This window comes from Psammomys obesus, unplaced genomic scaffold (genome assembly GCF_907164565.1).
Source record: "Psammomys obesus unplaced genomic scaffold, mPsaObe1.curated_primary_1811, whole genome shotgun sequence".
Classification (NCBI taxonomy): Eukaryota; Metazoa; Chordata; class Mammalia; order Rodentia; family Muridae; genus Psammomys; species Psammomys obesus.
This window is the reverse complement of record NW_026596095.1, coordinates 29,459,258-29,603,393: the sequence shown is the minus strand read 5'-3', so window position 1 is coordinate 29,603,393 and position 144,136 is coordinate 29,459,258. Positions and strand designations below refer to the sequence as shown.

Here is a 144,136-nt window from a genome sequence, read left to right as displayed (position 1 = left end):
CTTCTTCTTCTTCTTCTTCTTCTTCTTCTTCTTCTTCTTCTTCTTCTAGATCTATTTGTTTTCTAATGAGAGAGGGAATGAAATGGTGTGGATTTTTGTGGGTGGGGAAATGCAGAAAGTCTAGGGGAGATGCAGGAGACTGTAGTCGGAACAATTGTATGAAAATAAATCTAGTTCAATAAATTAATAAAGACAATAAAAATAATGTTAATCATTACCTGCTTGAGATGTAGCTCAGTTGATGAAGTGCTTGCCCAAGGTGTGGAAAGCCCTAGATTTCATGCCTAGTACCCCTAATCTGTGTGTGCTAGCACATATCTGTGGTCTCACACTCAGCAGGTGTAGTCAGAAGAATCAAGCGTTCAAGGTCATCTTTGATGATATAGTTAGTCCTATGCCAGCCTAGCCTAAGAGCTTTGAATCCTTGTATCGAAACACCAAACAAACAAACAAAAAGCAAAACTTTATTACTCTTTTAACCTACCAGATATGCCTATGGAACTATCTGTTTTTCCTTTTCCTCAGGGCAGAATCCACAAATACAGACATCCAACTGGCCCAGGAAATGCATCAGACAATTCTTTCCCAGGCGGAAGTGTTTTGTCTTTGACTGGCCAGTGAGGGACCCACAACTTCTAGCCATGCTTGAGAGTATACCGGAAAGCCAACTGAATCCTAAATTCCAGAAGCAATCAAAGGCTTTCTGTGCTCATATCTACACCCATGCAAGTGCCAAGAAACTGAGAGACGGAATCCTGGTCACTGGGCCCCGTGAGTCACTTTTGCAAGGCTCCTACTGTCTTCATGGGTTAGCACAGGGTGAAGTCTGGATTCTTTGCTCTGATTGTGAATAATTTTATTTGCTGTATAGGAATGTAGGAATGCAGAAGTTCCTGTCATACGTGGAAATTTGTATTTCCTTATTAACATTTCTCTATTTAGGAAAGAAAGAAACTTGCATAGTGGTAAGTCATATAAGATAATGGTTTCTCAAGAGAGACATAAGTCATGTTTAAGCTGGATGTTTGGCACACAGCTATAATCTGGGCCATATATGACGCTGTGGTAGTGGCAACTGAGGCAGATTAGTAAATTGTCACAAAGTAATAAACAGACATAGAAAGGTAGAGCAGAGCTCAGAAGAGCAGCAAATGGTTACAGTGGGCAAGACCCTGGCTCAGTCCCCAGAGCCAGAAAAATAAGTAACAGGTCACCTGTGTGTAAATTAGCAAATAGACATAGAGCAGGGTTGGGGTCAGAGTTCAGAGGAAGGGCGCTCGCCCAGCATGTAAGTTAGGCCAATAATTTAATGCTCAGAATCACAAAAGCATAATCATGAATAAATAGATAAATTGATAGATACAAAACAGAGCTGTGCGTGTCATATCGGGTTGTAGGTTCAATCCCCAGTAGCACAGTCCTTCACTTCACGCAACCAAAGATTTTAGTTAATTTACGAGAATAATAGAAACAGCAAGCCATGAGTGCTGTGCATGGTTAATGAATGAGGAGAAACCATTTGAATGTAACCTTCTGTACGGAGCTGGCTTTGTGGACATGGGACCTCTGCAGTAGCCTGCGCTAACCTCTGTCGCACAGCCTTGAAACCCCTGACCTTCTTGGACAATGGCTCTACATTACTGTTAGCAAATGGAGCTCAGAAAATAAAGCATTTATTAGTGTAAGAGGCACTCCGTTCGTTTTGATGGGACAGTGTTCTAGGAATTCTTTGAACACACTGCTTTAGACATGGATTTAATTTTTGCGGTCTGGTGAAGAATAATGAAACAAAATGACTAGGAAAAACAGTTGTGATTTTTACATGAAAATGGGTTCATAAAAGTGGGAAGAAGATAGGGACAAGGAGGACAATGAGGGGGGAGGGGAGAGAAGTTTGTTTTCAGTGTGATGGGGTTTTTGAGAATATAGGCCACCACATCGTGTAAAATAGGGAGTGAAAAATTTCCAGTGTGTCCTAAACATGATGTCTGATTAGGACTGGGGACTCTGGTGCAGACCTACGTGGACGCCATCAACAGCGGGGCAGTACCTTGCTTGGAGAATGCAGTGAGGACCCTGGCTGAGCGTGAGAACTCCATAGCTGTGCAGAAGGCAGCTGACCACTACAGTGAGCAGATGGCCCAGCGAGTGAGGCTCCCCACGGACACGCTCCGGGAGCTGCTGAATGTGCACACAGCCTGCGAGAAGGAAGCCATCGCTGTCTTCATGGAGCACTCCTTCAAGGACGACCAGTGGACCTTCCAGAAGAAGCTTGTGGTGATATACCTTATCCTAATTGCTGCTGATGCCTGCTCTTCTGCCATATGACTCTGACTGCATTTTGATTCTAAGTAGCATCCTTCTTATCGTGGAAGGTGCCCGGGTTCTTATGGGTAATGGGTTCTTTAGCACAATTCTACCCTTTTCTCTGTTAGATGCTTTTTGTTTTCAATAATTCTTTAAAAACTGTGTGTGTTGCTATTGTGTGTCTTGGTACCATAGGTAGGCAGTGCCCATGAAGGCTAGAAGGGTGCATTGGATCTCTTGTATGTGGAATTAAAGCTGGTTGTGAGCTGCCATGTGGGTGCTGGGGACTTGGTCTGTTGGAAGAGCAGTCACTGCCCTTGACTACTGAGCCATCTCTCTAGCCCAACTTCATGTTCATTGTTCTAGAATAAGTTGGGATGTGCTTTGGGTCTTTAATAACATATATTTGTAAGTCGCAGTTCCTCAAGTCAGGTATAGCACTGGGTGTAACGTGCCTCTGCTCAGTGCATCCCAACCTTAAATCCTGCCTCTTGTCTAGAGGCCCTGACAATCTCCTCTGTCTTTAGCGTGCCATCTGGCATTCTGTCCTTTCCTTGTTTCTCATCTCCGTGGTTTTCCTTGTCTGTAATCAACTGTAGAAAAGTGATGTTGGGAGGTTCCTATGGCTAAGTAACCATCTTTTTTTTTTTTTTTTTTTACCATCTGACAAAGTTTAAACATGAAAAACATGTAAAATATTTACTTCTTCATCAGTTTTCCAGACAGTGATATGATATCTGTCTGTCTCAGAGCTGACCAGTTGTGATTTCTCTATAATGTCACTATAACCTAATGTGTTCACGTCTGTTTCAGGGAGTCAACACACTGAAGCTCTGTAGGTTATGACTGTCCTCCTTGGTCAGTAAGCCCCATTTATGGAAGTCAGTCTGGGCTGTAAGATGATATTGTCACAGGGTTAATATGCATCTTATTCTAGAGTGATGCATGATGTAGATGCTGAGTGAGGAAGCTTCTGTGGGAGCAGCATGATGATCAGAGATGCAGCACCAGAGTGATGACCAAGGATGCCATCATAGTCCATAGCAAGCGAAACAGCTAAATTGTAATTCATGTATATAAATTGTAATAATGTATATATGGATGTGAACTTTAAAACAGTGAGGTCACCTGACTTCACACCCACCACTCTCACTAAAAGAATTCATGAAGCGCTGAATTCTATGCTTACCGGACACCCACTCAGAACTGAGAGGTGGATTTAACGTGCAGATATTTTCACACACACACACACACACACACACACACACACACACACACACACACCCAAGGCACATTTTCCAAAGAAGCTGTGTCCAGGATAATTGTATTTTGAACTCATTATGGATGCACAGAAGACTGCATCTTAGTGAGCCAACAGCAACAGAGTCCACTGCCACTAAACCCTCTTGTGTGCTATGAACCTGAGTCCAAGGAAATAACAGGTTTCCACGCAGAGTTCTTTCTTGTTTTCTAGAATAACTCACACAGATTTCTTCCTTGCTTTCAAAAGTTCTTCCTCACTTTCCAGAACTCAGATATAGTATTTTTCCTTGTCTCTCATCTCTCTGGTTTACCTTATCTACAATCAGTTATAGAAAACTGATCTTAAAGGACCACTGTAATTAAATAAGCTCCATGCCTTCAAGTCAGGAAGAGTTTACGAGACAATGAGTATATGGCACTGATGTTATGTAATGGCACTGATTCTCAACCTGTGTGGTAAGACACCGTCGGGGGGTAAACAGCCCTTTCACAGGGGTTGCCTATCACATATCTGCACATCAGATATTCATATTACTATTCATAACAGTAGCAAAATTGCAGTTATGAAGGAGCAACAAAAAATAACTCTATGGTTAAGGGTCACCACAGCATAAGAAACTGTATTAAAGGATCACAGTATTACGAGGATGGGAACCATTGTTTTGGGGGATGCTATGGTACACAGACACCAAAGAAAAGAACTCTAGTGTCTTCCTCTTAATTCTAATGAGAGGTAATGTCACTGAAAGTCTGTCTTTCAGTCTTTGTATCACCATCTTACAAGTGAAAAAATGCATTATTTCATACTGAAGAAAAGTGTCCATTTGTAGCTTACAAGTATCCACTTTAACATTTTCATCCTCTAACTTCACACCCTTCACTCTCTTTGAAGGACCCATGAGGCACTCACCACTCTATCCATGATGAAGCATCTCAGAACTGACAGGTGGATTTGTGTGCAGATATTCTCACCCACACCAAACACGTTCCCCGAGGAAGCTGTACCCCCTCCTGGTTGACCTTTGTACTCATTATTGATCTGTGGGAACTCGTTCATCCTAGAGACTGGAAGAATTTGGATTTCATGCCCACTCTCACCTCACTTTCGTAGCTATTGAGCTTGAGGCCAAGAGAGTTAGAAGTCACTCATAGTTGACCACAGCAGCGATAAAGGATGTCCCCTGATCCTCTTCCTGTCCCAGTCCACTCTGGGGCTGTCACAGGGGATCAAGCAGGATGATCACAATGGCACCTTCCTTCTAACAGCCTACTTGTCTTGTCTTCCCCTACTCACCCGGCAGGCCACCATAGAGGAAAGGAAGAAAGCTTTTATGCAACAGAACGAAGCAGCGTCTCTCAGTCACTGCCAGGCTGAGCTGGAGAAGCTTTCAAAGACCCTGATGGAGAGCATCTCTCGTGGAGCCTTCTCTGTTCCCGGGGGACACAGCCTCTACTTAGAAGCCAGGAAGAAGGTTGAGCGGGACTACCAGCGGGTGCCCAGGAAGGGAGTGAAGGTGAGGAATGAGGGCAGGTATGGTCATGCCGCTAGAGCACAGCTACAGCCGTAACTGCTGCTCCCAGAATCTCAGAGCACAGGGCCCTCCATGGAGAGAAATCAGAGCATCTTGTATTATGGCTGTTCTAGTCTTTAGATCCACAAAATACTGCATCATATGAAATGATTTCTAGATGTTTGTTTCCTCAAGAGGTAGATAAATCCAAATGGAAGAGCAGGTTAGTTTGTTGGATAATCTGTTAATTTTTGATCAGAGTATATATGTTATTATATGACAGGGAACTTCTATTCTCAGGAAGCTCCTGATCTTAGAAGGCATGGGCAAATAGAGTGTGTTTGCTAAGCAGGGACTAGTTATCAGACTTCAAGAGACAGAGGTCGAGTGGAGATGGAGATGATGATGATGATGATGATGATGATGATGATGATGATGATGATGATGATGGTAACATTGTGGGCTCATTCCTAACCTGAGTGTTATTTTCTTCATTGAAATATCAGTTTAATACTTTGGACAGAATGAATTAGTTCTTAATGGCATCTCCACTGGACAGTTGAGGAATGAGATGAACAGATTTTGGAAAGAAGCAGGACAGCTTCATTCAGAGTGAAGCAACCATACAGATAAGAAAGAATCGCCCCAAGTACGATGCTGGGTGATGCTGACTGGACCTGCAAGAAGCCAGGCATAGTTCCTACCATCACTGTTTGAGTTGCTATCTACTCTGAAGGGTAGATTGAGGCATACATTGAATTTCCCAAATGCCCTTTCTCACACAGGAGTGCATCTGATTTTAATCATATGCATGCTTCACTGTGCATAGGCATAAAATGCCAAGCTATGGGTATTCTTCATGAAAATTCACTTGAAGAACAAAGTTTGCCTGACAGCACTGTGCATGCCCTGAAATCAACTTAAGGCCAGACCATTTCTATTCTATGGGATGCCTACCTGGGCAATAGACTTGCATAGAACCTGTCATGACTTGGTTGATCTAGGGTGAAGATACTTACAGTCTTATTCAGAGTGGAGTCTACATATAGCCAGTGCAGGAGTGCAACAGGAGGGTCTGAGGAGCTAGGTGCCTTGTTTGAAGAGGGGTATGTGTGAATAGTGTACACAGGGAAAGGAATCAGGCTGGCTGGTGCACCATTACTAGAGGGGGGATGTACACCCTAACCCAAATGAGGTCACAGACTCCTAATCTATACCTGAGGCCTGCTTGCTTCCTATGTGTTTATGGAATTGCACACATATCTGCATGGGGCTCTTACCTGGAGTGATTAGTGGGTGACATTCCTGGGAAAAGAGGCTGCAGAGCTAGCAAGAGGTGGTTAAATCTCAGCAAAGGGCATAGGTTTTGCTCCAGCCACAGAATTAAAGGACTCACGTGGGAACTAAGGCAGGATTCAAATATTGCAGTTAAGGTAGTAGTTTCACTGAACGCTAACCCTTCTTTAGAAGAATCCACCCTTGCTGCTTAAGGCTTTCTCTCTTTTGGTATCCAGGCAAGTGAGGTCTTCCAGAACTTCCTGAAGTCACAGCTCATGATGGAAGAGTCCATCCTGCAGTCAGATAAAGCCCTCACGGATGAACAGAAAGCCAGGGCAGGTACAGAGGAGGGCTCAGCTGTCAAAGTGTCCCTGTAAAGCCCTTGACTGGTGGATAGGAAGATCCCTAAACAAAGAGGCCCCCCCCCGCACCCTCTTCTAGATCTGAAAACCATGATTGGGGCTGGTGCTGCATGTCCAGCCAGTCAGTGCATTTCTATCACTCATGGAATCAATGCCTGCTGATGGAAAGTTGCAGACAGTCCTTATGTGGAAATCAGCTTGGTCTCTGAGATCAGAAGGGTAGCTCTCAGCTCTGACTCTCCTCTCTTTCTTCTCTAAAACCTTTGTGGGACAGAGGAGAGGGCCAAGAAGGAAGCGGCTGAGAGGGAGACGAAGCTAATGATGCAGAAACAGAAGGAGCACAAGGAGGCAATGGATGCGCACATCAGAAGCCGGTCAGAAAACATTTCCCAGCTGGAGAACAAGATGCAGAGGGAAAAGGACAAGTATCTGAGAGAGCAGGAGAGGGTGCTGGATCACAAGATGAAGGTGAGGATGGCAGGGGTGGCTACGTGATAGACCGCAGCTTTTCCAACAAGAAAGAAAAGTTTGACACTGTCAAGAAAATCATGATCTTAGAGTGAACCTCAATGATCATGAAAAACCTCATCTCTACCTTGATCCCAGTGAAGCCCTTAAGTCTAAGACACATCACTTTCTGTAGTGTTAGTAAACTAAAGAATGTTGGAGTGAAAAAATAATCCCCTGGAGCTGCTCTGTATGCTTTAGAGCAGTCTCATTTTACTCTACCTGAAAAAGATCTCAGCCTGCTACTCCAAGGATTCTTGGCACAACAATCAAGGCTATTCAGTGATCAAATTAGTCAGGATAGGAATCCGAAGCTCTGAGCCCTGCCGCATGTGTCCAGAGCCGGCTGCAGAATTAGAGTACATTGCAGTCTCTCTGCCAACACAGAGCTTAACAGCTCTGCTCTCAGAGGCCGCAGCTGGTAACCACCATTTGTTAGACAAATGGGGTCAGCTTAGCGCAAAGACACTGAGATTCAATGAGAGTTAGACCCCTGGCCCTCCCAGAGGGCATTGTGCTTTACTCCATAACTTCAGGGCCGTGAACTCCCCTTCCTCCCGGAGAGAGAATCATCAACAAACCTCAGCCATAGTGTGGCTATGCTCACTCTTGAGGTACAGCGTGAGGTTTTGGAAAAAGTTGTCAAATACTCTTTTTTATAAATGGAGGGAACATGTATACATACTCTCAGCTGCTAAAGCTGTTAGGGTGAGTTAAAAGTAATGTATATTCTTGAAAAAATGGACTCTCTGTTTTTGTTAGGCCTTAAGAGAACTACTTCTTGAAGGAGTTGAGGAGAAATTCGACGATTTAAGAAGAGAAATAAAGCTAATGGAGGAAGAGATTGAAGCCATGAAAAGCAGCCCGCCTCAAAATATTCTTGATATCGTTGGTAATATATTCGGTGAATCACTTCCAATGCTGTTTAAAAAAGGGTGGCAGATACTCAGCAATTTTATAGCAGGCAAAGACCCCAGTCAAACACAGTACTAAGGCCTCCTGTGTGATTGCAACACAGTTATATATACCTTCGTAGTGCTTATATTACCATGGATCCATTCAATAGCAGTTTCAAATTAAGAATGATCAAAGGACGTCAGAGACCAACAGGTCCTCCACCAAAAAAGTAGAAAGTCAATTATAATTTTATTATGTCAGTAGAAATTCTTCATGAAAATGATTTAGCTAAGGTACAAAGTCAAATAGTCCACCCATTATATCAAATAGTCTCCCCAACATTAGTGCCTAAACACGATCTGGACCAATACAACAAGTAATATGCCAAAGTGAATAGGAAAAAAGCCTTTGAGATCTGTACTTGACAGATAACTAAGGAAAGCTGCGAGCAGGAGAAATAGTCTTCCCCAGGGAAGAGCACACCAACTGACTGTCCAGCAGCACATGGTCAGCCCTGAAAACATACACACAGGTTACAGTCGTGTACAGACTGAGCACCTTATGTTTAAGAATATATATATATGTATTTGCATATGCATTTACGTAGGCTGTAACAATTAATAAAAAAGGGCCATCAATTTGAAAGGGACCACTGTGGGGTTTATTGGGAGGGTTTGGAGGTATGAAAGGAAAGGGAGAAAAGTTGTAACTGTAGTTTCAATAATTAAAACAGTTAAAAAAAGGTAAATGTTTGCAGCGCCTAATTCAGTTCTGTGCGTTATTTATCATAAGCATTTGTGAGAAAAGACTACCAACCATATTTTTAATGGGCATAAATGTGAAAAATGTATGTTTTGGTTATATAAAATCCTGTAAAGTATAATGAAGAGGCTCATATTTTATTTGTATTTTGAGCAAGAAAGAAGCAAGCATTTGGCACAACCGGAGTTGGGTAGAACTCAATGTTGACAGTGTCTCATATTTGGTGGTGAGGAGGGATGTGTTGGAACTCTTGATCAAAATTTAGCATGCATGTAGTTCTAACCTGGATGATCCATATCTAGGAATTTCTCACATCATTTCATTTATCCAAGCGAAAATGACATCTGTAGTGATAGGTGTGCCACAGGATTATTGTCTTGTCAAAAGCCTGGGACAACTTTCATACTCCTCTGTTGGCTCTTGATGAACGTGAACGAAGAGGGATGGTCTACATCAAGCCAAACCAGTGGGGACCACTCTTCATACCGACAGGGAAATCATTCAGGAGTGACCGTAGCTGAAGAACGATACACAGACTGCGTAAGAGCTGCACTGACTTAAGAAACTAGTGAGGTTTTGGCTGTATCATTATCAATGTCTAGTCAAATGCAAAGTAAACTTGTATTCATGACTACCGCAGGGGTGGACATGGGTATCTTAGGTAGGCTAGAAAAGGACTACTAACTTTACGTAGCTGTTCTTTGAGTCTTTCACTTCCCATGAATTTATCATCCATTCAAATATTTCTTCAAAATGACAGACATCAAGAATGCAGACACATGGAATGAGAGCATTCATGCCAGGATGGAAGTCTTTAAAATGACTAGAAACAGCTTGAGTTAGCCCATCAGGAGGCAGAAGGTTTGTGGCGTGCCTCTCATTTTATTCTCTTTCAGGCCTCTACTTTGACTTGAAATTCTAATTCCCATCCTACTGCACAATATATGGCACCCTGTGATACTGGCTACAATGACCTTTAAATTCACCCCCACACCATTTATAAAGATGATAGAGCAAGAGACATTGTTTTCTTTCGTGTCAACTCAATACATTAAGAATTGTTTTCCAGATATATAGTGCTTAAGACTGTTATGGGAGAATGACAGTCAAATAATTTCCACTCTTGGAAGTGTTCTCTTGCCTGTGAGCTTTTGCAGGCATCAGCACACGCGCGCGCGCACACACACACAAACACACACACACACACACACACACACACACACACACACACACACACACTTTTATCACACACCTTTGACCGACCCAGGTTTCCACCCCATGTCCTTTATTTGTGAGTTTGCTTTTCCATCTCCTAATTTCCAGAGATAAAATGAGGTGGTCTTCCTCTCTGCTGCCATTGTGACAGAGTGTCACAGTTAATGTCTATCTATTTCTATAACTTTGAAAACCATAACCCCTGTGTCCAATTTTTTCCCTGCTCTTCCTTGGTTTCAAGTGTTGGTCGTAGTTATCATCACATCTTTGTGTATGAATGTGTGGGTGCAAGTGTGGGTGTGGTCCACGTGAGGGTGTACATGTGGGCGTTGGGGAGAGTGGGGGTGCTTGAGGGGGTAGTGGTGGTATGTTTGTGTTCCTATGATACTGTGTATGTGTGTGTGTGCGTCATGGCGAACTTTTGGAGGTTATAAAGCTGTGGGTTCCAGTCTTTGCCTTTCACCTTGATTAAAACAGGATCTTGTTTGGGGGCTGCATGTACTGAGTAGCTGACCTGTGAGCTTCTAGGGCTCTGTCTCTGCCTTCCAACTTGCTGATGAAACATGGGAATCACAGGCATGTTCTCCTGAGACTGATTTACAGGGGTCGTGGGATCTAAGGCAGGGTTCTCAAGCTTGCAAATGTAAGCAAGGTGTACTGAAACCACCAAACTAGACCACTCCATGGGTAGAAAGAAGAGATTATTGGATAAACTGTCCAGCTGCCTCAGAGAATAGAGAACAGCTTGGTGGGAAAAGTCTTGTCAGGCCTTTTTTTTTCTTTTTTAATCCACCTTACATCCCAATCCTAACCCCCTCCCTCCTCTCCTCCCAGTCTCACTCTCTCTCTCTCTCCCTCAACCCCTCTCCCCTATTCCTGAGATAAGGAGAGCCCCTCTGCACACAGCTCAGATGATTGAGTCACCTCAGGACTGAGTGTATTCTCTTCCCTGTGGCCTGGAGAGGCAGCTCCATGGAGTATGATAGGGGGTGATCCGAAAGCAGGCAACAGAGCCCATGTCAGAGACAGGTCCGGTTCCCCTTACTAAGAAACCCCCATGAAGTCTGAGCCGCCCATCTGCTACATCTGTGTAAGGAGTCTAACTCCAGCTATGCATGGTCGTTGGTTGGTGCTCCAATTTCCACGAGCCCTCTGGGCCCTCGTTACTTGACTCTATTGGTCTTCTTATGGAGCTCCTGGCACCCTCAGGTTCTTCTATCCTTGTCCCACTTTTCCTCAAGACTCCCTGCACTTCAACCCAATATTTGTCTGCAAGTCTCAATGTCTGTTTTGATCTGCTGTTGGGTGAAGCCTCACCTAGATATGTTAGGACAGATATGCTAGGCTCCTGTCTTGTTATCTTTCTTCAGCCACTCCACTGTATTCTATATCCTCTTCTGAGTGAGAGTGGCTCCTTCTTACTACTTACCTTCTTTGGGTCTGTCTATCCTGTCAGTTTTAGCAGGGCAGGTAGTTGCAGGAGGTGGTATTTGGGGTCAGAAGAACTAGAGACACAATGCTGTTGGGGGTGGAGAAGAGAAGTAGTTATTGTCCTCACAAACAGAAACTCTTGTTCTATGTGTGAGTCACAGTCCTTTTAGGGATCAACCAATATTTCACAGGATCACCTAAGATCATTTGAATATCAAATATTTCCATTATAATCCATAATAGTTGCAAAATTACGGTTTTGAAGTAGCAACAAAAATAATTTTACGTTTGGGGATCACCACAACACAAGGAACTGTATTAGAGGATCATAGCATCAGAAATGTTGAGAATTACTGTCTTAGAGAATTCTGGGGAATGCCTAGTTTAGGTCTCTCCTCATCTGATAACAACTCTTCTCTCCACCTGGTAAGAATCTGGCATGGTTTGGGCCCATGCATCGTCTTAGAACATTGTAAGCAGCACTGGCATTTTTAGAGCTTGCTTTGCTTTCCAGCCATATGTAGATAAGGATGACAGTAGTCCTCTGGCTACACCCAGCTGAGTAGGGACTGGATGGGAGGGGGAAAGAGGAGTTGTCTTCAATACTTGTCCAAAGCAGGGGCCCAAGCCTGCAGGCAATGGTAGGAAGCCTGAGAAAAGTCCATCAGAAGCATCTCTTTTACTGACTATTAGGTTATTTCATTAATTTTCCCCTGAAAGAACTTGAACAGACAAGGAGCAGTCATTATACAAACAGTATGTTGTGAAGAGCCTGAACATAAAAGACTCAATTTGTCACTGCCCTCCACCTAATATGTGACCTAAAATTACCCCGGCTTCAGAAAAAAAACAAAAAACAAAAAACCGTGTTTATACTTATAGGAAACCTTATCATTTCTGAGAATGGCCACAAAATGTGCCAACCCTGAAACCAGCCAGAACGGTCAAAACGACCTTTGTCCTCGTGGCTACTGAAACAGTTACGCGTTGTCATTAGGGTAACTAAAACAGTTATTCCAGATGGTTACAGCTTGTCTCTAACCAATCACTATGTAACAAGCTCGCTCTTGCAAAATGTCACCCAGTCATGTGACTGCCAAGTCTGGAAGTCCCTTCCCCTTGCTAAAAACCCTATAAAACCTATCTTCTTTCTAGGCTCAGGGCTCCTAGCCTCTGACTGCTGTGACAGCTCATGCTGAGAGTCCAAGCTTAAGCCTGAATAAAGGCTCTTTGCTTTTGCATACAATTTCCGACTCTTAGTCTTGTTGGTGGTCTTTTGGGGTCTTGTGGACTTGGCACAACAGTTGCAGCCTGCTACTTGAGACAAAGCTGCAGCCATCTTTGTATTTAGTTTCCGTTTTGTTTCTAAGGTGAAATTAAGTTCAACATCTTAAACTTTTGAACTCTGCTTCCTGGAAGCGGTTGTTCATAGCTGGCACTAGCAGACTCTGCCAGAGGGTCGAGCTGACCTTATATTTTACTATGGTTCAATAGTGTTATAACTCGTGCTTTATTATTATCTATTCACTTGGCTACACTCTGGTTGCACCCTTCTTTTCTACACACCTTGCTACACTTTGGATGTGCTCCAGAAGACCCTAAGCCCTGCCTCACTCACCTCACTTAGGAGTAATCAATTTAAAGGTTAGCTGATAGCACTTTGCGTAGTTAGCCAAACTGTGTTCCTCCCCTGCCCCACGTCTATTGCATTTGGTTCTTTGTCTAAAAAGCTATGAGAACCTGCAGATGTCACAGTTAGGCTCCGAGTTCCTTTCTGTTTCCCTGGTCTGACCAGTCTTTGGGTGTTGCATTCACTATTCAGTAAACCATCCATATCTAACTGAGACATGAGTCTGAGCGGTTTGTGAAGCTATTCTTAACTAGAACAAGTATGGGTATCAGTGGGAGGAAGGAGAGCATCCTCAGAGATGCGCACTAGACAGAAGAGCTTGAGTTTTAGAGGTCATGCTCACCCACAGGTGAACTTGTCAGACCAGGGGTCCAGAGCTTGTCTGAGTTGTGACAGATGGATCCATGTCTCAACTCTGTGAAGTTTAGTTACAGTTGGTATGTAAGGATGACCCAATGTGGACTCATCCAGTGTGGGCCAAGGGCTTATGAGCGAAAGCCTTTAGAATACTTAATCTCTTGGATAAATGGTGTGGGTAATAGGAGCTGTAGAGTGTGGAGGAAGGACACAATTTTTATGTTTTGGAAGAAGATGTCTGTCAGAAGAAAATGAGGAAAGGTAAGTAGTCACAGAGTTAGGTTTGATCCAGGCCAGGTAAATATCCCAACAGAATAGGTAAATATCCCATGCATTAACTGAAAGGAGCTAAGGAAGGAGGGGGCTCAGAGCATGACCCAGATGCAAGTTATGGTGAGAAGTAGGAGGTAAGGGGAGTTCAGAAACATGAGTCTTAATAAGTCCATTAGCCCTTCCTACATTTTCTAGGGACGGGGTGTGGTAGAGAATGCATCACTGTACCCCTAAGGCCCTTAAAACTAACTTAGCGTCTTTATATCTAGGATATCCAAATATGGGCAAAATTGCATTTATGAGGTGGGAACAGTCTTAGCCACAAGAAAGTGTCTACCCATCCTGAGAAAATGTTTATCATAGGAAGAAGATATTTGTGTTTTGTTTTTTTCCTTAGGGGGCATATGCATGAAATACATCTGCCTACCCACACTCAATATTCCCACCAAAATTGGTGTGGGTTGAAGGAAGGGAAGGATCTCAATGCCCTCTCTGAGAGGTTTGGAAGCCAGTGAAACCTCCTTGGGTGATAGCCTTAAGAAGAGCAGAACGGCTGTGGTGTACAAAAGTAGTTTGAAGTGGTACAGAGATAATAAATCAATGTGAAAAGACTTGTGAATTGCTATCAAGAGGGGTTTTACTCAAGTGTCAGGGGAGATAGAGAAGGGCTCTAACGTAATTCCGTGTTGTTTTCATTGCTGACTTATGGAGCAGAATCTCTCAAGCCTTATGAATGAATGGCATCTGAGAGGAGAGCAGAAGAAAGTTGGGGAACTTCCAGTCAAATTTGGGCAAAAGTTCTTAATTTTGACTAAGTAGATCCTTTTCCTTTGGATTCTGAACAAAAATAACTTAAAAAAAGGACTGAGTATGAACTATCAGACAAGAACCATTTGATAAACTTAGACGTTTATCAAGTTTATCAGGCGTTTTAAGAAAGAATAAGGTTGCTTTCTGCTTGCATAGAACTAGAGAGAGGCTATTAACTATGTTGAAATTAAAAACATTGGCTAAGTTGAGGAATGAAAATAACTCTTAAATAAAAATGTGTAACTAGGTTATATTGTAATTCCAGAAAATGGGGAGATATATTTCATGATCCTCTTAAGGGTTTGTTAAGTATCATTATTAAAAAGCTAAGAATAGGCGGGGCGGGGCAAGATGGCGGCGCTGGGAGGACTCTCATTCTGAGGAGCAGCACAGCAGGATTGGCACAGTGACCAGCAATCAGAACTCGGGGCCATAAAACACAAGTGATTGTGTTTCCCAGGTGAGAGGATACCCCACGGTGGGGGATTCAATCAGCTTTAACTCACCTGGCTAAACCGCGGAAGAGATCCTGGTACCGCCAGGCGCTTGGTCACCAGCCCAGAGCCACATGCCAGTGTGCTCTGGTTGTGGTCCCAGATGGAACTGTGGGCCCACAACACCATAGACTGGATTTCCCAGTCGAGAGATAACCCCACGGAGCAGGAAACGATTGGGACCGACCTTAGCTCACCCAGACATCCCCTGGAAAAGACTCGGGTTCCGCAGGCGCCCCAAGAGCCAGCCCGGACCCAGAGCCGGGACCCAGGCGCCTGCATGGAGCCCTGCCTGCGTGCCTGATTCGCCGCCTCAGATAGAACTGTGGGCACCAGGGCACCAGGCAACAGAGACTGCATTTTACTGGCAGGTGCAAACCCACAGGGAGGGAAACGGATGGTCTGATCTCAGAGCACTCAGCTGACACCCCCACCCCGAAAAGAACTAGGGAAAATTACCCAGTTTAGGCAGCAGCCAAGGCTCTGAACGGCCAGAAAGGCAGAGCCATAAGAAAGAGCCACAAGCAGGCATCTGTGCCTGTGGGTTCTACTCGCCACCCCAGACAGAACAGAGGTTTCCAAAGCAAAGACTGCATGTCTCTGGCAGGAGGAAACCCCCAGCGGACGGGATCATCAGTTCTAATGCTTAGGACACCCAGCACCAAAACACTTCCTGGATTCAGGCAGACTCTAGGTTCTAATGCAGGCAGGAGCGCTGTGCTCAGCCGCCATTATTGAGTTCCCCTAGGGCACTGGGACACACAGCTGCATCCTCAGACCTACAAAAGCCAGAGAGCCATTATAGCAGCCCTCAGATACTGCGCCAAAGATCAACCAGTTATCCCTAGCTAGACTGTCAAACTGTGGGAATCCCTGATACTTCAAGAGGGCTGCACCCACAGCGTCTGGATCAGAGCAGTGTCTGCAGCCGCCATCCCAGACAGGGACACACAGCTTCTGGTCCAGAGTGAGGCACCCAGCCTCCAGACCAGAGCAGTGCCCCGAGGTGCCAACTCAACCTAGGTGCACATTCTCCAGGTCCAGAGCGGAGCATTCAGCCTCTGGCCCAGAGATTTGCTAAGTGCACCTCTCACTTTCCTGGACAGAACTGTGTGCCCCAAGATAACAGACTGAGTTTCCCTGTTGGGAGAAAACCCCACAGCTAGGGAATCAGCAGGTTCTTCAAGAGGACTGTACCTGGAAATTTAGTGAGCAGCAGGACACTAAATTTATAACAAGAAACCCAGCAGTGGGGCAACTGTCTTGAGAACTTCTATGGGTAAGAGGAGATCCCCCCTGCCTAACATAGACCACACCTACTACTCAGGGCTATAAACCATAGGTGAGCAGTGGCAACTCCTGAGAAACACTGGCCATACAGTGACCATAACCAAAAAGCAGAGGAGGACTCCTTCAGGAAAAAATCATCTTCCAGCCAAGGGGATTCTCCCTACCCCAGGACTCCAGGAAGCACAGAAACTAACAGCCAACACCTAAATCAGCCCAATGGGTAGAGGTCAGCGTAAAAGCTCAACCAACAAAAGACAGAGCAATATGGCATCTCCAGAACCCAGCCATCCAGGGGCGAACAGCCCTGGACAACGCAGCATAATAGAAAATCAAGAAGATGACCTTACATCTATGCTGATGAAGCGGATAATAGAGGAAACCAATAAAATACGTAAAGAATTAGAGGAAGATAAAACCAAGCAGATCATGGCTATCCGTAAAGAAATGGAGGAAGTTAAAGACAAGCAGATTATGGCCATCCGTGAAGAAATACGGGAAGATGCAGCCAAACAGCTTGTGGCCTTCAGAGAAGAAATAATTAAATCACTGAAAGAAATAAAAGAGACAGACTTGAAGGAACTAAAAGAAAAAGAGGAAAATACAAGCAGACAGGTGAAGGAAGTAAACAAAACAACTCAAGACCTGAAGATAGAACTAGAAAAATTAAAGAAAACACAAATGGAGGAAATAATGGAGAGGAAGAATTTAGGGAAGAAAACAGGAACTACAGAGGTAAGCATAACCAACAGACTACAAGAAATGGAAGAAAGAATCTCAGGTGTAGAAGATACAATGGAAGAAATTGATGTATCTGTCAAAGAAAATGTTAAATCCAAAAAATTCCTGACACAGACCATCCAAGATATCCAAGACAATATGAAAAGACAAAACCTAAGAATAATAGGAATAGAGGAAAAAGAAGACTCCCTTCTCCAAGGCAGAGAAAATATCTTCAACAAAATCATTGAATTTCCCCAAGTTAAAGGAGAAGCCAATAAGGATACATGAGGCCTACAGAACACCCAACAAATTTGACCAGAAAAGAAATAGACCATATAGTTGGTCACAAAGCGAACCTCAAAAGATACAAGAAGATTGAAATAATCCCTTGTATTCTGTCTGATCACCATGGAATAAAGCTGGACTTCAACAACAACAGAAATAGCAAAAAGCCTACACACACATGGAAACTGAACAACTTGTTACTAAATGACAGCTAGGTCAGGGAAGAAATAAAGAAAGAAATTAAAGTCTTCCTAGAACTCAATGAAAATGAAGACACAACATACCCAAACTTGTGGGACACAATGAAAGCAGTGCTAAGAGGAAAGTTCATAGCACTAAGTGCCCTCAAGAAGAAATTCGAGACAGCTTATTCAAGCAACTTAATGGCCCACTTAAAAACCCTAGAAAAAGAAGAAGCAGACACACCAAAAAGGAGTAGACGGCTGGAAATAATCAAACTCAGGGCTGAAATCAATCAATTGGAAACAAATAAAACAATTCAAAGAATCAATGAAACCAAGAGCTGGTTCTTTGAGAAAATCAACAAGATCGACAAACCCTTAGCCAAGCTAACTAAAAGGCAGAGAGACACCACCCAAATCAACAAAATCAGAAATGAAAAGGGGGACATAACTACCGACACTGAGGAAATCCAAACAATCATTAGGACTTACTTCAAAAGTCTATACTCAACAAAATTTGAAAATCTAAATGAAATGGACAATTTTCTTGATCAATTTGACTTAGCAAAGCTGAATGAGGACCAGGTAAATCAATTAAATAGTCCTATATCCCCCAAGGAAATAGAAGCAGTCATCAAAAGTCTCCCATCCAAAAAAAGCCCAGGTCCAGATGGCTTCAGCACAGAATTCTACCAGACCTTCAAAGAAGAGCTAACTCCAATTCTCTTCAAACTATTCCACAAAATAGAAACAGAAGGAACATTACCAAACTCATTCTATGAAGCCACAATCACCTTGGTACCTAAACCTCACAAAGACTCCACAAAGAAAGAGAATTTCAGGCCAATCTCCCTTATGAACATTGATGCAAAATACTTAAAAAAAATGCTTGCAAACCGAATCCAAGAACACATCCAAGATATTATCCACTATGACCAAGTAGGCTTCATCCCAGGTATGCAGGGGTGGTTCAATATACGGAAATCCATCAATGTGATCCACCATATTAACAAACTGAAAGAAAAAAACCACATGATAATCTCCCTAGATGCTGAAAAAGCATTTGACAAAATCCAACATCCATTCATGTTTAAAGTACTACAGATATCAGGGATACAAGGCACATATCTAAACATAGTAAAGGCGATATACAGCAAGCCTATAGACAACATCAAACTGAACGGAGAGAAACTTAAAGCAATCCCACTGAAATCAGGGACAAGACAAGGCTACCCACTCTTCTCCAGATCTCTTCAACATAGTGCTGGAAGTCCTTGCTAGAGCAATAAGACAGTTGAAGGAGATCAAGGGGATACAGATGGGAAAGGAAGAAGTCAAATTATCACTATTTGCAGATGATATGATAGTATACCTGAGTGACCCCAGAAACTCTACCAGGGAACTCCTACAGCTAATTAACACCTTCAGCAAAGTGGCCTGATACAAAATTAACTCAAAAAATGAGTAGCCCTCTTGCATACAAAAGACAAAAGGGCTGAGAAAGAAATTAGGGAAACAACACCCGTCACAATAGCCAAATGACATAAAGTACCTTGGTGTGAGTCAAACCAAGCAAGTCAAAGACTTGTATGGAAAAAATTTCCAGTCTCTGAAGAAAGAATTAAGAGAAGATATCAGAAGATGGAAAGATCTCCCATGCTCATGGCTTGACAGGATTAACATAGTAAAAATGGCCATCTTACCAAAAGCAATCTACAGATTCAATGCAATTCCCATCAAATTACCAACACAATTCTTACAGACCTTGAAAGAAAAATTCTCAACTTCATATGGAATAACAAGAAACCCAGAATTGCTAAAACAATCCTCTACAGTAAAAGATCTTCTGGAGGTATCTCCATCTCTGATCTCAAGCTGTACTATAAAGCAACAGTTATAAAAACTGCATGGTACTGGCATAGAAACAGAATGGTGGATCAATGGAACCGAACAGAAGACCCAGAAATAAACCCACACACTTATGGACACCTGATCTTTGACAAAGATGCCAAAACCATACAATGGAAAAAAGACAGCATCTTAAACAAATAGTGCTGGTCTAACTGGAAAAATGCAAATAGATCCATACTTATCACCCTGCACAAAACTAAAATTCAAGTGGATCAAAGACCTCAACATAAAACCAGACACATTAAATAGGTTAGAAGAAAAATTGGGGGAAACCCTAGAACTCATTGGCACAGAAGACTACTTCCTGAACAGAACACCAACAGCACAGGCTCTAAGAGCAACAATCAATAAATGGGACCTCATGAAACTGAAAAGCTTCTGTAAAGCAAAGGACACCATCATCAAAACAAAAGGACTGCCTACACATTGGGAAAGGATCTTCACCAACCCTTTATCTGACAGAGGGCTAATATCCAGTATATATAAAGAACTAAAGAAGCTGAAAAGCAGCAAACCAAGTAATCCAATTTAAAAAAAAATGGGGAACAGAGCTAAAGAGAGAACTCTCTGTAGAGGAATATCGAATGGCAGAGAAGCACTTAAAGAAATGTTCAACCTCATTAGCCATTAGGGAAATGCAAATGAAAACAACCCTGAGATTTCACCCTACACCCATTAGAATGGCTGAGATGAAAAACTCAAGTGACAAGACATGCTAGAGAGGTTGTGTAGAAAGGGGAACCCTCCTTCACTGCTGCTGGGAATGTAAACTTGTACAACCACTCTGGAAATCAATCTGGCGCTCTCTCAGACAACTAGGAATAGCGCTTCTTCAAGATCCAGCCATACCACTTCAAGGCATATTTCCAAAAGAGTCTCAAGTACACAATAAGGACATTTGCTCAACCATGTTTGTAGTAGCTTTATTTGTAATAGCCAGAAGCTGGAAACAGCCCAGGTGCCCCTTAACTGAAGAATGGATGCAGAAATTGTGGTACATCTACACAATGGAGTATTACTCTGCCATGAAAAATAAGGAAATCATGAAATTTGCAGGTAAATGGTGGGACCTGGAAAAGTTCATCCTGAGTGAGCTGTCCCTGAAGCAGAAAGACACGTACAGTATATACTCACTCATATAGACATATAACATAGGATAAACCTACTAAAATCTGTACATCTAAAGAAACTAATCAAGAGAGAGGACCCTGACTAAAATGATCAATCCACATCCCGAAAGGCAAAGAGGATGGACATCAGAAGAAGAAGAAGGCAGGAAACAACCTAGGAACCTGCCACAGAGGGCCTCTGAAAAGTTCTGCCCTGCAGACTATCAAAGCAGACACTGAGACTTATGGCCAACTGTTGGGCAGAGTGCATGGAATCTTATGTAAGAAGTGGGAAATAGTAAGATCTGGAGAGGACAGGAACCCCACAAGGAGAGCAACAGAACCAGAAAATTTGAACACAGGGGTCTTCCCAGAGACTCATACTGCAACCCAGTACCAGGCATGGAGATAACCTAGAATCCCTGCATAGATGTAGCCCATGGCAGTTTAGTGTCCAAGTGGGTTACATAGTAATGGGAAGAGGGAATGCCTCTTACATAATCTGATTGGCCTGCTCTTTGATCACCTCCCCCTGAGGGGGGAAGCAGCCTTACCAGGCCACAGAAGATGACAATGCAGCCACTCCTGATGTGATCTGATAGACTAAGATCAGAAGGAAGGAGAGGAGGACCTCCCCTATCAGTGGACTTGGGGAGGAGCATTCGGGAAAAAGAGGGTGGAAGGAGGGGAGAGTGGGACCCAGTAGGGAGGAGGGAGGGGCTTATGGGGGGATACAAAGTGAATAAAGTGTAATTAATAAAATAAAATAAAATTAAAAATTAAAAAAAATAAATTAAAAAAATTATGTTGAATGATGACATGAGGAATATCAGTGCACTATCTCTGATTCAGGAAAAAACAGGATGAGTCTATCAGAGGATAGTCGGGCATATCTCCTGAGGACCCCCCACAGAGGACTTCCCTGACTGTAATGTGAATCAGCTACAATTCACAATGAGTCGCCAATTCTTTTGTTTTTCCTACATCATCATTCTTTTTTAATTATTATCGTTTACATCCCAGTCATAGCCCCCTCCCTCCTCTCTTCCTGGTCTCACCCTCCCTCTTCCTCCTATGCCCCCTTCCCTCCTCCTCAGAAAAGCAGATTCCCCCCACCCACCTACCCCAGCACATTAAGTCCCATCAGGACTGAATGCATCATGGTGGAAAAGCAGGCAACAGAATCCATGTCACAGACAGTCCGTGCTCCCCTTACTAGTGCACCCATAAGCAGACTAAGCTGCCCTTCAGCTACTCTCTAAAGTGGAAGGCAGACCACTCTCATCCCAGAGCATCCCAGGGAGAGATTTGGACTCTAGTTCTGATATGTAAATGTGGGTGAGTGGGGTTTATCTAGAGGTGTGAACAATCTAAAGATTCAGCTTTTCGTGGGGAGAGGAAGAAGGAGGCATTTTATGTTTATCAATAATATGAACATGAATGGAAGTTGCATCTACTCCAGACTGGCATTGAAAGGCATGTCACATTTCACCTAAAGGTTGGCTACAACACCCTACAAGCTGAGGTTATACTGTAATTATGGGATGGGAAGATGTATTTCATTATACTATATATACATTATATTATATACACACATTCATTAAACAGTGAAGGCTTGTCAAAAGCTCTCCAGCATGTGTGTGTACATATGCTTTATTTTATAACTAATAGGTTAATATGTCTATATGCTTTATTTTACTACCTTAGCAACAAGGCAAACCAGTACTCTATTCCTCAGTGTTTGCAAAAGGGATCAGGGAACCCAAAAGAACACTGTTCCCACAAATATACAATGAAGTCAGATCATTTCACCAAAGCTTTTTATTTTTTATTAAGGTAAGTCTCTAGTCCTCTTGATTGTCCTACCTTCCCCTCCCAAATGCTGAGATTATAGGCTTGTGTCACCTCACCGGGTTTAAGCAACACTTGAACCCAGGACCTTGTGCATTCTGATTAACTCTACCTAATGGCTGCATCACCAGCCATACAATACACACTTGGAATAAAGGAAACATTGGTGTGAGAGTCACCTCAGGAACGCTTATTCACTGAGGTTTCTATTTCCCAGATGGTTTCCATGCTCAGTAGTCAGCTCTCCTGTTGCACTACCTACTGATTAGCATCTGAAGCCGGCATCTGATCTAACCCAGAGACAGACAGGATTTCTGATTCCTCAGCTGTCGATGCTGAGCCTTTTCGATGAGCATACACAGTGCTGATACCTTGCGTTCAAACCTATATAATTAAACATTTATACCTACAGTTGTTATCATGTGAGTTAATGTTTAATCAAAGTGCCTTGTCACAGTCCTGGGTTTGATATGAGCAAAATGTACATACGAAAGTGCTTCTTGCTTCTGTAGTTCAAGGGAGTGATCAGACCCATGACTTCAACATTATATTTAGTTGGTGGCATTATTCTTAATGAAATAGATAGACAGAGCAGGTATCCTAGCATCCCAGATGGCCTGGATGCTAATGTTATAATTAAATAACTTTTTAGCTTATTAGAAGATTCTGTTATTTCTTCAATGAACCACAAATAATAATATACATTCTGAAACATTTTCAGTGAGTTATTAATTTTTATTCAAAAATATTGTGTTCCTGTAAGCTTATACCAAGACATTTATCCTGAGAGATTTCAAGACATAACATCACAGCAGGGAGTTAAAAGGGAAAATGGAGATAGGGTTTAGGTTTTGAAGAACTGTAGTAAAACATCAGAGTCCTCAGAGAGATGAAAAGGAAATCATTTTGGAAGTTAGTTAAAAAGTTGCCTGCTCTGTGATTGCCGAAGCTCTACTGTAGGAAAGAGGAAAACTTAAGATTATAAAGGAGAAACATTTGTGGTCTGGGCATGACACAGGCCAGGAGGAGGTATAAAACATAGATGGCTGAACCTCCACTTCTACAGCGATCACAGACTGGAGTTACATGGAATTTTGAGTTGAGTTTAGTAATAGTTGTGTCAAAGCCTGAAGGTGCTCAGTCGGCATATTATGGGATGTAGAAGCTGGGAAGAGATGTTTGGGTCTCGAACCTTCAGAGTATGGTGCATTTTCCACCTCCTTGCCTATGCTTGATGCTGTTAATCTCTTGCTGAAGTTTCCTGCTCTCGTTCTGGAATCCTTCCTTGAGAAATCGTTCTTGTTCCTAAAAGAAAAATGAAGGCTGAACTCACACAGTGTCCCACAGACTCCCCTCGGTAGTTACACTGAAACCGGTGGGGGCGGGGAGGTTGGTGTTTGAGACATGTTGTTAGACAGTTCCTAAAACACTAGTGGCCTATGACCCTCAGGTCCAATTCGATAGTCCTTTGGCTCATGTAAAACAACATTTTCTATAAAATCAGCACCAGTTTGCCTTTGGTTTCTTGCCTCATCTCTGAGCTGTGTGGTGTGGCCTCTCAAACACATGTATGAAGGTGATAAAGATGGGCTCAAAGAAAATGGAAGGCTACTACTTGATGTACAATCAAGACAAGGGTTCAATCAAGGAATTAGAAACATGCCCAAAATTTTGACAGAAATATATTGAAGCAGCTGGGGTCTGCGGTCCTCACAGGATAGTCTGGCCCACCATGGAGAACTCAGCACCATTGCAGAAGAATGAAGAGTACTGCAATTCAGCTATTTAATCCATGCGCTTGAGTATGTCGACGGCGAGGGACTTTCATTATTCATTAGGAAGCCTCTAGAGACAAGGTCACATTGGGTGTCAGAAGTGAAATCCCCCTGGGCTCCATTCAGTAGAGAAAATAAGGTGTTATTGTATCAGTAACACCTCATGAAACATCAGTTACATCTCATGAAACTGCAGTGTCCCTATCTACAACGTACACACAAAATAACAGTCTAGATTTATTAAATGGAAATAAGTAGGAGATACTTAAGCAGCACCGAGCAATTCCTGGCCTAATAAAAGGTTTCACCCAGCCATAAACAGCTTTTTCCCACTAGACAGGGCTGGAGATAAGCAGTGAGGGAATGAAAATGCATCAGAGTGCCTGAACTATTTACTGCATCACAGAGGTCTTTATTGTGAAGGTCTTACTTCACAACCCGGGCTGACTCTGAACTAGTCATCCTCCTGCCTCAGCCTGCTGCTAAACTCACATTTTGGTTTTCTTGCTTGATTTTTAGATTCAGTCATATTATTTTAAGTGCATGAGTATTTTGCTTGTGGTGTGTGTAAATGTACCATCTATGTGCCGTGCCTGGGCCTGCAGAGGCTAGAAGAGAGGGTCCAATATCTGGAGCTGGAGTTATGGACTGTTGTATGTCACTGTGTGGGTGTTGGGAACCAGTTCTCCGTCCACTGCAAGGGCAATAAATGCTTGTAATGTTTCCAGCCCCATGATACACTTGTTTTGATTGGGGCACAGGAACATACTAAGAGAATCTGGTCAATTACCTGAAGTTTAAGGGCTATGATTCTTTCCTGTTCTGCTAATAACTGTTCCTGGTCCTGCTGCATCTTCTCCGTCAGCTGTCTCACATGCTCCTGGTAACTCTTTTCCTTCTGCTCCATCATCAGCTCATATTCCTTTTGCTTTTCTGCTAACTCTCTATTTGCAGCTTCAGCAGCTTCAGCCTTTATCCGCTCCGCTGAGGAGGAAAAGTGAAAGAATACGAAGATTAAATTTTATGAGTTGCTTTTGCTTCTTGTTTCCTCTAAACTTTTTTTCTTGTCTGTGATAAAATCTCTTGTGGAAAGTTTTGTACAGAATAACCAGTTAATAAGGAAACAGATGACTGTATGTACCAGTTTTAAAGCACACCATGAATGATGCTTGTGGTTCTTTCCCCACAGTGGTCCATATGGACCAATACCGCTAAATGTGTCAAGAGCTCACACATCTGGAGTCTCTTCAGCAGCTCTCACCTTCAACCTCCTTTGCTGCTTCCGTGAGTGACTGATCTGCCTGTAGAAGAGTTTCAGCCACATTGTCCTTGGACTGTAAGTACTTTTTCAGCATCTCTTCTGCCTAGTTGTATAGAATAAGTTGAAGACAAACCAACCAGTCCGTTAAAGTGACATTGATGTTACCAGCTATGCAGCAATTCAAAGAGCTTCTTAAGTTTAATCAACCTAAAACTGACTTAGCGACCATTCCACCCCAAATCCTATTCTCTCATAGTCATATCTTTTAACATCTCATGACTCTTAAAGTAGTGGTATCTTTGATCTCTTATCTGCTTTGTACATCTCATATGTAACTATGAGCTGATCATGTTGGGTTTAGCCTAAAAAAAAGAAATGTTGCCTCAGCCTTTTGCTTGTCATCTGTTGCATCTAGATCTCACAACCCCAGACTTGCCTCTGCTCCAACTACTGCTCCGGACCATTTATCTCAGAGTATCCAGAGTATCCAGTATTCTGGGATGGTCATATTACTCCAGTGTTCAAAGATGACTATACAGCTCATCCAAATGAGCATAAGCATTTTTTTAGTGTCCCTCAGGATGTTCCTTGTCTAGATCATGATTTTCTTTATCTCTCACTAATCTCTACTTTGCCCACCAACTCCCAGAACATCAGGTCTCTAGCTACACCTGAAATACACATTTTATTTACTCTTTTGGACTATTGCTCTTGCTTGAAATTTCTGTTTCCTACATGGCCACACATTGTTCCTTCTAATGTCTTTGAATGATTTGCTATGCCTCTGCCTCATGGTCTATCAAAAAAGTAAATTATAGTATCTGGGATATCCAAATGATTAAATTCTTGTGAAAGACATATAATCAGAAAAGTGTCATGGTGTGTCTTAGAAATCTTAAGAGGAGTTGATGCACCATTCTTTTGTCCTTTCGTCCCTCCTTTTTGTTTCAAGGTATAAAGCTGAAGTAGAGCCTGACTTTCTAGCAGCTACCATAGAGCATGGATGCAGCCTGGAGATGTAGTCGCTGGAGAACAGAGGAAGAGGCCTAGGAACAAATAGGTTGTAGAGCCACCACAGCGGCACTGGGTTCTTCGTGACTCATTGTTGTTTGTAAGTAATACAAAGTCAAAATAATTGCAAAGTCTATTATCAGTGTAGAGTAGTCGAGACCTATTGGACATAGATGATGTTTTCTGGAGTTGCATTCAAGTTTTGCTGCTCATTGGTTGTGTGGTCTTAAGTGAGCCTTGTATTTCACTCTGCCTTGTTTTCTGTTTCTCTTTGTAATGTAAGCACATTAATAATGCATGGGTTACAGAACCAAAATATCTGGGCCCAGGAGTCTTTTCTGAGACTGTTAATCCAAACAAGGACCATTCATGGATATAACTTAGGATACCTGCTCATATGTAGCCCATGGCAACTCAGTATCCAACTGGGTTCTCTAGTAAGGGGAACAGTGACTGTCTTTGACATGAACTCAGTGGGTGGCTCTTTGACACCCCCCCCCGTAGGGGGGAGCAGCCTTGCCAGGACACAGAGGAGGACAATGAAGCCAGTTCTGATGATACCTGATAAGCTAGGGTCAGATGGAAGGGGAGGAGGACCTCCCCTATCAGTGGACTTGGAGAGGGGCATGGGAGGAGATGAGGGAGGGGACTACAGCTGGGATACAAAGTGAATAAAAAAATAAAAATTTAATTAAATAATGCATGGCCTATGTGGTGATGTGAGAATTAAGAGAATAAATTTCTGAAGCACAGGGAGACAATCTAAATGCTAACTGCTGCTACCACTGTTATTATTTTTAATTGTCTTGCTGCTAACAATACGAGAAGTGCTCAACACACATGACCAAATAAATCATTTTAGACAATTAGATGAGCAATTAGGTTGAGAGAATGGATGAATTCCACAAACACTTCTAAGAAGTCCAGTTGTGCTTCCAAGGAGAGATCTGCTGTCTGTCTCAGGGTCAGCGTCCTCCTAGATGTGTAAGACAAGGGCACTCTCCACCAGCACATCCTTGTTCTCTCTGCCATTTGGGAGAGGCTCCCACCAAGCCCTCCAAAAGTGGTACCAACCACTCAGCTTACCTGGAGCCCCTTTCCAGGAGCCTGGTTATACTTCTTCTCCAGCTCTTGTTTCTTTCGAAGGAAGAGGTAATAACCACCCGGTCTAGAAAATGTCCCCTGTTTCACTTCTTCTTCCAGAGGTCCAAAAATATCCTCCAGCAAATCTGAGCAACGAGCTGATGACACGTCTATGTTCTTCTGAATAAAGGCGTCTCGCTTTGCTACTATTAGGTTCTGGGGAAGGACAAACCCACACACATGGCAGAGATGAAAAAGATAGCACAACAGACTGCTGGAGAAGGTCTAAACGGGGCCACACTCTTCACCGCCGTGCGACACTCTCCCTGAAGAAGGTGCTGGCTACAGAAACTGACACTTCAAATCTCATTTCCTAAAGGTCTGTCTCCCTGTTTTCCTGCTCCAGAGATATTCTTAGAGCACAGGTATTGCTTCTCAAAAGAGAACCCTTTATCTACTCAAGTTTCTAATTGAAGGAATATTTTAGATTATGAAAATTAGAGCTAGGCAGGCCTGTGTGGACTTCCTGCACTCACTTCTTTGTAACTTCGTGGCCTCATCGTCATTAGTGGACTAAGGTTTCCTTGTCTATAAGGATGGAGTAACAACACCAATCTTAGAGGTCTTTTGTCAGACTGTGTGAGTGGACACAGAGAACTAAGTCCAGGGCTCTGCAGAATTTCTCAGGAAAGGGTAACTGACTGTGCAAGGCTCTGTGATAAAGGACTATTTCTCACCACGTAGCCACCAATGAAAGTCCTGAAGATGAAAGGATGAGCACTTTAGGGTTTGGAAAGCATAATAGGACAGCTACCTCTCCTTTTGACATCAAGCAAGTAACTAAGTCTCAACTATTTTATCTCCTTTAGGTTGGAGAGTAATCAATTTCCTGTTGACATTGACTCTCCTGTTTCACCAGAGCCTCTGAATGAAGCCTTGGTAAAATCCCGCCTTGGAAATCCAAAGAAGCATTGCCCCTCATTAAATGGCAAAACATCTGTAAACATTCTTATGATTGATTTCTCATTACCAATGGGAAACACAAAAACAATGTATTTCTGAGCAATAAAAACTACATTAGGATCAAAATGACAAAAATACATTATATTCAAAATTCTCAAAGAATAAAAAATATATTATAAAAAGTAAATGTAATGATCCTTTGTAAACGCAGCTGTGAAATTCCCTCAATGGCTGAGAACATAGTTTCCAACAGAATGTAAACTTTCAATAATCACTGCAAATTTGTCTGTGTCACTGACTGTTCCTTACCATCTTGGAGACTAAGGACAACACCCATCCCAAAAAGGGCCCTTCCTTTTCTCTGTTTCATGATTTTGTGTAGCACACCTACCCCTAATTCCCTCTGGAACTTTTGGTCTACATCCTTGAAAGAATTCTGCATGAAGACCTCAATGGCCTCACTCTCAATGGGCCTGTGCAGTTCTAGCAGCTCCTGGAGGGTTTCCGTGGGCAGCTGGACCTTCTGAGTCATCTTTTCTTCATAGTAGGCAATGGCCTTTTGCACAGCAGCTGAGTTCTCTATCTGGGCCAAAGTCAGGACAGCATTCTCCATGCAGGGTAGTTCTCCACTGCTGATGGCATTGACATAGGTCAGCACCAGGCTCTGTAGACCTACAAAAAACCCAAAAAAGTTAAGAAAATGGCTGTTGGTCGGTAGACAGAGCACTCTATAGTTTTAAGATTCTCTGAGAAAGAATAGCAAAATAATAATTTATTAACCTTAGATCCAGTGGATAGTAAATCATTTTGTTGTCGTTGCTGTCCTTCATTTGTTCCAAAGACTATTGGAGGTTAGTCTGATGCTTATATTTTGATGCTAATTACTGGCCCTCAAGATCTGCTATTTAACAGGTGTATGTGTCTTATTAATTGTGATAGCAGGTTAAATAATAATGCTGTGATCACCACAGAGTAAATAATAAACAATATATAGCGCAACACCCATTTTTAGTTACTACAACAAAAGACAGATGCTACATTGAGTGGGTTTCCAGTATTGGTGGAGGATATGGTCTGGTTCCTTTACTCCCCTTATTCCCTCTCTCCTACTTCTTTTCTTTCCTTTCATTCTTAATTAATTTTTTAAAGCCAAAGTGATAGCTTTGCTATTTCTTCTGGTTTGGTTGTGGTGGTTTTTAAATGACGCATCCTTCCAATTCTGCCTCTAACCTGTATATAGGGATCCACCGAGACACTCTCTTACAAAGCTGTGAGCAGGTGAGCAGATCGTCTAGGTTTGCTCCAAATTTTGCTGATTGATTAAGAGCATCAGAGTCCAGGAATCTGTCCTGCCCCTTTGTACCACCACAGTGTGCTGTGTGCAGAACACTCAAGAGAGTTATGCATGTAAAAAAGAAAACTTCACATTGTTCCCCAGAATCCCTGCCTGGCGAATCCCCCATAGAGCTTAGCACCAGCTATACTCTCCTTCCATTGTGTTCCTGCCCTTTCAGGACATCATCACTCCACACTTCTTCAACGGGGACTCTTTCATCCACCCTATTCTCTCAGTCGCCTGACTCTTACTTTCTTAAAGTTGGAAAGTTGCATCCTGCTTTTGGCCTTCTTTGGTTACATTAGTACATCAGGTATTACCTTCTGGCATTCTGGGTAACTCCTACCCATTTCCAACTTCTCACCTTACTCTTCAGCTTTAAGAACAAACAAACAATCAAAACAACAACAAAAAACAGTGTTCTCTCTGTCCCCAAGAGCTTATGTCCCACTTGCCTAGACCTCTAACTCCCCTGTTGCAGCTCCTTACGTTTCATTAATTATGTCAATTATTATTTATCACTATGAATTTTAGGTTTTTGTTTCCATTTAAAGTGTCTTTTGATTTTGTTATACTGGAAGGAGGATGGAAAACACATCTCTTTTTAAAAATAATTTATTTTTATTTTATGTGCATTAGTATTTTGTCTGCATGTTTGTCTATGTGTCAGATCTTGGAGTTACAGATAGTTGTGAGCTGCCATGTGGGTTCTGGGAATTGAACCCGGGTCCTCTGGAAGAACAGTCAGTGCTCTTAACCACTGAGCCATCTCAGCTCCCCAAAACATATCTCTTAACCCTTTACTATACTCAATAATTGGCTCTTTAAAGCCATTATTAAATATTTTGTTTGTACATGAACATTGTAGCCCTTAGTGACAAACTCCATAAATGTCATATTTCATTTTTCCTGACTTTTAGTAGTCCTTTATATAAGTGGTAACCACGAGTGAGGGGAAAATGCTTTCAGGGTTGAATTAGATTCTAGTTATTTTCCCTTTTCTTATTACAGATATGAGATGATGAGAAACGGCTTTAGTTCCCAAGTAAATTCCACCATGTGTTGCATGTACTAAATTTTCAAAGACATCAGCTGATGGTGTTTGGTCTGGTTGGATGTGGCTGCTTCAGTATCTCCTACATTGAAAATAAGAGAAGCCAAGGTAAGAAGAAAAAAGAATGACTTACGTGGCCCATTGACTATGACGCCACCAGACAGAGTCTTGACACTAGAATAGCTGAAGATGTATGAAGTGAATTCTGCAATTTGTTCTACAAATTCGCCACTCAGGTCCTCCTCCCTCATCGTCTCGAGTTTGGAAAGGTATTTCCTCGGAGCAGGCCTGTCAAAGATGAAGCACTTCCTCTTTGGGAAGAACTTCCTGATGCAGAGTCGAGGCTCATTAAAGCTTTTAGTTTTCTTATCATCTCCTGCAAGAATGAAAATTAGATGCAGTAAAGTTCACATGAATAATTTCCATATGTGACACTTCCAACCCCATAACTATGCAAGTTGAAATGCACCTGATACAGAACCAGTGACACTAAAATTAAAAGAAAACACCCTTTCTCTAAGCAGATGTAGCTTATAAAATTTCAGTGGAATCCAAGAGATTCAGCTAAGCTGTGCTTTCATTTCCTATAACAGCAGTCAGGATCACACAGATACAAAATCAACTGGGCAGAAATGACATTTATGAAATTATTTTCCCTTTGTATCAGAACATTCCACCAAGCCCAGGTACCTTTTTTCAGGGTCAGCGAATTCTCCAGGTACTCATCAGCAGTGATAGGTTTTCCATTAGCTTCCAGCTCCAGGGAGAAATCTCTCAGAGCCCACACAAAGACTGGAAAGAAGCCCACAAACTCAGCAGCGTCGTCTACGCCACTCTGCTCAGGTGATGACTTTGATTTGATTAGATCAGTCAGCTCTGTCACGTAGCTGAGACATTAAATTAAGAAAACTATAAAAACAAAATTATTGTCTTATGATGGATATTCCACCAGTGCCTGCCCAAAATTAATGCATGCTTGTTCGTTTAGCTGTGTTGGCTAGTTTTTGTCAGTTTCACATAACTGGAGACACTTCAGAAGAGTCATCACCTCAGCTGATTAAATTTATCAACTGAGAAATGACCTCTATCAGCCAGGCCTGTGGACATTCCCACGGGGACGTTTTTCTCAATTGCTAATTGATGTGGGAAGGCTTGGCCCACAGTGGGCAGTGCCAACCCTGGGCAGGTGGCCCCTGGCTGTATAAGAAAAGTAGCTGAGCAAGCACATAAAACAAGCCAAAAGGGCAACATTCTCTGAGGTTTCTCTAGATTCTGCCTCTTGGATTGCGTCTTGGCTTCCTTGATGACAGATTGTAACCTGTAAACCGAGCAAACCTTTCATCTCCAAGTTGCTTTGGGTCATAATGTTCATCCCAGCAACAGAGAGAAAACCAAGACATTGCTGATTCACAGAATTCAAACATTCACCAATCTATTGAGCCTCTACTATGAATGAGTCAGTTCCAGGGAAAAAAATTTAAAATAAATGAAAGTTTGCTACCATCATTGAGTTTTCATTGTGACACTTGGAGACAAAAACAATAAGTGAATTATTTTAACATCTCAGATATTTGCTACCATTTGATGTAGAAAAGGCTTTAGCCTAAAGGCTAGAGAATAACTATGTATGTCTAGTTTCTCAGAGAATATCATATGCTTTGTGAAGTCCTTGGTCAGCAGAAATCTAAAAAAAGTTAGAAGAGCCATCCATGAAAGCCCCAGCAGAGAAGCTGGAGATATGGCTCCGGGGCTAGAAGAAGCTGATGTTTTTGCAGAGGACCCAGGTTCAGTTCTCAGCACCCAGATCCAGTGGCTTACAATCTGGTGAAATTCAAGCTTCAGGAAATATGACACCTCTGGTCTCAGCAAGCAGCTCGTTTGCACCAACACATACACACACAATATTAATAAAATGAAACCTTGGAAAGGTGTTTTTGGAGAACATTCCAGATAGTTGTCAGAAAACCCCTGAAAAACATGATTGTATCTGACATGGGTGTGGACAAGTGCTAAAGAAGTCAGTACGAGGGCATGTAAGTTCTGAAGGCCAAAGCAGGAAGTTTCCAGCTTGTTTTCTACTAAGTAGAAAGCCAGCAGTGGACTTCGATCGTAGAGATGGTAGAAGATATGTTAAGTGATTTTTTAAGTGATCACACGTCTGGGGTTCCAAGTGTCAAGACTTTCGTAGAAGAGTGTTAGGTCATTGAGCCAGAACAAAGAAAGCTTAGACTAGACACAATAGGGAGGCTGGTCTAGGAAAATAGCTTTGCAGATGGAGTTTAAAACATTTGTGAGCTAATACTTTCTAGGATGGGAGAGAAAGGATCAAAATGATTGCTAAGGTTTTGATCAGAGCAACTTTGTGGAACATGTGGGATTTACTGTCGTAGGAAAGGTGAGAAAATTGTTTTGTAAATTCTGAGATCAAATCATCTCTTAAAGATCTATGTGAAGATGGAAAAAAATTGAATCCTCTCACAGATTTAAACAGAAAATTGGTGATGACTGAAATACAGGTGCACAGAAGCCCTTTGCCTAATGATACTGCATGAGAGTAGAGAATGAAGGAAAGTGGGTAACTAATGAGCTGTGATATTCAGAGTCCACAGAAACTGAACAGTTAGCCAGAGAGGAGAATGGAATATTAGGAAATGACGAAGTTCTAGACGCAAGAACCAAGTCGTTCAGAAGAGAAAGGACTTGAAATGCTGCCGGCAGAACAGATGATGTGACTTCTTACTGAGCACAGTGATGTTAAAGAGAGCACAGGGGGCCACCTGAAGTTAAGTTTATGGATAGGCTGGTGGCATTGACTCGGGCAGGTAATTAGGAAGGCAGAGGAAAATGATACCAAGAGGAAAAACTAGAAGAGAATAGTGGAAAACTGTCTGTTGGCTACCAGTCTCCTAACAGCAGCGGTTAAGATCTTCAGCAAACCAAGGCTGTGTGGCCTATAGGCTTGCAGAGAAAGGTGGTTATGGTCTGAGGGCACTGCATCTTTCCAATGGCGGAAGGATGAAAAAGTGACTGGGAGCTGCAGATTGGAGAAATATTGCGTACAGGCTGAAAAGCAGTGGCCATCTCAGATCCCTGGATGAGATTGCACGATAAATATTACCTACAGCATGCAGTGAGGAGTCGGGCTATAACTAATAGGTAAGGATAAGGATCTTCGTGATCTTTGAGAACATGGGTTCTACAGCATGTTGAGGATTTGGACAAATGCAGGCTAGTGAGACAGATAGGGAGGTTCCCAGCAGCGTGTCACTGCGTGTATGGCGGTGTGTGATGTAGGAAGTTTGAACTTCTAGGGCAAAGTGAGGCAAAGTCACATGAATTGTGTCAGGGGATTTGTTAATGAGAGACTTAAAAATGCTGAGGTCCTTGCCTTCCTGTCTACCTGACAATATAATGAAGGTATTCTTTCTAGGTTTAGGACAGTTCTAGATAACACCAAAAGGATACTGCAGCTGGTCCATGGCCTGCTGGTTGATGGTTCCTATGCTGTTGTAGATGAAGGTGCTGCTGAGGAGGACTGCCAGGGCGAAGATCCAGCTGTCATTCTGGTTGTCTCCCTACAGGTGAGTGAAAAAGAGTGACTAAGAGACTGTCCATCAACTCAGATAGGTGAAGATGATCCTTTGTCTGTCTCCCATTAGCTATGACAAGGGTAAGTCATTTCTACTACATAATAATTTTCTGCCTGTACAATGATTTTATGAATGTTCAATACATGCTCTATAATTCAAATAAGACAGTGTACATGAAGGACATTCACACTTAAAAGTCATAATGTTGACTAAACTGGCATGTTATGGTATGGGACAGTTTAACGCTAGTTAAAGTGAGGTCCTTCAATAAGTGTTTTGTTTGAGCAGAGAAGTAACACATGATTCTCCGTGAACAAAGATGTTGTGGCAGATCTTGCATTGCCATCCTTACTAAGAGTCCTTTGTGGAATTGACCATTCTTTTCAAACATACTTTAGTAATTCTCTGAGAATTTGAAACATTGTATTTTCATCATGGTCCCGCATTGAAGAGTCAGCCATGTTTCTCATAGGTATAGGCAAGTTCAGTTTGTCATTAGCAGTTTCAAACAAAATATTCTATTTTTATGGGAAAGAAAAAATGACCAAAATATTGTTAGCTATTATTTAAAGGCTGATCCACTAGTCTTTGACTCCTCTTAGACAAACTTTAAGAGCAGCACATTCCCCTAATTATTCAGAATCATAAATCCAGGAGTGAGATGGATATTGCAAGTTGAACTATTGACAAGCCTCAAGTAAAATCTGAAAGGCTTTTTGTTTTTTACCTTCTCAACATCTTCAAGGCCCTCAGTGTCCAGCAGAACTAGGGTTTGCCCTGCCTTCTTAGGATGAGGCACACACCACATCCAGATCCCCTTGGTATGAGATTGCACTGTGGAACCCAGAGAGAAGCCTGCAAAATAGAATGGGCATTGGATGGGAAGGAAGCAAATAATGGTGCTTCTTGATATTGAGTGGAAAATTAACATAGTTATGTTTCTGGGAGAAGATCAGGGAGGGGGTTACAATCAGGATGTAAAGTGAATAAATTACAAAATAAAAAATAAACATCTGCAAAAACAAAAGAAAGTAGAACAACTTCAAGTATTAATTTTAATTACTAGCCTAGAAATAGGGCACTTGTAATGTCTAATGCTGATCAATACATTAATTCCTTAGAGCTAGACACTTGCTCCTCCTATGTGGACAGTCTAGTAAATGTTTTATAATTCATCATTAAGGAAGCTAGCCAGACAGTGGTGGCATGTGCCTTTAATCCCAGCACTCAGGAGGCAGAGGCTGGCAGATCTCTGAGTTAGAGGCCAGCCTGGTCTAAAGAGCAAGTTCTAGGACAGCCAGGACTACACAGAGAAACCCTGTCTATAAAAACAACAACAACAACCCCAAAAACAAAACCCGAGGAAGTTAGCTTTCTCAGTGAATGTGTTAGTTCTTTCTTTAAAACACACCTACACCTGCAAATTGGAAAATAAAGGCACCGTTTAAAGAGCCAGGGAGTAGAGGATGATTCAACAAGGAGAAACTCTGCTGGTGGGTAGACATTATCCTTTCATAGTTCTTCCCCTCTCTGGCATTCTTTCCTCACATTTGCTTTCAGGATGCTGGCTACACGAGTGATCAGAAGAGCCTGAGCAGTCTTGTTGCTGGCACTCACCTGTTTTCTTCCCAGCCAGCTTGTTCATCAAGTATGATTTTCCTGTGCGGTAGAGGCCCACGATCGCCACCACCACCACAGGCTGCTGGATGGCTTTCAGGATCTTCAGAGCCTCCTGGTTGACCACTAGCTGAGCCTCAGTGTTCTCAATGAGGCACATGGGTTCCGACATGTGGATCTCTCGGGCCATCTTCAGGCCTTCTTTTGTCTCCAAGGAGAAGATAGGTCGGACCACACTTTCTAGTCAGTCAGAAGAAATAAATATTATACACTAAAATTTTCCTTCTTTGAAATGTGTTCCTTGTATACTTCTAAGAATTCTGAGGCCTCGTATGGCTGTCCTGTAGGTTAGTCTACTACTTCTATTTGAATACAAGTAGTTTGAAGTTCATAGATAACCAGGAAAGTTATGTACTGGGTTCAAAAGGCTGCATGTATCATTTCCCCAGCTTCGTCCAACCCTGGTACCCACATACCGTGAGTGTAGTGGCTGACTGGGCTTGCAGCATTTCTACAACACCCCTAATGAGGATGCATGACTTGCACCTCCTTTTTTCTTATATAAGATTTTTGCTAATGTCCCTTTTTGCTTCAAGATCTAGTCTGGGATCCCTCACTGATCTTCATGTCTCTGTAGCTTCCTCTCATCTTCATTAGATCTTTATTCTTTCTTTATCCTTCATTACTTTATATCTTAGATGAGTATATAGCAGTTATTTTGTAGCGTAGACTTCAGTTAGATTTTTTTAGTTGTTTTCTTAATATTAGTTTGAAATTCTATTGATATGTACTGGGCAAAAGGTCACAGAACTGATATTCTGTAATCTTCACAGAAGATCAAAGCGAAGGATCGATAAGTCGGGTATTACTTCCTGTGATAATACTCTTTTGAATGTGGCCTGTTGATTAAGGGGTTACCTGCCAAGAACTGTTTACTGCTTTATAATTATTATCACCACTTGAACAGCAAACAAATATTTAGAAAACAATTCTAGGATTTTAGTCAACAGGGAAATACAAGTGAAAAATGCCCTGAGGTTGCATCTCACTCCACTGAGAGTGGCTAGCACTAAGATAACAAGGAAAAAGTCCTCCAAGGGCGTGGGAAAGAGAACCTTATGCATTGCTGCTGGGAATGCAAACTGGTGCAGCCACGGTGGAAAGCAATATGGAGGACAACAGAACTACCAAATGACCAGATACCACTCCTGGACACACACACACACACACACACACACAGAGAGAGAGAGAGAGAGAGAGAGAGAGGAGAAACTTTTTGGGGTGAGGAAAAGGACCAGGGAATTGGCGTAAGGACAAATGGGGTATGCTGGGTAGGCCAATGTGGGCGAGACACAATAACATACATGCGTAAAAACGTCCTAATGCTGCCCATTACATTGTACACTAGTTAAAATATTTTTATTTTAAAGGTCAAAACAAAAACAAGAAGAAAATTTTAAAGTTGCCATTTGGAGAGATACTTTTAAAACTCAACACATGTAACTTTCTCATACCCCCGTGGGCTTTGGCCACAGCTTTCAGCATCTACTAATAATTCAAGGCTAAAAACTAACCACTCCAACATTTCCCTACAGATGACTGCCTGCTCTTATCAGGCCATGTACTTATTCACTGGAGGTCCTCAGCAAGCAAGGGTATTGCTCCTACTCACATTCATTCAGTCACTCAGTTGGTTGCATCAGTGTAACCTGCTAAGTACTTATTTCATCCTGTGTGCCTTCTTTCCTCTGTGATCATTGCTTGTGTTATGGCCTGACTTGTCCCTTTTGTTGACTGAGGCTCCTTCAGCTGGACCCAGTGTTTGGCTGGCAGACTCCCATCACATTCCCATTACTTTCTGCTACTACAGATTCTTTCAGAGCCATGTTTGTCCTGTGTTGTTCCGGAGTTGAGTACTCCTCCCAAAGCTTTGGTTCAGTTTGGTGCACTGTAGGATTTATGCCAGAAATATCACCCTTAGCACAGTCATTGTGTCGAGGTGAAACATTATCTTCTGGGACGTGAAAGGGTCTTTGAACTTATGAAGTCAGAGCTGCTGTGGCTCCTATAGAAAATCTGCATAAAGCTGGGTGCTTGGTGGTGCACACCTTTAATACCAGCATTTGGGAGCCAGAGGCAGGAGGCTCTCTGAGTTCAGGGTCAGCCAGGTCTACAGGGTGAGTTCCAGCATGGCCAAGGCTACACAGAGAAACTGACACCAAACAAAACAAAAAGAAGGAAAAAGAAAACCTGCGTAAAATCCAGCTTCAAAATTCGGCTATAGATGGGGAGAGGCTCAGGAAGCCCCATGCACAGCTCTGGAGCTATTGGCAGTTAATGGCTGCTAGGGGCGGGGGTGGGGGAGGCTGGTTTTATTCAGTAATATGTCCCATGGTAAACTACCCAGCCTCCAGTAGGTGGCCTTATGCTCATGCTCAAATGAGCTGCAATAACCTGATTCAACGAGGACATGAAATTAGCAATAGGATAGAGTTGGGGATGGTGGGGGTGATGGAAATGTATATTCAAAATAGTATACACAAAGATTTTATGGCTCCCTAAATTATCAGTAGAAGAATTGTCCCCTTTTACAAATTCCAAGCAGCCTAACTTAGCAATAAGAAGACACTGGCAACAAGTAGAGGGATTTTGTCTGAGTTTCATTAGCCAATAAAGATGATCTAAACTAATGCCAAGAAAGCAATATCAACCTTAAAACCTCATGCCCTCTCTGTGAACTCTCCTTTATGCCGTACCAGGGGCAGGGTCACTAAGGGCCAATGCTGCTTCTGTGAACCAGCGCTGGATTTCATGTGACCTGCTGTCCCACCCATGGCTGTCTCAGTTTTAGCCGTCCTTGACCAAGTCTTTTTAGGATAAACCAGCAGTCTGGCAAACCCCTTCTGCACCCCTGCAGTCTTACCTGAAGCAAAAGCCTTTAGTGTGGTGAGGAAAGCTCCTGTGTGAAACGCTGAATGCCTGTGAGCTTTGCGGCAGTCTGGCTGCTGAGAGCTCTGTCCCCTCTCACAGGCGCTGTGGTAAGTACCAGCAAGAACCTAGATGTTGAGAGTTTCCTGAGACTTTAGGAGGAGTTTGCTCAGCAAAAGAGCAATGTTTAGGAAGATGAAAGTGAAAGTAAAGCAGACCAGGGAAATTACTCAGAGTGAGGGGTGTGCTAATGGGAAGGCCAGGGAGATTTCTCAAGCAGAGATTGATAAATGATGCAGTTTTACTCCACAGTTTTTGTGTTTAAAATTTCAATGTAATGCACTGACTGAAGAGGGCATGGTTTTGAAATCACTCCCTGTTACGTTTCTGTCCTTTTTTGTCCATTAGCGTTTGTTTTGTGAAGTTGCCAGCTCCACTGAGTTGCACAATGATACCAAAAGATTGGGCAATTCAGAGACAGACACGAATTCATTTAAAAAACATTTCTCTATACTGTGAAAGAATAAAGATGGAAAGAAAAAAAATGTTAGGGTTAGAAGAAACAGAGAGAGAGGAGGGATGGAGAGAGGGGGCAGACACACAGAGAGGGAGAAAGAGAGAGAGAATCACTGAAAGTGAAAGTGAATCTGAGTTTCTTTAACTATATCAAATGTTGGGAAATCAGCTGATTGGCTTGTGTGTTTGCCTTCCACACTAGAAGAATCTGTGGACATTATACATAATCCCCAAACAATTTTGGCACCACTTGAATATTTGTCAGTCATGTGGAGCATAAGGGTAAACAAAAAGGAATTTTTTTTTGGTCTCTAAGTTTAAAGGGGCCGGTTTCCCGGTTCCTGTATTATGTTTCCTTAGAAACAAGTGAGTCAGAGCCCTGCCCATAAACTACTGAGTGTAAATAACATCTCTCAGACACTGAGCAGAGCCACTGTTGGCCATAAACCTCTGAGTCTCTGGACTGTGCCCCAGCAGGCTGGCGATGGCCTTGGCATTGACAAGCCACTGGCACTGTGGCTGTGAACAGTGCCCACAACCGTGCTTTGTAGTTCTGAAGACATCTAACTAACCTTCATACCCATCTACCCACTGACTGGTGCTTAAAGCCTTCCATCGGAGCTAACACAAATCAGACAATAGGCCAGATTCTTAATTCCCTGGGTGCAAGTGTTGAACCACTTCTATGAGCACACGTGATGCAGCATGCCCTCGGAAGTATATTGCGGAAAAGCTCTACCATCCACTGCTATCCTATAAGCCAATGTGTCATCAGAAGTTCTCTTCCAAAGCCCTGGGCTTGAGGCCACCATGAGCACCATAATTATACAGAAAGTATCTTTGTGCTTCTCTATTCCATGGGAGTGATGAGACAAATAACTGTGACATTTTTCTTTGTAGTGCTTTTATTCTGAATGTCTAGATGCAGAGCCCATGTCCTCATCACTGGGAGTGTTATTTTTAAAATTATGCACACAACAGACATTATATGAAAGAGTTTATTGGAGGGAAGGGAAGCAGAAGAGAGTTAGGTCCTGAGTGAGCCATGAGGGTGGGGTGGGGAATAGAGACAGAGAGACAGAGATGGGAAGAGGAGTACTCCAACAGACAAAGAGGAGAGAGCAGTAGAGGAGCAGGAGAGCAAGAGAGGGAAAGAGAGAGAGAGGGAGTGGCAGACCGGCCACTAATTTCCTGGCCCAGATGATGTCATAGGATACAAGTACTGACACAGGAAGTTGTCAGGACCCTAAAGGCAGGCCAGTGGATTGCCTGCACAACATAAAATTCCTCCCTTTTTTAAATTAAAATTTTATTTTTTAACATTAGTTACAGTTTATTTACTTTGTATCCCAACCAGAACCCCCTCCTTCATGCCTTCCCAATCCCACCCTCCCTCTCTCACCTCCTCCCTGTCCCTCCCTAAGTCCACTGATAGGGGAAGTCCTCCTCCTCTTCCATCTGACCCTAGTTTATCAGGTCTCTTCAGGATTGGCTGCAATGTCCTCCTCTGTGGCCTAGTAAAGCTCCTCCTTCCTTGGGGGGTGGGGGGTGAGTGTCAAAGAGCCAGCCACTGAGTTCATGTCAGAGACAGTCCCTGTTCCCCTTACTAGAAAACCCACTTGGATACTGAGCTGCCATGGGCTACATCTGAGCAGGGGTTCTAGGTTATACCCATGCATGGTCCTTGGTTAGAGAATCAGTCTCAGAAAAGACACCTGTGCCCAGATATGTTTGGTCCTTGTAGAGCTCCTGTCCTCTCCAGGTCTTACCTCTTCCCTTCTTTCATATGATTCCCTGCACTCTGCCCAAAGTTTGGTTGTGAGTCTCAGCATCTTTTTTAATACACTGCTATGTAGAGTCTTTCATAAGCCCTCTGTGGTAGGAATGTCCATCCCATTTGTCTTTCTAAGTGAGGGTTGATCATCTTACCCAGGATCTTCTTTCTTGTTTATCTTCTTTACGTGTACAGGTTTTAGTATGTTTATCCTATATTATAGGTATAATATCCACTTATAAGTGAGTATATACTGTGTGTGTCTTTCTGCTTCTGGGATACCTCACTCAGGATGATCTTTTCTAGATCCCACCATTTGCCTGCAAATTTCATGGTTTCCTTGTTTTTAATTGCTAAGTAGTATTCCATTGTGTGAAAGTACCACAACTTCTGTATCCGTTCCTCCATTGATGGACATCTGGGTTGTTTCCAGGTTCTGGCTATTATGAATAAAGCTGCTAATATATAAAAAAACTAAAGAAGTTAAAAAGCAACAAATCAAACAATCTAATTTAAAAATGGGGTACAGAACTAAACAGAGAATTCTCTGTAGAGGAATATATAATGGCAGGGAAATACTTAAAGAAATGCTCAACATCCTTAACCATCAGGGAGATGCAAATCAAAATGACCCTGAGATTTTACCTTACACCCATCAGAATGGCTAAGATCAAAAACTCGAATGACAACACATGCTGGAGAGGATGTGGAGAAAGGGGAACCCTTCTCCACTGCTGGTGGGGATGTAAACTTGTATAACCACTATGAAAATCAATCTGGCGCTTTCTCAGACAATTAGGAATAGCGCTTCCCCAAGATCCAGCTACACCACTCCTAGGCATATACCCAAAAGATGCTCAAGTATATTCCTCCCTTTTTAATTAAAAAAAAAATGAGGATCTAGGGAGGGGTGGCAAGGCAGGAATGGGGACAATGGAGTGCTTCTCATGTAAGGCAAGTTAAAGTACATAAATGTAGGTTCACTGGAAGCAGCTCCTGGTCACCACATAAGAGGGTGTGAGAGAGAGAAAAAGTAAGAGCACCAAAATATCCAGATTACGAGGAGGAGAAGAGGAAGTCCCTGCCCTGGAAAGTTCAGAGTAGAGGATGGGGTTTGCCAGTAGATAGGGACTGAGTAATGTTGGGAGAGCCTGGAGCTGTTTGTCCTGGGCCTGAAGCACACAATTCCAGCTTTTGTTGATAATCAGTGGATAAGGGGCAAAGAAAGCAATTATCTTTAGCTACTTCCTGCTGACACTAGGGCGGCTGTAGGGAGGTCAAAGGGCTCAAAGGTTGGCCAAGTCCAGGAAGAACAGGGTCTTTTGATGCTGTCCAGAGTCTGTGAGAACATCTGTGGCTGACAGGGAAAAGTGCAGGTGCAGCTTGACGCAGTCTGAAAGGGTAGAGTAGAGAGCATGCAATAGCTGCTTCGGCGCTGTCGTGGGTGTAGGAAACACCTGGGTCTGGCAGGATACTGAAACATATATATACAGGCAGAAGACAAAGTTAAGTAGGTCAATGTACTCGTCAAATTCTGTCCTGTCTTCACTAGCTCTTTCATCCTAAGAGCCAATCCATGCCTAACTTTATTAAGATCTACCTGCAGCCTGCCTCTGAGAACTTGCGTTTCCTAAAGACTATTACTACCTCTTGTAAAATCTGTCAGATGTTGGATCCCAACTCGAGGTATCATAGCCCCCCTTTCCCTACCCACCAGGCTAGACTCTCTCTCCCTGGGGCTGACTGGCAACTTGATTTTACCCACATGCCAACAGTCAGACATGTCTGGTACCTCCTGGTATTGGTGGAGGTAGTCTCGGGTAGGTGGAGGCATTCCCCGCTGCTCAGTTTCTGATTTCCTCCTCCGTGAAATCATCCCACATTTTGGAATCCCTGCCTCTAGTCAGACAACGGTCCTGATAATTTACTTCCGAGGTTTCCCAGACCTAATCTTAATACCTCAACATCCCTTGGCATTTTCATGTCCCATATCACTCCCAGTCCCCAGGAAACACACAGCAAACTAACTGCTCCTTAAAAACCACCCTTGTCACCTCAACATAAAAGCAGATACTCTAAATCTGTTAGAAGAAAAAGTGGGGAACAGCCTAGAACTCATTGGCACAGGAGAAAACTTCCTAAACAGAACACCAACAGCACAGGCTCTAAGAGCAACAATCAATAAATGGGACCTCATGAAACTGAAAAGCTTCTGTAAAGCAAAGGACACTGTCATCAAAACAAAACGACTGCCTACAGATTGGGAAAGAATCTTCACCAACCCTTTATCTGACAGAGGACTAATATCGAGTATATACAAAGAACTAAAGAAGCTGAAAAGCAGCAAACCAAGTAATCCAATTAAAAAATGGGGAGCAGAGCTAAACAGAGAATTCTCGACAGAGGAATATCGAATGGCAGAGAAACACTTAAAGAAATGCTCATCCTCATTAGCCATCAGGGAAATGCAAATCAAAACGACCCTGAGATATCACCTTACACCCATCAGAATGGCCAAGATGAAAAACTCAAGTGACAACACATGCTGGAGAGGTTGTGGAGAAAGGGGAACCCTCCTCCATTGCTGGTGGGAATGTAAACTTGTACAACCACTCTGGAAATCTATCTGGCGCTTTCTAAGACAATTAGGAATAGTGCTTCCTCAAGACCCAGCTATACCACTGCTAGGTATATACCCAAAGTTTGCTCAAGTACACAAAAAGGATATTTGCTCAACCATGTTTATAGCAACTTTATTTGTAATAGCCAGAACCTGGAAACAACCCAGATGTCCATCAACAGAGGAATGGATACAGAAATTGGGGTATTTTTACACAATGGAATACTACTCAGCAATCAAAAAGGAGGAAATCATGAAATTTGCAGGCAAATGGTGGGATCTAGAAAAGATCATCCTGAGTGAAATATCCCAGAAGGAGAAAGATAAACACAGTATATACTCACTTATATAGACCTATAAGATGTGATAAACATAATGAAATCTGTACACCTAAAAAAGATAATCAAGAGAGCGGACATGGGATAAGATGATCAATCCTCATTTAGAAAGACAGATGGGATGTGCATTGAATGTATGACAGGAGTCTACTGAGCGCATTTGAAAGACTCTAACTAGCAGTGTTTTCAAAGCAAAGACTCACGACCAAACCTTTGGCAGAGTACAGGGAATCATAAGAAAGAAGGGGAGTTAGTCTGATGGGGAAAGGATAGGAGCTCCACAAGGATCAAATATATCTGGGCACAGGGTCTTTTCTGAGACTGACATGCAACCAAGGACCATGTATGAATGTAACCTAGAACCTCTGCTCAGATGTAGCCTGTGGTAGCTCAGTAACCAATTGGCTTCCCATAGTGAGGGGAACAAGGACTATTTCTGACAGGAACTCAATGACTGGCTCTTTGGCCTCCCCACTCCCCAAGGGAGGAGCAGTCCTGTTAGGCCACAGAGGAGAGCTTTGCAGCCAGTCCTGAAGATACCTGATAAAACAGGATCAGATTAATGGGGAGGAGGTCCCCCCTATCAGTGGACTTGGAAAGGGGCACATGGAGAGGAGGGAGGAAGGGAGGGACTGGGAGGGAATGAGGGATCAGGACACGGCTGGGATACAGAGTTAATAAAATGTAACTGATAAGAAAAAAATAAAATTAAAAAAAAAAACCCACCCTTGTCAAACTGTCACAGGAACTTCACCTAGATTGGACAAAACTCTTCCCCTGGCCCTCTTCAGGCTAAGAGCTCTCCCCAAAAAGCTGGTTTCCATGTCACCCTTTGAGCTCATGTATGGACGACCAGTTCTGTGCCCCAGTCTTTCAGCTAAATCCTCGCCTCTCCCTGACCACCTACTTACTCCCTTACTCTGTCATCTCTGTTCTCTCCTGTGGAACTTTACTGACCACTGTTTACCATGGCCACAGGCTAACTCCTGTCCATCTCCTATTACTATTGGAGACCAGACTCTTCTCACCCCCTCTCCCCCCTACCAACCAATACCCCTCACCTCTTTTCCTAAATGGCAGGGCCTCTTTAAGGTAATTCTTGTGACCCCCAAGCTGTCAAGCTTCAGGGCCTCCCTCACTGGATTCACCTATCTCACCTCAAGCCTTTTATCCCCCCTCTTCAAGATAATTCCTCTTGCTACATATCAACTTCAACAGGACCTTGCTCCCTTACATTCCAGACCAATAACCGTATCTCCAGTTCCTGGAGAAAGAGGCCTCACTTTAGCAGCCATGTTCATGTTCGACCCTGCTAGACTGGATACATATTTTTCCTCCTCTCCCTCTGGTGTGTTTCTGTCCAGGGTATTCCTTACGTATGGAGATTTGAGGTTCAAGAGACCCTCATTGACAACAAACAGTCTCTCCAAATAGGGTCAGGAAATTGCTCTATGGGAGGCTGTCAGGAGCCAATTGAAATCACCATAACCCCCACATCCATTCCTCCTCTCTTATTTGATAGACTTTTTGTTTGCTTCTTCTTTGACCAAACAAAAGAATATTGCAAGAGATGGCCGGACAGATATGGAGGCTGCCCATACTGGTCTTGCCAGATGCACTCACCAGCACAAAAAGGCTTCTTCACCTACATAAAAAGATTCTCACGGAACCTGATGCTAATGACCATTTGGTATAGCTGATGGCCATCCCATATACTCTGATGATGGGAACCAGCTGTATCTTGAGAGTGACAACGTCCCCAATCAGGAGGAAGCAGTCTGAAGAGTCGACCAAGTCCCCATACCCACCCATCATCAACCCATTTTTCAGTTCTTCCTCTTTTTATAATAACAAGAAGGGAGGAATATTAGTTATCACGCAGCTCTGCCGTCAGCCCCCGGAACCTGTCAACAGCAAAACACGTCATCACTAGCGCAACACCTCTTCTGACTGCCAGGAACCGCAAGTTCATGCTCGAACACGCGCTGAGCACGTGACAGCTTTATGACAGCCGCAAAGCACACGCCTACCTCCTGCACATGCGCAGTCACTTTATAAACGAACCCATCGTCTTTCCCTGGCTCGCTCTTTTTCTGTCACTTTGCCCCAGAAGCTGCTTCTGTGCTCCCCTCCCACCACAGCCCTTGTAGTGTGACTTCTTAGATTACAACATTCAAATCAGTTGCCTAAATCCCAAGAGGGAGAGTGTGTGGCAGCTAACAGTCTTCAAATTAACTCCCTTTGTACAGAAACTTAGGAGAGGTTCCCGTTACTTCATGAGCAATGACTAGCACACATTTGAAATGAGTACGGTCGGCTGATCATTCTTTTTATTAACAGCTTTCACTTAACCCATGTTTCTGCTATATTTTAGAAGGCGTTTGTCCTGAGACTTGTAAACTATGTCACAGTAGTGAGACACAGATAAAAATCGAGTTGAGTTTCAGAACAGGCAAGACTGTGGTGATGATCCTTGGAAGAATGGAGAGGAATTTCTTTTGAGCTCTCCATTCTGTGATTGTAGAGGTCATTCTAAAACTGTAAGTAAAAGAAAAACCTTTTAAAAAATTCGAAAGAGAGTGATCAGACAGGAAAAATAGTTGGCTGGAGCATCGTTCAGGTCAAGAAGGCCTCTAAAGAAGGAGGGAAACTCCTGCTGGCTCAGCCTTCTGCACGGAGCAGAATTTTCTCTGCCACTGAGCAGAGGTCCTTCTCTATTCGTCCAGCAGCCTTGCAGCCTGCCCACCCTGAAGTGCTCACTGTCTACACTGGAACCAGTACAAGCCCGCACTTCCCTTGTCTGCAGACAGCACGAGATCCAAGGAGCACACCATAGTCATGAATCTCTGCTATGTCCTGTAAATACATTCAGATTTTTATCACGTTTGCAACATGCCAATCTCAGTTTAATGCAAAGCCAAATCTGTAAATTACTTATGAACACGTGGCTAAAATATCCAGAAGGGTGTGTATGTGATACAAAAAGGTCTACCCAAAGACAGCTGCCATATCACTGCATTGTAAAATTAAAAAAAAAAATCCCAATGATACAATTTACTATCTCTACAGAGTCCAACATTACAAGTCCAAATGTAAGATCCAAGTAAAGATACCATTAGTCTTTAGTTCTAACATACGTCTGAACTGAATCACTTCATAAACAAAACACTATTTTTATACAAGAACTCCTTTTTGTTAGTTTTATTTCTACCAATAAGGTACCATGTTTTTCAAGTCTAGTTCAGTGCCAAGCTGCTTCATGGTCCAAAGTTGTCTCCGCTGTGTATTCCATGATGAGTGAAAGCTGGGCACAGAGGTTTAGTCTGTTGGGATGTTAGAGTATGGTGCATGATGGTTTCTGCATTTTCTTGGTATTCTCCATCTCTTGCTGAAGTTTCCTGCTCTCACCCTGGAATCTTTCCTTGAGAAGTTGTTCCTGTTCCTAAAATGGAGATGGAGACTGAACTCAGACAGTGCCCCACGTTCCCTAAAGCCTCTTTTTTTGGTAGTCACACTAAACCCTCTGGGGATTTTGACATTTTTCTCAAAATATTTTCCTTCACTAACTTCCATAATTTACTTCTCCTGTTTCTTGCACCTGGTGATAAATTTCCCCCTGCTTTCTCCAGCTGTAGAAATGTTGTCTGACAGTTCTAAAACACAGTTTTCTATAAAATCAACACCATCTTGCCTGTGCTTTCTTGTCTCATCTCTGAGCTGTGTGGTGTGAACTCTAAAACATATCTAAGAAGGTAATAAAGATGAGTACAAACCAAGTGGAAGGCTTCTGCTTCATTCACAATCAGGGCAGGCATTCAGTCAAGGAATTTCATACATGTCCAAATTTTTAGTGCCCATGACAGGACATAGAAATACACTGAAGCATCTGGGGTCGTCAGTGCTCAGAGGCCGTTTTATTAACAGCCAGAGATACACAGTATGGATGTGGAGGGATGCCCAGAAAACAGGACAGCACTGGCAATGTGAGCATTTTGCCATTTTGCTTGAAGGTTTCAGACTGTCTCTACTCTTTGGGATGCTTCCAAAAATAAGATCACGCTAGGTGTGACAGAAACAAAATTTCTATTGGTCCCATTAAATAAATAAAAAAATAATAGGTGGCTATTATATCATATAATCTGATGCAAAATGTCATTTTGCCTGTAGAAATTGCAACTTCCCTATCTAGCACATGAGAAAATAAGTCATTGACAGGTTCGTTGAGGATTCTGTCACAGGAAATCCAGAAACACCTGAAGAGAATCTGCAATTAGAATCTACAGTTTAATAGAGATACCCTGATAACCATACCATACCCTGATAACCATCATTTAACCATAAGCACCTTTGAGATGCCAGAGCTAGTCAGGGGAAAAAAAGCAGTGAGGAAATAAGAATGTAATAGAATTTGTGAATGAGTCACTCCACTTTGGGGGATTTTGTGTTATTAGCCTTGTACTGGGTGGGGTGAGCACAAAATCTTCATTTACAAGCCAGTCAAGCCTTGTGTACCTAATGCTTCTGCTCCCTGATATACACTGTTGAGGGGACTGAAGAGCCTGAAAATTAAAATGGTGCAGCCAGGTACTTTAAGCTTAAGGGGTATTATTCTTCGTTGCTCTTCCCTTAAGTCTTTGTGGTCCTGCTCTATCTTCTCCATCAGCTGCTTCACAATAAATTATCTTACAAACCAATAATAAAACACAAATGTGTAAAAGGATACATACCATAAGGTTAATGGTATTTGTGGCTTATTTATAGGCTAGAAGTTACTTTTAACAGTATATTTTCCTTAGCACAGGGAACATTTTCCATCATTTATTTGTTATACAAAACACCTGCACTGTAAGAGGTACTTTCCCCCTTTGAAGAGTAAACCTCCTATTTTAAGAAACATATTGTTAATTATTTGTTTGTGTATGTATAAATGTGCATGTGTGTGGACACATGTGTACAGCGGAGCCTGTCAGGTCAGAGAACCACTTGCGGGAGTTGGTTCTTCCCTTTCACCATGTGAGGTCTGTGATCATGCTTGGTGTCACCCTTTATTCACTGAGCCATTTCTCTGTCCCTCAAGAAATAGTGCCTGCTAAGTATCGTTACAATCTCTTGATTATCTGTTAGATACACTTAAGAATTGATGATTGTACACTAACTGTAGTGACATTAGCATTTAACTGCTTATGATTCTTACACTGAAAAACAGACAGCAGAGTGTATTGAGAAACACGGGTTTTCCCTGGTTTGGACAGAAACTAGCTACATTTGACTTCATTGTAGGGAAAAAAGGGGGGTTTTCTCTATGGAACAAGTACAAATGTAAAATTGTTTGAGAGAAGCAGGCTGGATTTGGATGTGTGGGTCTATGTGATATTATAGTTGAAATTATGTTAGAATGTCTTAGTCTGTTAGGACCATTACAATCAATTCATAAATCATTGGTTTTGTTTGTGCAGCAGGTATTATTTTCACAATTCCAGGATCTCTGGAGAACAGGAGCTAGTCACTGGCAGACAAGATGTTTGGCAAGAGTCCACTTTCTGTTTCTAGATGTGGCTTTTAGCCGTGCCCTTCTATGGTGGAATGGAAGAATTCCAGTCTCTTTGATTCTGCATAAGGGCTCCTCTTTCTTGGTTCCATTACTTTTCAAGGTCTCTGGGTGGTTATTAGTTTCAGAATATGATTTAGGGTCCATAAACATTCAGACCATTGCATGAAGTAAATAGCCTCTTACAAGTATTTAAAAGATAATTCTATCTTGAGTGCTTGGTAAGAATGTGACTCAAAACCAGTGACTATCACAGGGAGTATTTTCTATATTAACAGCAAATTGTTAATTGCTAATTGACGTGAGGACCTATGGAAATAATAGGTAATGGAGGGTGTGTTGTTTAAAAAGATGTAAAGTTTCATGAACAGGGGACATAATAAAAAGCCTCATAGCTCATGATAGTTATGTCTCATACTGTCATCTGTAGCTGTTGTCCTGTGTCGCTCAACCTATCCTGAATGCTACGTCTGGTTGGCTGATGTCCACACACCTGAGCACAAAACCTACCTATGCCCACCTCTGACTAGGTCTCTGCTTCATGGAGGTCTGCCCATATGTGGGCAGGTCAGTCAAAAACCTTTCCCTCCTCTTTTAAGTAATGTGTACTTACACAGGAAAGTGTAGTCTGAAGATGCAGAGGCTCAGAGGACTGTGCAGCTGCCCCCTCAGCATTCCTGCTTCCTTCTTTTCAGCTTTCTTGAACAAACATGTAACCTATTTTTTTGTTTGCAGTAATCCACCTTCCTCCTCTCTCCAAATATGGGCTACACCACTGAGCTGTACCTATTTCTTTGTATTTCTAATAAATTCCCCCTCCAAACTTCAAAACATGAAAGAGCCTCTATTTTTATTACATCAGTTCTGTCTGGGGTATTAAAATTCAACCTAACCAGTGAGAAGGCAGCACTTGGAAGACACACTACAGACAAAATCTGAGAAAGTAGCTCAGAAAATACATACAAGAGCAGTAAATTTGTCCTCCCACAAAATTACTGAGAAAGTGATTGAAATTTATCTGTCATGCCATCAAAACGATAATTGTTCATTAATTTCCAAATGCCTTTTGCTTACAAACTACAATCAATAGATGACAACTGACGATGGAATTTCTGCCTGGGTGGAGACTGATTTTACTGCGCTTTCGTTGTTTTCTTTTTGTTTTTCTCTCACTGTCATGTCTTCCTGGTACACAAACAGCTACAATTTCAAGCCAATTATTTCCATATCTGTGGCTTCCTAATCCTGTTGCGGATCATGCATGTTTGGGAGACTCACTAGGGAAGCAGACTGTATTAGTCCTTTTCTTCTGTTGTTGCGATGAAATACGTGATTTAAGGAAGTTAATTTTAGTTTGTTATTTGAGGCAATTTTTAATTCTGACAGGGTAGACATGGTGGCCGGAGCATGAGACTCAGGCGACGCCAAGCGTCAGTCAAAAAGCAGAGAGCAGGGAACGCTGCTTTTCGGCTTGCTTTTTCATTTTCATCCAGTCCAAGACCCCAGCACATGGAAAGGTGTTTCTACACTTAAGGTGAGTCTCGCCTCTGCAACAAATCGAATTGAAATAGTCTCTCGCAGTCATTCCTAGAGGCTTGTGGTCTAGGAAATCCTACAGCACAAACCACCCGAAGTCCACCCCTTGTCAACCTGACACACCTGCACCATTTTAGTTGATTCTGGTTCGGTCTTTGCCCCATATACTCACGACCAACTTATAGTGCGAAAATGCATTCGGTTCGCACTCAAAGAATCTTTAACAGTTTGAACACAGTTTAAAAGTCCAAGTCCTCTCTGAAACCTTATTGTTATCTCTTAACTTTGAGCATAAAAAAGAAAGTGGAAGAATGGGAGTGTGGTATGGAGTGATCATATCAAAGCAAGGTGAACTCCCCACAGAGCAAACACTAGATCCTGCAGCTACCTGTCAGGCATCTGGGATTTGTGATGGAATCCTCTGCGTTCTAAAGAACCAGCCTTGCCTCACCAGCTCTTCCGCTGTAGCACACATAGCGTTTCTCTGGGCCTGGATTCATTACATGCCTCTGTCCTCAGGGGACTGCTCACCTTCCTGGTGTCGCCAACATCCTGGGGTTCTACGGTAACCTAGGCTTCATCTTCTGAGTTTCATGCAGTGACTCTAGAAGACCTTCTTGCAAAGACTCTGATCCTGTCACACATTGCCTGACCTCAGCAGCTCTCTAAAACTGTGCAGCAAGACTCTGTGACCCCTTTAATCTTTCACGTCCGCAAAACCGGTGCCAAACGGCTATGCTGCCAAGAACTGCTTTTAACTTGCGAGGCAGCCAGGTTCCGTTCGACACAGAGGCACTGATTTCTTTGTGCTTTGGTGGGTGAATCTACAAAATTAAGTCCCCAAGTAGTTTTGGTTTTAGTTTCTGTTGCTTTGTTTTTTGTTGTTTTTTTTTAAAGCAGGGACCTCTTCTGAGATAGTCTCAGCACAGCTTTGCAACTCTCAGAGAAATTTGTAGTTTTATAAGTTGGTGCCTTTGACAGGATGGATTGGATTGTGTTTTTAGGGCTTTCCTATTGGAATGAAGAGACTGACGCGTCTCTTTAACAAGTGAAGATGTGTCAGCTTGCTGTACCTGCCTAAACTTTTAGAGTTGATTACACAACTTTCCTTTCTAAACTTCACTTTTTCCTTATTTTTAAAAACCCCTCTCACTATAGATCTTAATAAAAACACTCAGCAGCAGCCATTGTGAAGTCCGATGCTGATCCTGTAGTTTCCTCTGACAAGGAAACTAGAGAGTTACTTTCAAGTTCACATCACAAGTATATACAGAACCCTGGCAGAATGCAATCAGTCTTGTGGCCAGAATGGAGCCAGAATGAAGCCAGAATGCCCAGTTCCCAACGGAATCCTTGCTTTCTTCTAAAACCTCGTGGGCCACAGCACCACCGTGTTTCTCACAGCATTCTGGTCTCTCAGACCAAATGTGAATTAGGTTCTCCTCCAGCATTCTAGGGCTTCCTTATCCCAAGGTTGCACGCTCCTCCACATCCCTCCTGCAAACTAGCTCCATAGGCTCAAGAACCACAAGGCCAGGTTTCTTATAGTCTCCCTAGAAAAGAGTAGTTTCTCTCTATTTCAATTAACCCTTTATGTTCCAGGGTCCTGTCTACATTGCACTTCTCTGCAGGGAGCAAAAGTGACACAATGCTTCATAATTTTCATCTGCACAGCTTTTATTATCAATCAATCAAACACGCTTCTCACACTGGCCTATGAAAACCTACTTGTTAGTTTCTATAAGAGCCCTTCACAATGAATTATCTGTAGAACTGGGATGCAGTTGCTGATGTTTCTCCATTTGGCCATGTTTATTTTGATTTACTTACATCTTTTTTAGCTATAACTTTACTATATTCTGAGTGCTTTCCAACTTTATTATAGATTCTGTCGGTGACATTTGATGGGGTTTATGGATGTCAGACCCTTATACTCTTTAACCATTGGTTTGTATTTTTAACCTTGAGAGTACAACTGTTATTGAACTGACACTGACTCTCAATTCCAATGAAACCACTACTGATTATCTAACTAATAATGCAAGTCCTGACCTCTTATATAACACTGGGAATTCTGACCCCATACATAACAGTGCTTATTCAAGTAGTACATGTATTTAAAAAAAAAAAAAAAAAAAACAAGGCACAGAGTCATGGTATCAAAATAATAGAATCCCAGTTTTTATAAATTCCTTCCTAGTAGCTCTCAGACTATGGCATAAGTGAGCTGAGGACTTTCAGCCCTGCGCCCCATATTTTACCAGCTCCTGGTAAAATCATAATGAAAGCATCACCAATTGTGCTAAGGATGTGCCCAAACAGTGAGGATTTTTTCCTAGTTCTCTCCATCTCTTCTCTCAGTTGACTAATTTCATTATTTAACATATCAGATTTCTCTCTGAATCCTTCAATAAGCAGTTCTTGTTGAACCTGTAAAGGAAACAGCCACCATTATTTTCAGGCAGAATTTTGTATTTCACAGTTTTCGCTTATGGGCTTTATCTTCTTCTCTACCACTTCAAGAGGATCTTTGATATTTTCAAGACATTTGCACGTAATAAAAGAAATATCCATGCTTTACACATAGTTGGGAGGATTCCTCAGCACCTCCTCACAGAGAGTGAAAAATTTTGTTACAATACACACACACATACACACACACACACACACACACACACACACACACACACACACAAAGTCATCTGGGAGAGATTGAAGAAGGCAGGAGAACTGAAACTGACTCTCAATTCCAAAGAGGTGGTGTCCCTTCCATTGTTTCAGAAATACTGGGAGTGATGACCTTGCATGGAGGACACTGGTTATTAAACTCCAGGATGGGGCAGATAGTTTCTTTTAATCCAGTTGTATAGGAAAAATCAAGAAGGCATGGGAAGAAATAGAGCATTTTGTGAGGTTGCCATTCTTTATTTTTTGTAGTATTATTATGATTATAATTAATGACTGTCTCTTTGCGCATGCATGTGTGAACATGTGTACGGGTGGGCACACATGCGTGTGTTTGTTCATGTCTATGAAGGCCAAAGGTTGATGTTACGTATCTTCTTCAATTGCTTCCACCTTATTTTTATAAAATATATTTATTTTTATTTTATGTGTTTGAGTACTTTGCTTGCATGTATGCATATTATGTGTGTGTCTGGTCCCCATAGATGTGAAAAGAGGGTATCAGATCCCCCAAAATTCTGGTTTTGGACAGTGTAAGATGTCATGTGCTTGACGGAAACTAAACCTGGGTCCTCTGGAAGAGCAATGAGTGCTCTTAACAACTGAGCCAACTCTACAGCTTCATATTAAAGTAAATTCTCTCCTCAGTTCTATAGCTGGTTGATTCTACTAGGCTGGCTGGCTAGAAAGCCCCAGGGCTCCTCTTGTCTCTTCCCCCAAAGTGCCAGGTCACTGGCACATGTCAGTTCTCCCAGATTTTTACCAAGATCCAAATTTGCTCCCCATGCATGCACAATGAGAGCTTTACTGACAGAGCCATCCTCCTCCTCTTCCTCTGTTTTATACTGAGCTAAATCTTATACATTCACACTAGATGGGCCCACCTCATGTCTCTTGGAAGGTTAAACCTAGAATCCTAAAGACTAGTGGGAAGGATCAACTGTTAACACAAGAAGACTTCCCTAGACACTCAACCGAGAGCAGCTCGGAACCCTGGGGACATTGTCCATATAGCCCACAGTCTAACCCTGCCTAGATGCTAGGGTCTTGTGTCCTCACAGGCTTCAGTAAGACCCAGATGAACTTTGACATAACATTCACAGCTGACGTCACAGGCTCACGATTAACAGGCTCACAATTAACGCGTTCCTTCCTGCTGAGTCACAGCCCCATCCACACTTACCTTCAACTTGTGCTCCAGCATCCTCTCCTGCTCCTTCAACAACTTCTGCTTCTCCTCCTCCATCTTCTCCTGAAGTTTAGCAATGTTTTCTCGGAAGCTTCTCTCTTGAGCCTCCATCACTTGCTCTTGCTCTTTCTGTTTCTGTCTCAGCAGCTCTCGTTCCTTCTCAGCCACCTCCTTTTTTGTCCGCTCAGCTGTTCCACAGATGTTTGAGAGAGGGAAGAAATCACAGTGAGAATGCAGCAAAGGCTCATAGGGAAACCTCCGAGTACTCCCATTAGTCAGGCCAGCGGCATTGTGGTTCCCATCACGATGGAAAGGCACCGATTGAGTGGACACACAACCCAGCACCAACACCCCTTTTTGTTTGCACATCCAGGAGAGGTCATGACCCCCAGCAAGGGGAAACTCCTTGTTCCAGAAGTCCCTATCTGTGCATCTGTCAGAGGGCTTTGCAGAATGCACGTGCCTCTCCAACAGTTAAACCCTCTCCCCTACCTGCTATGGCCCTCTCTCCATCTGTAAGGGCTTTGTCTGACTGCAGGATGGAGTTCTCCATAGTAGCCTGAGACTGTAGGAAACTCTTGAGAACCTCTTTTGCCTGGGATGCAAGAAGAGAAAATGTAATTTAGGCACTAAAGACTTAGTCTTCTCTTGAGGTATTTATTGACCAATAAAACATCTGTTCTTTTGAGTTGTGGCCCACGATGTTCCTTTAATTCCATGGCTATAACAAAAAGTTCATGCTCTTCCTAGACATGAAAGCCCTCTGCCTCAGCCTCCTTGCTAGCTTCACAGCTTCTCTTCCCAGAGATGCTGCCCACCAGCTGCCCCAGGTTACAGCTCCAGGCATAGTTACGTGCAGTTCCACAGGCACATAGCCTTCATTGTTTACCATGTTTGAATATATTTTCTCTCCTACGTTTATGGGTGTCACAGACTTTATAGCTAAGATAACATCTGCAGACATGTCACTTTGTATTACAAATGGCCTATGCTGATATTTCTAGATTGCTTTCTTAGTTTTCTTTTTTCCATCTTTATTGTGGTATTATTAACAAATGAAAACTGTACCTGTTTAAGGCACACAACATAATGTTTTGGTCTGTTATATATTGTTAAGTAATTGATATAATAAAAAATTTATGTGTCAGTTGCCTCAAAGAGTTACTCTCTTTTGCTATAATCACACTTGAGGTCTACACTTTTCCAGCTTTCAGTTATATAATGGAAAGTCACCATTTGACTTTCAACACTAATTTGTCTTATAACTATATATTCACACCTCTTGAAAAATATCTCCTTTTTCTCTTTATTTCTTAGACACAGTAGCCACCACTGTACTCTGTGTTAATGTGGTAGTTGAAATGAGAATTGGGCCCATGTGTTCAAATGCTTGCTCCCCAGTTGGTGGACCTTTTTGGGAAGGATTAGGAGGTGTGGCCTTGTTGGACATAGTGTATCACTGTGGGTGGGCTTTGACATTTCAAAAGTCTGCACAAGTCTCAGTCCCTTTCTGTGCCTATTCCCTGTCATAGGACGTAAAGCTCTCAGCTCCTGTTCTAGTGTCATGCCTGTCTCCTTCCCACCATGATGACTATGAACTAACCCTCTAAAACTATAAGCAAGCACCCACTTAAAGACTTATAACACTTGACTTGATCATAGTATTTCTTCACAGCAATACAACAGTAATAAGACAGTTAATATTTGTTTGTTTTTGTTTGTTGTTCTCTCTTTCTCTGTAGTGCCACTGAATGTGAGCCATGACATGAAGTATTTGTCTTGGTAGCTGGCTTATTTCCACAAATATAATGTCTTCCAGATTCATTCATATTTTCATAATTAGTAGCATTTTAATGCTGAATAGTGATTTATTATACTGATATAAAATAAATGACAGATAGATGGTAGGTAGATATGTAGATAAATAGATGATATAGATAGACAGACAATAAAGTACTATAATATAGTTTTCTTAGTTAGTACTCAAAACAGCATGTTCCTAGTATAAAAACAGACAGATACACCAATAAAAGAAAACTGGTAGCCAAGACATAATGAACTTACATCCTTGTATTTCACTTTCTACAAACAAATTTAAAAAAAAATAAATTGAACCTAAGCCTGTAACTTTAAAAGTCTTAAAAGAAAAGTTAGAAGAAAAGTCATGTGCTACTGGCTTTGTGATAGTGTTTTAGATGTAACACCAAAAGCACAGACAAAGAGATAAGTGAGACAACAGCCAGCTATGAACTTTCTGTACAGCGAAGGAAGTGGTTGATAGAATGAGGGGAGGCATAAAGAAAGAGAGAAAATGTTTGTAAGCCACATGCTGATAAGGATTTAATATATGAAGAAGATGAAGAATTTACACAATAGGGAAAACCAGCATGCTTAAAATGCTTAACACATAATTGGGGGCTGGAGAGATGGCTCAGAGGTTAGGAGAACTGCTTGCTCTTCCAGAGGTGCTGAGTTCAATTCCCAGCAACCACATGGTGGCTAATAACCATTTACAATGAGATCTGGTGCCCTCTTCTGGTGTTCAGGTGTACATGCAGACAGAACATTGTATACATAATAAAATATATAATTGCCCTGAAAAGTTAAGTTATTTTTGAAAACAAGAAATTCAAATGGTCAGTGACAAGTATTTGTACTCAGCATTACCAATCCTTTGTGAAATAGCAACCAAAATCACAGTGAGCTGTCATGCCACTGTTATGACCATGCCAGCTACCAAAATCTCAAAAGTTTTGGTTGAGTTTGTGGAAAAGAAAGGAACCTTTGTAGATCTCTTAGTGGAGTGGAAACTGGTTACAGTCATTATACACAACAGCATAAAGTTTCCTCACAATACAGAATTGTTTGATTCTAATAACTGACCTGTACCTGCCAGTGAATGGCAGTGTGGTCATAGACAACACGCTACGTCACCCATGCATTACATTTGTCCAGCGGATAAGAGTGGAAAGTCTGCTACTTAGTTTATATATCCTGAGAATTAAACTGGCACTCCAGCCAAGTTGCCTGTAATGAACCCAGAACTGAGTGCCAGTGTGTGCTGTGCGGGAACTCATCTTGACCTTGATTAGTTCTACTAGTACCGAGGAGTTAGCACTCCAGCTGAACTTTGTAAGCCATTTCTTCTGTCTGTCATACCTCACCTTCACTCCCTTCCTGGGCACTCGCTCATAGTCCCGCTCAACCTTCTTCCTGGCTTCTAAGTAGAGGCTGTGTCCCCCGGGAACAGAGAAGGCTCCACGTGAGATGCTCTCCCTCAGGGTCTCTGAAAGCTTCTCCAGCTCAGCCTGGCAGTGACTGACAGATGCTGCTTCATTCTGTCGCCGGAAAGCTTCCTTCCTTTCCTCTATGGTGGCCTGCCGGGTGAGTGGGGGAAGACAAGACAACCTGTTAAAAGAAAGTTACCACTGTGATCATCTTGGATGATCTCGTGTGACAGCCCCAGAGTGGACAGGGACGGGAGGAGGATCAGGAGGATTGGGAGACTTGCTTTATCCCTCAGTCTGATCAATTCTGAGTGACTTCATAAAGTCTGTTAACCTCCTCAAGTTCCTTCCTGGCAGCTGTGAAATCGAGTTGGAAGACATAAGTTTATGGTTTATTCAGAGACACAGATTTCAGTGATGAACAACACAAAGGTAACTTCTCTTTTTGTTTAGAGGTGATATTTCCTCTGAGAATGGAGGTCAGTGTGGCTGACAAACCAATTCTTCAGAGGTAAGTGGACTCTCATGAGAGCTTTGAACCCTCATGAATTCTCTCAATAATTATTGAATGTCAGGATACTACAGTAGGTATGTTTTATTCCTTTACGTGTCTGTTGGTGCTCATAAAGTGATAATCTTAATGAATTTCCTCAATATGAACTAAGAGATTTCTGTTCCTCAGGGTTCAAACTCAGATGAATGGGAGACCAGCAACTCTCAGGGAAGCTGCCTTTGGTCTGGTGGGTCACGGTCCTTCCCTGAGGGCTGTCTCTTGGTGTCAATGCTCTTATCACCCTGGGCTAGTAAGTATGAAGGATAGTGGTGCTGTGATGCATTCTATTATCCAGCCCAGGGTGACCTAGCCACCCAGGACTTCCAACTCTTAAGTTTTGTCTGGCTGTGGCAGAAAGAAAAATCATGATGTATAGAAACAAGAAAAGGTCCCAGGGCTCCCTTGTTTGCTGACAAGTGCAGAGGGCTTCCTGCTAGCCTACAGATCAGAACTAAGTCCATCTGACATCATCTTTTCTGTTTGTAGTGCATCAAGCAGAAACCAACACACTCTCGCTTCACCTCTGTTGTGAACTTTGAAGTTGTAAAATGCATACTGTTTCAAGGTACTGAGCACATGAGAGCTTGTTTCCCAGTGATAAAAACAATGAACTGCTCTTGTTTTGAGAGAGGGCAAACTCTAGCCAATGAGTCAAATCACCCACAAGAATTCTAATGAGAGACATGCAGACCTTGAGATCAGAAAATCGGAGTCTGGGGTCACATCAGAAGTGAATGGATCAGGAAAGATACATGCTGAGATGTATTACCACAAGCCTCTTCTGGAACTCCTGCTCATCGTCCTTGAAGGAATGCTCCATGAAGACAGCAATGGCTTCCTTCTCGCAGGCTGCGTGCACATTCAGCAGCTCCTGGAGCGTGTCCGTGGGGAGCCTCACTCGCTGGGCCATCTGCTCACTGTAGTGGTCAGCTGCCTTCTGCACAGCTATGGAGTTCTCACGCTCAGCCAGGGTCGTCACTGCATTCTCCAAACACGGCACAGTCCCGCTGTTGATGGCATCCACGTAGGTCTGCACCAGAGTCCCCAGCCCTGAGAAAAACATCATTAAGAAATGCAAAATTCTCACTAATTGTTTTTATAAGCTTTAGGCATAACATTATCTAAAGCAACAACATTCTATTCATCTTGAAGTTTTCTTCTCCTCTTACTTCTTCCGTATCTTCTGTTCTCTCTTCATGCCCTCCTGGAATCTGTGTCTACTTAATAAAAGCAACTTCTTTTCCTTTGTAGTTCTCAAATTCAGTACATTAAAAATTATCAGTGATTACAACCAAGAGGTTTTGGGGGTGGGACCACTCTACCACATAAATAAAATAAAAGTTTGTTAGAAAGAGAAAGTAAATGTCATTTTTTGTGAGATCAAATTCCAAATGAAAATTCAAATCTCATCAGAAAAATACCAGAATTTTGAAATCGGAATATAGAACATGGAATGTGGGAAGCTCCTTCTGGCATGGCTATTTTGGCTTGACTCTAGCTCAGCCATTTTAGAGGTCATTACCATTTTCTTTGCTAACCAAGCTTAAGCTTTCTATTTCTCTGCCAGCTAGGACTTTCCTGTAAGTCAAATGACAGGCTGTTATCGTGGGGAACTGAAGGAGTCTGGTACTTGGGATTCTGCTTCTGGTCTTGGCAGATATGGGTTTAATCTAAATTTCCATTTCTCAAGGACTGTCCTTGGCAGTCCTCGGGAGTGTGGTGTTCTGAGCCTGAGAACTAGATAGTAAGCTCCTTGCAACCCTCGGAACCAGATAGCAAACTTCATGTAGCCTTGAGTGAATTCTCAGATACCTTGCCAGTTGATGCAAATACTGTTATGGTGAGAAGATTTACTTGTGATTCTTTGTTGTAATAAGTGTATGCTTTGCCTTCAATAAACGAGACTTGATCAGAAACCTGTCTTGTCTCCATTCTTTGCATCTCTTGTCCCACCCCATTCTCACCCCCTTTCTTAGGGTCTCGTTTGACTGACCTGTGGGAAGGGTCAATGGAACCATTTATGGATCCATCTCAGGATTGAAGTATGATTACGTAGACAGAGTGTCTATGAGTCTTGTTTAAATCGGCTTCTCAAATTGCATAGGTCTCTTGGCCTGCTTGTTTTCTGACTGGTATCAGTCCATAAATAATATGTGTGATCAAACTGAGACCCTTTTCCTGGAGGACCCCAAGTCATCTTGTAGATTTCTGTCCAGTCATTAGGTATTAGTTGTGTGATCTGCTAGACCTCAATAAATACTCATATGGAGAAAGTTCATGTATGGAATATGTATGTGTGATAGGAACATTTATCTCTCCATCTTCCTTTACATAAGCAAACAAACTGTCAAGACTACAAAAGAATCACCACTCCATCACATGCTTTCAGCCTCAGAAAAACGTTTGTGACAAAAGAAACTCACGATTTCCCGTGACAACAATCCCCCCTGTCAGAGTCTTGCTCTTTGCATTGGTGAAGATGTAGGAACAGAATCTTTTTGATTCCTCCTGGAAATTCCATTCCAGTTGGTTTTCTGGAAGCTTTTCAATATGGAACAATAAGTTTTTGTCACTTGTAGGTCGGTCGAAGACAAAGCACTTCCGTACTGGAAAGAAACATCTGATACATTCTCTGGTCATGTTGGACTTTTGGACTTTGGGATTCTTTCCTGTAAAAAATAAAAAATAAAAGAGCCCTCATTGAGGAGACAGCTGGAAGATAAGGTGACTGGTAACTTCCCCAGAATGTCTGACAGACTGTAGCTGCAATGCTTGGAAGTCTTGCTTCATCTCACTGGCTATGCCAACAGCTTTAAAGTAACCAGAGTATTTGGAGACCTCAAAACTTAGTCACTGTATCGGCCTTGACATTGTTTTGCAGAGACTCTGTGGCATACGTTAGTTGTTTAAAATAAATACTTGTCTAAATAATAGATGAATGAATACAGACAGATATTGATTCTAGGTACTAATCTATCCTACTAAATATAATTCATGTCAGGAATTTGTAATGTTAACATGCCAGCATGCTGCAAAGGGCTGGGGGGGGGGTTGTGTGTGAAATTTTGGTGAAAACTGAAACATTTTGTATTAGTAGAAACATATATCTACTCCCCCACCCTCATCCATCCAGAGATACCAAGTTTATGCACATACGTCCACTGGAAAGGATAACTATTTGAGCTAGTAAAACAAGCTGAATTAGAAATCTTTGAATAATTATGTCAATAGATTTTTCTTGTGAATTTAGGTTTTCTCACTTACTTGATGAACCACTCTTCTCAAAACAGACTATGAAGAACATATAATAAGTAGCAAATACATAGGGCTTAGGAAGTAGTCACATTGATTGCAATTCTCCCCTATTTTTGTTTTATTTTGTAGTACTAATGGGTATAAAGGTATTTGATATGACATGTCCTAAGTTAAAGTGGGTTTAAATCTTAGCCTCTAGATACTTTTGAGTAACAATGGCTTCTTGTCAGTTGTCATCACCATTAACTGGAGCTTTAATCCAGTCTCAAGCAGGTATGTCAAGTGATCAGGGCTTACTTGATTCTACTTCCCTGTCGAAATTTCCCTCACTCACTGATACCTGGGATGAGCTTCAGGGCATTCTCCAGGTACTCATCTTCCGTGATTACACGTCCATCTAACTTCAGCTCCAGAACAAAATCTCGAACAGCCCAGATGAAGTCTGGAAAGAAACCCACGAACTCACTAGAGTCCCCTACTTTGTCCTCTCTGGGGTTGGCTTTTGCCCGGATTAGCTGCGTTAATTCAGTCACATAGCTGAGGTGGAAGCTAAGGATAGGAAACAACATTCCTTCCAGGTCACATGTAGAATCAATTGTTAAAAATATTCCTCTTTGTCTGGTGTCTATGCTAATTCAATCAAGAATTACTGACTTAGACTAAGAGCAACAGACTAGAGAGCAGGCAGTAAGTTGCCTTCCTCCCCAACTCAATGAAACATGGCATCTGGCCCCTGGGAGGATACTGCAGCTGCTCCAGGGCCTGGTGGTTGATGGTGCTCATGCTGTTGTAGACCAAGGTGCTGCTTAGAAGCACGGCCAGGGTGAAGATCCATGAGTCATTCTTAGGGTCACCCTGGAAGACACATAAGAACAAGGGAATTAAGAGTCTAATAGTCACTCATTTATCCAATTGTTTCAGACTCGACTATTTGTGAGCCTGAGAGAAACAGCAAATTTTGAAGATAATTCTGTATTTAGTCCTCCTTACTAGTACTTACACTGATTCCCTTCACTGTTTACCAACTAAACTAACTGATAGAGTTAGGATATAGCTTAGTGGTAGGAATCTTGGCTGGCATGTCCTAGGCCCTGGGTTTAGTACCCAGAACTGACTGATAAAAAGACAAAATATTCTGTGTGCGTAAAACATTTCCTAAGTGCATGGAATACAGTATGCAGTAAAAAAAATGGGCAGGTACACCTTATAAATTTTATCTCAATTATAGACACAAACCCTATACTGTTAAGTATAACTCTTCATTGTATCTCTGACAAAATGAAGAGGCCCATTTTGTGGCTATCAGTTTTCATATGGTTGCCCTCTGGAAGATGATTTTTTTTTTTCAGTAGAAAATAAACATTTCATCATATAAATGCAACCACAATAATTTCTACCAGGAAGAGACCCAAAGTTATAAATAACAACAAAACAAAACAAAACAAAAAATAGCACAGAAAGGCACATAGAGGAAATGAGTTAATATGAGAATTTAGAGCAAAAAAATCCTTATATTAGAGAAACACTACCTCACCTTTTCTTTTTTGTTTTTTTAAATTTAATTAAATTATTTATTACAATTTACTCACTTTGTATCCCCTTTGTAGCCCCCTCCCTTGTCTCCTCCCAGTCCCATCCACCCTCTTTCTTCTCCCCCATGCCCTTTCCCTAGTTCCCTGATAGCGGAGGACCTCCTCTCCTTTCTGACCCTAATTTGTCAGGTTTCAAGGCTGGCTGCACTGTCTTCCTCTGTGGCTTAGCAAGCCTGCACCCATAAGAGGGAGGTGATCAAAGAGTCGGCCACAAAAAAAAAAGTCAGCCACTGAGTCCATGTCAGAGACAGACTTTGTAACCCTTACTAGGACACCCACTTGGGAGCTGAGCAGCCAATTGGCTTCCTTTGAACAGGGGACATAGGTCCTCTCCATGCATGGTCCTTGGTTGGAGTATGGGTCTCTGCAGGTCCCCTTGGGCCCAGGTGTTTTGGCTCTGTTGTTCTCCTTGTGGAGTTCCTGTCCCCTCCAGGTCTTTCTATCTCCCTCTTCTTCCATAAGGATTCCTGCACTCTGCCCAAAGTTTGGCTATGAAAATTAGGAATAGTGACACCTCAAGATCCAGCTATATCACTCCTAGGCATGTACTTAAAAGATGACCCACCATTCAATAAGGACATTTGCTCAATTAAGTAATAGCCAGAATCTGGAAACAACTTAGATGTCCCTCAATGGAGGAATGGATACAGAAAGTGTGGTACATTTACCCAGTGGGATACTACTCAGCAATTAAAAACAAGGAAATCATGAAACTTGCAGGCAAATGGTGGGAACTAGAAAAGATCATCCTGAGTGAGGTAACCCAGAAGCAGAAAGACACATGTGGTATATACTCACTTAAAAGTGGATATTAGCCATATAATATGGGATAAACATAATAAAATCTATAGTCTTAAAGAAGGTAAACAACAAAGAGGACCCTAGGGAAGATGCTTAATTCTCCTTCAGAAGGGCAAACAGGGTAGACATCGGACATAGGAGAAGACAAGGAACAGACAGGAGCCCTCCACAGAGGTCCTCTAAAAGACCCTACCCACCAGGATATTGAAAGCGATACCTCACCTTTTCTACATCACCAAGGCCCTCCGTGTCCAGAAGGACCAGGGTGTGGGTTGGCTTAGTGGGGTGAGGCACACACCACATCCAGATGCCCTTGGTTTTAGATTGCACTGTGGAGCCCAAGGAGAAGCCTGAGGGGAAGGAAAAAACAATAAAAGCAAGAAGACCGGGGCTGGTAGAGTGCCGAGAACATTTAACAAACAGCAAGAAAAGGGTTTGCTTTTATTTCATCAAGGACAACAAATTTAGTCTATATGGAATAAACTCTTCCAAGGAACATGTGGTAACTTCTGCTTACCTCATTCTTACAACTCCCCGAAATGACTGTATTAAAGAGTTTATCTGAGTCCAGGACCTCCTGGGTCCTCTTGCCTCTGGTGGAGTTCAACCACGGAGAAACAGCAGTAAATAGCCACAGAACAGGCCTGGGTTCCCTCAGCTTCGTTCTGGTGAGCTATAGTATGCCAACGGGTTATTCCTCTACCTCTGCTCATAGTTCCCTTCGGGTAGCTCCATTCAATATTTCTCTTGCCACACACTGACTCTCATCCTTTACCTGCTTCCAACCTGGCCATGCCTACTGCCACTCACCAGAAATTTGCTCACACCTGTTGGTTCCCTTTGCCCTTCATTGGGAACTGTACCAGCAGGCCATGTTTTTCGATTACTCCATGAACGTGTGCTATAATTTGGATCTGAACTATCAACCCAAAGCTGACGTGTTCAACTCCTGTTCCAAAAATGGTGAAGTGAATAGCTATGGAAACATTAAGAGGTGAGGCCAAGTGGGATGTCTTCTGGTATGCCTTAAGGGGAGATTGTAGAATGCTGTCTCTTTGATAGTGTTGTTGCTTTTGTTATTGTTGCTCTCTTAATGGTTAGCTCAAAACCAATAGAGCAGCACAGCTTTGCCATGGCTCCCTGCTAAAATGTCTTTCCCAGCAGGTCACTGGGGCCAATTACCCAAGAACTGAAACCTAAACACTGCCAGTCAAAACACACTTCTGTCTTTGATATCCATTTCTCCCAGGCATTTGTCATGTTGATGGACAGCTGGCTGGCAGAGTGGGCTCCTATGTCCTGCCAAGCCCCCAATGGGCATGTTAGCTTTTGCTCATTTTTAATTCCCCTTTCTTGTTAATTTGATTATTTTGATGAGTTTTGTGTCCATTGCCTCATCATTGGGAAACAACTGACTGGAAAGAGGGGATTACATGCGACACCTGTTGCTCTTTCTTCTCAACAGCTTAAACCCACAGTAGAGAGGATTGAGAAGTACACCCAGGAACCAGTGGACAACACACTGCGTCTACTGCTTTAAGACTCTGCCCATCTGCCACACAGAATCCTTCTTCCACTGAGATGATAACAGACGGCATAAAATTCCCAGTGCATAGTTCAGGATTGCCACTCCATGTGCTCTCAGCAGAAGAAAGCACAAAGTCTGCCCTTTAATCCAGACCTTATATAAATTCTTCTGGCTGACCTAGGTTGATACTGCTGCCTGAGTGCCCTGCCATAAAAATGGTATGTGTGACTATTCTCAGTCATGAGTAAAGCATTTTAAAGCGAGTCACCCACAGAGACAAAGAGCAATGTGGACCTGTTCACGGACATTTTCTGGAAGCTAATCTCTTTCTTTATTCCGGTGATATGGAAATGTAGGAAAACAGTTCAAATATGTGATGTGTTTTTAAATCATGGATTCCCTTAGCAGAGCACTGGAAAACTAATTTAGTTACCAAAGTTATCTTGAGCAAAAAAAACTAAAAGCAATATTGTTGAAACTTAGCTTTCTAATACCTGTCTCTTAGGGCTCTCCACTCCAAATCCCTTAAATTTTTATGAAGTTATTTATTCCAGGAAATGAAAAATATCTTCCTCCTATGGATGATCAAGAGCCCCTCAAACAGAAAGATGAAGGCAAATGGTCTGTGTAGGAGGCAGAAGAAGAATGGGGAGAATGAGGGCAAGGAGGAGAGAGGGAAACAGATAACAAGAGGGAGGATAGAAGGAAGGGATGAAAGGATAAGGAAGGAAGCAAGGAGAGAGAGAGAGAATGGATGATAGTCCAGTTTGGATGTTGGATATAAAAAAACCCTATGAAACAGCCTTCAGCCCATCTCTCTGCTAATAGGACAGGTGAAATAGTCATGCTTGAAGTGTGCCAGAAGATTGGGCAAAGGTACAAGAGGAAGAATGGGCATTCTTGGTTCAGCTGCTCATGAGGCCAGCATAGAGGGGATCAAGAGGAATGTTGAGGTAGATCTTTTGATGAAGTTGAGGAACTATCAATATTCAGAAGAATGTGTTTTTTTAATAGGTTAGAAATTATAAATTTACGACAAGAATGGGGAATTTTCATTCTTGCGAGGGATTAGACTCTTCCTTAAGAGGACTTTAGAAAAGTGTCACCTGTCACTAGCCCAAGGAAACCATCCCAGCACACCCGAAGGACACTCACCGTGGTTCTGTCCTGCAAGACGGTTCATGAGGTAGGACTTTCCTGTACGATATAAACCAACAATGGCCACCACCACCAGAGGCTGAGATATCTTCTCAAGAATCCTTATGGCCTCCGGATTTACCATCAGCTGCTCTTTCCAGTTTTCCACCAGACAAATGGGGGCCTCCATCATTGATGCAGATGCCATGGCACCTTGTAACCCAAAGCAATCATTCATTGAAATATGTGATCTTGGGGTCATCTCTTACTATTCAAGGCAGGCACTTATCAGCCTTTGTTTGGGCAACACATATATCAATTTCTGTGTGTTTCAAAAGGGGGAAAATGAGTTTAGCCTTTCTAAGCCCATTATAGTATTTCACAGACAATATCTTACGAGTCTTATTTGAACTGTGAAAAGCACTGACTGGGTTTTTAAAGAATAAAATGAAGAAAGCAAAACCCCTCACGTCTGAGCTTGAGAGCACTCAGGTTTTGCAGCAAGTGAGGCAAAATGCACATAAATAAAGTTCTAAAGTGGGGAGGAAGGTTTCCTGGCATTGGAAAGATTTTGAAGTCTCCTTCAGTATGTGAAATTTACTGACTTAGGTGTCTGTTACCAAGGAGTAAACAGAAGGGGTGCAAATTCCTGTCTTTGTGAGCCTCTGTTTTCAAATGGGAGAGATAATAAGGCAGAGAATGAACACACACACACACACACACACACACACACACATTTCTTAGAGTAAATTAAGTAGAGAATGAAGCAGGAACATTGCAGGCTGAATTCAGATATATGTAAACAGGGACTGACTCCACAAGAATGAGTTAAAATGAAGCCTCTTGGTGACATCTTTGGAGATAGATGTCTGCTATCAAGTAAGCGTTGAGGACACAAAGAAAACTGAGAGAAGCGACCAGACAAGACAGACACTGCAGGACTGCTGGGTGTGCCTCCTGGGGCCCAGACAGGGCTTCCTTCCCAAGTTCCCACCACCAACGAGGGGACTTGCTGTTTCCTCAGCCTCCCAGGGTTGAAGAGCCAACCTAGGAAAGCAGCGCATGCTCCACTGGGACGCCAGGCGGCGCTCTGCACAGCGCCACAAGACGGAGTCACCTGCGAGGGCCGCCGTTTGCCCTGGCTCGCTCGCCCACCGCCCCGCTCGCTCGCTACCCTAGAGTGGAGTGCGCCCGGGAATTTCGCCCACGAGGTCCGTTAGGATAAACGTGTGATGACTCACCCGCGAACTGGCTCTGCAGCAGGGACTTCAGCGGACTCGGCTAGTTCGCTGAGCTTCCTTCTGCTCCAGGCTCTTCGCAGCAGCCAGTGTTAGAAATTGCAAAATAACAGCCACCCAAACACAAGTGGAGAGAAAGAGAAGCGAAATCGAAACCCCGCTCCTTTCCTGGTGATTGAGTGGCTGAAGGCTTGAGCGTGCCAGGCAAGGACTCCAACAACACAGCTACAGCCTCAGCTCTTTAAGCCATTGGTTGTTGTTTTTTTTAAATTTGTGAATTGATAACTGGATTTCATTCATTGTTGGGAACTGCCTACCCCAAACCCTCTTTAGTTCCATTTAGAAAGGGAGGATGCTATTTTTATTTATTTATTTAATCATTTCACAGCCTGATCCCAGCCCCTTCCCCCCTCTTCTCCCAACCCCACCCTTATGGCCCCCTCCTCCATTCTTCCCTCACCTGCCTACTTCTTAGAGAAGGAGGGGCCCCCAAGGGGTTCCAACCCACGCTGGCACCTCAGGTCTCAGCAGGACAAAGTGCATCCCCTTCCACTGAGGCCAGACAGACAAGAAAGCCCAGCTAGGGGAAAGGGATCCAAAGGCAGGGAACAGAGTCAGAGACAGCCCCTACTCCCCTTGTTACGGGACCCACATGATGACCAGGCTGCACATCTGCTACATATGTGTAGGGGTCCTAGGTCCAGCCTGTGCATGCTCTTTGGTTGGTGGTTGAGTCTCTGTGAGCCCAGAAAAGGCGGAAGTTTTATGAAAAGACTGCTGTTTCTTTCCGGGGAGCACAGTTCATCAATGATGCCAAGAAGGAGAAAACAGAATCGCACTTAGTATACAAGTCTGTCTGCGGTGCTCCCCGGGGCACAGGGCCGGTCAGTAATTGTCGGTCAGTGCTCTGGGTCCCTTGGCCTCTTGGAGTTAGACAGCTACATCATCAGTGTGGCCTCCTCCTTCCCCTCCACACATGTCAGAGGAAATGGTCCCTCTCAGATGGAGCGGGAGAGAGTAGAACAGTCATTACACAGCCCAAACCCACTCTGTGTATCCTTGCCAAAGTACGTGGCTGGTTTTCCCCATTCTTTCCCCTTTCTTGTAATATCCAGGGAGTGAGGGAAATAGAAACTGAAAGTATGTCCTGACATGAACCTGCTTTGTTTAGGGAGTCAAAGTCGAATGCTGACACCCTGGGTAGCTTACCCTTCTTATGTTTAAAAGAGGAAAAAAACAAAAGTCTTCAGTTTCTTTAAAGTGCTTATCTGCTGTCAGCTTCCTGTTTGATCCTTTAACCAAAGCTTCTTGAAAATAGAGATGTTGTTGTGTCCAGTGGAGCCCGCTTGGGAAGGAGACCCTGTGATTCTGCCAAGTATGTCAGGAGAACTAACAACTCTGCATGTTCCCTCCCTGCTCCGACAGACTGGAAGTTCCCAGTGTGCTTCCCCTCGCTTCCTGGGGACATCCCCAATGACTCTCTGCCTTGGCCATTTGTCAAATATACTTGAACATTCCTCATCTACAAACCCAAAGCTCCAAATCCTCCCAATACTAAGGTTTTTAAAGTTCTGACATAAAACTACAAGTAGAAAATTCTATTCTATGAATGCTTTCTTTCTTCTTTTTCTTCTTCTTCTTCTTTTTTTTTTTTTTTTTTTTTACAAATTCTTTAAAATATTGTATATGTCAACTGGGCATCGTAATGCATGCATATAGTTGGAAGTGGAGACAAGACCAAGAGTACAACGTCATCCTTATTAATCTTGAAGTTAGCCTGGGCTTCATGAGATTTTGTCTCAAAAATTCAAATATACAATGTGTGTGTTTGTGTGTATGTGTGTGTGGTGTGTGCATGGTATGTGTGATGTGTGTGTGTGTGTGTGTGCATAGTATGTGTGATGTGTGTGTAGTGTGTGTGTCTCTGTGTGTGTCTGTGTGCACGCACACACGTGTGCCTCTGAGTGTGGGTGCATGCATACTATGTTGCCAACACTCAGAAGACTATTTCACATATAGGATCTCTCTTTTCACTCTTTTGGGGACAAATTGTGTTTGCTATTGCATATACCAGGCTGGGTGGCCTGTGAGTTTGCGGGGATTTATCCATCTCTGTCTCCTGTCTCACCACGGGATCGATGAGATTAGAGATTTCACATGGGCTCTGGAAATCCAAATCAGTATGCCATGGTTGTGCGGCCAGAGCAGACCTAGATGCAGCTCAGAAAGTCTTCTCTGTGATACCGCAGGGCTTCGTGGGAACAACTTTTCAACATGGAGAAAACCATCCACCTGAATTAGCAAGATCGTCTTCCACCTCCATTGTCTTAACTGAGTGTTCAGACACATTAGTGCCCAACCTGAATAATAACCAAAAATAAAGAGCAGCTACCCCAGCCATACAGATATCATGCAGGTGAGATTCAAAACAGGCTATAGCCAGACTGACTCATCAGTTGATAGGGCCCCGGATGAGTCACAACAGATACAATTTTATTATTAACGACATGCATTTCATCATTAACTCTCTGTAGTGCTTGTTAGGTTGAAGTCCTTATGGAATAGATAAGAGTATTCATTTGTGCTCAGGGGTTATTTTTTGGATTTTGCTTGTTCTGGGTCTTTTGGTTAAGAAATGACTACATCTCCCAACTGGATTAACAAGACATACCATGTGACTTTCCGTGTAAGTGAATTGTGATTGGAAGGTTCTTAACCACATTTCAGATTCTCACTAGTCCTGCTGTTCCTTATTTATATTCTTCTGTGAAAAATGGAAAACTCATACACAAATTGCTCTGTTCAACTGATCACAAAAGGAATGGACACAAAGCTCACACTTGAACCTAACCCCAAACCTAGTACATACCTTCTGCAGTTAATTGTTATATAAAATAAGAAATACGCATTGTTCTCACAATCCATTAACATATCTGTATTTCATTGTAGAAGTATTACTGCAGTCAACTCTGCCTAGAAAGTTTTCTGCCTGTCTTCCAAATAGATACAGATTCCCCAAACCATACTCTCTTCTAGATGGCTAGTTCTTATTCCTCCCTTCCTCTGTTCAGGCAAGTTTCTGAGATATTGTAGAGAATTTTCCAAATGAGTCAAATCAAAGAATGTAATGCTCTCTGTCTCAGAAGATGTTTTTTTCCGTTGACAATGAAAAAATTCTGATTAAGGGGTCAACGTAAAGAATTTGCTCCCTTATCTCCTCCCAAACCAGACACTGGAGGGATTTCTCACAAACAGCTCACCTTGGAAGAAATTCCCATGAACATCACTTCCTGCAGCTTTTACCATTGACTTAAATTATGTCGGCACACCTGGAGATGGTGGCGCACACCTTTGATCCCAGCACTCAGGAAGCAGAGACAGGTAGTTTTCTGAGTTCACATCCAGTCTGGTCTACAGAGTGAGTTCCAGGACAGTCAGGGCTACACAGAGAAACCCTGTCTTGAGAAAACAAAATAAAGAAAGATACATTGTCACATGAAATAGGTAGGAACTTAATATTTGAACTGCTTGTTTCTTAGGTGCCAATACTTACATAGTACTTTAGTTGAGAAAGATGTGTCTACTTTTCAAATTTTCACTTCCTTTCTCTATGAGGTGTTCTATGTAATATGCATAATTTAAAGGAGAGTGAGAGAAAGAACATACACATCAGTAAAGAAATCCTCCTCTTAAAAATGTACATGTCAGTCAGGTGTGGTGGCGCACACCTGTAATCCCAGCACTCAGGGAGGCAGAGGAAGGCTGAATCTGTGATTTCGAGCCACACTCTTCTGCAAAGCAAGTCCAGGACAGCCAAGGCTATACAGAGAAATACTGTCTTGAAAAACAAAAAAAAACAAAAGAAAGAAAGAAAGAAAGAAAGAAAGAAAGAAAGAAAGAAAGAAAGAAAGAAAGAACATGTCTGACCACCAGGAGCCTTTACCACACAACAGCTCCACACAAGCCGATTGCTCTTTCTCCCCCACTGCACACATACTGACGTCTCTCTCCATATGAGTGGATGCAATCCTGCCCTGCTGAAATGTCCAGCTTCCCAGAGAACAGACTGTACACTGAGAAGACGGTTAAAGTCTGTGTGCATTCTGTGAACAAAGGGAGAGAGAGAGCTGAGTGGGTACGGACTAGGGAGGGGAGGTGATTCTAAGGACAGCCCACACTGTGTCAAAGTACAGTTGTGAACATGGCTTACTAATTGCTAGGCTGGTAGCATCTCTGCCCCTGAGCAGCCTCAGCTGAGCATCGCTTGCATGTCTCATCTTTGCTGATCAGCACAGGAACAGCCTGCCTTAGATTCCACCCTGTGTCTTCTTTTCCCCTGGTGAACTCAAGAGAAGTCTTCATCCTAAGTTCCAAGATCTATCTGGAAAATGGAAATGGTTTGGCCTCCTTCAATGGTTTGTCCTATCTGATTTATTTGTTGGTTATTAATCTTCATGCACAAAAGACTCTATACATGTCAAAGGCAATTTACTAGAGATTAAGAAGCTTTAGAGTTTTGACCCTAGTAACAGACCAATTAAAATATATTGGTAAAGCTATCCATTTATATTTTTTGTGTATATTATTACTGTTCAAAGGCCTTTAGAATCACTGTTTATACTGATTTTTTTTTAAGTAAAATATGAGTTTCAGGGATAGCTTAGCTGGTAAAATGCTTGCTATGCTAGCCTGAAAACTTGGACTCAACCCTTAACAATTTTTTTTGTTTGTTTGTTTTTATTTTTTTATTTTTTTTTTGTATTTTATTTTTTTCTTATCAGTTACATTTTATTAACTCTGTACCCCAGCCGTGTCCCGATCCCTCATTCCCTCCCAGTCCCTCCCTCCCTCCCTCCTCTCCACCGTGCCCCTTGCCAAGTCCACTGATAGGGGGGACCTCCTCCCCATTCATCTGATCCTGTTTTATCAGGTATCTTCAGGACTGGCTGCAAAGCTCTCCTCTGTGGAACCCTTAACAATTACAAAAACATCTGGGCACAGGGGCACATGCTGGGAATCCCACTACTGGGGAAGTGGATACAGGACTCCCTGGAACTTCCTGGCCAGACAGCATAGTTTCATCAGTAAACTCCAGGTCCCAAGAGAGACCCTTTTTCAAAAACAATGGGTGGTTCTTGAGGAATGACACCCAAGGTTGGCCTCTTTCTTACAATTTTAAAATTATTTTTGTTGTATGTGTGCTACGTGGCATATTTGAGTATGCGTGGGCACAAGTCCATGTGTGAATGCCCATGTGCATTAGTTGGCATGCGGAAATCAGAGGACAATTCGCAGAAGTCCGTCCTCTGCTCCCACCATGCGGGCCACGGCATGCATGTCATGTTATCCGGCTTTGGTGGCAGGCACTTTTATCTCCGAGCTGTCTCCCTGGCTCTAATTACGTTTTTCTTATTTCCTTACTACGAATTTACTTTCACTAAATATGAATTGTTTTTATAATTATAGAAGTACGTATTCATAACAATTGTGGGCTTTTCATTTATAAAAGCAAATAAACCACTACAAGAGACAATCCCTGGATATATAGAGGGGGTTGCTTATTTACTTGACAGGGAGATATTCAATAAACGGGATTGTATGAAAAGCTGTTGTATTGGGGTTTAGTTGGGCACAGGTGAGTTATAACAGCAGTTTAGACAGAAGAGGCTTCTTAGAGTGAGGGATTGTGCCAGCATGCAGACTTAGAGAGGACCCAAAGTTATGCTAGAGTTACTGAACTAAACAAAAGGGGGGGCATGCTTGTTCCGACAAATAAATCAAAGATAAAGCGTGATACCAATAAAAATGGGAGTTGGGCAATTTTTAACTTTATTTCCATAATAATTTGCTTCAGATATTCTACAATAAGCACTATGCAGAGAATTTCAATAGGCAGTTATGGCGCCTCTAGTGAGCGTGTTACCTGCCCTAATTTGAGAGAACCACTTTAAGAACTGGTGATTGAGCTGAACGAGCCCTGGTTTCTGAATCAGTTACTGAGCAAGTGTCACTTAGCATAATAGTGGGTGGGAATGACGGGTCAGTGGAGTGTGGATTAAGAGTTAGGTTAGGAGAAGAAACAAGACTTCGTCCTCTGAAGTGGACAGAGCACAAGGAATGATAGGTCCCATCGCTCAGGACAAGCTGCGCCTCCGTTAAGGGCCAGAACCTGCTGCTTTCTCCCCACCCCAGAGGGGAACTTGACCCAAATACCACTGTAAGGCCGCAGTTCATCTCACAGAACGCCACTGTCTCAGTCCCCATGTTGCATATGGAGGCCTCTCCCGAGACTTCAGAGTTGCCTTGTGTCCCTGCTGTAGTGAAGTTATACGTAGGTGACTCACTGTGACATGGGGCTTTTCTCTAACCATAAACTTAGTGTCAGATTCTTGGCTGTGAGAACCAAAGTTCCTTGCTATCTAAACATTGGGACTAGAAAGGTTATTCAAAGAATCTTGACATCTGCTTCTTCAGAGCAAACGGATATGAAGAAACAAGGCTGAAGTGCTAGAGAGCCATAATGGTGGTGTTCAGGGACAGTATGAAGGAATTCACAGTGGTTCAAGAGCCTAAGAGAACCCGGTCAGTTAGTCTGGGGTGAGCAACAAAAAAAATAAGAAATGCTGTCTCAAACAAGGTGGAAAGTGAAGACAGACAACAGAAGTGTCCAGCACACCCACACTCACACACTACATATATATTTAATTTTTGCCAGAATTGAACTTTATTTCATATTGACAGAAACTGTGAAAAATAGGACATTTTCCCACATTACAGCACAAAAATTCAATGGAATATTTCTTATCCCATATAAAACGTTTCGGATGGTATATATAACTGAAGTAAGTTGATGTTCTTCAAAGTAAACCAAAATAGCTAGTGACTGTTTGAAATTGTTTTAAATCCAAACGTAAGCATATCATTTCATTATTAACATCCTAGTTAGTCCATATCAAATGATCTCACTTAACACCTGTTTATAAAGATTCTTCTCACCGGTTTATTTAAATAATATTCTGGACATACTGATTATCTAAAATTAAATGGTTTGTATTTTAATGTTTGCACAGGAGACTAATTCTCAAAAACTCCTTTACCTAAGATGAACATTTCAAGTTAGTTTGTTACTTGAATAGTCTAAATTGTATAACACACATATATGTATAAAAATTTAAAAGAATCATACATTTTCTAGGAGGGAGACATCGTTTAGTCTGTATCATTGGTGTGCATTTGCCAAACATTTTAACACTGCAAACATTAGAATTCATATGACCAAGGTTCATACTCCACGGCAGTAATGCTGGAGAAGGTCTGTACAAAAACTCTTAGCGATGTCAATCAATTGGAGGTTGATCAACTGGAGTTTATCAGTGAATTGCTTGACATTCACCATTTGCTGCTGACATGAGCTGTGCATCAGCTCCATAGGCTGTGAAGGTTACGTTGGCTGGGTTTACCAATGCTTTAAGTTTTTCAGTAAGAGAACCAATATTGGGGAAACCAAAGGATCACAAACTCTATGGCACTGGAGAATAGAAATATCTCTTATCAACACCAGTGTTCTTAATATCTGAGTCTTTTCTTCAACCTCAAGGGCAGGGGGGAGGTGACTTGTTTTCTTGGTGTCCTTCAACCCCTCTGGTTCTTAAACTCTTTCTGCCTCCTCTTTCATAGCGTTCCTGAGCCCCAAGGGGAGGGAGCCCCATTTAGGGCTGAGTGTCCCCAAGTCTCTCACTCTCTGTATAATTTCTGGCTCCAGGTCTCTGTATCTGTTCCCATCTGCTGCAGGAGGAAGCTTCCCTAATGATGGCTGAGCAACGCACTGATCTATGAGGATAGCAGAATGTGACTAGGTGTCATTTTATTGCTATTTTTTAAATATAACAGTAGTACTTGGTTTTACTCTAGGTTCCCTGGGCTATCTAGTCTTGGGTTCTTGGTCCCCCAAACCGGTGTCAGGTATGGGTCTCATCCTGTGGAGTGGGCCTTAAGTCAAATCAGATATTGGCTGGCTGTCCTCAGGAGTTTTGTGCTGCAGCTACACTAGCATATTTTGCAGTCAGGACACTATTGCAGACCAAAGGGTTTTCGACCACGCTGGCGTTTATGTTTTTCCTATAGAGTATCTTCCTGTGCCAAAGATGGTAGTAAGGTGCCCACTCTTTGGGCTTCAGCTTAGTTCTCCATGTTTGATGATTTGAGGACACGTGTTGTCCTTAGCAGTGGGGCCTTGCCATCAGTTTGTGGAGAGTGACCTGTATTCTTGGTTTTTGAAATTTAATATTTAATAAATGAATTTACATAACACGAACTTCAAAAATAAGTTTCAGGAAAAAAGGAGCCAAACTTACAGTTTTATGACAAGAACTCTTTGTTTATCTCATTTGACTGCTTAAAATTTTCATCCCTAGACCAAGAAACTTACCCGTGCCGGGCAATACTGAAACTAACACATTTCCAAATCCATCCAAGATTTGTGCATGCAATAAGCTATTCTGATCCTTATTTTTTTGAATCTCTTTTTGTAGTTGGCTGATCTCTGAATCCATTGCTTCATATTTCCTTTCAAATCCCTCCTTGAGCATGTCTTCTTGGACCTATAAGAAGAAAGATATACTTAGAAAACCATGCTTACTGAAGGTCAAGGGTCTGCATTTGCGACTCAAGCAGTTAAGGACATGTATCTCTTACTCTACCAAACAGTGCTCATTATGAATTTGCCTGATTCCTGGGTTATGGGACATGACCAAAGCAACCTGGACCCTGTGACTCCTTCTGCACCACACAAGAACGAGAGATGTCAGACAAGGCCACACCTAAGCACTGTCCCTCTGATAAGGTCTGGGACCTGCCCAGCCTCACCTTCAATTTGTGTATGAGCATCTCCTCTTGCTCTCTCAGGATGTTCTTCCTTTCTGTCTCCATCTTCTCCTGCAGTTGGGCCATGTTTTCCTTGTAGGTTCTCTCTTGAGCCTCCATCACTTGCTGCATTTCCTTCTGTTTCTGCCTTAGTAGCTCCTGCTCCTTCTCAGCCACCTCCTTCTGAGCCCGCTCAGCTGTGCAACAAGGGTTTGAGAGAGGGAAGACCCCAGTCAGGACTGAGCTTTCCTTTCTTGGGCTCAGAGACGCAGCTGAACTTGAAAAATGTAAGAGAGGAGTCTGAATTTCAGTCACCACACCCCAGAGCACATTTCCAGAATGCTTCTAGAAGGTACCTGTCATGACAGCTCAGGGAGACCAGACCGCCCTCTTAATGTCAGATTAGGAGACTGTGCAACCTATATGGAAGATCTTCCTGTCCATCACTCAGCAGCTTAGCAGAAGCCTACCCATCCCTGTGCGAGCAGAGTCCTCCCATGTACCTTCCATGGCCTTCTGGCCCTCAGTGAGGGCTCTGTCTGACTGCAGGATGGAGTCCTCTATGGGAATCTGTGACTGGAGGAAGCTCTGAAGGACATGGTTTGCCTGGTGAAACAAAAAAAGGTGAAATTGTCAGGTCACAAAAACACTCTTCAGAGAGAGCTTCCCTGAGCTGTCTGCTGAGGTTTGCATGGATGCTAAGTGCGCTGAGCAGCCCCGCTTGTTCTGCTGTGGCCTGACAATGCATTAGTGTCCCAGGCATCCCGTTTTACAGCTCTTAAATGTGCACAACAGCAGTACGGAATTATTATGTTCTTCTGAGGACTGAACTGTAACTTCTAAAGGGGCGTGAACTTCCGGGTTACTGATGATATCATCATCTAGCAATAAGGTATTAAAATCTGGGCATGGTGGCTCATGTCTGTGATCATAGCACTGAGGACGTGAAGGTTGCTGGATTGCAAGTTCAGTGCCAGTGTGGCATTGTTACCTCAAGAGTCTATCTCAGAACAACATAAAAGTAAATAAAACCTAAATTAGGGAGGGTGTTGACTATGTGAACATTATTATTATTATTACTATTATTTCAACAATAATAATATTAATTGCATCATTATTTCTGCTCTCTGTTTATTCCAGAATAGTTTTTACCCTGATGTATCCAAATGACTATTTATATCTGAGACAAGATCATCAGAATCTCATGGACAAGTGTGTCTTTGATCTTCAAATCCCATCTATTAGCTCAGAAACAATTGCCTTGTATAGTCAATGGAAAAAAGTTGTTCTAGTCCAGTCAGGATTATTTATTCTAAACTCCTCTGGGGGAAAGACTGGTTTTGGTTCATTGAGAAGGAGGATGGAGAGAGATGGGGGATACGCTCACTACACCATGTGTGTACATGTGTGTGTTTGCGTATATGAAAATTTCTTAACACAGTACATGTGTAATGTAACAACAAAATATACACAGTGAGAATTTTAGATAAACAACAACAATAATCAATTCTGGAGCTAGAAAAGCTTGAAGTGCATAGATAGACATGCCTCTGCCATCACCTCACAAACAGTTCAGTTAAGTCCTAAGGAAGAAGGAGACTTCCTGTTAACCCTGAAGCCCATCTCCTTGTTGCTTATGCCTCATTCCTCACCTTAACTCCCTTCCTGGGCGCCCGCTGATAGTCCTGCTCAACCTTCTTCCTAGCTTCTAAGTAGAGGCTGTGTCCCCCGGGAACAGAGAAGGCTCCACGTGAGATGTTCTCCTTCAGGGTCTCTGAAAGCTTCTCCAGCTCAGCCTGGCAGTGACTGAGAGATGCTGCTTCATTCTGTCTCAAGAAGTCTTTCTTTTTTTCCTCTATGGTGACCTGCCAGGGGATTGCAGAGATGCCAGAAAAGGAAGCTGTGAAAACAGATCCAACTGTGATCATGGGGGAAGTAACGGACTCGGGTGTGAAAAGTACACCATGGAATAGGAAACTCTCTTCCATCCCACATCTGAGCAACTATCTATGTAACCTTGAAAATTCCCTTCCCTTCCTGTGGCCAGGCTCATTCCTTGTGAAATAATAAGATCAAATGGCAGAAACTTTGGCCCTGTCAGCAGCATGAACAGTGAAGATACCACTAACTGAGCAATGGAAGGTGATTGGCAGGGAGTTTCCTCCAGGAAGTGTATCAGTGAAAAGGCAACTCACACAGTGACTGAGACTTTATACAGGTTCATGAACCCTTCATTAATTCTTCCATGGAGAATATGGGTTTTGGAGACATAATGATAAAACTTTACATTGTACTTATAAATTACAGCCCGAGGGACTCTCTTGACTAACTTATGAGGCCCTTCAGATTGTTCAGGTGAGAATTGAACTCAGTTACATCTTGTTTCAGTGGTCTGGTATCCTGAGCAAAGCCTTCCCCCATGCTTCCCTGAAGCATGCTTATACTCTGCAAAACTGAGTTAATTCACATGGGGTTTTCACGCTATTAGATTCATTGAAAACTCCTACACATCAATGAAAAATTAATCTTTTGATCCTATAGAACACTGTCACTCACAGGAATTGAGATGAATGTCAAAGGCAGATTAATGGTAGCCATTAATCAACACTCCTAAAGGTGGGTATCTGGAATCAAAAAGAAAACACACAGACACAGTACCACCAAGTTCTTCTGGAATTGCTGGTTTTCGTCCTTGAAGGAGTGCTCCATGAAGACAGCGATGGCTTCCTTCTGGCAGGCTGCATGCACATTCAGCAGCTCCTGGAGCGTGTCCGTGGGGAGCCTCACTAGCTGGGCCATCTGCTCACTGTAGTGGTCAGCTGCCTTCTGCACAGCTATGGAGTTCTCACGCTCAGCCAGGGTTGTCACCGCATTCTCCAAACACGGCACAGTCCCGCTGTTGATGGCGTCCACATAGGTTGTCACCAGAGTCGCCAGTCCTGACCAAGGCAAAGAATGTTAAGGTTGACTATCCAGCTAGCTTTTGTTATTTTCACATGATTCATGAATCAGAAATGAAGGAGGCTACTTAGCCAATGAAAGCTTCATCTATGAGAGCAAAGGCCTATTTTGTGAGACCCAGCCTCAAATAAAAGTGATAATCTAAAAAAAAAAAAAAACTTCAGAAATTTCAAGATAATAACTAGTAACAGAGCAGTATGTGAGGGGAACAGCTCTTAGTACGGCCATCATGTAACTGTGCAAACCCATTTCACTGAAGGATGTGTATATAAGACAATAGTTAATCTGTGTGGAGGGAGTTGTGTGTGTGTTACATGTATTTGTGTGTGTGCTTGTAGAAACCAAATGTCAACCTTTGTTGCCTCAAATGCCATCCCTCATTTAATTTTATATTTTTCATTAATTTATTATCTCAGGTATTACATCCCGAACACAGTTTTCCCTCCCTCTCCCACCTTCTCCATAACCCCCACCTCCTCCATTTCCCTTCCAAAAAGGACAGGCCTCCCGGAGATATCAACCACAACATGGCATATCAATTTACAATAAGATTAGGCAACTCTCCTCAGAGTACAGCTGGACATGTCACACCAGCAGAGGCTGTTTCTGACACTTTTGCCTGCCTTTAATTTTATATCTCATCGAAACAAAGTTTCTCACTGACTGGAAGTTGGCAAGGCTGGCAGGGCAGCAAGCCTCCAGAACCTGCCTGTCTCTTCCTGGCCCCCCGTTACAGCTGTACATCACCACTCGCAACTCTACAGGTGGAATCTGGGGGTTGAACTGATGCTTGCAAGGCAAGCACTCTATTGACTGAGCCATCGCCCTAACTTAACTAGTGAATTTTTTTATCTCAAACTTACAGTGAACTTTTAGGAGCCTTGGTTTCTTCCTTACTGTAGAATTGTCTTTTCTAGCTGGGCAGAGAAGCACTTGTGTCCTTGTATATTACTTCAAACACAAGTATTCCTTCTTTCACCTTCAACTTGCTTCCTTGAGCACTGGTTATGTCTTAAGATTATTAGATTTTTAACAAAGCCCAATGAACAGAGATGATATTTAAGAGAAGCAAAATTTTCTGAGCAGTGTGTGAGTATCATATCAGATGCTAACATTTGATCAAAGTTTTAGAGCACAGTATTTCAAAATAAGAGATATCCCCTGGGGCAAAGGTGACTCACGGTTTCCATTGACAATGATTCCCTCTTTCAAGGTCTTGACCTTTGCACTGGAGAAGATGTAGGAACAGAATACTTTTGATTGCACTTGGAAATTGTGATCCAACTGGTTTTCTGGAATTTCCTCAACGTGGACCAAGAGTTCTTTTTCTTTTATAGGTCGATCAAAGACAAAACACTTTCGTTTTGGAAAAAAGTGCCTGATGCATTCCCTAGGCATGTTAGAACTTTGGACTTTGAGACTCCTGCCTGTAAAACATATATTAAAAAAATTGTTCTTTGAAACAACAGCCTTCAGGCTAGGGGCCCAGTGTTTTCATTTACAGAGAGCTTGTGATTTCAGCCATTCTTTTATCTCTATGTCTGCTGTTATCCTCACATACGACTATTCCTCATTAAAAAATCCAAGACAGTGGTTCTCAATCTGTGGGTCACAACCCCTTTGGGGGACAAATGGACCTTTTACAGGTCACCTAAGACCATTGGAAAATGCAGATATTTACATTATAATTCATAACAGTAACAAACTTACAGTCATAAAGTAGCAATAAAAGAATTTTATTGTTGGAGACTAGGAAGGTTGAAAAGCACTGATCTAAGACAAGGTTTATTTATGAGCAATGAAGTAATCATGAAGATTAATGGGACCATCCAACCATGGGATGAGGGCAACTAATCTTTGGTCTTCCCAGCACTTGGTATAGGCTCCAATGAATTAAGAATTTAACAAACTTTTACTGGATAATGGCAGAATGAAACCAAAGTGTTAGAAAAAAGTTTTCTGATTTTCCTGTATCCGTGTCAGAAATGAAACATGGGCCATAAAACAAAGTGATACAGAAAACAATTAAGATACTATTGGGGGAAAAAATGAAAGATAAGATGATATAAGGTCAGGACAGAAAAATACAAATATCAGCTTCTGGTAGACATGCACCATAACTACACTCGGAGATTCTGTGCCTTGACAATTATGATGAGTAATGTTAACTCAATGTAATGTAAAGACTGTTTCCTAAGTCAGAGTCTGTTATTCTTGACTGGAAAATACAGCAATCACATGCCACCCAGGCATTCAATGGATGTTTGTTGAAAAGAAAAAAGTGAATGAATGAATGAATGAATGAATGAATAAAATTATTGAGCAGCCTCTCTCAAGAGCTAAATATTATATATTCGACAGATATATTATGTCAAATATGATAACCATAAGGCTGTCAAGAGAAGAGGGGAATGTTATAAGAAAGGTAAAATAAAAGATTTGAGTCTTGTTGAAAGGAAATATCAATGGTTTTTCTTAGCTATTTTGATACGGTCTTTCTCTAAGAAATCTTAAGTAGCCAAGTTGCAGTGAAACACACTGTACAAAAGAATTGCAATCTGGAAGAGATCATTTCACTTCATGGGATTTTATGTGATCTGCGAACTCTCCCTGTGTGTATGTATGTACATATATACATATATATGTGCGTAGAAAGATATATATATACATGTATCAATATATATACTATATTATGTATTTAATGTTTAAGTTTTATATATTTGTATGTATTTAGGGTAAGGATAAATATTGTTAGGGATATATATATATATATATGTGTATATATATATATATATATATATACACACACACAGAGAACAGAAATACAAAGCGCAATGTGTGGTGTGTGGATATTATAGAACATACACAGCTAAAGGTTTTCCAGAGTAATAACCATGGAAAACTTTCACCAATTGCATTTCAGCTATCATTATTTATTGTTGGCTTAGAGCTCATGTCAGTGTCAAATCAACATTTCTGCCAAGTACTGAACGAAACAGCTAGAGCCATTTCTACCCACGCTAAGCCTTGATACCTGGGATGAGCTTCAGGGCATTCTCCAGGTACTCATCTTCTGTGATGACGCGTCCATCTAACTTCAGCTCTAGAACGAAATCTCGAACAGCCCAGATGAAGTCTGGAAAGAAACTCACAAACCTATCAGAGTCATCCATTTCTTCAGACCTAGCTGTGGATTTTGCCCTGATCAGCTCTGTCAGTTCAGTTACATAGCTGGGACCTTAGCTAAGGAAAAAAAGGCACCATTCCACCTTCTCAGATTTATCTTACAAACCAATTTTACAAGCCCTCTCTTTTGTCCCTCATTCCATTTTCCCTAAATCCTAAGAACTGAATAACATAAGCAATAACTCCCAGATGCCACCTCTCCTAAACCAATGCAAACATGGCATCTGGCCCCTGGGAGGATACTGCAGCTGCTCCAGGGCCTGGTGGTTGATGGTGCTCATGCTGTTGTAGACCAAGGTGCTGCTTAGAAGCACGGCCAGGGCGAAGATCCATGAGTCATTCTTAGGGTCACCCTGGAAGACACATGAAAGCAAGGGACTTCAGACTCTAACCTCCATTCTTTCATTCATTTGTTTATTTGCTGCGTAAGCAGAAACACAGCAGAATAATAAGATGAAGAATAACAAATTTATATTTCCTTTTCAGCATTGAAACTGACCCTTACCAGTTTCCATAGCCAAAATCAATGACACTGTCCGAAGATGAAAAATGCTTGCTATAGTGCCTAAACACAATGAATGCACAATGTTAATACACCATTTCCTTAATAGGTTACTGAGTATGTCATGTTAGAGGCAGGAATGTTTACTTAAATTCAACTACTCTTCACAGAACATCTACAAAATATCAGGTACTATGCTGAGCTGCGTGAAAGTAAATTTTCATATAGCAATATGGAAGGGCAGAAAGTCCCGTAAATATAGAAATAAAACCATGATGATCAATGTGCCAAAAGTAGGATGAAATGGTAATAATGAAGAAAATGATTAATTTTAATAAGTGTCCAAAGGGTTTTGTAACTTTAGAGCAATGTGGCTGTGTAACTGGGATATGATGGTGATGGTAGAAAAACAGTTTCTTTCTAAATAATTGCTGGTAAGTATAATTACAGATTTAAATACATTCCACATGAGGGAAGATCACTAATCAGTAAATAAAAATTATTATAAAGTACAGATCTTATAAATGCATTGCACACCGATTTTGTTTGACTGAAGCAGTTGCTATGTGTAAGGACTTGGAAGTTGGGGCAGGACATAAGATGTGACGCTGTGAAAGCCAGGCAAACAGAGTTAGATGCTGCCCAATCCCAGACACTTCCGAGTCAGTGGGTCATACCTGATCATCAGGGTATGCTGTGGTGTCTCCCTTATTCGTGTGTAATATAGATTCTGTGCTCACTAGATATGAAGTAGCAGGCAGCAAATCTTTTATATTCTGAAGACATATTTTTTTCAAATCCCTATCTTGATATCCCTAAAAAAATTGCTGAATTCAGATGAATAGAAGCAAAGCTTAGGTCAGACAGCCACTGGCTTCTATGAGAATCCATCTTGGCTTAATACACAGTTGGTTACTGGAAATTTTATACCCCATAATAAAATGTTTAGCCCTAAGGCTGCTGCTACTACCTAGAGTTACATCAAATGATCAGTGACCTCAAAGGTGACAACTTGCCTCGAGGAGGCATTATCCAATGAAATTAACTCGATTGTCTATTTCTGTGAACCCACAGCACCTTGCACACGGATCTCACAGAATATGTCTGCTTATTCCTGGATTTAAGCTATGTGCCTGTGCCTTGCACTGCAGTACCTGAAGTATATAATAGAAACCCTGACACCCAGCTCCTCAATAAATATTTACTTAACTGTATTATTCACAGGAATGAAATACTATCATTCATGACAACAAAGTATCAAAGAAGCACCTTCACTAAGGGAAGCAGCTTACCTTCTTTATCAATAACTTGGTTGCAATCCTTGCAACCAGCACAGAAGGTGGACTAAAGCAGCAATCAAATGGTATGCAAAGAATCAAGACCAGAGTGGACTTGGGGAGGGGCATGCATGCAGAAGGGGGGGAGGGTGGGACCGGGAGGGGAGGAGGGAGGGGCTTATGGGGAGATACAGAATGAATAAAGTCTAATTAGTAAAAGTTAAAAAAAAAAAAAAAAGAATCAAGACCAGGCTTACCTTTTCCACATCACCTAACCCTTCCGTGTCCAGAAGCACGAGTGTGTATTCTGGCTTGCTGGGGTGAGGAACACACCACATCCAGATGCCCTTAGTTTCAGACCTCACTGTGGTACCCAGATTGAAGCCTGTACGAGAGGATAAGAAAGCACCATGGATGTATATTAATCCTTAGAATATAGGAAGCAGAAGTTCCACCCATAATGGTGCTCAGCTGATTCAGGTACAAGACATTAGGAGGAAAAAGTAGTTGCATGGTCTACATATAAAGAGGAAAGTAGTGGGACCAAGGCAGAGTGTCTAAAGATCAATAAGAAGAAAGCAGAATGACCTGCTTTTTTTTTTTAAAGAGTTGAGTGTGCATTTTACAAAGTAAGACATGAGATGCAAATGGCAAGATGTAAAGAGCTCTTCCACCTTGTCGATGAGCCACTGGTACACAACCTAGCTCACCACATTAGCAAAAATTAAAACCAGGTGAGATTTTGGCAACAAAGTACAGAATTCTCTGTTGCTATGAATAAACATATGAACTACACATAAAGTTTAAAAAGAAATATAATGTCATCAGGAAACATTAAGCATGCAAATGTCCTGCAGTCTTGAGATTCACTTCTGGTTATATTATACAAAGAGAAGTGATGTGACAGAAATAGATATGAGCAACAGAGAATGATCAGTTTGCATTGTCAGTGAGTCTAAGTAAATGGCCTCTATCCTTCTGTGTGAGGACAAGACTCACCATGGTTCTGTCCTGCCAAGCGGTTCATCAGGTAAGACTTCCCCGTACGGTACAGTCCTACAATGGCCACCACCACCACAGGCTGAGTAACCTTCTCAAGAATGTTTATTGCTTTGGGGTTCACCCTCAGCTCTTCATTCTCATTTTCTACTAGACAGATGGGAGCCTCCATGCTGGCACCAGATGCCATGGTCACCTGCAAACCCCAAAAAGCCTTCTTAGTAGAATATGAGCTCTCCAAGCCACCTCCAGGTAAGACCGGCATTTGTACAATGTGTGCATCTACTTAGGCTTGCTCTTTTCCCCCTTTGTTGTTGTTGAGTTCAGATGACAACGTTTCAGGAATCGCTCTGAAATAATCACTCCCAAATCGATGAGAATGGAAGAGAGGAGATGTATTCACCAATGGACAAAGCCAGGATAGCTTCTGAAGCCTTCTGCACAGAGTCCAGTTTCCATTCTCATTTTATACTCTAAGACCACAAGGTGTGGCAAACAGGCAAGCAAGGGGGATTGTTTTTCAGAAGCATGCATGGCAGTTAGCTTTTTGCTTTACAAAGATATACGATACATTTGACAGGATTAAGCTTTCTTGGTCAGGTTAAGGGCAATGACCCATTGTGTCTTAGCTATTTCTCCAGGTCGTTCTGTATTGGGATACGAAGTAAAGTCATGCTTGACAACCAGCTGAGCCAAGTGCAGTGCTTTAAGTAAATTGAATAGCTGATAGTTTCCACCTTATTCTGTTTCAACGAGGTCTCACGTAGCCCAGGCTAGCATCAAATATCCTGTATAGGCAGAATGGCTTTGAACACCCAACCTTTCTGCCACCTGCCACAAACTCTCCTGGTCTACTAAGGTTACCTGCATGGATCACCATACCTGGCTTTGTAATTGTGATTTTTTTTCCCTGAGGGTGAGGGCTTTGTTACATTTTAAGTGTTTGTTTGTTTGTTTGTTTGTTTGTTTTTCAGGTAGGATCCCACCAAGTCCAAATGGCCTCTAATTTTTGTAAAAATCTTTATTTATTTTTATTTTATTTCTTTTTGTAGCAGAGACTGGTCTTGAACTACTGGTTCTGCTGTTTCCACTGCCTGAGTGCCAGGATCATAGATGGGTATCACCATGCCGGATTTTTATGCTGCTGAGGATTGAAGCCAGAACTTCACAAATGCTAGCCAAGTTCTCTACCAGCTGAGACCAGCCTCAGAACCTTCAGCTTATTCTCTGTACTATGATAAATGGCAAGTATGTAGTTGGCTTATTTTTCTGAAAATACACCCTAATGAATAAACACTTCTGTAGGCAAAGTTCTGACTGTGGCAATGAACCTGTTAAAAACCCTGTGTATTCACATGGTCTATACTCACCTATAAGTGGATATTGGAAATATAATATAAGATAAACATACTCAAATCTGTATACCTAAAGAACCTAAGCAAGAAGGAAGACCCTGGGTAGGATGATCAATCCTCATTTAGAAAGGCAAACTGGGTAGACATCAGAAGATGGAGAAAAGAGGGAACAGGACAGGAGCATACCACAAAGGGCCTTTCAAAGACTCTACCCAGTAGGGTATCAAAGCAGATGCTGAGACTCATAGCCAGACTTTGGGCAGAGTGCAGGTAATCTTATGAAAGAAGGGAAAGATAGAAAGACCTGGAGGGGACTAGAGCTCCACAGGGAGAGCAACAGAACCAAAAAATCTGGGCACAAGGGTCTTTTCTGAGACTGATACTCCAACCAAGGACCATTCATGGAGATAACCTAGAACCCCTGCACAGATGTAGCCCATGGCAGCTCAGTGTCCAAGTGGGTACCCTAGTAAAGGGAACAGGAGCTGTCTCTGACCTGAACTCAGTGGCTGGCTCTTTGATCACCTCCCCCTGAGCGGGGCGGGGGGGGGGGGAAGGAGGGCAGCCTTAACAGGCCACAGAGGGAGACAATGCAGATAGTGCTGATGAGACCTGATAGGCTAGAGTCAGATGAAAGGGTAGGAAGACCTCCCCTATCAGTGTACTGGGGGAGAGGCATGGGAGAAGAAGAGGGAGGAAGGGAAGAAGGGAGGGAGGCAGAACTGGGAGGAGTCCAGGGAGGGTGCTACAGCTGGGATACAAAGTGAATAAATTGTAATAAATAAAAAAATTAAAGAAAACCTTGTGTATTAAAGACTATTGCCTTTTCTTTTCACGTGCTTTGGAGCCATGCATATGTGCTGAATGAATGTTCAGGGAGTCTATAAGTTACTCAGTGGACCAGGGAATAAGCACCAATCTGCCTTTCTCCCTTTTACAGATCCTACTACCAAAACCTCTCTGTCTGAATCAACTTCCCCAATTCAGGATTTCTAAACTGATCAATTTTTAATTGGGAAGTATCAGTTATTCTCAACTGATTAGTGACGTGGCATTATGGTATTATGGTACTCTTATTGGGTGCTGATCTTCTTGTGTCATCTTAAAAGCGATGAGGTGTTTGTTCACTTAACATCAATTTAGAATAGGTGTCGAATGGGAAACCCTAGTTCACTTTAAATTCCGTGAAAGACATTACCTTAATGACCAGTTCTATCTCTATTAGGAAAATATTGATAAGCATGTCACTTTTTTTCTCCCTGTTCGCATGAAGGACTGAGTTATTATCCCGACTAGGAAGCTTCTAATGTACATTAAATAAGTAGAACTACATAGCTCGAATTGGGTCATCTAAAAAAGCCATGGTTTCCAAAGGTAGTCCAAGTCACAAAGAAGACAGATAAAACTGCCTAGACACTAGGTTTTTCAAAAGTCCCCAAACCTGTCTGAAACCGTTTTTGGATGGACAACGTACTTTGAAACGGTTTGCAAATATATCAAGGGGCTCAGGTTTTACTCCTGTTTATAACCTCTGATTAGTAAGTGCGCCTGAGTCCTGCGCTGCAGGGAGCGAGCGTGCAGCTGATACCACTGAGATGCGCTAGAGGGCGAAAGGTATTCAGTCTTTCCGACTGTTTTTTCAACTCCAGACTGAGCACAGGGCGGAGCACCTAAGCTCTGTGGTGGGTGAGGAAAAAGCGCTGCCTGGAGCCTGGAGTTAGGTCCGTCTGAACTAGAAAGGAGTTGCTCCCCCTTACAGTGGAAAAGGTGCGCAGAATAGCGCAGATCCGGGCTGATCTCCCCGTTGGAAAGCAGCATCCCCTTGCCTGGCCAAAGCCCCAGAGTCGCCAGGCCTCCCGCAGCACTGAACAACTCTGTCCACAAGCCGTGGGACCACCGAGCCATCTCTGGTCACCGTAGCCCACCCGCCAGTGTCACGCTGCCTACCCCAGCGTGGAGTTTGCGCCCTGGATCCTTGGGACCTCCCTGAAACTCCCTGCCAGCGTTTTGATCACCTCCCCCTGGTGGGACTACCTTGCAAGGCCAGGGGAGAAGGCGCGCTCAGTCCTGATGTGAATTTGTTGAGCTGGGGTGGACGGGAAGGGGAGCTCCTCTTTTCTGAGGAGTAGGGGAGGGGGGAGAGGGGAAGGGCGGGCGGGACTGCAAGACGAGGAGGGATGGGGGTACAACCAGGATGTAAAGCAAATCAAACAAATAACCAACCAAACAAAGATGTGTACATGAGGTACCGAGTCTCTGGCAACTCACCTGCCTCCGCAAATGATTCTCTGCACCTTGGCTCAGCGCGCTTAGACTTGCTGCTGCTCCTGATTCCTCCTGAAAGTTCTGCTCTTAAAGACTCAGAATCAAACCGGAGGTTGCATATCTGTTGTGGGAGATAGAGAACTGAAAATGAAACTACATTGGCTTATGCTTACTTTCTGAGCAGTAAAACCGTTATTTGTGGGAGTCAAGAGGAAAGCCGGTAGCCTGTCTTGCCTGAATCTCCAAATTGGGCAACAACAGAGTATTGCAACAGGAATACGGCCCCTCTGGCCACCGTGGGCAATTAACTTATTCCGAAAAGTTGATGCAAACGAAAAGTTTTTAACTTAAATATTTTCAACCCGTACATGATATTAATACTGCACACATTAACAATCCCCATGACACACATGGAATTGTGTTATTGACTCTGCCAATTGTTTACTGTCTGCTTTATTTACCCAACCATTGCGGGGTGTCTGCCATTGCGTATTTGTTAAATACTTGTTGAGTGGTTGGCTAATAAAGCATTTTAAAATCTCAGAAGTATATCTGATTATTTTTGCAGTGTCAGGAATGACGAGGATACTCCAAGGAACAAAATGTGATGAATAAGGACACTATTTTGAAATAAAAAATGTCAGGAGGAAAACAAAAGTTCTTTGAGGTCAATATAGAAGTAATATCCAAATATAAGCAGCAACTGTCATAAAAGTCTTTGCACACTCTAAATTAACCTCATACACTTGGAGTTTTTTTCACTTCTTCATAGTGCATATATCGTATTAGTCGTAAGGCTACAATATGTCTCTGTGATATATATATATATATATATATATATATATATATATATATATATATATCCTACTTTCAAGTACACATTTTTCACAGAATGGAAAATGAGTGAAGAAATGAAGCAGATATCTCCTCTAGGTGCCATTAGTTATATGTGTTTGTAAACAATACATTAGTTTTATAATATTAAAATAACACATTACATAGGCTGTAGAATGAAGAAGATTATCTTGTGAAGAAATAAAAAGAGGGATTTGATGATTTTACTGAAGAGCTGTATCTATAATTTTTTTTCTGGATCATTTGCTGTCTGAATTCAATTTGTGTGAAGTATGAGACAGTTCATCCAGTAGCAAAACATATTGCATGAAATAATTTAAGTGTCACAAAATAATTTGATTTCATTGTGATTTTGTATTTACAGCAACTTTCAGTCTGATGAACTATGTATGTTTACTAGGAAAGACCAGTCAAAACACACCACAAGGAGCATGACTGTGTAAGTCTTGGGAAATTATGACATTAAAAGTACTCAGCACATTTTCATTTCAGTACTAATTGTATTATCATGACTTGGTCTACTATTGAGGCATAAATTTCCTTGATAATTTAACATTCCAGCCACTGGTGTCTTTTAAATAATAACCCACAGGAACCAAACAGCAATCCCCAGTATCATGAACCTCAATCCCTCTTAGAACTTTATGTCAATGAAAACTGATTGGGCTTAGAAGATCCTGCCTTCTTCTGAGCCTTTCTCTGCCCAGGTCTTGCTTTGATTCTTGGGACCAGCTTCAAACTCTTCTCTGGGATGTCATGGACCATTTGTCTGTTGCCAGCTACAGAATAGAGTCCTGATTAGATCAAACAAGATCAGAAAGAAACATGCTGACCAAACTTAAAACCACATTTATGGCATTTCTCCTTCACTCAGAAAATCAAGTCACAAAGAAGAAGAAAGTCTCAGCTGCCATTACAAAGCTCAATGAAACGTGGTGGTTTCGTCTTTGGAAGGAGTTTGCAGCTGCTCCAGGACCTGGAGGTTGGTGGTGCTCATGCTGTTGTAGATAAACTATTGTTCAAAAGTACAGCAAGGGCAAAGATCCATGAATCATCCTCAGGGTCACCCTAGAAGGCACGTGAGGGCAAGGGGCAAAGTACACACTTCATTTCTTCTACATTTATTAACTATTTGAATTGGGCTTTCTGTAGTTCTATAACAGACAAATCACAAAAGTTTGAAGACCACCAAAAACTTTGAATCTAATTCTGGATAGTAACACCAATCCTTTCAGAACCTCAGTTTTGCTGTTTTGTATATAGAGAAGAAAACGGTATTTGTCAGTATGACCGAAATGTTTAGTACCACCCGTTAAAGCAAAACAGCTAAAGAATTAAAAACTGTTTCAATAGCAAAATTGTATTTACTGTGATTATATCGGGGGCTTACATGCTACTCAACTAAAACCAACAAACTGTCAGTGCCCATTTATAAAAAGCCATATTATTCATGTGTATTCTTTCTACACATGAATATTTTCATAGGTCAAGAAGATGACTATTTTCAGAGACAGACAAACATATAAACATAAATGCAAATAATATAATCATCTCTACCAGGATTACAAGAGCATATAATTATAGGAAGTAAAATGAATAATTTGGATAGGGGAAAGAGTGTCATGACACTTGAGAGCTGAAAAGACCGTGGACGGTTAAGGCTGAGGCTGTAAATTTGATGGTACAATCCAAAGCCGTCATTGCTGGGAAGAACAAAGCTTGGTACTCCTGCTTGGAATCCAGCAGTGTACAAAACGGATATTAATTCATATTCACACACACATATATACATATTACTGAGTCCATTTAACATTGCATATATATATATATATATATATATATATATATATATATATATATATATATATGTGTGTGTGTGTGTGTGTGTGTGTGTGTGTGTGTGTGTGTGTGTGCCCATTTGAGGTTGGGCTACTATGTGATCTTTTTTCTGTGCAAGAAACTGATTCTCCTTCAAAGCAGTCATTGACTTTCTGAAACTCTTCATTTAGGAATGGAATCATGTGACACTACCCCTGTCCATGTTAGCATTGTATCTGACGTTGCCATTGTACCAGTTTTGTTCAGTCAACCAAATTGTTGAGGTTTCTTGGGTGCATTTTTCCTGTTCCATCTAGGGCACACTGTCTGGCAGCAGGAGTCCTGCCCTCTTTGTGTTACAATCTTTCTGCCATAATTCATGTTTTATTTTCTGAGCCTTAGGTATTGGGGTACATTGTGTGAAGGTGTGTCTCTGTATATTCAATTTTTAATTCCGTACCAGCAGAGCATTAAATGATGGCAGGATTTTGGTGTTGTTATTAGTATGGCCCACAACCAGTCTCATATTGTGTAAATATTTGTTCTTCTTCACTAATCTAGAATCAGTATGATTGGCTGTAATAAAGATCTGATGGCCAGTATCCAGTAGAAGTGGAGGGAGGAACATCAGATGGAGAGTAGAGAAAGAGAAAGAGAGAGACTGAGAAAAGAAATGAGATGTGGGAGATTTGCCAGTGGACACAGAGGTGAATGAATAGACCATAGCAGAGCAGAGAGGAAGAGCTAGCTATGTGGCAGGGTGTAAGGCCAGGATTAGCTGGATTAAGCTAGATAGCTACCTAGGAGACTGCCCTAGCAAAATGGGCCTAAGCTTTAAAATATTAAAAGGCCTCTGCATCATTATTTATATCAAAGGCAGATCCAAAAACATCCCACTATACTTAATTGTATGTGTTGTATTGCATATGTACATTTCTGAGCTCTAAGGGAAGGAATATATGAGTTTACAAAGTTATAGGGTATGAGGGTTTTGTTGTTTGTTTCCTTGCTTTTGTATTTTGTTCTTACTGCAAAAGAAGATTGAGATACCGAGATCGAAGAGATTTTTAACTCTGAATTTAAAGAGCTTAATAAGATTAATTCTAGCATATTATGTTGATGGATGCACGAGTTATACATTTTTTAATCACAAGATAAAGAAATAAGAGCAAACCTGACAGTTATTTTTCATGAGTAGATAGTACAAAGGGATTGATATATTCCATAGCATTGTGGACCTTTGGAACATTAAGTATGGCTATATTAAAAAAATTACAAAGTACGCATTTTGACAACTAAACCATCTGCAAGAAGAGCATCTTTTCATTTTTGCAAAGCCTGACAGAAAACGCCAAGAGACACCTGAGATTAAGGTAGCAGTTAGGAGGAAATCTCGGCAGAGCAGTAGCTCTGTAGAGGCTTAGGGCCTGGTCTCTCGTTCTGTAAGCCCACTTTAGGAAGATGATAATGGGTTGCATACCTCTGATCTTAGCTTCAGACCCTGGTGAATGCCCAAGGAAGAGCAATGTATCCTGGGATTCAGGGGGTGTGGGGTCAAGTGCAGAGGGTGAATGAAAACAGGCACGACATTGCAACATCTGACCACTTGCCGCCATTTGGCCACCTGAGCTGGCTCCTCCTGCTTTTACCCCAACAGCCACTATGAAACTCACAGTTTTGATTCATTTCTTCTCTTTTCATTACAACCCCACCATTCCCTAAAAAGTACTCATATTATTAACATAATTTAATCCTTTCATTAAAATAGCATAGGCAGATAGATGACAGAAAGATGACTGATAAATACATAGAAACATAGATTTAAGTTTGTATATGAAAATCCCTACCGCTATCATCCAGAAGTAATTTACTCTTATTTTGTTGACTATTCTTGTAGATTGTGTTCTCTGCTTATTCTGAGGTGTCTATCTGGATGATAATGTCATGAAGCTAATTTAACTTTATTTCTACTCTAAATGAAACAGTAACTATTCAAGCTTGAAAGTAAACATTTATCTAAAGTGAGAAAATAAATGCTAATCAACGTAGTTGTAAATGCTGAAAATGCTACATTTCATCTCAGTTTTCATTTCTTGCCTCTTTTAGGATGCTTCGGTCCCATTACATGTAAATTTTATATGGGCAAGAATTTTAGTATGTAATGTTGAGGTATACAGGATCAATTCAGTGCACTTTATATTTTTATTCCATTTTTTGGAACAACAGAATGAGACTTACATAAGCAATTAATTCTATCTCTCTCCCTGTCATTCTCCCTCTCCCTCTCTTATCTTCTGGATGGACACAGGCAAGAGCTATTTTACTAGAACAAACTAAGGCTATTTCCAGCTAAACAACTACGTTGAGCCAAGGTTTGTCAGAAACATATTAATACAAAAGGGGAGTGCACATCCCAAGCATAAATCTTAATTATGTTACCAATACTGTACAGCATTTACTTCAAAGAATTTTGAGACACACAGAAAAACCAAGTGTAGTCTTTATTTTAAAGAGATAAAGCAAATAGACCCAGGTAGACTCTGAATGAGCAGAAATCACTTACATTTTTAAATTTTAAATATTAAAATGATTTAAACTCAGTATGATTACTACGTTTAAGAATCTTGTAGAAAGTGAGCAAAATGCATGGGCAGGTGTAGACTTTAAGGAAGAAAAATGAAAACAGACAGAGCCAAATGGCAATTCTGTGCATCAAAAACACAGTATCAGTGATGAAGAATTTCTTTAATGAACATGACAAAAGACAGAATGTGAACGTGGTAGAGAAGGCAATCAGTAGAAACAAATCTACATCTAAGTATGAGTGACATGATAGCTGGGCATTTGACAAGGTTGACTATAATGTGATTGGGTTCCCAAAGAAAAGGAGAGCAAGAACATGCAGATGGACAACGGATGGTACTGAGGAGTCAGCCCACTGCCCACAGACTAGAAGCCTTTAGCCACATGAGAAATACGCATTGTTTCTAAGTTCTCATTAGAACCTCCTTCCCATGTCCACCAGCAGGAATTCAAGATGTTGGTCAAGTTCCACTTGGTTAACACTCCTGAATAACTTAAAAGACTTTGCAATAAGGATGGCAGTCGCACAGGGGACAGTGGAGCTTCGGTACTAATGGTTGCCTCAGGTCCTTTAGTCTCTTGTTCTTTTGCGTCTTCAATGAGAAGCAATGAGAAAAGGAAGTCCTGGGTTTTGGTGTATTAGAGTAAGATACAGTCATTTGATGAGTGGTGGCTCCTTTCCCTCATGGCTTGAAGCTGCTCTTGAAGTTTTCTGAATTCAGCTTCCTGTGCTGCCTTGATCCTCTCAGCCTCTTCCTAAGATGCAATAAACAGAAACAAATAAACTTAACAAACAAACAACAACAATGAAAAAAAAACTGTGATCAAACTCTTTTCTCATTTCTAACCCATTGGCTTGTCTATACTTACGTAAATCTATGGCAGCAATAGATAATTCCTGAAGAGCTCTGTTCTATCCATACATATACAGCCTACTTCTAGCACTTTTCATTCTTTTTTTTCCCCTCTAGTTCCAGGCATGGCATGTTCCAATCTCAGAAAGTTACTGTCTCTAGAATTCCATCCCAACACACCCTTCTTCAGATCGAAAAACTTCCTTGGCAATCTCAGTCACTTCAATTTTCATTCACACATGTAATAGTGTCATATATTTTTTTTCTACAAGAAGAGGCTGTACCCAGAGTGTCAAGGTACCATCCTTCTATGCTGAGTGCGGCCCCCTGTGTCCTAGCTGAAGACTGAGGTCCAGGTTGCCACACTTTGACTGGCAGAAGCGATTGTCTACTCTGCCTTTCAGGAAAGCACTGGGATATAAAAAAATATGTTAGAGTAGCTCTTAAAGCTACCTGTAGATGTACTGGTAAGTTGGGGATGGGTAGGGACAGTTTTATAAAAGGGATGGCTAGGAATTTTACAGCATCTCTGCAGAAGCAACAATGCTTGAAGATCCCATTTGCAAGCCCGTGTGATACCAATATTTGGAGTATATGGGGGGATTCACATGAGAGCTGGGGACACAATAGTTCTGCTTCATGGTGATTAGATTAGAGAATGCATACAAAGGGCTTTGTACCTGCTAAATAACAGCTATTGCTTCTTGCGTGCTGATAAAACTAAAGAAACAAACTGCAAAGTAACAACCACGAGGAACAGAAATAATCAAGATAAGACGGAGCAGAAGACACAGAACATGAACCTCATGTAAAAAATGAAAAACAAAAAGCCCACCATGATCAAGAGGTAGTTATTGTGATCAAGAAATGGTTCCTTTCTTTTTAATAACTCTGTGCCAAACATCCTTCTAAACACAAATATTAGATCATTTATTATAATAGCAAATATTAGATCATTTATTATAATTTCATATATAATAACACATCTAATAATATGTTGTTATAATAACACATTGTTCCTGCCTCTACACTGCACCAAAGGACAGAGGGAAGAGACAGCTTGCGTGAATATACATTTGGTAAAAGGTGGTGCCTGAGCTGAAGGGTTCTCACCTTCAGCTATCATGTGAGACTGCCTCTCTCCATGGGTCATCATAATGTCACCTTGACAGGTGGGAAAGAGACTAGGTAGCCAAGTGACATCTAAGGGGAAACACTTCACAAGTACCTGGAGCCTCTGTTTCTGGATCCTCTGTTGACTCGCCTTGAAGTTTGCATTGTTGATCTCTATTTGCCTCAGTTTCTCTTGATACTGTCTCTCCTCCTCTGCTCTCCTTTGCTCTTCCTGGATGCGAATCGCCTCCAGCCTCTGTGCTTCAGCCCTTGCAGCGCTGGCTCTCTCTCGTTCCTCTGAGGAGAAAGGAAAGGACAAGTCTGTAGGAAGAGGACAGTGTTCTCCCCTTGCAAATTCAGGCCGTGTTAATTTTAACCTTATTGTACATCATGCATTGCTTCCATTTTCTCCTCACCTTTCCTCTGCCTTTCCTTGGCTGTGAGAGCTTGGTCTGTTTGCAGAATTGTATTGCTCAGTGGTTCTTTAGCCTTCAAATACTGCTGTAGCATTTCCTCTGCCTGGGAATCCCAAAAATATGCTGTTAGAATTAGGAAATGCTATCTGCAATCTGGAAAATGTCATTATTTCCTCTTCCACTATCCCTTTTGGGGAATGCTCAGCCTTTACATGCTGGGACTATCCGTCAATCCTCACCCATGGGAATGATGCTGGCCTGGGCCATCAGAGCACCCAGGGCTGCTACAGGTAAAAGTCTTATTTACGGGTGGATGAACACTGACGTTTGGGTGTTTTAAAATGCTAATGTTGGTGCTGGAGCAGATATGCCTTCCCTCCTCTGACTGGTAAATCTCTAAGGGCAAGCTAAACTTTTGGAACATGTCAGAGGCATGTTTGGTTTGTGTGTCGGTGGCGAAGGACTTGAAAATGAAGCTAACAGTCAGAAAAACGAAGTAGGGGTTGGAAAGAAATAAATATAAGAAAAATGAATTACATCATTTGACCTCTGGAATGTATCTATATATGGAATAAAAGACCTTTAAGCCAATAAATGATTGTTTCCTTAAATTGGCTTCACTACTTGAGACTCTGTCTTGTGTAATCCTAATCAGTCCCTTTGATGCTCACGAACATTGATGGCTACAATAGGAATCTAATGATCACGGCGATGCATTGCTTTAATCTATAGCTGTCGCTGAAGTATGAGCTCCCTGCTATGACATCTGTATCAAGTGCATGTTCAGGCAGCGGAGGAGTACCTCACAGGCAGAGACAAAGCACATCCCTCACGCGTACTGTGATGAAGGGTACCTGTGTTCCCTTCCCTGGCTGCTGGCGATACTGTGCCTTCAGCTGTTCCATCTTCTGAAGGAAGAGATTGTGGCCTCCTGGTTTAGCATAGATGCCCTGTGCCGCTTCTTGTTCCAGAGGTTTGAAAATACTCTCAAGTAGGGCTGAGCAGTGGTTTGCAGAAGCCTCTATATTCTTCTTACAAATCTCATCCTGCTTTGCACTTAGTAGGCTCTTTAAATGGACAAAAAACAAAACCCATGGAGATGTTAGATACACTTCAATATTTCCGAGAATTGCTTTTCAAAATAATCTACATTTTATTTTCTTAGAGACTTAGAGAAATGTATGCAAGATTACATACTTATCAAGGCTGGAAAAGTTGTAAAAATAATACTCTATGAAAAGTTACATTAATTGGCATTAGAAGTTTCTTTGTTTTTAAAGAGCAGATTTATTAAGTTGTTTTATTAAGGAAAACTGAGAAAGAACTCCTGTGGGTAGAGAACTCTCTTTTTTTAATTTTTATGTTGACATTTTCCTACATTTATGCAGTGAGGTTTACTCATGTTTACCATCATTACCTTCTCCCATCATTTCTCCTTCGTCTACATGTCTACAGAATCCCTTCTGTATGTGTGTGTCTGTGTGTGCCTGTGTGTGTGTGTGTGTGTGTGTGTGTGTGGCAATGTGCCTGTGTGTCCCACTGAACTCAATTGAAGGTACTTAAACCTCTTTTCTCAAGATGTTATTTCTCCCTTAGATGGATTTTTATGATTGCAGAACTCTAACTTGCACCATAATTTTAAATGCAACCAACTATTTAACAACAATTTTTTTTTCAGCTTTTGTACCTCAAGGTGAATGTGAAATTGAATCACTGGCTACAGTAGCTGCTTATTCTATTAATCCTATGTTCATTGTATTTTCGTAGATGCAAAGGCGATTCTACCTGTCTGATCAATAAAAACTAAACATTCTCTTAATGATGATTTTTAGCGAAGTAAAATAAAGTCAAGGTTTTTAAAAATAAGTATAACCTAGTACAGATGTGTGTGTGCATGTGTGTGTGTGTGTGTGAATGTCAAGATCTTTGCAGCCAGTTTCTTTTCTGGCTTGCTCCTTTGCCAAATAAACTCATAGCAAGGCCACATAAGTTACTGTCATCATTTTCCAGTCTAGTGGAGACTGATTTTTTTTTTTACTTAGTCCTATTTTTACCATTTGCAGAAGTATTCTTGCCTTCTATTGACATTTGATGTTTTCAAACAGAGAAAATAATAACCTCCAATTCCTTCTGGAAACATTGGTCCTCATCCTTGAAAGAATGCTTCCTGAAGATTTCCATGGCCTCTCTCTCACAGGCCCTGTGCAGTTCCAGCAGTTCCTGGGGGGTCTCTGTGGGCAGCTGCACCCTCTGGCTCATCTGCTGGTCATAGTGGGTGATGGCCTTCTGCACGGCGGCCGAATTCTCTCTCCGGGCCAAGGTTACCACCGTGTTCTCTATGCAGGGCAAAGCTCCGCTGTTGATGGCATCAACATAGGTCTGCACCAGGCTTTCCAGACCTTCAGAGAAGGAAGAGATGTCTGTTTCATTTGTGGAAAAGGAGTCTAATCTATATGGATTTGTTCTGAAAATGCTAACTACGTATTGCCTGAAGTTTTTCAGCATTCTGGACAGTATTCAAGTGGCCTAGAGGAGTTCTTTGAATAACTATGTGATCAAGTACACGGGTCATTCTTTCTTTGAGGAAAAGCATATAAAAAAAACAACAACAAAACCCTAAGATTGTCCATGTTGAAAGAAGAAAATAGAAGAATTCTCAAGATCTACGTGGTGGCCTGCATTTTTATCCTCCCCATAAAGAAATAAGATGATCATATAAAAGTCATGGATATTAATTTGATTAAAATGCTTTAGGTCCTTGCTTCTTTAAGCTCCCTTTCACTTTTCTTTCTCTCAGTTTTCTATTTCATTTATTTTTATCTTTGTTTTATTTTATCATGGTTAAGGTTGTACATGTTAATTTCTTCTGTAAATATGATTCTGTAATCCAGGCCTTATTCTTTATCAAAACTCCCTTTTTTTCCTTTTTTTTTTTTTATTACTTTTCAGCTTCTGCATGAAGGTAATACAAATCCTTTTCACAGTAGAGTATTTGCCAAGCTCTAAAACATGGGCTTCTTAAGATAAACTGCATTAAGGAGTTTGTATAGACATCTTTCAAGATTCTAGACAATACGGGATTTTGTTCAACATCTGTACCAAGCAAATTCTATTTCTACATTGAACATGTATGTATTTTTCTTACCTTATTTTATCTTATCTTGTGCAAATTAGGTACTGTGTCATAAAATAAAAATCCAACATATATTGTGGAAATGTGGTCAACCCACATGAGTTAATCTGTTTCAAGAGTTAATGGTTAGAGTTTCTCTAACTTGTTGTCTTCATTCTTATGATTAAATCTGATTTAACCTTGAGGTTTTACTAAAATAATACTAGTGGTGTGCTTGACACCTACTGTAACTTTGTTAGCATGCTACATTGGATTTCCGTCATGTCAATTCATCAACAAAGAATCTCTATTTGTCCTTTATACTTTATGACGCGTTGGAAGAAAAGCCTTTAAAAAGTACTCACGGGGTCCATTGACCTGGATGCCTCCAGGAAGCGTCTTGATCTTAGAATGGGTGAAGATGTGAGAACAGAATTCTGACAGGTCCTGCAGAAAATCTGGACTTAGCTCATCACTCCTGAGTGTCTGGAGCTGGGAAAGCTTTTTTCCATGAGTAGGAGAATCAAAAACAAAGCATTTCTTTACTGGGAAGAACTTCTGTATGCAGAGTCGTGGCAGATTGAACATTTGGGTTTTCTCATCACTACCTGCAAAAGGAAATACAGGATTTATCTAGAATATAACTTTAATCTATTTACTTTAAATAAATATCCTTTTCCCCAATGGTGCACCAAGATTAAAAATTAACTAGTGAAGGAAACAAAAGAAAGGAAATAAATGTGTTCAATACCGGAATACTAATGAAATTTAATATTGAATCTATTAGTTCACATTCTCAATTAAATGTTCATTATTATTTTGTAGAAGTGCTGGGTGGGTAAATATGGAAAACAATATACTTAGCTGCCTATAAAAAGATAAGTTCCTGGGTACTTTTCTTTCTTTTTCCCAAACTGAAGCTCCATTACCTTGTTTCAGCTTCAGCGAATTTTCCAGATACTCATCTGACGTGATGGCATGTCTGTCAGTTTCCAAGCTCAGGTAAAAATCTCTCAGAGTCCACACCAAGTCTGGGAAGAAGCTCACGTCAGCAGGTTCCTCAGCTTCATTAACGCCAGAGGAGTTTCTTGTTTGGAGCAGATCTGTGAGTTCTGTCACATTGCTGAGACACAGCTGAGGAAAGCTGGCAGAAGCGGGGCTGCAGCTTATGCTTCCAGAAATCCTCTCTCTTCTTCCCCTCTGCACTGAGCTCAATCAACACTGCGTAGGTGACATGCACGAGCACTCTTTTTCTTGTGTTTCTACTCTGCAGCATACTTTAGTGTATGTGATGGATACACGTCTGTGTATGTGTGTGTGCTCTTCGGTGTGTGCAGATGTACATATCTTTCGAAGCCAGACATTGGTATTGGGTATCTTTTTCTATTACTCTTGTTCTTTGAGACGGGGTCTCTTGCCGAACCTGGACCTATCTGATTGGTTAGATTAAATGGCATGAAGCTCCAGGAATCCTCCTGTCTCTGACTGTCCACACCCACCCCCACCCTTGAGGTTACAGGTGCACACTCACACGGCTGGCTTTTTATGTGCTTGCTATGGATCCAAACTCATGTCCTGGTGTGACAGGTGGGTCACTGACTGAACCTCCTCCTTAACTTCTCATTTTAATTGTTAGGAGTCTACAAGGTCTCATGGGCACACCAGTGGCATGTTTTCTCTAGTGTGGTCTTGTTCTGGATCACCAAAGGATACTGCAGTAGGTCGATAGCTCCCTGGTCAATTTTGTTCATGGTGTTGTATACAAAGGTGCTACTGAGAAGGATGGCCAGTGAGAAGATCTGAGTATCATTCTTTTCATCAATCTAGAAATAAATCAGAACAAATTGGAGTCCTGTGTCAGGGCATTCTTGGGTAAGTGGCACTAAAAATAAAACGGTGATATGCCAACATTAAACAAAACAAACAAACAAAAATTGTAGGCATGTATTTTGCATGCTTTTCTCTTTGGCAATTTTATAGTGATCTACCCATGCTAACTCACTAGTCAATCTTCTAATGACTCTGAGATAGTTGCAAAACGAATAAAGTTAGTGGATATCTAAGTGTTTATGTTTATATTTTAAAATACTTAAAACTCAAGTTTTACAGGGACAAAACAGACCTGCCTTATAAGTGTGATATATATAATTATATATAATACAATATATTATCAGATATATTATGTATTATTACCCACAAGCAGCTTGCATTTTCAAAGACAACGCTGTGGAATGGGTTTATAACTATTTGTCTCTTGTTGCAGATGAGTAAATCAAGCTCAAATTATGGCTTGTCCTCGTTGAATCTTGACAAATCAAAAAAAAATTAAAGAAAAACAAACAAGCAAAAGCTCTTTCACAATGGACGTTCAAGAGAAAGACCTAGCTATGTCCCAGAACCAGCTCACACTGGTTCATAAACACACTTCTCCCCAAGTTCATGTAGGACTTGACACTGGAAGATTCAAGCCAACGATGAAGGGAACATTAAGAAAAAAGTAAAGCGCTGCGGACTGAGGCGTTCTGTTCGTAATGAGGGATGTGTTAAAAGCGTACCAGTGTTCAACTAGAGAATGCCCATTTTTCTACTGTTCATGCAACGAGTTGGGAAGGACAAAGAAAAAAATGTTTGGAGAGACTTCCTCTTTTTGTCAAAACTATGGAGAAACATGTACTACAGGCATGAGTTGAGCAACTTGACCTAACCAGTAGCCAGCTAACTAGCCCGTCTTCTCTGCAGGACTGGGTTTGTGATGGTGATTTTGATTCCACTGTGTTTAAGTACTTCGGACGTTCTTAGTTCACCTGTAATCCCACACCCCTGCACCCACCCCAGCGCTGATTCTGCTTTATTTCTCACTCCTCGTATCCAAGATCTGACTGTTTTAAAAGTGAGAGAAAAGCATGTTCAGATCAACTAGAAACACCAAGTTAATGGGTGGGGAGAAGGGAGTTTCTTTCACTAAGAGCGTTTAAAGACACGAGATGATAACGCCAATCCAAACAGAATCCTTTCTCCTTACCTTCTCCACATCTCCCAGGCCCTCAGTGTCAAGAAGTACCAGGGTGTGGCCGGGCTTTTGGGGATGAGGCACACACCACATCCAGATCCCTTTGGTGTGAGACTGCACAGTGGATCCGACAGCAAAGCCTGAAAAGCAAAGTGAGCAGGCGTGATGGGAGAGGGGATCTGGACTTCATGTGTTCCCTTGAGAATTTAAGGGAAAGAAGATGACAAGGCAGTAGACAGGACAAGTGACGATCTAAATGGCAGCAGAGGAATGGGCAAATAATATTAAGGACTTAAAGTTGGGATTTGATGACCTAAAGCATGATCACATGCTTCTAAAAGTTTAGTAGTTTAAATCTATTTCATTGAATTTATTTCATTGATGTTTTACTTCATATAAAGGGAACATATTTTGCTTTTCCCAGAAGTTGTTGGGAATAAAAACATGCTAAGTCACAGATAGAGAGCTTCCCTTTATCTACCAGAGGATACAGACAGCTGCTGTGGCTCACACATTAGCTGTCCGTGCCCAGCCAGGTTCCTAACTTTGCTCAGACCCTGGGCTGGATGTGGACAGCCGAGTAGACAGAGGGGACTCAGCAAGTGTGGGGAGTGGTGCTCACCTTTCTCCTTCCCAGCCAGCTTGTTCATCAGGTAGGATTTGCCTGTGCGGTAGAGGCCCACGATTGCCACCACCACGACTGGCTCTGTGATGGCAGACAGGATCTTCAGGGCTTCCTGGTTAGCCACTAGCTGTTCCTCGGTGTTGCCAATGAGGCACATGGGTTCTGGCATATGAATCTCTGGGGTCATGTCTAAGATGTTACTTGTCTGCCGGGGAAGAAATGGATGGCCTGAAATTTCCAGTGTTTAAGGAAAGGCATTTTACCCACTGAACCCCTGAACAAATGGCATGTTGAGTTGCCTGAGTTTCCGAGATATTAAAAAATAAAAAAAAAATATAAAAACAGAAAGAAATCGCAAAGAGCAATAACTCCTATCTCTGCAAAGACCGGTAGCAGCATACCCCACAGCCTCTTAAGTACTTGACCTACACAGGAAACCCATAGCCCAAGCCGACCTGCTGACAGTTTGTGTCTGGCTCCTTCCGTTGGCTTCTGGCTGGCCACTTTGTCTTGGCTTACACCTGCTGATTTCCCTGGAGTGACTGCCTGTTACTTGTCGCTTGTTGCTTTTCTCTTACTCAGCTGGATGACAGAACTGCACTACTTTACTGCCCCAATCCATAAAGGCCAACACATATTTTAAAAAATAAAAAAAAATTCCATGTGTTTATTTCTTGAAGCTGTACTTTAAAAAAAACATATTTTACATAGTTATGACTGTCCCTGATTAGCCCCAAACTTCAAACCACGATCATTTTATTTTTAATTGGCCAAATCTCTGATGTCACTGTATAGTTAATGTTCTTCAGCCATGTTCTTAAATTCATTATTCTGCCTTGCATAGCTCATCCTATCTCTCTAACTGCTGAGAGTCTCACTTTCTTGTTTTGTCTTTAGAATCTTTAGCATATCTCTCTCTCTCTCTCTGTCTGTCTCTCTCTCTCTCTCTCTCTCTGTGTGTGTGTGTGTGTGTGTGTGTATGTGCTAGTTGTGAGTTTGTTCCAAGCTCCAGGGAGGGAGGCCTCTTAAGACCAGTCTGCCCAGGCGAGTAGAGCCCTGCTCTCTGAGAATTCCTCCCCCCACTAGGCCAGGGCTGTGTCAGGGGGCTGGAGGCCCCAGTCTCAGACCTCCTCAGCATTTTACTTTGCAACTCACGCCTTGCTCTTCCTCACGAAAACTATCTATGAGGTTGCCCATTGTTCTGGATGCAATCTCTGTTCTAAGTAGCAATTAGGGATACCAAGAGGTTGGAGCCAAGGGGGCGGCGGAGGGGGGGAGAATAGCTAGAGGGCGGCGGAGGGGGGGAGAATAGCTAGAAGGCATTTCTAGCCTTCAGTTCAGTCCCTACCCATTATCAGGCAGCAAAAATGACACTGAATAAACACTCCGCTGCCAGATATGAAATTCTGTTCCTCCAATAACACTGTGATTTAATCTTTAATAGGGCTAATCCAGCACAACATTTCAAAAACTAAACGATAACAGTCTCTTGCCACCCATACCGAGTCTTACCTTAACAAAAATTGAGGAGCTGGAGCAAGAGCTGGTAAGAAAGCTGCTTCCAAGAGGAATTGATAAGAGTGCAAACCCGTAGGGGCCCCTTATTTATCTGTGCGTGTTTCTGAGCAATAATAGCCTGCCCTGGAAATTTCCTTTGCACTCCCAGCTCTCTGGCAGATAGCTTTTTGTATAAGCTAACATCGGGGAAATTCCAACAGGGTTCTCTAAACTGAAACTGAAACTACATAAGTTCAGTCTATCCAGTTAAAGGGGATTTCCCACAGTGTTGTCTGACAACACTTTGATATATCACTGAACTGATTTCCCAAAAGTTGCCCCTGGTTGCTGAAGGAGAATTTTGACAGCTTTTGTAATTATTGCAAACATGGTTTATTTTATACCTTTTGAACGAGGGTGATATTTTCTCTGGTTTAGAAACAGAGATGTTTTGAAGGGAAACCTTACATACTATTTGAGGACTAATTTCTTGGAGTTGTTCCTGCATCCGTTTAATACTTATTTCATTGGTAGTAGGTTGACCAAGGAGCACAGGGTACCTTTTATGGGTTCTTAAATCCCATATATAAAAGAAATAAAACGGGATTAAAAGGAAAATTGAGAACAACTTTATTTGAGTTGGAGAGAGAAAAGTAACAGAACAGACCATCTGCAGATTTCAGCAGGTACCCAGAAGACAGAAGTAGATAAGGAAAAAAATCATGCTTTCTGGGTTAATGACCAACGTAGCAAGCTGACTCAGCAGTGAAAGTGAAAGTTCATAAGCATCTTTGTGGGGGGGGGGAGGCAGGGAGGATGTTTCTTTAGACAGAGTGAGAAGTCCTAGAGCTTCAGGGCAGCAGGCTGAGGACTTTGACTGGCATCCTATATAAGAAAATGGAAAGCGGGGAAAGAAAAAGTTATACTCTCTGAGAGTCTATTAGCATCTACATTAGGGGAGGGGCTTCTGGGGTAAATAAGTATCTCATTGGGAGAATAGTTACTTCTTACATCTTAATACACCTGCAAGTATAACAAGTGTTTGAAGTACAGCTTTTTGAGGGGCATTTTCCTGCCCAGGTGATTGGCAGGCTCATTTGGATGAACTTCTAAGAAAGGGAACAACCACATATATTTGTAATCTTATACCATTGGGTGCAGTTTGGAGTGCCATGTTTTCCCTCAAGGCTAATGATGTGAGCCAAGTCCAATTCTTTTGAGCAAAACTCAAGTAGCAGAGTGGATTAAAATAAGTTTAAAAATAGTTCCATAAAGTAGCTATGCCTCACCAAGAAGAAATAGCCTTCCCTTCATGGTGTTCAACAAAGCTCTACTTCCTCCACCTTCTTAGAAACCGGGACAAAATAGCAGTATGTTAGCAGGAGACAGCACTGTTGTCCACTATTGAGACAAGGAAACACAGGTAAATGCCTCACACACGCGGACTTCTGCGCTATGGTTATACACAGCTAATGAGGTTCAGTCACGTAGACACGGAATGCAGACTCTGTTCTGTGGAGTCTAACTCTCAGGAAGATAAACACACTCTCTTCAGATCACAGTTGCCTATAAGCTTCTTGGTAGCGACAGTCTTTGCTTTATGATCCAGAGACGCAGCAGGATCTGGTGAGACAAGAAGGGAAGCTTCTCCTGAGGCCAGCTGGAGCAGCCAGAACAACGCTACCTTGCATTTGTCATTATGGGGGAAGCTTGAACCACAAACAAAACACAAGTAACCTGTCCTTGGTGCCCTTTCTTCAACTGCCTCTTTGAGTCAGAAATCAAGTCAAAAGAGAGAGAGAGAGAGAGAGAGAGAGAAAATTTACCTGCTCCAGCTCCTATAGCAGGAGCTCTCACGCCCAGCAACACTTCCTTCTGCTTGTCTGTATTCCTAATATAAGCTCAAAGCAGTAACATTCTGCTCCAAAGCTGAAATAGAAAGTAAAGTGATTCAAAACAGTGTTTAGCTTTCAGCAGAGGCACCTCTAAAGCACTAGGTGTGGAGGTGGGAAGAGGTAAGAGCCAGTAATTACTGTGTAGCACGCTCTGATAACACAGGCAGCCCTTTCCATAGAAGTGTAAACAACTGGGCTGTTCCAGGCTTTCTACCCTCAGAGGGGAGAGCAGCAGTACTTCAGAGTGAGGGTGTGTGTCTAAGGGATTCTTGAAAATTTTTTTTAATGTCTTGACAGCCTGATCCCAGCCCCCCTCCACTTCTCTCCCCCCAGGCCTGTCCTCATGCACTCATCCCTCCATTCCCTCTCCCCTTCTTCTCACAAAAAGGTAACCCTAAGGGCTACCTGTCATAATAATGATCACTATGCCATGCACCATATCTGGTGTAAAGGAGGTTTGTTGTGGGAAAAGGGAGGGGACAGAGGGGAGGGTACCCATGACAGAGAGAGAACGAGACTGAGAGAGACAGAGAGAGGGAGTGAGAGATCTGGGGAGGCTGGCAGGGCCCTCTTATCAAGCTCACACCTGATGACTCACCTGGCTGAAGTGGCAGGTGATGACATCAGAGGTTGCTAGGGCCCTGAAAGGCAGGCTAGTCGGACTCCCTGTACGCTAACATTCCTCCCTTTTTGTTTAATTAAAAAAACTACAAACTTAGGAAGCAGTGTTGAGGTAGGAATGGGGACATTGTGTTCAAAAACGTTGCTTCCTGCTGTCTTGAGAGCAACGACAAGATTTGTCAGGTTATGTTTGAAAATAACAAGCTTCTGGTTTTGTCTTTACCTGTTTTTCCATGTCCAGCAATGGGGATGAGGGATGAGAACATCCAAAACTGGAAAATCACTGACATCCTCACTGTGGAAGCCTGTGGAGGACAGGAACGCAGCTGCCACTGAACAGACACAGTGATGGTTCCAAGGCTTTGGCCAAGTTCCCAGAAGCACCATCCATGCCATGAAGTTTTTTTGTTTTTGTTTGTTTGTGGGTTTTTTTACCCTGGAATAGGAACTACAGATGTTCTCAGTGGAAGAATGTGTCTAAAAATGGTCTTCAAAAGTTCCTCTGGGACTTTTAAAAATAAAGCTGTGTAAAGAGGTAACATGTGGAGCGCCGGGAGGACTCTCATTCTGAGGAGCAGCACAGCAGGATTAGCACAGTGACCAGCAATCAGAACTCGCGGCCATAAAACACAAGTGGTTGTGTTTCTCAGGTGAGAGGATACCCCACGGTGGGGGATTCGATCAGCTTTAACTCACCCGGCAAAACCGCGGAAGAGATCCCCGTTCCGCCAGGCGCTTGGTCACCAGCCCAGAGCTACCCGCCAGTGCGATCTGGTCGCGGTCCCAGACTGAACTGTGGGCCCACAACACCATAGACTGGATTTCCCAGTCGAGAGATAACCCCACGGAGCAGGAAACAATTGGGACCGACCCCAGGTTACCCAGACATCCCCTGGAAAAGACTCGGGTTCCGCGGGTGCCCCAAGAGCCAGCCCAGACCCAGAGCCGGGAGGGACAAAGGCGCCTGCCTGCCCAGAGCCCTGCCTGCGCGCGTGATTCGCCGCCTCAGATAGAACTGTGGGCACCAGGGCAACAGGGCACCAGACTGCGTGTCTCTGGCAGGAGGAAACCGCCAGTGGAGGGGGTCAGCAGCTCTAACGCTTAGGACACCCAGCACCAAAACACTTCCTGGACTCACGCAGACTCTAGTGCAGGCAGAAGCGCTGTGCTCTGCCGCCATTGTTGCTTTCCCCTGGGGCACTGCGACACACAGCTGCATCCTCGGACCTGCAGGAGCCAAAAAGCCATTACAGCAGCCCTCAGATACTGTGCCAGGGATCGGCCAGTTGTCCCTGGCTGGACTGCCAAAACTGTGGGAATCCCTGATCCTTCAGGGGGGCTGCACCCACAGCATCTGGACCAGCGTGGTGCCTACAGCCTCCATCCCAGACAGAGACACACAGCTTCTGGTCCAGAGTGAGGCACCCAGCCTCCAGACCAGAACAGCGCCCCCAGGCGCCAACTCAACCTAGGTGCACATTCTCCAGGTCCAGAGCAGAGCAATCAGCCTTTGGCCCAGAGACTTGCTGAGTGCACCTCCCACTTTCTCAGACAGAACTGTGCGCCCCAGGATAACAGACTGAGTTTCCCTGTTGAGAGAAAACCCCATAGCTAGGGAATCAGCAGTTTCTTCAAGAGGACTGTACATGGAAATTTAGTGAGCAGCAGCACACTAAATTTATAACAAGAAACCCAGCAGTGGGGCAGTTGTCTTGAGAAATTTTATGGGTAAGAGGAGATCCCCCCCTGCCTAACATAGACCACAGCTACTACTCAGGGCTATAAACCTGAGGTGAGCAGTGGCATCTCCAGAGAAACACTGGCCATACAGTGACCATAACCAAAAAGCAGAGAAGGACTCCTTCAGGAAAAATCATCTTCCGGCCAAGGGGATACTCCCTACCTCAGGACTCCAGGAAGCACAGAAACTAACAGCCAAAACCTAAATCAGCCCAATGGGTAGAGGTCAGCGTAAAGGCTCAACCAACAAAAGACAGAGCAATATGGCATCTCCAGAACCCAGCCATCCAGGGGCGAACAGCCCTGAACAATGCAGCATAATAGAAAATCAAGAAGATGACCTTACATCTATGTTGATGAAGAGGATAATAGAGGAAACAGATAAAATACGTAAAGAATTAGAGGAAGATAAAACCAAACAGATCATGGCTATCCGTAAAGAAATGGAGGAAGATAAAGACAAGCAAATTAGGGCCATCCGTGAAGAAATACGGGAAGATGCAGCCAAACAGCTTGTGGCCTTCAGAGAAGAAATAATTAAATCACTGAAAGAAATCAAAGAGACAGAGTTGAAGGAACTAAAAGAAAAAGAGGAAAATACAAGCAGACAGGTGAAGGAAGTAAACAAAACAACTCAAGACCTGAAGATAGAACTAGAAAAATTAAAGAAAACACAAATGGAGGAAATAATGGAGAGGAAGAATTTAGGGAAGAAAACAGGAACTACAGAGGTAAGCATAACCAACAGAATACAAGAAATGGAAGAAAGAATCTCAGGTGTAGAAGATACAATGGAAGAAATCGATGTATCTGTCAAAGAAAATGTTAAATCCAAAAAATTCCTGACACAGACCGTCCAAGAAATCCAAGACAATATGAAAAGACAAAACCTAAGAATAATAGGAATAGAGGAAAAAGAAGACTCCCTTCTCCAAGGCCCAGAAAATATTTTCAACAAAATCATTGAAGAAAATTTCCCCAAGTTAAAGGAGAAGCCAATAAGGATACATGAGGCCTACAGAACACCCAACAAATTTGACCAGAAAAGAAAATCCTCCCGCCACATAATAATCAAAACAGGAAGTATACAGAACAAAGAAAAAATACTAAAAGCTGCAAGGGAAAAAGGCCAAGTAACATATAATGGCAAACCCATTAGAATCACACCTGACTTTTCAACAGAAACTATGAAAGCCAGAAGGGCCTGGACAGATATCATGCAGACCCTAAGAGAACACAGATGTCAACCCAGGCTACTATACCCTGCAAAACTCTCAGTCCTCATAGACGGAGAAAACAAGATATTCAATGACAAAAACAAATTTCAACAATACCTACACACAAATCCAGCATTACAGAAGACACTGGAAGGGAAAATACAACCCAAGAAAATTAGCTTCTGTCAAGAAAACACAGGAAATAATTAACCTTACTACAGCAAAACAAAAAGCAACCAAGCACACAAACTTATGAACACAGCCAACATCAAAATCAAAGGATCTAACAGCCACTGGTCATTAATCTCTCTCAACATCAATGGACTCAACTCTCCAGTAAAAAGACACAGATTAACAGAATGGATACGTAAACAAAACCCAGCAATCTGTTGCATACAAGAAACACACCTAAGACACAAAGATAGACATTACCTGAGGGTAAAAGGTTGGAAGATGACTTTCCAAGCAAATGGACCCAAGAAACAAGCAGGAGTAGCCATTCTAATATCTGATAAAATAGACTTTCAACCAAAATTAATAAAAAGAGATGAGGAAGGACACTTCATACTCATCAAGGGAAAATTCCACCAGGAAGACATCACAATCCTGAACATCTATGCCCCAAATACAAGAGCACCCACATTTGTAAAAGAAACATTGATAAAATTTAAACCACATATAGATCCCCACACATTAATAGTGGGAGACTTCAACACCCCACTCTCAACAAAGGACAGGTCAACAAAACAGAAATTAAACAAAGAAACAATATCTCTGACAGAGGTCCTGAATCAAATGGACCTCACAGACATCTACAGAACTTTACACCCAAACACAAAAGAATTTACCTTCTTCTCAGCACCTCATGGAACCTTCTCCAAAATAGACCATATAGTTGGTCACAAAGCAAGCCTCAACAGATACAAGAAGACTGAAATAATCCCTTGTATCCTGTCTGATCACCATGGAATAAAGCTGGACTTCAACAACAACAGAAATGGCAAAAAGCCTACACACTCATGGAAACTGAACAACTTGTTACTAAATGACAGCTGGATCAGGGAAGAAATAAAGAAAGAAATTAAAGCCTTTCTAGAACTCAATGAAAATGAAGACACAACATACCCTAACTTGTGGGACACAATGAAAGCAGTGCTAAGAGGAAAGTTCATAGCACTAAGTGCCTTCAAGAAGAAATTCGAGACAGCTCATTCAAGCAACTTAATGGCCCACTTAAAAACCCTAGAAAAAGAAGAAGCAGACACACCAAAAAGGAGTAGACGGCTGGAAATAATCAAACTCAGGGCTGAAATCAATCAATTAGAAACAAATAAAACAATTCAAAGAATCAATGAAACCAAGAGCTGGTTCTTTGAGAAAATCAACAAGATAGACAAACCCTTAGCCAAGCTAACTAAAAGGCAGAGAGACACCACCCAAATCAACAAAATCAGAAATGAAAGGGGGGACATAACTACAGACACTGAGGAAATCCAAACAATCATTAGGACTTACTTCCAAAGTCTATATGCCACAAAATTTGAAAATCTAAATGAAATGGACAATTTTCTTGATAGATTTGACTCACCAAAGCTGAATCAGGACCAGGTAAATCAACTAAATAGTCCTATATCCCCCAAAGAAATAGAAGCAGTCATCACAAGTCTCCCATCCAAAAAAAGCCCAGGACCAGATGGCTTCAGCGCAGAATTCTACCAGACCTTCAAAGAAGAGCTAACTCCAATTCTCTTCAAACTATTCCACAAAATAGAAACAGAAGGAACATTACCAAATTCATTCTATGAAGCCACAATCACCTTGGTACCTAAACCTCACAAAGACTCAACAAAGAAAGAGAATTTCAGGCCAATCTCCCTTATGAACATTGATGCAAAAATACTTAACAAAATACTTGCAAACCGGATCCAAGAACACATCAAAGATATTATCCACTATGACCAAGTAGGCTTCATCCCAGGTATGCAGGGGTGGTTCAATATACGGAAATCCATCAATGTGATCCACCATATTAACAAACTGAAAGAAAAAAACCACATGATAATCTCCCTAGATGCTGAAAAAGCATTTGACAAAATCCAACATCCATTCATGTTTAAAGTACTGGAGAGATCAGGGATACAAGGCACATATCTAAACATAGTAAAGGCGATATACAGCAAGCCTATAGCCAACATCAAACTGAACGGAGAGAAACTTAAAGCAATCCCTCTGAAATCAGGGACAAGACAAGGCTGCCCACTGTCTCCATATCTCTTCAACATAGTGCTGGAAGTCCTTGCTAGAGCAATAAGACAGTCGAAGGAGATCAAGGGGATACAGATGGGAAAAGAAGAAGTCAAATTATCATTATTTGCAGATGATATGATAGTATATATGAGTGACCCCAAAAACTCTACCAGGGAACTCCTACAGCTGATAAACACCTTCAGCAAAGTGGCCGGATATAAAATTAACTCTAAAAAATCAGTAGCACTCCTGTATACAAAAGACAAAAGGGCTGAGAAAGAAATTAGAGAAACAACACCATTCACAATAGCCACAAATGACATAAAGTACCTTGGCGTAACCCTAACCAAGCAAGTCAAAGACTTGTATGAAAAAATTTCAAGTCTCTGAAGAAAGAATTAGAGGAAGATATGAGAAGATGGAAAGATCTCCCATGCTCATGGCTTGGCAGGATTAACATAGTAAAAATGGCCATCTTACCAAAAGCAATCTACAGATTTAATGCAATTCCCATCAAATTGCCAACACAATTCTTTACAGACCTGGAAAGAAAAATTCTCAACTTCGTATGGAATAACAAGAAACCGAGAATTGCTAAAACAATCCTCTACAATAAAAGATCTTCTGGAGGTATCTCCATCCCTGATCTCAAGCTGTACTATAGAGCAACAGTTATAAAAACTGCATGGTACTGGCATAGAAACAGAATGGTGGATCAATGGAATCGAACAGAAGACCCAGAAATAAACCCACACACTTACGGACACCTGATTTTTGACAAAGATGCCAAAACCATACAATGGAAAAAAGATAGCATCTTCAACAAATGGTGCTGGTCCAACTGGATGTCTACATGTAGAAAAATGAAAATAGATCCATACTTATCACCCTGCACAAAACTGAAGTCCAAGTGGATCAAAGACCTCAACATAAAACCAGACACATTAAATCGGCTAGAAAAAAAAGTGGGGAATACACTAGAACTCATTGGTACAGGAGAAAACTTCCTGAACAGAACACCAACAGCACAGGCTCTAAGAGCAACAATCAATAAATGGGACCTCATGAAATTGAAAAGCTTCTGTAAAGCAAAGGACACCGTCATCAAAACAAAGCGACTGCCTACAGATTGGGAAAGAATCATCACCAACCCTTTATCTGACAGAGGACTCATATCCAATATATATAAAGAACTAAACAAGCTGAAAAGCAACAAACCAAGTAATCCACTTAAAAAATGGGGAACAGAGCTAAAGAGAGAATTCTCTGCAGAGGAATATCGAATGGCAGAGAAGCACTTAAAGAAATGCTCAACCTCATTAGCCATTAGGGAAATGCAAATCAAAACAACCCTGAGATTTCACCTTACACCCATCAGAATGGCCAAGATGAAAAACTCAAGGGACAACACATGCTGGAGAGGTTGTGGAGAAAGGGGAACCCTTCTCCACTGCTGGTGGGAATGTAAACTGGTACAACCACTCTGGAAATCAATCTGGCGCTTTCTCAGACAACTAGGAATAGCGCTTCCTCAAGATCCAGCCATACCACTCCTAGGCATATACCCAAAAGAGGCGCAAGTACACAACAAGGACATTTGTTCAACCATGTTTGTAGCAGCTTTATTTGTAATAGCCAGAAGCTGGAAACAACCCAGATGCCCCTCAACTGAAGAATGGATGCAGAAACTGTGGTACATCTATACAATGGAGTATTACTCAGCAATGAAAAATAAGGAAATCATGAAATTTGCAGGTAAATGGTGGGACCTGGAAAGGATCATCCTGAGTGAGTTGACCCAGAAGCAAAAAGACACTCACGGTATATACTCACTCATATAAACATACAATATAGAATAAACCCACTAAAAGCTGTACATCTAAACAAACTAAGCAAAAGAGAGGACCCTAACTAAAATGTTCAATCCCCATCCTGAAAGGCAAAGAGGATGGACATCAGAAGAAAACGAAAATAGGAAACAACCTCGGAACCCGCTACAGAGGGCCTCTGAAAGCCAGAAGAAAACAGGAAACAACCTTGAAACCTGCCACAGAGGGCCTCTGAAAGCTTATGCAGTATAGACTGTCAAAGCAGATGCTGAGCCTGATGGCCAACTGATGGGCAGAGTGAATGGAATTTTATGTAAGAAGTGGGAAATAGTAAGAGCTGGAGGGAACGGGAACTCCACAAGCAGAGCAACAGAACAAGATAATTTGAACACAGGGAACTTCCCAGAGACTCATACTCCAACCAAGGACTATTTGTGGAGATGACCTGGAACCCCTGCACAGGTGTAGCCCATGGCAGTTCAGTGTCCAAGTGGGTTCCATAGTAATGGGAAGAGGGACTGCCTCTGACATAATCTGATTGGCCTGCTCGTTGATCACTTCCCCCTGAGGGGGGAGCAGCCTTACCAGGCCACAGTAGAGGACAATGCAGCCACTTTTGATGAGAACTGATAGACTAAGATCAGAAAGAAGGAGAGGAGGACCTTCCCTATCAGTGGACTTGGGGAGTGGCATGCATGCAGAAAGGGGAGGGAGGGTGGGATCGGCAGGGGAGGAGGGAGGGGCTCATGGAGGGATACAAAATGAATAAAGTGTAATTAAAAAAAAAAAAAAAAAAAAGTTCCTCTGGTGACATAGCTCAGTAGGTCAACTGTTTGCCATGTAAAGTGAGAACCTGAGTTTAAGGCTCTGAAACCCACAGAAAAGCCACCTGCTTCAGCATGCACCTGCAATCCCAGCATTAATGCAAAAATAGCAAGCAGATAAGACAGTCCTCAGAAACTGTGGGGCCAGGAGCAAATCGTATGACAGAGGAAGCAGAAAACCCTGCCTTAAACAAGGTGGAAAGCAGCCCTGGCATGTGAGCTTGGCACACTTACGGTTGCACCTTACACACATGAGCATAAACACACACACAGGGAGTAGGAGAGAGAGATCAAATATATGCAAGAGACAGAAAAGTAATATGACAGGGATAAGTAGTTTAATTGCCCTTGAACTTTAATTTTGTAGTTGGCTGTCTCTTTAGACTAAAAAAAAAAAAAAAAAAAAAAAAATTCCCATTTTTTTACTGGAGAAAAACAACTGATTTTCTAGAAATGGGCAAGTTACAGGAGAGGTTCAGTTGCTTTCAGTTTCCATTAGCCTTAACGAAGAGCAGAACTTTGACTCAAGTGTCTATTTTCCTGCTGAGAGAACAATCCTGTCAAGCTGTTTGAAAACATAACACATGGAAGTGCATTCAGTTTGGAGAGTGAAACTTCCTGAGTCAGATTCCAAAAACCACCCTGGCTTGTGGCTGTTTATGAGCTGGTGTGTGGCACATGTTTGTTTGACTTCATTCTGGGATCAGACTACCCGTAGAATGTAAGATGGCTTGTCATAAATTCAAGTCACTATTTTCAATTTATCCCTGTGAGAGACACAGTGACTTTTAATACACACAGACACACACACACACACACCACACACACACTGAATAATTCTATCACTTGCTCAACAGTTACACTTTATTTCTCAGAATAAAAGCCAGTCTGCACTATCTGACACAGGCTGCCCCCTGCTGGCCCCTTCTAGGGCCAGTCTACCTCCAATTTACCACAGACCCACACCCAGAAACAACCATACCAGACACTCCCCCAACCTGGAGTTTCGCACAAAATCCTTCTACCTAGAAATCATTTTTATCATTTGTTATCTGAGTACATTGTACATCCTGAAAGTTTATCTTAATTCTGAATCCCTCAGGGAAGTATTTCTGTCCAGAGAGGGTCTCCTTTCTATACATACTCATGACATTTTCTCCTGTTCCCTTACAGTGCTTAGCAGAAATTGAAATATTTTGTGTGTTTGCCTGACTATTTACTGTCTTCTTTCTAAAAAGCAGAACAATGCATTGCAAGAACCATGACTTTTCTGATGGCCAGGACATCCCGGCTGCCTTCCCTCACATTCAGCCCATGTCAGTGGACAAAAGGTAGTCATTGAATGAACAGATGCAACAGAGTTGGAAATTGCACTTTATTTTCACTTTTCACAGAGGAATTTTGCTCTTTGCACACGAGCTTTCAATAGAAATTCCCTCCCAGAATTCTGGAGGCATGGCTTCTGGAATGGGGGCTCTCATCACCATCACATGTGTTGTCCTTGTTGTGGTCGTCAGCAGGGGAAAACATCTTCACACTATGTTAGACTGTTGTCTTGAGGGTTCTCCAACCCAGAAGAAACCCCTGACCCAGAAAAATAAGTACACTGGAAAATCGGTAAGTTTAGGGCTTTACTTACACTTGTTTTACAATTTTAACAACCTTGCTGCATTTTAATCTAATACTAATTATTTAATATTTTGAACAGAAAATGAAAATAACTATGAGACTTTGGATTCTGTTCACTTTTTTTTTGTACTGGATGACAAGAAAATTTACTAAGCAGATTATAATGGAAATAATTAAGGTAAGCATTTTTACCCCAGTGTGTCAGCTTGCTAGGGGTGCTGTAGCTGAGGACCACACTCCTGCTCTCAATTTTCCAAAGGCTGTTTCCTTTTCTTATACAAAATAGATTGATCCCATTCCAAAATGCCCACAAATATTACCTCACCTGAGCATCAGCCTTTTTTTTTGGGGGGGGGGGGAGGGAGAGACAAACAGTTAATAGAAATTTCCAAGGAAGAAAACTAGGAATGGAAAAAAGAAAAGAAAAGAAAAGAAAAGAAAAGAAATGTGATCTAACAACAAGAAAATGATTCACATTTTCTTATAGTCACAGCTAATACAATTATAAAATTATGAGTCTCAGCCTTATTAATCGTGTTGACTCACAAGAAAGAAATCTCAAAAGCCAGCAAACAAGAGCCTTAGTTTAACCTCGGTGGCAACTGGAACTTCTAAAACTCCATAGAAGTAGAGATGTGCAGCAAAGTCACCATGTTGAGGCTTAAGGATCTTGTACATGATAACCTTTAACTGTGGAATCAGCCAACCTATAGGCAAGAATATGGCTAAAAGATATTTTCAGGCATTACTGAACCATAAACAAATATAGCGAAATGCTAAATGGGTATATTTCACTACGAAAGAACCTGATCCCAGAACAAATTAAGGGGAAATAATGACTATTAAGTCACACACACACACATACATGCACGTTTGTGTCGACATATTCTACAAGAGGATGCGTGGTGTTTATCTGAGCTGCCACCGGTTTTATTAAAAATAATACTTAATAGGAACTTCAGTAAAAAACTAAGAAGGAATTAAATGAGTAGACAACAGTAGTATGTCCTTAAGGTATCTGAGATAGAATAAATGGAAATTTTATTAAACTGTTTAAAGAGGAAAATGAGTCATGATTTATAGTGGGATTTACAGACTCTGGCATGTAGACCAAATCTCTCTGTTGGTTGTTTGGTAAATCAAGTTTTATTTAAACACAAGTGTCTCCATTCATGTACATGTTGTCCGTACTGGTATTATGATACAAGAACACAGAGCGACAAACCCTGCATGTATCACAAACCAAATTATTTCTTTCAAGACATTTTATAGAAGTTTGTGAACATGTGATTTAGGTAAGAGAATAAAGTAAGAGAGCAATTTTGCAATAAAAGGGAGGAGAAATTATCTGGGGAAGAATGACAAGGAATGATATGGAAAGTCACAAAAGAGCTGTTACACCATCTATATATAGTCAAGTCACTTGTTTCCTAATGTTTTTGTAAACTTAATGTGTTCTATAGAAAAAAAAATGCTTTGGTGAAGGGAGAAAAATGGTCATCAAGCAAGTTATTGGGGCAAAAGCAAAATCTGACGCCACTGCGGAGTACTCGGAGTACATTTGAAAATCATTGGTGTCAGACTTAAGGTGCATCTACTTACATGCTTACCTTTGAACTGGGCCACAGATATTCCACCTCAAGTCCCATTGCGAGCTGTCCTGTGTCTGAGATGAAACTCAATTTCCCAAAACATTATTTTCTACCCATTGTTGTCTTCTCGTTTCAATACCGGAAAACCAAGTGCATCCAACCCATTTTATTTACTTATTATTTTTGTTTGTTTGTTTATTCTTCTCTCATATATTTCCTTCTGAATGCAGTTTTCCCCCTCCATTTCTCTTCAGAAATGATAGGCCTCCATGGAAATCAACCAAACGTGACATACCAAGTTGCAGTAACTCTCGGCACCTTTCCTCATGCTAAGGCTGGATGAGGCCACTCAGTAGGATAAAAAGAAAAAAAAAAAAAAAGGTACCAAAAGCAGGCAAAAGAGTTAGAGGCAGCCTGCGTTCCCATGTTAGGAGCCCCTTAAGAAGACCAAACTACACAACCATAACATATATGCAGAGGGCCCAAGTCAGACACAAGCAGGCTCACGACTGTCGGTTCAGTCTCTGTGGGCCCCGGGTTAGTTGATTCTGTGGGTTTTCTTGCGGTGTCCTTGACCCCTCTGGTTCCTACAGTCCTTCCTCCCCCTCTTTCGAAGGATGCCCCAAGCTCACCTAATGGTTGGATCTGCGTTTATTTTCTTCAGTTGCTGGAGAAACCTCTACGTTGACAATTATGCTAGGCTGCGGTCCATGAGTATAGCAGAAGATCATTAGGGATCATTAATTGACTGGTTGGTTGGTTGGCTGGTTGGTTGGTTGGTTGGTTGGTTGGTTGGTTGGTTGATTGGTTGGTTGGTTGGTTGGTTGGTTGGTTGGTTGGTTTTGGTTGTTGGGTTTTTTGTTTTGGTTTATTTTGTTTTGCCAGTCCTATTTGTTTCTATCTTGGGTGTCTGGGCTAACCAGCCTCTGGTTCCCGGCCATCCAGGAAGTATCAGGCATTAGCTCCCTCTAGCGGCATGAGTCTCAACCTGGACCAATCATTGGCTGGCCATCTCCCCAATTTTTTGTGCCTCCTTTACCCTAGCACATCTTGCTGGCAGGGCAACTTCAAAAACTTGTTTGAAGTTTTTGTGGCTGGGTTGGTGTCCCAGTGCCTCCACTGGAAGTTTAGCCTGGTTGTAGAAGATGGCCAGTTCAGGCTTCTTAGCTCCCATTACTAGGAGTCTAAGCTAGTTACCTTGTCCCCAAATGCTCCCCAATTTCAGTTCTCAGTACTTTCTCTCGCCATTCTCCCCACACCTGATCCCTCCTGTCCCCATCCCAACCTACCCACAACATCTATTCTATTTCCCCTTCCCAGAGAGGTTCGTGTACCCCACCTTGAGCGCTCCCTGCGCCTTAGCTTGTCTGGGTCTGTATATTGTAGCATAATTATCCTTTACTTTACAGTTTATGTCGTCCATTTATAAGTGAGTATGTACCATGTTTGTCTTTCTGGGTATGGGTTATCGATGTGCAAGTTTCTGGTTTCTTTGAAGACTCAGTTTTGTCATGTGATGTTTTCCTGCAAGCTGGGCATGTGATTTTTGCTGGAGGTTGGCTTGTGAGAGTGCGCGTGATATTTTTGTGATCTCTCTCATGCCAGGGGCATGACTTTGGCCAGTTCAGAACATCTATGGGTGAAATTTGAAGAGAGGAGATATATAGAGGCCCACTCATAGTGAAGCTGGGCTTTTTGGATTGACATCGCTGCACTGATCGTTGTTCTTTGACACGACTTTGCAGAAAGAACCATTCCAGAGAACTTGGGGCAATCCAACTGAGTCTTTCAGCTTTCCCTGACTTGTCATGCTGATTCATATTGCTGCTTGGTGTTGGCCTTTGGACTGGACTGCCAGCATCCTGACGACTATGTCAGGATAAAGATTCATGGAACCTAATCAGCAGGAAGTAGATAAAAGAGGTCTATACTTCTTTTCCCTACTAATCTCCTATCTAAAGTTGGAGGGGGGGAGTTGGAAGGGAAGCAAAGGTGTTTAAGAACCCTAAATAAAGTAGGTCTGGTGAAAAATCTGAGTCTACAGGTTACCTCACTCAAGATGACTTTTTCTAGTTATATTCATTTGCCTGCAATTTCATCATGTTATGTTTTTTAACAGCTAAGTAATCCTACATTGTGTAAATGTACAACATTTTCTTTATCCATTTTTTGGTTGATGAACATGTAGGTTGTTTCCAGTTTCTGGCTGTTACAAATAATGCTGCTATGAACAAAGTTGAGTTAGTGTCTTTGTGGTAAGATGGAACATCTTTTGGGGTATATGCTCAGGAGTGGTACAGGAGAGAAGATAGGTTGAGTCCCAACTTTCTGAGAGGTCTCCATATTGATTTCCAATGTGGTCATACAATTTTACACTCCTACCAGCAATGAAGGAATGTTTCCCTTGTTCCACATTCTTGCCAGCATGAGCTGTCACTAGTGGTTTTGGTCTTAGCCATTCTCACAAGTGTAAAATGGAATCTCAGAGTCATTTTGATTTGCACTTCTCTGATGGTGAACATTTCCTTACATGCTTCTCCATCATTTGAGATTCCTCTGTTGAGAATTTTGTTTAGATCTGTACCCCATTTTTTTATTGGATTATTTGGTTTGTTGATGTTTATTTTCTTGAGTTCTTTATATATTTTGGATATCAGCCCTCTGTCTTATGGGTGGTTGGTGAAGATATTTTTCCATTCTGTGGACTGTCCTTTTGTTCTTTAGACAGTGTCCTTTGCCTTACAGAAGCTTTTTGGTTTCATGAGGTCCCACTTATTAATTATCAGTCTTTGTGCCTGGGGAATTGTTGTTCTGTTCAGGCAGTTGTCTCCTGTGCCAATACATTCAAGGCTCTTCCCAACTTTATCTTCTATCAGGTTTAGTGTATCTGGTTGTATAATGCAGTCTTTAATCCACTTGGAGTTGAGTTTTGTGTAGGTGATCTATTTTCATTCCTCTACATGCAGCATCCAGTTAGAGCAGCACTATTGTTGAAGATGCTTTTCCCCATTGTATAAGTCTGCCTTCTTTGTCAAAAAATAAAGTGTTCATAGAGGTGTGGATTTACTTCTGGGTCCTTGATTCAATTTCATTGATCAAACTGTCTGTTTTTATTCCAGTACCATGCAATTTTTATTACTATAGCTCTGCAGCACAGTTTGAAATCAGTGATAGTAATACCTCTAGAAGTTCTTTTATTGTACAGGATTGTTTTAACTACCATAAATTTTTTGTTTTTCCATATGAAGTTGAATATTGTTCTTTTGAGGTCTGTAAAAAATGTGTTGGAATTTTGACGGGCATTGCATTTAGTCTGTAGCCATTTTTACTATGTCAATCCTATCAATCTATAAACATAGGAGACCTTTCCATCTTCTGTCATCTTCTCCAAAGACAGGTCTTTTACTTGATTGGTTAGAGTTACACCAAGATATTTTATATTATTTGTGGCTATTGTGAAAGGCGTTGTTTCCCTAACTTCTTAGGCTATTTGTCATTTGTATACAGGAGGGCTATTGATTTTGTTTGTTTGTTTGTTTGTTTGTTTGTTTGTTTTTGTTGTTGTTTTTTGGGTTAATTTTGTATCCAGCCACTTTGCTGACAGTGTTTATCAGCTGTAGAATTTCCCTGGTAGAATTTGGGGGTCATTTATGTATACCATCATATAGTTTGTGAATAGAAATACTTTGACTTCTTTCTTTCTTTCCAATTTGGATCCCCTTGATCTCCTTTAGCTGTCCTATTGCTCTAGCTGGAGCTTCAGGTACTATGTTGAATACGTATGGTGAGTGTCTTGTCTGTGATTTCAGTGGAATTGTTTTTGAGTTTATCTCCATTTAATTTGATGTTGGCTATTAGCTTGCTTTATACTGCCTTTATTATTTTTAGGTATGTCTATCCCTGATCTCTTCAAGACTTTTATAAGGAAGGAGTGTTGGATTTTGTCAAAAGCTTTTTCAGCATCTAATGAAATGATCATGTGGGGCTTTTTTCTTTCAGTTTATTTATATTATTTATTTATATGGTGGATTACATTGACAGATTTTCATATGTTGAACCATCCCTACATATCTAGTATCTACATATCTATTTTTCTATGCCTACTCTAACTCCCAAATAATGACACAGCAACCTATTCTATTTATTGAAAGCTTCAGGCATTATAGCTATGTTTACACCAAAGAGTAAAAAAGAGAAATTGTATCTATTCCTTCTAAAAATGTTATATAGGACTGTTCACAGCTAAACAGATTTTGGCAAGCTTGGAGTTCATTGAAGATTTTCCTTATGGTGTCCTTTGGACCTCACCTTCTGTTTCCATGGTAACATTAGAATGGGAAGCTGTAAAATGTAAATGTTACTTTTATTTCCTCAGTTGCAGTGATGATATGAAACTGATGCCAAAACTTTATGACTATCTGACTTGGGCTGAGCCAAAGCATTTCTAACTATCCCTAGGCCTAAGCGTGGAAGCTTCTAGCCTCCATACAATCTAATCTTCTGCAAGCCCAGATCTTGAAGGCTACAGTTTTTAGCCTGTGTCTGCTAACCTAAGCCTAGGATGTTTCAGCCTCTGAGACTTATTGCTCAATAAACTCTTCCTTTCTAGCTCTTTTTGAACTCTGGCTGGCTGGTTCAACTTAGCTGTTCTAGCTCAAACTTGTATCCAAGCTGACTGACTCAAACTGGCTTCTTTCAGTTTCTGATTGGAAGGACTGCCTCTGAACTCCATGCACTGAGCTTCTCAGAACTCAACTGCTGTGCTCTGAACTGATGTCAGCTGCTTCAGCTGAACTCAACCAAGCTAAAGTCAACAACTTTCTCTCCCTCACAGCCACATTGCTGGATTAAAATTCCTGTTGTTCTTCCTAAAGCTTCATAGCAGCTTGTGGTAGACCTATCAGGACTATGTTTAGGGCCATTAAGTTAAAGCTTCTTTCTCTTAGTCAAAAGAATGGAACCTGAGTTTGAACTCTGGCTCTGGGAAGAGACATGACATTCTAATTTCCCCCAGAGATTGGAACATTGCATACTATTCCCTCATCCCTTAAGAGTTACTCCAACGAGGTCTATTAATCACATGCCAGGCAATCTGCTCTCAGGAAAGCCATTATAGCTGAGGCCGTGCTAAGGAGATTGGAGGAATAATAATCCCTTAATAACATAATGTGATTATCTACCCAGGAGCCCCTCCCTTGATGTAGTAGCTCACACATTTTCACTGCTATGCCTGCCGCTTTGTGGCGTTTATAATTCAAAATATGCAACTTTTCCCTTAGAGCCAAACTCCTAGGCATTCTTTTCCTCACACTCTGGGATTTCTCTGTTTTCTGTGAAGTCCCTACCCCAACTATCTCAAAAGGGATTGTACTGTGAGTGTAGAATGCAATATGGCCTGCACATAATTCCCGTGTATGAGTTTCAATGGGAAAAAAAGTGAAGCCTATTAGTTTTTAAATAAATATAAATATGTAGACATTTTATATTGTGATGGCTTCATGCTTTGTGTTTGCAGTGCACCAAGCAGAAAAGGTTCCTAGGCATATTAGAGATAGAATTTAAAGAACGGAATTTATGGTATCAGTGTTGGAAGAGAAAATGCAAAAGCACCAAGATAAAAACTGTATAGCAAATACCGTGGCCCTGGAACAGGGGCGGAAGTGGAAGTGTTTGGAGTTATTAGAAACCAGGGCTCCTGTGAGTGAGGAAGGGGCAGCACTCCTCCATGAAGCAACCTCAGCATGAAGGGGCAGAGGGAAGGGGAAGGGTTACAGATTCCTTCTAACTCTTCTGTCCTGTCTTCACCTTCCCCTTTTCCCTCTTTCTCTGTCACCACCATTAAACTCAATTAAAAAGTTTGACAACTTAATATCAAGCTCAAGATCTTTAGAAAGTGTGTGTGTGCATGCGCACACATAGACAAACATTTAATTCTTTACAACTTTGTCTTTGTAACTATTTGGCACAGAATCAACCCCTACCTACAGTTATCACAAACTGAGCTTCTGATCTTTTCTTTCCAGTTGATGTTCCCCATACACACAGACACACACACACAGACACACACACACACACACACACACACACGAAATACTCAGACCACAGAAGCACACACAATCTACTCCCCCAACTATGCTTTCCATCTCAGCAATAATTTACTTCTTCCTGTCCTTAGGGCAAGAAACACCTCTTTTCCTCTCCTACTCTTGACGAATCTGTGTGGCTAACCTACCACTTCTAACTTCAAAATGTATCCAGAATCAAGACCTTTCACCTAATGTCATCACACCAACATCTCCATCACCATTCTTGTAAATTATGGCGCTAACATCTCTTTCACCATTACTTGATGACAGCACAGCTAATTCTCTAAAGTACAGGACAAATTACGTCTCCTTTCCTCAAAACCTACCCAGGGCTCCTCTCTGTCTCACGAATCTTAGCTACTATTTTCTCAATGGCCACATTGGATTTGTTTATATTTTCAAGCACATCTGCCCTGCTTCTACTTGACCTCTGGGTTCCGGGTTTGCTTCCTTTTGCTGAAAAGATCCTCTCTTAGCTACCTGGGGACCTTGTTCTTCTACGGCCCGAGTGTTTGTTCAAACGTCACCTCACCACAGACACATCTCCTTATTGCACTGTTGAGACTGTGTCTCTACAGTCCACGCTTGTTGCAGGAACCAGATTTGAGGGAAATGCTCCACACACCACATTTTAGCTCTGTGTTTTCTGGCTCGACATAGCAATATAAACTGATGGAAAGTACTTTCCATAATTCTTTCCTTTAACACTGTGAAGAGTTCCCACAGGGAGTGTATGTATCATGACTGCTGCAAAGTCAATACTCTTGAACTAATCAGTCAGTGAATAGTCAAGTAGACAGAAGCAGGACTTCCACAGTGCACCTGCTTTCTGACTTAAATTCCGTAAGACATACCTCTATTGTCTGCTCATTTACTTCCATCTTGAATTTTTACTACAGTTCCTATTAAGTATTAGTTTTTAATAAAACCAGTGGCAGTTCAGATGAACACCATGCATTTTCTTGTAGAAATATAATGGTGTGTGTGTGTGTGTGTGTGTGTGTGTGTGTGTGTGTGTGTGCATGCGTGCACTCGTGTGCACTGGCGATTTTGCCTCACTAGTCATTTCCTTCAAACCATTGTTCTGGGGTCAGGTTCCTTCTTAGTAAAATACACCCACTTAACAGGTGTCTATTTTTGTTTTCCTGGTTCAGTAACACCTGAAAACTTCTTTTAACCATATTCTTCCTGTGGTTTAGTGGATTCTAAAGTTAAGGGTTACTGTGTTTAAGCTCTTTAAACTGCATGCATTAAGGTTCTACCCTTCCTTAGAAGACTTAGCTCTAGTGTTATTTATGAAGGTCTAATAATTTAAAACTCAGCAACCATTTCTATGAACCTCACTCTACCCTCAAATGTAGTATTTCTTCAAGACACGATGAGAAATATAAAGCATAGTTCACTTCTGATTCAACAATCCTGTTCTCAGACAGTGCTCCTGGGCCTAGAATCAGCGACAAGGCATTCTCCAGGCCTTCCTCCTCTGTGATGGGCTTCTTTGTAAGCCCAACTCTAGAGTGCGGTCCCTCATGTTCCAGACAAGGTTGGGAAGAAACTTAGAAACTGGTAACAGCTTGGGGAAGACTTTGTCGGTCTTATTTCTGTGAGTTCTGACACAGAGCTGGGACTTGACTAAAGAAAAAGAATTGTCCCCATAAGACAGCAGTCTGCACGAATGGAGACAATCAGGACCTGGTGCCTGACAGAGTTTCTGTTGATTCAGGCAATTATTTAAACAACCGTCCTTCAAAGCTAAAAGCTCTGTTGTTGTAGATGTCCAGCAGAGGGCGCGACACAACCAGAGGAACCTGGATTCCTTCTGAGCGAAGCCTTGCAAGCCAGTATGGATGAAAAACTTTCTCTACCAAAAGCCTCCAGGTTCTTGCCCAGTTGGAGTCCCTGCCTTGGCGTCCCTCAAGGGACTGAGACTCTAAATATGTAAACCCTTTCCTCGCCAGTTTGCTTTTGGCTGCGGTGTTCATTACAGCAATAGCAATCCTCAGCAGGGCAGTACTATACTGTTCCCGGGTTTGTAAGTGAGGCAAATGAAACTCAGGACGTTTAAACCTGAGTGGTCACGTGCCTAGTAAGCAGAGCAATGTACCTAGCTTTGTGTGGCTGCCACTTCTTCAACATAGCTTACTGTCGCTCTGTCCTTCAGAATCCCACACACGTTGGCTGAGAACATCCTATGGAGATGACCGCAGGAGCAGTTTGTTAGTCTGCGTTGCTCCTTCTGTTTGTTCTGTGTTGACGATGCCATGAATCCATCATTTCTGGAACAGCGCCTCATAGCAGACAGTCACAGGTTTTCAAAGGTCTCCAGCTGTCACAAACTCCAACACAATGGCAGAGTTTAAGTAATCGGTGGCACCACAGGAAAATATTACACTAATCTGGATGATATATGCCTCAAAATCTTCCTAGAAGACTGGAAAGAAAATTAGAAAAGGAGTGATAACTTCTCCCTGAAAACTGGGGGGGGGGGGGGCGGGGTACTTTAAAATTCTTACCCAGCCTTGGGGTCAAAGCTGTTGATTTAAAGCAGAGGGAAAACTGCATTAAACGAGTCTATACTGTGCAGCAGTGTCTGACATTGAATACCGTACTGCATAACATTAACTTTTTCCACCTCAGTGAGTCAGATCACGTGTCTTTATGATTTGACAGCTGAGGCCATTGAGTATGCTGTCTCTGCCTTCCTGAAAATCAAAGCTTTTACAATCTGGGTGTGTGTGTGGTGGTGGGGGGGGAGTCTTCTCATCGAAAATTCCGTAACAACAAATACCAAGCTATAGGGTGTGAGGAAGAGATAAAGTTTCCCTTTGTAGCAAGAGTCCAGGACGCTGTTTAGATACAGCAAAGTACAGTTGTTCATGGTAGATCTATGCAATTACCCAGCTATACTGCCCTTGATCATAGATCATGAGTCAGTTACCACTTATTAAGCATTGACCCTGCGACAGATGTTCAGTCCACAGAGAAAAGAAAATTAATTTTCTAGATGTGGAGTCTGGCTCAGATGACCCTACACAAGGCCCTAGAGCTAGCAAGTGACAGAGTAAGATCCAAATCCCATTCTTAGTGACCATTCCTGCTCAGTGTCACTGATTTTAAGTACTCCAGGCAGGAGCAAGGCAGCTGCTGAGCTCAAGCTTCCAAGCAATCCTTTCTTTGCTTTTTTTTTTTTTAACTTTTATTAATTACACTTTACTCACTTTGTATCCCACATAAACCCCTCCCTCCTCCCCTCCTAATCCCTCCCTCCCTCCCCCTTCTTTACGCATGCCCCTCCCCAAGTCCACTGATAGGGGAGGTTCTCCTCTCCTTTCTGATCTTAGTCTATCAGTTCTCATCAGAAGTGGCTGCATTGTCATCTTCTGTGGCCTAGTAAGGCTGCTCCCCCCTCAAGGGGGAGGTGATCAAAGAGCAGGCCAATCAGTTTATGTCAAAGGCAGTCCCTCTTCCCATTACTATGGAACCCATTTGGACACTGAACTGCCATGGGCTACATCTGTGCAGGGGTTCTAGGGTTTTGCTCTTAGCCATTCTGGTGGGTGTAAGGTGAAATCTCAAGGTTGTTTTGATTTGCATTTCCCTGATGACTAGGAACGCTGAGCATTTCTTTAGGTGTTTCTCTGCCATTCTATATTCCTCTATTGAGAACTCTCTGTTTAGCTCCCTACCCCATTTTTTTAATTGGATTACTTGGTTTATTGGTGTTTAACATATTCAGTTCTTTATATATTCTGAATATTAGCCCTCTGTCGGTCGGATGTAACGTTGATGAAGATCCTTTCCCAGTCTGTAGGCTGTCGTTTTGTTCTGATGACAGTGTCCTTTGCTTTACAGAACCCTTTCAGTTTCATGAGGTCCCATTTATTGATTGTTGATCTTAGAGCCTGTGAGTAGATATCAGCCATATAAAATAGGATACTCATACAAAAATTTATAGCCCTAAAGAAGCTAAACAACAAGGAGGACCCTAAGGAAGATGCTTAATCCTCATTCAGAAGGGCAAACAAGGTAGACATCAGAAGTAGGAAAAGACAAGGAAAGGGCAGGAGCCATCCACAGACTTTACCCACCAGAGTATCAAAGGAGATACTGAGACTCATTGCCAAACTTTGGGTAGAGTGCCAGAATCTTTATGGAAGAAGAGGGAGATAGAAAGACCTGGAGGGGACAACGACTCCACAAGGAGAACAACAAAGCCAAAATGTCTGAGCCCAGGGGAGTGTGCAGAGAATGATACTCCAACTAAGGACCATGCATGGAGAGGACCTAGACCCCTGCTCATAGGAAGCCCATTGGCTGTTCAGTTTCCAAGTGGGTTCAATAGTAAGGGGTACAGGGGCTATCTCTGACATGAACTCAGTGGCCAGCTCTTTAATCACCTCCTCCTGGGGGGCGCAGCCTTGCCAGGCCACAGAGGAAGATGATGCAGCCAGTCCTGATGAGACCTGATAGGTTAGGGTCAGATAGAAGGGCAAGAAGTCCTCCCCTGTTAGGGAGAGAAGAGGGAGGGTGGGTGAGACTGGGAGGAGACAAGGGAGGGGGCTGCAGTGGAGAAACAAAGTGAATAAATTATAATAAATAAACATACATAAAAATTAATTTAAAAAATTTTAAAGTACATTTTGTAGATATGCATGTATGTGTGTATGTCACATATGTAAGTGATTTTCAGTCTGTCAAAGATTTGGTTATGAGTCTCAGCATCTGCTTTGATACACTGCTAGGTAGAGTTTTTTAGAGGCCCTCTGTGGTAGGCTCCTGTCCTGTTACTTGTTTTCTCCTACTTCTAATGTCCATCCCATTTGTCTTCATATGAAAGAAGGGGGAGTTAGTATGACCTGGAGAGGACAGGAGCTCCACAAGGACCAAATATATCTGGGCACAGGAGTCTTTTATGAGACTATCTCCAACGAAGGACCATGTATGGATATAACCTAGAACCCCTGTTTGGATGTAGCCCATGGTAGCTTAGTATCCAAGTGGGTTCCCTGGTAAGGGGAACAGGGATTATTTCTAACATGAACTCAATGCCTGGCTCTTTGACCCCCCCACCCTCTGAGGGAGGAGCATCCTTGCTAGGCCACAGAGGAGGACATTGCAGCCAGTCCTGAAAATACCTGATAAGCTAGGATCAGATGAAAGGGAAGGAGGTCCTCTCCTATAATCTTGAAAAGGGGCAGGGAGGAGGTGAGAGAGGGAGGGTAGGATGGGGAGAGCGGTTCCAAAGTTAATAAACTGTAACTAATATTAAAAAATAAAAATTTAATTAAAAATTAAAAAATTGTCATTAAGAGATTGTCATAAAGAGATTTTCAATGACTAAATAAAAATATTAAAAAAAAAGACTTTCACCTCTATCACACCATTGACTCCCTATACCTGAACTTTACCCCATTTACCCTCTCCAACTCAGTTCCCCCCTCCTCCATCTATTTCGGATGTCTATTTTACTTCCTCTTTTGAGTGAGATTCAAGCATCCTCCCTTGGGCTCTCCTTGGCTTCTTTGGGTCTGCGGATTGTAGCGTGGTCATCCTGTACTTTATGGCTAATAGCTACTTATGAGTACATACCATGCCTGTCTTTCTGGGTCTGGGTTACCTCACCCAGGATGATATTTTCTAGTTCCATCCATTTGCCTGCAAATTGCATGATGTCTTTGCTTTTAATAGCTGAGTAGTATTCCATTCTGTAAATGCAGCAACAACAAAACAGAATGCCACCTGTATGCTAACTGAAAGCCAGAAACAGATCCCAATCCACCCCACAATACTTGAAAGATAAAATTAAAGACTTACACACCACTCTGTAAGTAGGGAGAACGGGGTTCAATTCAGGTCAGGTGTGGAAACTGTCATGAGTGATGACCATCCATCACATTCATTCATTCATTCATTCATTCATTCATTCATTCATTCATTCTCGAGTTTCCCATTGCCATTCACTCATTTTCCAAAAATGTCAGTAATTAGAAGATGCCTTTAGAGACAGACCTGGTGGACCTGTAGGAGGCCCCGAGTTAATGAAATCCTGAGGGAATGTGTATTGCTTGACATTGGCAAGGCTACATCACTGACCCAAGCCTCAGACCCATGAAAAGTGACAAAGCCTTCTCCCACCCCAGAATGAGGCTCAGAGGGATAGCAAAGCCTTCCTCTGCTCTATGTGCCGATGTTGATTGTGTGTGCAGAAAATGTCTACCTTAGCTTTCTCCCCTCCTTCCAATTTACAGCCTGAAGAATGCTTACCTACAGAGACTGCTCCTATGGAGATTAGCTACATCCGCCTCCTTGATTCAGCCATAGCCATAAACCCCGCCTCCTTGCTCAGCTGTATGCAATAACCCACCTCCCTGTTCAATGCTGTATGATAAACATGCTGAGCTCCTGGGCACTACGGATTCTCCATCACAGACCCCAGACTGCCCAACTCCAGTTTTTTCTCATGTCCGTGTGAACACATGTGTCTTCATTCCCTTGCTACACCCAGTCAGATCAAATCCCTGAAAGAAATGCAAGAATAGAGCATCCCACCATGATGGGAGCTAAGGTTAAGAAGATTACCACAAGCTCAAGGGCATCCAGAGCTATGCAGTTCCAGGATAACCTGGGTGTGAGCCCTATCTCAATAAAACAAAACAGAAATTGGTGATGATGATGATGATGATGATGACGACGATGACGGTGATGATGATGATAAGCCATTAATATTTTTGGTGGTTATTTGTAAGTTTTTACCTCATAGTTTTTAGGTGTACCAATTTTCCCTCTTTTTATATCCTTTCTGTTTTTGGAATTCTGGAGTCTGTAAGACTCCATTTTAGTAAAAATGGGATTTAGAGCAAAGGGAAATTCTTCCAAGTTATGACATTGACTGTGTTTTCTAGTGCTCTCTTTTTCTAGCCTCTGCAAAGCATGAGCACTCCCTTTCTTTCTGGCGCCCGTTCTAATGTTTTTCACTCTCATTAATGAGAGGAACTTACACACCCACTCTTCCGAGCCAGATCTTATTCACAGGTGTGTTACATAATCTCCTTCACCAAACACCTTCAAGGTAATATTGTGTCCATGTTGGATGAAAAATGAATAGACGCCGGACAGTGGCACTTGCTGGACTTGGGCTGCTTTCGGCTTTACTCTTCACTGGGAGCCTCAAATCACCACGTTGTTCCTGAGCAAGACTTGCTAGGAACAGTGGCCTAGGCGATGCAGAGCTTAAGATCCCACACTTGGTCTTTTCAGGAGGCAACTGCCCTTCTAAATGCCACACGCTGATTTTACCTGTCTATTTTTATTTTTGCTTTTAAATTAAGGATTCTACCCAAAGGGATATGGTTGAACAAGGAGTAGCCACTGGGGAGTAATTATAGTGTATAGTAAAGCTGGTATTTTCTGGATTTTTCAAGTACTAAAAAGGAAACACCTGCCTCCATTGCCGGCCTCAGGAACAACACGTGGATGAACTAGGACCTGACCAACTTTTATCAGCTTTTCAGTGTTACAATGCCCACGTTAACTAGTCATGTGTAGTCAGAGATGTATAACAAACGCATTGCTCCCAGTTCTGGGTAGTTCTCTACACATCCAATTCTTGAAATGAGCCAGAAAGCCCTCCCTGCTAATGGTTAGAGGAGGGCGCCTAGGGCCCACTGACAGGAAGGGAAGGGTAGAAACTGCAGGCTTGGTAAGAGAAGGAAATTTGGAGAATAGACATAGGATACTGAAACAGTATTATTTTTAAAAAGCACTTTAAGTCTGCTTCGTGTTCATCCTAATCTGAAGCCTTCCCCCACCCCCCTCCAAATGTGGAGTTTGTTGTTGTTGCTGATGCTGCTTTGGTCTGTTTTTGCTTTGTTTTAGTTTTGCTTTTGTTATTGTTGTTGTTTGTTTTTTTAAGACAGGACCTCAGGCTAGCCTCAAACCAGCTTTATAGCCAGTGATGGTCTAGATGGTCTATAGACCAGTGATGGTCTAGAATTCCTGGTCCTCCTGTCCCAACCTCATGAGGGCTGAATTATAGGCCTGTCCGAACATGAGCAGCAGTACCAATTTTTTTTTTCCAGCATTTACCTTTAGCTATTACAATGGCAATCAGAGAAACATCCTCAATTACCATGTCCCAGCTATGAAGCTGTGATTCCTTCCCTGAGCTCCCCACTTTCAGAAGATACCAACACTGTTAGGGCACACCCACAGTACAAGTCAGGGTTCTGATGAATTCTCAGGTGCTCAAAATGAACTCCCTAGTGCTCAAAACTCAGGTACTCAAGTTCTCCCTTGGTCTCTGTGAGGTGACACCATGATCACTCTGGGAGACACTGAGGAGACTGATTCCAGCAGCTTGTCTTAGGAATTCTTCTTCCTTTGTTTATCAACCATGTTTTGGGCACCAGGTCCATGACAAGGTACTGTTCTTGGCTTTTGGTGCACATCAATAAAGAAAAAAGGAGATCTTTGCCCTTGGAGAGCCAAGCAAAGAAAGTAATAACAGACAGTAAGTGGTGAGCAAAACAAACAAACACATCATATTTCACATAAGTGTTACTTTTCTTTTAACTGTTATTCTTTCACTATTTGCACACATATAGCATTTTAATCGCATTTTTCCCATCATGCTCTCTTCTCCTCTTTACTGAACCCTTCTTTCTTTCAAGTCTTCCTCTTACACTTCTGTCTTTTTATTTTGGGGTGCCTTTTACATTTAATTAGGGTTGCTTGCATGACCATAGGTGAGGGGTCACCCATTTGAGCCAGGATAACTTGCCCCCGGAAATAAACCACTAGGAAACATGACTTCTGCTCCCCCTACAGCAATTAACTGCCAATAGCTCCTCAAGGAGGGGTGGGTCAGTTTGGGCCCACCCCCATCTATGGTGGAATGTTGAGGGGAACTGTCTTGTGCAGGCAGCAATGCTGCTGTGAGTTCAAGAATGCAGCAACCATAGCATGTCCAGCAGGCAATGCTTCACAGCATTCTTGCCATCCCTGGTTCTTACATTCTCTCTGCCCCCTCTACCACAATGTTCCTGAGACATGGAATGGCGTGATTTAGATGTGTCATTTGGGGATAAACATTGAACAGTCCTTATTCTCAGCACATTGGCCAATTATGAATCTCTGAACCACCCATCACCCTCTTCAAACAAAGCCTTTCCTATCCTAACTGAGAGCAGCATTAACCTATGGGTATGCATTATAAATTTGGTAAATTGACACGTGCTGTTCATACTTATTGAAAGAGGACTCAGGAGGCAAGAAGGTGCCCTTGTCCCAGGCCCCAGTATGTTTATTTCAAGAGTCCTCTCATCATGGAGCAGGCTGGCTTCCTAATTCTGTGACAGAAAGAAAGGAAAACAGCAAAATAATACAAAGATAAAACACCATACCTTTGAGACCAGGAAGAGAATGAATCCTTTGACTAAAAATACTGCATGGAGTTGGGGATAGTGCTGTGTGGCAGTTATACATTCTTCTCTAAGATCCATGACTTGGCTAGGATTCCAGCACCAAGCATATTTCCTTTTGGTCTTAAGTCCAATTAGAGAGCTGTTGGTTACTGCCAAGGTATGCATGCCACTATTTCACTCTTAGGGTTATTGTTCTAAACTGGTAGTTGCTGTGTTTCATAGGCATCATATGTAGGATTGTTGGTTGCTTTTCTTCTTCGGAAGCCTGCATGACACCTTCCCTGTCTCCAGGGAAGAGGCATTCAGGGCAGTTCTAGCTCAGTGGCCTCTGTACCAGAAATGTATGCTGTTTTCAGCAATAAGAACTTGCTACCTTCCACCTCTTGTGGAAAACAAGGATAATAGCAATTACTTGTAGTGTTTTGGGGGAGTCTCTTGGACAATGCTGTATCTGTTGTAACATCTCCTTTTTGTCTCTAATTTTAATTTGAATCATCTCTTCTTATCTTTTGGCTAGGCTGCCTAAAGGTTCATTGATCTTATTTCTCTTTTCAAAGAACCAGCTCTTCACTTCGTTGATTTTTTTTCTTTCTCTCTCTTTAATTTCTTTCTGCACAGATGTTATTTCTTTAATAATCTCTTGCTGTTGGATTTGGCATGTTCTTGTTTTCCCAAAGCTGTAAAGTGTATCATTAAAAATTACTTGAGAGAAGGGATGGGAGAAAAGAGAAAGTGGAGCAAGGCATGGGTGATTCAAAGTTCACAAGGATGTTGTGTCAAGAACACGACGGCTCACATGGATAGCATGCAATATATTTCTAGCCAAAATAAGGACATTTTCACTATATCAATATTTTCACTATATCAATATTACTCAGCTCCAATTAAAATTCATTGTCACTTAAAATTTCCCAGTCCTTATATTTAACAGTTTTTGCTGAAAATCATATCACATTAAATGAAGTACTCATTATTACTAGAAACCAGTGAAAATCTTGCAATTCTCAGGGAGCTTTTCCCACTAGTGATCCCACTGAGAAATTGAAGGCAATAATGAAAGCAAGCAACTCTTGACATTCAAGCAACCATTGATAGGATTTCTTGAGTGTGCCTTTCACTTCCTCTCCTGACTTTGATGAAAAAAGACTGTCAAGGTAATTTCTCTACTTTCTCCATTTCTCCACTCTGTGCTACAGGTTTCTGGAAGTGATTGACAAGTTCAAGACCACAAAAGGCCACAGAGCCGTGATCAGATGCATGGTGATCACTTCTTTTCCTCTAGAGACAGAGAGTCAGTAAAGCGTTTGTGGACCTAATGATTTCCAGCATACTCACAACAAGCTGGGTCAGGCAACCCACACTGAAATACCTGGAATGCTGGAGATAAACAGATCCCTGGAAATTACTGACCCATCAGCCTACCTAATTAGCGAGCACCCAACCAAGTGAGAGACTTCATCTCAAAAAAAAAAAAAGACATTGACCTCTGACCTCCACATGTATGTACACACACATGCAAATGTACTCACATACACATGCACAAGTAAAAATAAGGAATAATATGAGATTTTGACAAAGAAAAGGGGTTTTCCTTCGCCACAGTCCTCACTTGAACTTGGGCGTTCTTGGAGCCTGGCTGGATTCTGGACTCTCAGCTTGTAGATGTGACTGCCTGTCCAGAAATGAAAGACATACTTATGCCCAATTATTAACTAAACACTTTCAATTATTTTATTTTATTATGTGTGTGGATGTTTTGCCTGCATGTACATCTGTGCATTATTTGTGTGCCTGGTGCCTTCACGGGCTAAAAGAGGACATCAGACAGCCTGGAACAGGGTTTTCAGGCTGAGAAGAACCTTAATGTAGGTTCTGGGATTCAAACTCAGGTCTTCTGGAAAAAGAGAAAGTGCTCTTAACCACTGACCTATCTCTGCAGCTATGACCAAAAACTTTGGAAACCTCAAAATTATGAGCCTACATTTTCTGGTTTAGTGGAAGACAGTACCATCAAGTAAATCATTTCACTTTCTCAGACTGTCAAGAAAAATCTATGGACATGACCACCTTATATGTGCCAAAATATTTATCTTAATTTGTGTTTTGAACATATTTTTTAGCTGCTTCTTCTAACTCATCAAGATCATTTTTTAACAAGTACGTACAACCAAGGAACATGTATTTTGAGGCTGAGACTAGCAGCCCTCTTCCTTATCTTTCTTCTTTTTCTGAAGAGTTTTTGATTGTGTGTGTGTGTGTGTGTGTCTGTGTGTGTGTGTGTGTGTACTAGTTTAATGACCTCCCCAGAAAAGAGTGACAGATCCCAAGACAGGGAGTTATAAGCAGTTGTGAGCACCTGATGTGGATGCTGGGAAGTAACCTGATCCTCTGTGAGAGCAACAAGGACTTTAACTACCCGGACATCTCTGCAAGCACCCTCCCCTTATCTTTTAGCATTCCTACAAATCAATCCCATACTCTTCCATTAGTATCTTTTTTTTTTTTATCTAATGTCCTATATTGTTGTTGGGTGTATTGTGATATGTGTGTGAGGCATTAAGATACATGTATGGTGGTCAGAGGACAGTTTTCAGGAGTTACCACCGTAGAGGGAGAGAGATGGGACACAGGGTGAAGGACGGGTGGTCACACTTGAGCCACGATGCTTTCACCTCACAGGCTGCACACCTTTGCTCTCTATTATTTGTCCAACCCTGAGGCTTCTAGCAACTGAGATAATGAGAGTCGTGCGAACTGATACTTCTTGAGAGCTTCTCTGAGAAAAAGAACGTGTGATAATGACAAAGTGAAATAAGATCCAGAATGAAATGCTGAATGTGCATTTATTTACCTAACTGTAATGCTGTGGGAGCTTTATTCTTTTATTCAAGACCACAGTATGCAAACTGCAGAACTTATAGTCTGAGAGCAAAATTAATTCCAGTTTATTAGGGTGAACTGTTTGTTGAGCCTACTGATATACAGTTTTTAAAAATTATGTTTAGAGAGTTGATTGACTGTTTGGGGTAATGATTATGAAATCCAGTTAATTTTTTCACAATTAATAAGAAAATCAATCCATTGACATGCCATAACTGACAATTCCAATTGAGCTGCCAATTAGACTTTTGGGAAATTAACAAAAATTGCCACCAGGCTATCCTTGAAGACATGGAAATAAGACCCTGTACTGAACATTAAATTACATCTTCAGAAACTGCTCTTTCTACCTACAGTTTTACTCCTTCAGACCCACCCTGTGAATTGCACGATTAATCAGTCTTTCTAAAAAGCAATATAATCATGTTACCGTTTTGCTTAAAACTCCAATAACTCCTCATTGTTCACAAATAGCTAACCAGTTGTTTACAGCAATGGTCTCCAAATGGTTACAAAAATCAGTTACACCAAAACAGTACAAATGTAGCCATGAAAAGATACATTTCATCCTTATAAAAGTAGATGCTTTATAACTACCTAATGACGCAAATGTAAATATTTTATATTTATATAAAATGTGCCTGTGGAGGCCAGAGGACAGCTTGTGAGAGCTGGCCCCTTCCTTTGAGCTTGTGCGTTCTGAGGTTCGAACAAAGGTCATGCCAGGTATCAAGCACCTTTTCTCACTGGGCCATAATGTCAACCTTCTGATTCACGTTTATAAATAAACTATTCTTTTGATTTTAAGTCATGAAAAACAAGCCAAATATTTGATCCCATGAAATCTCTGTACTCTTGGACAGCACACTTGAATTGTTTCGTTATTGCTATTTCTCTTGCATTTCTTCAGGATTCCTTTGGAAATAAGAACTGTTGTGAGCTTACTTATGTATCCAGGGAGCTGGGTTGAAGCACATATGGCAAAGCAAATACATAAAAGCATTTGGAAATGAACTTTTCCAGTCGTAAACATTCTGAGCCACACTCGGAAAAGTACAAAAGAAACATTTATAGCTCCCTGGTGGTGACCTCATTTAAGGTGGGAAAACGTTAGCAGCCATTTCTCTTGTGCTTTATTTATGACCATCCCTCCTGCCTGTAAAAGAGCATCTTAATGAAACCATTGCCGAAACTGAAGGAAGGCTTATTTGTAGGTGTGATGCCACTCTACCCTGTTTAGACTTTTTACCCTCCAAGTGTTCAGTGTCAGAGTAATCGGTACAGTTTTCTTTGGAACTCTTGACAAAAATTGCATTCTCACACACAAGACCTTAAACATTTCAAATTGTCCAGGTTTTCATAAATTTTATACTGCCTTTTTCTGAGTAAGAACACATTTCCCATGTGACCCTGGGAATGGCCAGGGTGTAAGAACACTGTGTGTGTTACTGTAGCTCAGACTATGCCGTGATGGCTTCCTTCAAACGCTGCCAGGAGTCAGTGAGGACTATTTCTTTATTCATCATAACACAGAAAAGGAAGAATTGAGTTTGAATAGTCATTTTTAACTTCTAGCAGTAACTATATAAGACTTCATTTTGAAGAATCACTATGTACATTACTCAAGATTAATAAAAATGACATTGTATACTCATGTATGAATCATTCTCAGATGACTGTAGATACTTTTTAACCTAATTAATACAATACAACCCTTTCACAGAAGGCTCAAGGAAAATTGTGGAAGTCAGGACCAGAAAGTCTGTAAAAACCATAGGACCAGGACTCGTGCTGCAAGACATTATCTTTTAGACACGACAAGAATGTTGCACCCATGACATTTCAATGACATGTTTGCCTAAATGATTCCTTAAAGTAGCAAAATGAGGGATGGAGAGATGGCTCTGCTAGTAAACAGCTCGCCTGGAAAGTGAGGATATGAGTGCAAATCCCCAGCATCCGTGTACAAGCTGGGCAAGGTGGCTCGCCTATAAACCCAACACTAAGGAGGTGGAGACAAAAGATGCTAGCCTGGCTACAAAGGTTCAGTGAGAGATCCTGTCTCAGGGTGGAAAGCAATTAAGGAAAAGACCCAGTGTTGACCTCTGGCCTACACACACACACACACACACACACACACACACACACACACACACACACACACCATGTAAGTGTTTACTGATCTTTTCTTAGCCCTCGCCACCACCTGTACCCCATCAGTTACTCTCAGGCAGAAAGTTACTCTAGTTTAAATGTGTCTCTCCAAAGTTCATGTTGAAATGCAATCTTCTTGTGGTTGTATGAAGTAGGCAGAGCCTTTCTGGAAGTGCTTAAGTCATCAGGCGTCACCTCGTGAATGAAATTGATCCCTATTAAAGAGTCTCCAGTGTACTGTCTGGCCTTCTGTTTCTTCTGTCATGTGAGAACCTAGCAAGAGGGAGCCATCTTGATGCTAGAAAGTGAGCCCTCATTGCTTGGAAAACCTGCTGTCACCTTGATTTTGAGCTTTCTTTCTTCCTTCCTTTCTTTCTTCCTTCCTTCCTTCCTTCCTTCCTTCCTTCCTTCCTTCCTTCCTTCCTTCCTCTCTCTCTCCCTTTCTTTCTTTCTTTCTTTCTTTCTTTCTTTCTTTCTTTCTTTCTTTCTTTCTTTCTTTCTTTCTTACAGGGTTTCTCTGTGTAGCTTTGGTTGTCATGGACTACCTTTGTAAACCAGGTTGGCCTTGAACTCACAGAGATCCGCCTGCCTCTGCCTCCCTAAGCGCTGGGATTACAGGCGTGCACCACCATGCCCAGTGATTTTGAGCTTCTTAACTCTTGAAAGCATGAAAAAAATTATTTGTAAGTTACCCAGTAAAAGTATTTTTTTACAGCATCAGGAAAATTCACATTATCTCTGTTATCAGAGACAAACAAAGGGGCTGCTAACCTTACTAAGAACAATGAGTTTGATTATAGCCTTTGTTCTGGTTTAGTTGTCTTGCTCTTCTGTGCAGCAATGTGTGTTGGCAAGCGTAAGTTCCTAATTATACGTTGCTAGTTTTGTTGACTATATGATCTCTGCTATCTATATACTCCTCTGTTGGAAGTTATCTGCATGACTCAATTTTTTTCTTTGTCATCATTATTTTTCATTTTATTTTAGTAAATAAAATGTTTCATTGTAACAGTTCCTTACACATATACATCATTATATCTTTCTCATGACTCAAATTATAAAGAAGCTCTGCCACAGCCCCCACCAGCTTGCTGGCACATCCATTTGCTTTGGTTTGTGCAAATGCATTTGATGGTGTTGCCTGAATTGTGTTTAAAGACACCCTTTCCTGCTGAGATCCCCTGTCTTACTAAATCCACATCTTCAGCTACTCTGGTTAGAGCAAGTTTCCTTGGGCCTCTCCTGCTCTGGCAGATGGATTTGTGGCCACCCCTAGAGTCACTGTTTAAGCAGTTAAGTGCTATACAATGTTATAAAAATACAGGAATTGCTGCTAAATGGAAATGTTCACTAGAACAGCTTATTTAGAAAACAACGTCCCTTGCTTTGGCTTTCGTTAATTGAAGTAAACATATTACTGAAGTAAACATTCATCTTGACTATGTAAGTTTTTTTCTCAGACAATATCTTAGTAAAATAGTTGTTTTACATTTGCAGTTATTTCTCTCAGTAATCTACAAGCTGGGCATCTAAAGACTTTTCCATGTGAATATGGAAAGTCAATTCATAATTTTCATGCATGGCCTCCTTCAAAGCAGCCCTTCCTGAGAATTTAACTGTGTCCAAGGAAGCATGCCAATTTTCCTCTCCCACCTTTCCTTCCACTGCACAAATGTGTGGTAAGTGGCTCAGCCATTCTGTTTTTCATATGTACATTGTGCCAGGGTGTGAAAATATCGGTGAGTGCCAAGCACAGTCAGAGCTCAAAGCTATTGCTGTCAGAGAAGCCTCATTAAAAGAAACTGTAAATCTGCCAAAGGATTCTATTTAATTCTCTCTCCTATATATGTTTTTGTGCCTAATGTTAGAAACAGAGTGTTTGACTCCTGTTGCACTGTCCTGAATTTGTACTTATCGCAGAGTAGAAGCAGCAATAAAGTTGACTACTTGTAATGAATTCTGAGGGAGAGTGCAGTGATAGGAAATATGTTTATTTATTTTTTTATTTCCTCAGATGAGGGGGTGAGGTGAGAACCATTTCCAAGCCCTTCTAGCTCGTTCTGAAGTCTCACTGGCTCATTCAACTTAGCTGTTCTGGCCCAAACTCCTCTCCCAGCTGACAGATTCAAACTGGTTTCTTTTAGCTTCTGACTGAATTAATTGCTCTGCCTGACCTCAAACTAATTCTGGCAATATGTTCTGATCTTCTGCCTGCTTCTGTCTTTACCTGGTTTTAGCTTGTTCTTTCTGCAACCTATTTCTATAAATATTTCCTGGTAAGAAATTTTCAGTAAAAAACAAACAAACAAACAAACAAACAAAGAACCTCTCTTCTTTCTTCCTTGCTGCTCTTAAGTACTTTCTCTTTCCTATCCTATTCTTATGAGAGTTGGGCATATCTTATCTCTGACTCATTCTGTCAAATCTTTCTCTGATTCATCACTTTGCCCTCAATTAGACATCACTTTCAAACATGGCTGCTTCCTTCTTTAAACAATGTTTGGGATTAAAGTTGTATACTATTTTTTTTCTTTTTCTTTTTTTTAAAGATTTTATTTATTTATTTTATGCTTATTAGTGCTCTATCTGATGTTCACCTGCAGGCCAGAAGAGGGCAGTAGAGAGTATAGCTGGCTGTGAGCCACTATGTGGGTGCTGGGAATTGAACTCCGGACCTCTGAAAGAGCAGGCAGTGCTCATAACCGTTGAGCCATCTCTCCAGCTTAAAGTTGTATACTAAGGACATGTCTGTATTCCAGCCAAATGGTATTATAGTCGAGTGTGTCTGCATCCCAGCTGTATTACAAAGACCTAGAAGGTCATGCCAGAGCAGCCATGTTGCTGGATTAAGATGTTCCTCTACAGAAATGCATGCCCAAGGTGATGTTTCTACATCTTATCCAGTCAGCCCTCTAGTGTTCAACTTCCAGCCTCCACAGATCCTATGCCACATCCTATGAGTCATTAACATCCAGGATCTCGGAGTAGACTTTGCCGTTTGCCATAACTACAATACCTCCACAGTCTCCCACCACCACAGCCATCCCTCCTGTGATGGAACCATATTCGGTGTTGGTAAAGGTTATTATTATGCCATGAATAGAAGCTAGCTGTCATACTTGGGCACACACACTATTCTTTCCCCCACAAACTGAGAACAGCCAATCCACTGTCCTTATCACGTGGGCAAATTTTCATCTCTTAACATCTACTTTCTGTTAGTATCTGTGCTAGTCAGCATCCTTAGGTAGGTGACATGCACAGAGGAAAAGCTTATCTTCATGCGGTGTTGTAAGTTCTGGTATGTGACACTTTGGCCTCACTGCCCTGAGCCTTCACCAACAGAAGCATGTGGTAGAGTAGAAACACTCACCTTACTAACCCAGCAGCATCACGAAGGGAGACAGGGCCAGGGTTGCACCATCTTTTTTGAGGGCAAGCCACAGTGGCCTAACATCAGGCCTCTCTCCTAATGGTTCTGCCTTCTTCCATAGCACCACCCTGCAGACACAGCCCTTGATGCATGGGCCTTTGGGAGACATGTGTAAACATTCTGCTCTTTCCCTATCTTTACCCTCAATTCCTCTGAAAACTACTACTGCTATTTTTTCCTCATTTTAAAAGGAAGTTCTCCAAGAATCTGTGTGGAGATTGGAGGACTACTCCCTGGAGTCTGTTCTCTCCTTTCCCCTTTATGTAGGTCCCAGGGGTCAAACTCAGGCTATCAGCCTGTGTAGCAAGTATCTTTGCCTGCTGAGCCATCTCACTGCCCATTTCAATCTTTAAATTTAGTTTGAAAACTTGATTAAGTTATTTTCTGAAACAATATAAACTTTGCACTTCATTTTTTTTTAAATTCAGATCAGTGAAGAACAAGTACCTGATTTATGACCAACCCGAAATAGAACATTCTCTGTATTTCTTTGTGTTTTAGAAACAATGAAGAAATATACTGAGAAGTTCCTTTGTACATGCTTATGTGTTTTTTTTCAAAAGACCAATTCAAGAATTTGCTTTTTGCTTTAGTTTTGTAGATGCCAGTCTTTAGTTAACTATAAAACCTGTCAGTTACAATTCAGCATAATGCTTGTCTTTTTAATAATGGCCCTT

General features: G+C 41.9%; 5 protein-coding genes across 6 annotated transcripts; 1 reads left to right on the top strand and 4 right to left on the bottom strand.

Moving 5' to 3' along the window:
* Positions 1-485: 485 nt before the first annotated feature.
* LOC129691916 (guanylate-binding protein 4-like) lies at positions 486-9,008 on the top strand (the record flags this gene model as incomplete). Its single annotated transcript, XM_055628097.1, has 6 exons — positions 486-771; positions 1,997-2,277; positions 4,872-5,084; positions 6,596-6,698; positions 6,996-7,189; positions 7,991-9,008. Coding segments are annotated over 6 exons (1,308 nt in total), but the record flags the coding sequence as incomplete, so codon positions are not given.
* A 14,151-nt stretch (positions 9,009-23,159) lies between these two features.
* LOC129692028 (guanylate-binding protein 2) lies at positions 23,160-39,674 on the bottom strand. Its single transcript, XM_055628261.1, has 11 exons — positions 39,059-39,674; positions 36,136-36,375; positions 35,246-35,373; positions 34,394-34,503; positions 31,619-31,815; positions 31,062-31,304; positions 28,930-29,210; positions 27,579-27,791; positions 25,482-25,584; positions 25,011-25,204; positions 23,160-23,750 (listed from the first exon to the last, which is right to left on the bottom strand). Exons 2-11 carry the CDS (start codon positions 36,323-36,325, stop codon positions 23,640-23,642), a joined length of 1,770 nt encoding a protein of 589 aa, XP_055484236.1. The 5' UTR covers positions 36,326-36,375; positions 39,059-39,674; the 3' UTR covers positions 23,160-23,639.
* Positions 39,675-53,051: 13,377 nt separating this feature from the next.
* Positions 53,052-68,919, bottom strand: LOC129692079 (guanylate-binding protein 4). Its single transcript, XM_055628340.1, has 11 exons — positions 68,604-68,919; positions 67,381-67,575; positions 64,920-65,047; positions 63,050-63,159; positions 62,645-62,841; positions 61,473-61,718; positions 59,819-60,099; positions 58,434-58,646; positions 55,762-55,864; positions 55,264-55,457; positions 53,052-53,825 (listed from the first exon to the last, which is right to left on the bottom strand). Exons 2-11 carry the CDS (start codon positions 67,568-67,570, stop codon positions 53,607-53,609), a joined length of 1,881 nt encoding a protein of 626 aa, XP_055484315.1. The 5' UTR covers positions 67,571-67,575; positions 68,604-68,919; the 3' UTR covers positions 53,052-53,606.
* Positions 68,920-75,300: 6,381 nt separating this feature from the next.
* LOC129692077 (guanylate-binding protein 4-like) lies at positions 75,301-90,155 on the bottom strand. Of its 2 annotated transcripts, XM_055628337.1 has the most exons (11): positions 90,011-90,080; positions 86,388-86,583; positions 85,646-85,773; positions 83,853-83,962; positions 83,458-83,654; positions 81,605-81,850; positions 80,121-80,401; positions 79,115-79,327; positions 77,966-78,068; positions 77,466-77,659; positions 75,301-77,200 (listed from the first exon to the last, which is right to left on the bottom strand). In XM_055628337.1, exons 2-11 carry the CDS (start codon positions 86,575-86,577, stop codon positions 76,979-76,981), a joined length of 1,884 nt encoding a protein of 627 aa, XP_055484312.1. In that variant the 5' UTR covers positions 86,578-86,583; positions 90,011-90,080; the 3' UTR covers positions 75,301-76,978. The 2 variants fall into 2 exon arrangements, with proteins under 2 accessions (XP_055484312.1, XP_055484313.1); XM_055628338.1 differs by lacking the exon at positions 86,388-86,583 and having other exon boundaries at positions 90,011-90,155.
* A 5,007-nt stretch (positions 90,156-95,162) lies between these two features.
* Positions 95,163-106,075, bottom strand: Gbp5 (guanylate binding protein 5). The gene is made up of 11 exons (XM_055628341.1): positions 105,906-106,075; positions 104,391-104,598; positions 103,781-103,908; positions 102,472-102,581; positions 101,688-101,881; positions 101,124-101,366; positions 99,765-100,045; positions 98,501-98,713; positions 97,647-97,749; positions 97,346-97,527; positions 95,163-96,019 (listed from the first exon to the last, which is right to left on the bottom strand). The coding sequence occupies exons 2-11, from the start codon at positions 104,578-104,580 to the stop codon at positions 95,903-95,905; spliced, it is 1,761 nt and encodes a 586-aa protein (XP_055484316.1). The 5' UTR covers positions 104,581-104,598; positions 105,906-106,075; the 3' UTR covers positions 95,163-95,902.
* Between the last annotated feature and the right edge of the window lie 38,061 nt (positions 106,076-144,136).

Bases quoted from the DNA above. Each gene is read 5' to 3' on its own strand.
- LOC129692028 (XM_055628261.1), bottom strand. From the start codon at position 36,325: ATGGCCCGAGAGATCCACATGTCGGAACCCATGTGCCTCATTGAGAAC. The intron at 35,374-36,135 runs GTGAGTGCCAGC...TCTATTTTGCAG, and splicing joins GCTGGCTGGGAAGAAAACAG to GCTTCTCTCTGGGTTCCACA. The intron at 23,751-25,010 runs GTAATTGACCAG...TTTTTCTTTTAG, and splicing joins TCATAGCCCTTAAACTTCAG to GAACAAGAACGATTTCTCAA.
- LOC129692079 (XM_055628340.1), bottom strand. From the start codon at position 67,570: ATGGCATCTGCATCAATGATGGAGGCCCCCATTTGTCTGGTGGAAAAC. The intron at 63,160-64,919 runs GTGAGGTATCGC...TGTGTCTTCCAG, and splicing joins GCCTTGGTGATGTAGAAAAG to GGTGACCCTAAGAATGACTC. The intron at 55,458-55,761 runs GTAGGGGAGAGG...TCTGTGGAACAG, and splicing joins TGGAGAGAGGGCCATAGCAG to CTGAGCGGACAAAAAAGGAG.
- LOC129692077 (XM_055628337.1), bottom strand. From the start codon at position 86,577: ATGGCATCTGGTGCCAGCATGGAGGCTCCCATCTGTCTAGTAGAAAAT. The intron at 85,774-86,387 runs GTGAGTCTTGTC...CCTCTCGTACAG, and splicing joins CTTGGCAGGACAGAACCATG to GCTTCAATCTGGGTACCACA. The intron at 79,328-80,120 runs GTACTGTGTCTG...ATCCCCTGGCAG, and splicing joins AATTCCAGAAGAACTTGGTG to GTCACCATAGAGGAAAAAAA.
- Gbp5 (XM_055628341.1), bottom strand. From the start codon at position 104,580: ATGACCCCAGAGATTCATATGCCAGAACCCATGTGCCTCATTGGCAAC. The intron at 102,582-103,780 runs GTAAGGAGAAAG...ATTTATTTCTAG, and splicing joins GCCTGGGAGATGTGGAGAAG to ATTGATGAAAAGAATGATAC. The intron at 98,714-99,764 runs GTTATTATTTTC...GTCCATTTAAAG, and splicing joins GTTTCCAGAAGGAATTGGAG to AGCCTACTAAGTGCAAAGCA.